This window comes from Hippoglossus hippoglossus, chromosome 9 (genome assembly GCF_009819705.1).
Source record: "Hippoglossus hippoglossus isolate fHipHip1 chromosome 9, fHipHip1.pri, whole genome shotgun sequence".
Classification (NCBI taxonomy): Eukaryota; Metazoa; Chordata; class Actinopteri; order Pleuronectiformes; family Pleuronectidae; genus Hippoglossus; species Hippoglossus hippoglossus.
Window position 1 is genome coordinate 19,239,518 of NC_047159.1, and position 121,896 is coordinate 19,361,413.

Here is a 121,896-nt window from a genome sequence, read left to right on the forward strand (position 1 = left end):
AGCTTGCGTGTGAATTCAATCAAACAATCGAGCCCGCCTTCAATCTTATCTGTCTCCTAGTATACAGACACCAACGCATGATGGGGGTTTTCACAAGAAAATCTGTTCTTTATCCCCCCTTACTTCCTCCTCTCCACTTTGCCTCAAGGAATCTGCTCAGCGCTTTGGCAGCCATAAACCCCAGTATCACTGCAATATAAAAGACTGATTGTTTTTTTATTCTCTGAAGGCTTTGTGTCCTGCAGAGACAGTGAGCTAGGTGTGTTCGCAGAGAAAGCTGTGTGTCTGCGTGTGAGTGTGCGTTTTCTCCGTGTGGCTTTTGTTGACTGTGTGAAACAGACACTTTTTTAAAGTTGCCTTTTGAAGTTGTAGCTCCTCAGAGAGCGAGAAAAGCAGCGAGGGAGAGAGTTTGGAGATAGTGACAAAGCAAAAGGTACGAGGTGTGTAACAGGACAGGACACACACACACACACACACACACACACACACACACACACACACACACACACACACACACACACACACACACACACACACACACTCACTCTCGGTCTCTCAGCAGGCTGCCAGATTCCCTGCTGAACAAGCCAAGGATGAAACCCAAAGCTAACGTGTGTGTTCTCTCTCTGACCACAGCTGCTCTGCTCTCACGCTCCCTGAGGTGTGTCCCTCGCACACACATGCACGCATCCATGCACACACACACACACACACACACACACACACACACACACACACACACACACACACACACACACACACACACACACACACTACAGGAACGGAATAGCGACTGAGGATACAGAAACACCGAATTTAAAAAACACAAGGGCGAGTGTCTTTTTTCCCGTCATCATCGAATCGTTTGGAGCCAGGTCACGACCAAAGTGGCATCATAAATGAACTCACAGTGAAGCCGCAGAGGAGAGAGAGAGAGAGAGAGAGAGAGAGAGAGAGAGAGAGAGAGAGAGAGAGAGAAAGAGAGGGAGGGAGAGGTCATGACCACGGTGGCACAGAAATGAACCTTTGACTGCCATCAGGAGACCCGGCAAGAGAGAGAAAGAGAAAGAGAGAGAGAGGTGTAGGACGGTATATTGCTAACAAATTAGTTTAGGCACGTCTTTAGAGATTGGCCATTTTGATTGGCTCCCGAGGTCTCTCTGGCACACAGCAATTAGGAACCACACAACCCCTGCTCTCCACAGAGACAAAAGCAGGAGATGCCGCTCCTGCTCTGCCGTGCTGCCTGAACCCTGGCTGGCTTCTGGTGAGGGGGAAATGCAGAGGAATGAGGGTGGAGAGAGAGACAAATAAATACACATTTACACCAGATTCGCTACCAGCACAGAATGGGAACAAGTTTATTGTGATGGATCACTATTGTTTGGGCCGTTTGGTTGACAGCGTAAAAAAAAAAAAAAAGGCCCAATGATAAATGGTGGATGTTTTAATCAGTAAATACTTTGTGGGTCCCTGGTACACTCCATACATAATATAATACATCATAATTTACTCTTTACAGGAGAACCATGCAAACCAACATTTTACTTTGTATGTACTTAAACTATGTCCACAAAATGCTGGATATAACTGATAACACTAACTGTGTTATCAGTGTGCTACGTGCAAGCACTTTCAGATGATGTCCTCTGTTGGACAAAGAGTTCTTATTTCAACCATACAGTTACAACTAGACTAGTACTCAGAACTCATACCTCTGGCAACAGTCCCCTTATGAAACCACATTTAAATTTACTAAATCTGGATTTTTATTTAGATCTGCACCAATTTACACTCATGAATGTCGGTTCTTAAATGTCTGATTTTTTAAAAATCAAGATCCATGAAACATTTCTCAAAGAAATCAACAAAAATGTTGAAAAGAATGTAAAACATTACTGGATCCGCGCCAAAATTGAATAGGTTCTAGGGTTTCACCAACTTATGTGGCAATCGAGCAAGTAGTTTTTGCATAATCCAACAATTAAAAGACAAACAAACGAATACAGACGATACCATAACCTCCTCTCCCAAGGACTATAGGGAAAAATGTGTTTCCTCTTCCAAAGCTATGACTTTTAATCCAAGCAGTTACAGCATGGCACTGTCTCAATTATGATCAAAGTTGCATTTAAAAAATCTAAATTGTAATGTTACGTTACCTCCAGAAGGGTTGGACAGGCAGGATGAAGTCTAAAGCAGCTGCTCTCCAACGTTACTGGATGTTGAAGGTATGAAATAAGAACTAGTGGGGATCCATCAGGATGTGTAGAATGACACCTTGTGTTTTTCCTGTCTCATACATATTGTACTCTGACCTCACACCTTGACATATCCCCAACTTGCCACACAGGTCACAATTTTACCAAATGAACACACAAAGCTCATGTCAAGGAGGGGAAATATTTCTTCAAAAAAAGTGCAGGTGAGAAGCAAGAAAGATAAGAGCTGTTATGTTAATGGTGTCAATTAATTATTTCGAGTCAGACTTTACGCAGATTTTCCACAGAGCTCAAGCGCACATTGAGCAAAGGAACAGACTCCACTTCATTCCCTTGCTCTAAAAAGGCCACTGCATTTTTTAATACTCTTAAGTTAACTAAACCTTCTGACAAGAATTTGTTTGGAATTCATTGATAGTGTGTGGCTGCAACATGAAAATTCACACATTACTGTAATTATGAGGACTTTATCGTTCATGTTAAATATTCTGAATGATAAAACACATCACTGATCCGAATGAACGTAGATCTGCAGCAGAGAGAAGATGAAACTGAAGAGCAAATATTGCTGAAAGAGAAAAGAGCTGGCGGAGGCTGGAGAGCAGCTACAACACACACAGTGGAGATTTCACAGATCTCTATTTGAATGGCGGCTGGTATGATATTTTCAGTGTGTAACATATGCTACACTGTGTTGAAGGTGACCATTGCGTGTGTGGGTGTGTGTGTGTGTGTTGCAACTCTTGCTCATTTTCAGTCAGAGCACCCGAAGGGCATCCCTGTGTGGTCACTGTAGGGTGTCCTCCTGTCCTCCCCTCTCTTCAGCCACACCACCATAACCCAATCTGACATATTCACTGTCCTACTCTCGTGGATATATGTGACACTCTCTCTCTCTCTCTCTCTCTCTCTCTCTCTCTCCCTGTGAGTGTGTGCGTGTGCGTGCGTACTGTATGTATTCACGACACATATGCATATATATTTTTTTATTTGAGTCGGTCTAAAATTACTGTGTTTTAATCAAATCTAGGTCTGTAATGACTTGGTTAAAGTGTGTGTGTCGTTTGTACTCAACAGAAGTCTCATTTGTGGGCTGTTTCAGAAAAGAGCTGAAACTTTTTATTAATCGACAGAGAATTAATGGAACTATTTTCAAAATGATTAATTGCTTAAACCGTTGTCCAAGCAAAGAGCTCAAAAACATGTGAGGATTTGCCGATTTTTCTTTGTCTCATGTGACAGTAAAATGAATATATTCAGGTTTTGGGTTTGTTTTGACATTTTATTGACCAACCAGCTGATTAATGACGACAATAATCTGCTGATTAACTGATGATTAAAATATTACAGCTCAATTCTTCTGAGCACATTCAATTTGTCGAGAGGGACATTGTAGCACAAACTTCAGCTAACCAATGAGAAAAGTGTGTGTGGAAAACAAAAGCAAATTAATTTGAGCTAGATGTGTTTTCTATCTAGCAGCTATAATTTTAATAGAAAAAACCAACTCAGCTCCTCTGTTAATGAATGATCATCTCCAGGACGCTCAGGTTTCCCACACCTATACACATCCTTTACAACTTCAACTATACCATTTAAATAACAATATCAGAATTGACTTAATAATCTGCCTGAGAAAATGTGATCTTTCCTCTCAGTCGCTCTGCACCTAATTCTCCTCTTCACTCTCTCTCTCCGCTCTCCTCGTCTCCACACACAGGGAAAGTTACAGAGGAAGTTCGCCCAACTCCTGTGGCTTGGGTGGCTTTTTAAGTGTTCTTTATTCATGTGTTATTTGTTTATGTGGATTAATTATTAAAAATTTGGTGCATTTTACAAAGGTTCAAGTCTGCAGATAATGATTCCTCTCCATTCTCTCCCAATGGGTTGTGTTTGTAATTTTCTTGAATATAAAAGTTGCATAATTCATGTGTATCGGCGAGCCACATCTATTAATTATATCAGTCTTTTAGGTGCTGCGTGTCTTTACCACGTCTTCTCTCCCTTTTATTCTTCCTTTTATTCTCCCTCTCTCTTCCTCTCTCCCCTCTGCCTGTGTCTTGTTCTTCTGAATCACAACACAGATAAAGACTCTGTTCCTCTCTCTTATTGCTCAGTTCATGAGGGTCAAATGGACTGTGTCCAAGTTTCAACTAGAAAGAGATGAAAGCAAACAGCGGAGGAAAAGAAAAAGTTTGCAGCGTTGCTGTGATGTAAATGCCCTTATTTAGTAATTTATAGAAGAGGGAATTGAGCACAACACTGTGGAGAATCATAAACTATTGATGTGTCTAATCTTTCAGATCCTGCCAACATGATGATCATGATCTGTGTTAGCGTGAGCCCCCATACCCCCCCATACCCCCCCCCCCCCCCCCCCCACCTCTCCTCACTCCCTCCTCACAACTCTTGTTTCTGTCACTCCCCCCCCCCCCCCTGTTCCCTCTTCGTCTTCACTTTCTCTCAAAATGTCTTGATCAGGTCTGTAATGTCTAACTCGGTAACACTGGGAATATTTGGCTGGAGTCTAAATGAAAAGGTTGTTTTTGTCAAAGCTCGTGATATAAACACTCGTCACATGTTGTGTTTTCTGAACCTCTGTCTGTCACTTGTTTAACGCTGCACACGCTGCGCTTCACATTTCATTTATTTTGTGCCAGAGGAGTTTGCTATTAAAAAAAAACTTAATGGTGTTTTGAAGAGACTTCTCTGACCTCCTCTGGCCTCTCCTCACACAGATGTGGGATAGTGTGCGACCGGAATCCAGTGAGCCTTCCCTTTCTCTTTGCACTAAAGCAACAAAAACGATAGAAAGGCCCCTCCTCTCTGCGAATGTGTCAACAGAAAGTGATACTGTAAGTCTGTGTTCTCTCCTTGAATGAGCTTTCTGACCTTTGACATTCAATTCATCACCTGCGGCCTTATCTCACCCTATATGCAGGTTCAACTCATTCCACTAATTTAAACAGTGATACAAAGATCGATATTTTTAAGCACATGAGGCTCACCTTCCATGCAGCAAATAGTACTATGCACCTTCTTTTTTTCCAATTACCATCGTCAAATGTGAAAACATATGAAATACATTATGAATATGTAAATAAATTCCTAAAATTAATTCAGTAAAACCATATTTTATGTTTTACAACAATGCACAATAACCAAACGCATAGAGATCGTCGAACAAAAAAAGGAACTCGTTTTCTAGTGCATCTCAATAAGCTTCTGACTCTATGCATAATAAACTCTCACTTCCCTCCATCAGTGAAATAATGTGTGGTATAATCAGACACAGTTAACATAAGCAACAGCAGGAATAGAGATAGAAAGCAATGCACATCTAAATAATACAACCATCAGTATACGCCAACTCTCCCAGGCTACAATCCCCCCCCCCATCCCCCTAAGGGTGCGAGCCTGGAGCTGATTTGTATACAAAACAAATCTAATGTATGCTTTCAACACATATTTAACATATGCCACTCACTGATAAATTATTCAAGAAGAGGGGCTTCAATTTTTAATCACCAATGTTGCGTCTTCACAATAAGTAATGAGGAAATGGGAGGACAATGGGTCCGAGGAGAGAAGAAAAAATATTTTGTTGACGTTAATTGAATGTAATAGTGATGTTACCGTAATGTAATGTGCACACATGTTAAGTGTGTAGATAGAGATTCACTGTATTTTCCCTCTTTATCGAATAACTCTTGACAGCTTCACATATTTTGACCCATCTCCCACTTCTCTCTCTCTCTCCTCTCTCTGAAGTTTCTCTGTGTTGCAGAAATCAACACGGGCCCTTAAACACACAGTATATATATATATATATATATATATATATTGCAGAAGCGTAATTTTACTCCACAAATATACATATATGGCTAGAGCAGAAGATCTTCTCCTCTAAACTCACACATGTGAGGAGTCAGTCCGAGTGAGTAACCCAGATCTGTGCGTTGACTAACACATGACCTCACCCAGAGGTTGAACCATGAAGGTTAGATGTGTTCAGGAGGTGATTTGTAACACACAGATGATTCATAATGCAGCCATGCAAAATGTTGTTCAATGTAAAAAGCATTCGGATGAATTGCAAAAAATAAACGCAGGCGGGCCAGATTGAAACCATTAGGACATACAGATGTAAACACGTGTACATCCTAATGCATATGTAACATACAAAACACACGTACACAAACTAACACATATGGAAACACACCTGCCCCCTCGCAGGAAATCCCAGTGTAAATGTCAGTCCCTCATTTTCCAGATGTGTTTTTTTAATGCCTTTGTTTTTGCCACAGGCATGTTTAACACACACACACACACACACACACACACACACACACACACACACACACACACACACACACACACACACACACACACACACACACACACACACACACACACACACACACACACACACACACTCACAACTCATGGAAACACACAAGTCATCCCACTGTGTGTCTTTGCCCTCAGCATGTTTGGCATGTGTCATTCTGTTGACAGGATTTAGGACAAACACATCGGAAATGATCCCTGACACAAAAATCTGTGATAATATTAATCTATCTCCAACAAATCAACACAAGATTGTTCACACAGATTAAATATTAGGCTAGTTTATCTGTTATGAGGAGTCACATGAAAAGATAAACATGTAGGAAATTACTGTAACATCTGGACATTAATGACATTAATGTGAACATTATGCAGTGAAGTACCTTCATATTAAGTTATGGTAAACAAAAAAATTATTAAATCATTCTGTTTTTTACTTTTTCTTGAATAATTTAGAAACAGAAAATTGTTGTTGGCATTTTACCGAAAGAAGTTTAACAGATTTTAATCTCAAAAATCCTGATGGAATCTTAGTCAGATTTAGCTTTAAAATTCACAATAAACTAACAAATAACAAAAATGAAAACCTTCAGTTTAGATCTGTTATCATCGTTTGTTGGCTGCGAAGGCAGAAGCACTGCTGTTTTTAGGGGCAGCAGAATTAATGTTCAATATCTAATTCTACAAACAGAAAAGGACATGAGCAGCATTAGATATGAAATGTTAATTACAAGAGGAGCTTCCTCAACTTCACATCTTGTTTGTCAGGGATCCGTATATGCAGATATAATAAGTTAAAATAGAATAAATAATAAATAGATTCGGTTTGGGATATGAGCAGAGCTACTTCTTCAGGGCAGACTGGATGCTACAGCGACTCAATATCGGGAAGTGATGAGTCAGGACTGCTAGGCCGGGTCTAGTTGGTTAACATGCTAACTTCAGTAGAAGCAAAGAAGTGATAGAAAGAGAAGTGAAATAAACGTGAATTTCCCACCACAGGAGAGAGCTATAGGTGAGTAATGGTATCACATCTGTTACATTGGTTACTTAACAGTTGTTAATGGTAATGTTGGCTATGCAACAATAATGTGATAGTGATGTCATCTATATTGAACAATGGTGAATGATTGTTTAATCTAAATAAGATGTGGATCATGTCTCTAATCTTATTGGTTGCAAAACTTGATGCATTACCACACTGTGTGATGTCATTTTCTGCTTCATATGATCCTAAATTACTTTTCGACCTATAGAAGCAGGTCATGTCTATACTCTTATGGGATGCAGAGATACTGAACTACCCATAATGTCATTTTCTGACTTCTCTTCACATCCCATTTTCTACCATCAGCTAAGATTGTCTTCTTTTGACTCTGACGACTTCCCTCCCCTAACCATATAATTCTAGGGCATGAAACTTCTCTTCTGACTTTGGAAATGGGAGGCACAATATGGAAGACTGTTGGATGTGGCATAAATCTCCCAAAAAGCTTTAAATTTACACTTTGATTCTTGATTTTGACCACTGATAGCTGTCAGTTGAAACTTACCCAAACCTCAACTATATGGAAGTTTTATCAAATGCACCATTTTTTTAATGGATTTATAAAACGTCCATATATGGGTTACTTTAGGAGGCTATGCCATGCAACCTGTTTCCTCCTTTAGGCTGAAGGATTTATGAGCAACACACTCACTGGCCGACTGCCCCCCAAGCCAACAATGTCAGAGAAGTCAGGGAGAGATCTGCTGCACAAACTGCAACAACAGATCAACATGGCACCCAAAGGGAGCACAGAGAGTGAGACGACAAAATAAATAATGAGCCTTTCTCCACTATAACCTTTCCTCCTGCCTCTGTTCTTATTACACACACTCCCCTAACCCCGACGTGATTTTCTCTTTCACTAAATGCTTGTCAGGTCTCTCAATCCTTCCCTTGCCTTTCTGTCACTCTGCTAGTCACTCTCCCCTGCTCTCTCTGGGTAAGAATAAGGAGCAGCAGTGCTATTCAGACCGGTAATTACATTTCTGTCCATTGTTGGAGCCAAATGTGTTATCTTCCATTAATGGTTGGACATATTATGTAAGAGGGTCTTTATGGGAGTGATAATGGTTGGGGACAGAGGAGGTGGTGAGCTGGCAAGTGTATCACTGTTGCTCTTCTTTTTACAGAAGGTGCACGCTGGAGCTTTCATTAATCCTTGAAGAGTACACACCTTACCCTGCTGACTGAACATACACTGGCACAAGGGGAAAAGTGACACACACATGCAGGATACACATAAAGTCACATTTATGTATGTGCCCCCCCCCTGCACACATGCCCAGTTCACACACATCCGCCACACTCACCATTCAGAAAAGCAGAGAAATAGGCCATGGTGATATGCTGATGCAGAGGTTATGCCCACTTTCATGGTATAATTTATTCATCTGTTGTTTGCAAAATGCTGTATGAAATATAGATGGTCTGAGTTTGGCTTTAATGTTTCATACGACCACGACTGTGGGAGCAGGAAGGCTGGGAAACATGGCCTCTGCCACACACTCAGATATAGAAATCGCTCTGGACGGAAAGAGGATATAGATTTCCCTGCCCAGGTGCATGAGTCAAGAAATTTGTAGGTTCTATAAAAAGACCATGTGCAAACGTTGTTCATTCACCACGTCATATAGTCCGTCAGTTCACTGTCCTGAAGTTCAGGTCCTGAACGACACATCTAAATGTCATTACGTTTTTATGGGAAATTCTGGTGACCACGAGTGAAAGGCCTCATGAATCAGTACGTTACCACCTCAGCGTGATGAATTTCATGTTATAACAGGATATCACATAGCACATGTAATGATGATAATGACACAACACGGGAAGGCATCAGTCCGAGATAGGACCAGAACTACTATCAGTCCCTCTGTCATTCAGACTTTACAGGAAGTAAACTTGAGTAATTGTCATTCTTCAATAAAACAGGAGTTTATAATAAAGGCAGATATTCCTCTACATATACAATAGACAGTCTCGATCCAGACAGTGTCGATAGTGTATCTGGTATTTTGTCCAGTCACCACATCCTGTATCGACTGGTTGGATAGATAGACGGACTGACCACATACAAAGATGGATTCAGTGTTTGGTTACAGTATGATGCACCACACGTGTATTTTTCCGTAAGGGATATTATTGTAGATGTCCAGATGAATAGTTAGAGGGACGTGGGGGAGAAAGGATGCTATTTGTGACTTGTTTCAAGTGTTATTCACACGGTATCTCCTCCGCTGTATGGATGAATAGCTGGGATGTATGGTTGGCTTGTAAATTGACCATCATTGATTGTCTGCAGCTGTGGTTTTCCCATGGGACCTGCGCACAGAGGGATCAATGTGCTTTGGTAAAATGTAAAAAAAACCATAAAGCTGCAGTGTCCTGTAATGTGGATTACCCACAGTACAGTTCACATGCAACAGCAGTTTGCCTCCTACGTGATCACTGAAATAAAAGAAAAACGAGCATGGAGGGTTAATGTATAGTACAATGAGGCTGATGCACTCTGCCAGGAACACCTTTTCACTCTCACTACACAATAAAATGCAACATGGGATTCAACTAATCTATGATAATGGAGAGTCTGCAGCATTGTTCAGCCAAGAAAAATGTATAGATATACAGCAAATCCACACACAGCCATGTAGCGTCACTTTTACTGCGAGAGCAAAGCATGATGGGATGTGACAGTGCTGCCTGGGGCAACATGGGAGAAAAAGACGGAGATGGAAAATGGGAAGGGAAACAGAGGACAGGGTGAGCTGTACAGTTACATTAGTGTATATAGTAATGCGCACACATATAAGTCAGACGACAACAGGAAACAGGGTTAGAAGGACAGAGGCCCACTGGATCTTCTCCTCTGATATGTTCTGAGTTAGATTGATTGATTTTTATTTATGGACAAGCAGACAAAAAGATATATAAAAACAAAGAAAATCCATAGGATTACATGTTAAAGTGAAGAAACCCTTATTTCCAACATGGACCCAAGATGTCAAGACAAAAACAAAAAAAGACAAAAACATTTAACAAGAACTAATCTGAAAATAAAATAATCTTAAAATCCTAAAAGAGACAATGACAGAGTTGTGGAAATGTTTGAGGAATACCAGACAGGTGGTTTCAAGTTTCCACATCAAATAAGAGAGATATTGCACTAATAGGTGCATTTTGTGACTTTTATACACTTTGGGCTACTTGTCTCTTGTTCCAGCATGTGGGATGAACTAGGCTGCCTCCACTGCGTGAAAGTTCAATCTTCTTTTGTCAAGAAATCAAAAAAGCTTATTTCTTAATAGTCTGCCAGCAGTGCCAGTTCATGTCAATACCTTGTGAAAACAAACGTGTAATGCAGTTTGGAAAAACTTGTCCTTGATGGGGCAGACCTGCCTGTTTTTTTATCATCAAGATCCACCAGTAATTCTCTAGGAAAGCAACGACAACAAAGATGTTGAAAATCTCACAGAGTTAAAGAAGGTGGAAAAAAATTGCACCAAAATGCAATGGGTTCTTTCCCTGACACACACCGCATCCCTCCATCAAGTGGTGTGGTCCAGCAGCTTCTGTCTAATCCTGCTAAGTAGCAGACTAACCAATGCAGATGGAAACATAACTTCCTTTGCAAAGGTAATTATAATGCAAGAAATGGCAAAATTCATAATTTCCTATTTGTATTGTCTAGGTTTTGCTTTTTTTTGTTCCTTGTGTTTGATTTCTTTGACAGCTCTCAAATTGTTGATGTCACAACTCAAATGCGATGCTGAAGAAGGCTTTTTTTCAAAGAGCAACTGCAGGATGTGAAAATGAAATAGCAGAGTCTGATTTATTCCCATTATGGTACCTATTTTAGTACCATACAAAATAAACTGAACACGGTGGCTTTCTTGCCAGTTGGAATTCTTTCTGATAATCTGTCACTTATGGTTCAATTAATGATAAATCATTTAGCCTACCAAAAAGAAAAAAAGATTTATATAGATAGATTTTAAAATTCTCTTACTTGTTTTTAAAGCTGAGAAACTGTTTGGAGCCATCCTTTCTTTTAGATTGTCTATTGGATTATGTTCCTATCCACTTGCTGAGGTCCCTCAGTGCTGACATGCTGAACGCGCCACACACAAACTACAATAAATACTGTGAGGCAGCTTTCTGTAATCATACACCAAAGATTGGGAACGAAAAAAAACGTTCTAAACTTATATTTACGATCTTGCTTTTAATTAATTCAACCATTAATTTTCTTTTATTGTAATCGTTACATTGCTAAGTCACTGTTTTGTTTTTAGGGTTATTTTTTAGCGTCTTATTATGTTCTGTTTTTAAGCTTCATTTGTTTCTGTATAACCTAAAGCACATTGAGCTGCATTTTATACTAAAGTAAACAAATAAATAAAGGTTGTCATAATTATTATTATTACTGTTACTGTTACTGTTATACAAATGTTGTGAAAGAGCTCTTGGACACTGTCTAACAGTGATTTATTGCAACGTTTCGGTACTAGACCTTTATCAGGCAAACCACATATTACAAATGTTAAAATTAGTGTCTGTGTGAAATTGAGTGAGAATGACTAAGTTCCCAGAGCCCAGGATGAGACCAAAGATGTAGAGTTCAATATCATAAAAGCAAAGATAAGCAGCAAAGTGTAAAATGTAAAATGTAAAGTTCAACACTTTATTAAAGAAGAATTAAATATGTAAAAAACAACCCCATGTTTCTGTAAGTGTAAACAGGCTCGTCGCACAAACAGCACAAACTATTTTCAAATCATTGACCTTACAACCTTGTGTCTGATGACACATTAACACCCCTTTGCAAACCCCCAAAAATAACTGTCCTATATTACACTTTGAAAGTCAAGTTGTTTGTTCTCCCATCAAGAGGATGCATGTGATTGATTACATCGTGCTGAGAAGGACCTAACGTGTCGTCCTTCAGCTCCATTATTACATGTGCCTGAAGAGGTAACACTGCAGAATAATCAAAACAACATCGCTGCCTTACAATGCTCTGTAATGAGATTTCCAGCACATGTCCAGTGATTTCAGCCTGACTGAACCATCTCTAACAGAGAGAGAGAGGCTGAAATCGGTCCTGGCTCCAAGAGGTTCTGAGAGAGAATCAGAGAAAGAGAGTGAGAGCGAGAGAGAGAGAGAGAGCGAGAGAGAGAGCAAAGATTCTTGACTGTTGTTCCAAAACATTCTGTATGATGTTTTGAACGTTGAGGTGATGGAGGGTAATGATTTGATTTCTGTGTGAGGTGTGCGCAGAGGAGGTTTGTGAGTCTGTGTTTGGAAAACCATGTTTGAACATTTGCATATGCATGGAGGGTAAATGCCCAGCCATCCAAGCATGTGTGTATGCTTGTGCATGCATGCATGTGTTTATATTATGTGACAAAATGTGTGTAAATCCATGGCTGAATTATTTCATAATATTTGAGAGAGGATGTTACAGAGCTACGTGATCTAAAGAGCCTCAATTAACGGATACATTAAATCGTTTTAAAGATGTTACTCTCATAATAGAAACCGATTTGTACAAAATCTTGTCGTACGCGAACCTTTTATACTGTGTGTGTGTGTGTGTGTGTGTGTGTGTGTGTGTGTGTGTGTGTGTGTGTGTGTGTGTGTGTGTGTGTGTGTGTGTGTGTGTGTGTACCTGTGTATAATACATATGTGTCTGCCTGTGTTTGTCATGTTAGGTGAGAGTTGAAGTTGCCAGCAGGTTTTCTCATTAGTGAATAAAGAAAGCTCTTTCATGCTTTTAACTCATGAGACTCTAAAGATAAAGGGAGAGAGACAGGATGACAGGAAAGAGCTGGGAGGGGGATTAGTGAGACAGAGATTGACTCAATGAGTGACTTAATAACTTTCAAATGAGAAGAAAAAAAGAAAAGCTGGAGTGAAAGCTGAGGGGGAAAAACAAGAAAGAAAACTGGTGAGGTAGAGATAGAAGGAGGAAGGTGGGTCAGACAGCAGACATAACATTATTTATGGGCTGGGAGTAAGGTAGCATGAAGCTGCATCACACATCGACTTTGTCTTCTAAAAAGCCACGTGAAGGCTCACTTTTATCCCACTCTACGTCTGTCATACATGCACACACACACACGCACACACACACACACACACAGAGTAGGACACCTCTAATCCCATTCATCTATCAATATTTCAGCGTTGCAGAGCAGGGTATCCACTGTTACCAGGCAGACTAAGAAATGACAATTTACAAATGATCATCATCATCATTATCATAATTATCATAACCATCATCATCCACAAATGACAAAACTTGAAAGAAAATGACAAAATTATTATGTGGGAAAAGGAGTCACAGTGATTCTCAATTCTAGATAGAGATGGATGGATGGATAGATAGATAGACAGACAGACAGACAGACAGACAGACAGATAGATAGATAGATAGATAGATAGATAGATAGATAGATAGATAGATAGATAGATAGATAGATAGATAGATAGATAGATAGATAGATAGATAGATAGATAGATAGATAGATAGATAGATAGATAGATAGATAGATTGTAATATTTACAGGCTCTCTGAATGCCACATCGAGCTAATGTGCACCCAGTGCGTGTTCCCCCTCTGCACCCATCACTTCATTGGTCTGGCTGTGCAGACACAGGCTGGCATGGCTGGGTAGGGGGGGGACTGAATCAGTATCCAGGGAGAAAGAGGGGGAATCACATCTGGACCACAGTCTAAGCGAGAGAGGAGCAGGAGGAGGAGGAACTCAGTTGAATGAGTCATTGCACTAACACACACACACATACACCGTCACCCCATCTACCCTTCCCTACAGCATGTTGCACCCTGCAGCACCCACTGCCATACAGCGGCCAACCCCCCTTTTAAATGACTCTACCACGGATGTAGTTTCTACATTGTATTCAACTCACACACGCGAGCTCAGACGGCCGCACACGATGCTGCATCCAATTTAATTTCCATTTCAGATTTTCAAGTTATTACATCTGTGCAAAATGCCGCGTTAGCACTCCCCCCATCAGCACCAAGTTTGCAAGGAAATTTCAGCTCAGTGTAAAGGAGTACCCTGTGGTCATGTTTGCCCTGTCGTAAATATCAACTCCCAACTTTTGGCATTTCCACTGACATTTCTACCACACTGTTTTTCTCCACAGATGGCGTTAATGTTTTTGGTGATGTCCAGTGTGCTGCGAAGCCTCCTTACAAGAACTTTGCCCCTCAGCTCTTTTCCTCTATGTGTCTATGTTTACCACACACACACGCAGGCAGCCAGGCAGTCAATGGAGCCCCAGTGTGGAGCAGTGATTGTGCTGGTCAATGTGCTCCACTGTGTGTGTGACTGCATGCCCCCAAGACTGAGGCTGAGTCTAGACACGAGTCAGCCAAGCCGCCCTGCTGACCTATATCCTACAGTTACACTAAGTGAGAGACATAGAGAAACAGAGAGAGAGAGAGAGAGAGAGAGAGAGAGAGAGAAAAGAGAGAAGATGAGCAGGGAAGCAGAGAGAGAGAGGGTTGCAGGGGGGGGCATGAACGGAGGATGCAGAAAGTGAAAGGCTGCCATAAAGTAAGAGAGCAAAATGAGCGAAGGGGGGAAGAGATGGGAACGAGAGACAGAGAGCGAGAGAGCACGCAGACAGGAAAGGGGGGGATGGAGAGGGGTGGGGGGGAAAGAGGGAAAGCGAGGAAGCAACGCGGCTATGGATAATTCAGAATGAGTTAAAAGGGGGAAGGGATAGGAGGAGAGGAGAGATTGGAAGTGGCAGCCACTAAAGCAAAGAGAGAGCGATGGCTAAGTACAGTATGTAAAGCAAAAGAAATGGAGAGGAGAGCCTTGGGGGAAAAAAATCCCAGGAGGAGAACGACAGACACAATAAATGATCACCATCACACAGGAGAGCAGCGAGAGGACGCCTGAAAACTTACATCGTAATCAAACCCTGTCTAATGCGATTCTCATTGTAAGATACCTCTGGCATCTTTATGTAAATAACAACTTTATTCAGAATTTGTGATCAGTCACTGGTAAGGAGGGCAGTCATCAATTAACCATTCATGAACTTTGAAACTCTGCAGCATGTGTGTATCACCAACTACTCTGCTGTGGAGCAGCCATATAAAAGTACACAATATACTTTGCTGTGGATGTTCATATGATGAACTGCAGAGCGAGTCACAGCCATTGACAGGTTGACTTTATATCAGATTGATATGCCTAAAACTGTACTCAGGTGTATATATGCTGCTAAATATTCCAACATTTATACTATGGAGCAAAACATAATAAATCTATTGAAGGATGTTAATAATACTGTGCTAATCTTTGCCTGTTGTACTTGCTTTCTGCAGTGTGCGTTATTATGTAAAAATGCATTGGTGCTGGAATCAGTGCGGTTTCTGAACTTTTTAAAAAAGTTTTAGTGTCTCCAATGATCAGTGATACTGTAAATACACAATCCTATTATTTGAGTGGCAGCAGCCATCATGTTGAGGGGTTGTACACCTCCAAACTCAGTAAAAACCACTCTGAAGTAACTTAGTGTTTACCATCTCAACCATAAACTTCAATGGACAAATCATCATCTGTTTCCTTCCAATTTTTTCTTTCTCTCTTCCCCATTACTCTTCCTCCCATGTATGGGAGAATGAATAGGCCCAGACAGAAGAGGACAAAGACTTAACATGTTTTTCTCTCTTTTCTTCTATGCATTGAGAGGATGAGCTGGACTGTACTAATAGTCTTTGTGTGTGTGAATGGGACAGAGGGCTTTTTGTGTGTGTGTTCCAGACAGCAGCGCATAAGGCAGGACTTAAGTAGATGTTCGCCAAAGCGTACGTAATACCAGGGAAATATCAACTAATCCCTACACTCTTCTACCCTTATACCCCTCCCTCAACATCCATTCTTCTCCTCCTCCTCCTCCTACTCATCATCACCATCATCATGCTACCCTGTTGTTACATTAAAACCCTTAAAGTCATATTTCTCCCTACATTTCTAAATCTGATTTCATTGTAGGGAACAGAGGTATCAAAATCAAAATTCAGACAAGCAACCACGCACATATTCTACTGCACTCTCTCTCTCTCTCTCTCTCTCTCTCTCTCTCTCTCTCTCTCTCTCTCTCTCTCTCTCTCTCTCTCTCTCTCTCTCTCTCTCTCTCTCTCTCACACACACACACATAAACACACATACGCACTTGTACACTCAATGGGGGATTGTTGTTGCTTCTTAATCCTGGCGGATTAACAGACTAACAGACTCATTTTACCTCAGCCCAAACAAAGAGAGATGTCAAATCATCCACCCAACGCTAAAGGTGATGATCGTATTAACATGATGAAGCTGTGTGTAGGCTGTATGTGTGTGTATGGCCAAATGTGTGTCTATGTTTGTAGGGGGTCGGGGGGGTCTGGTGATGGGGTATTATCTGGCATCCACTCCATGAGGGAGAAAAAAGGCTCAAATTTGTAACACCTGTTGTGAACATTTGCAATTTTACTCACTCTCTCTTCCACATTAAAACACACAAAAATGGCATCATTTTGTGTATATACATCAAGCCATAGAATCAAAGCATGCACCAGCACTTTGCCGATGTGCTAACTCCAATATTCTCACAGAGCTGTGAGTGTAAACTGCTTAAAGACGTAATCTTATATGCTCTGTAGGAAACGCGGTGTTCTGTCAAACAGTGGTGCTGCAGAGTGTCCACTAATCCACATGCTAGACTCCAGATTAACGAGAGGGGATGGGGATGTGGGCGAGGGTGGGGTTAAAAACATGCCGCCCAGAACCACCCCCACCCTCACACCATCATCACACACACACATACACACACATGATTGCTCCCCCTCCCTTCAGATTATAGTGCTTAGTGTTGCCCCTGTGCGACAGACAGTAAGAGGATCTCTGGGTGGCGTCCCCCAGGGCTCCGTTATTGGTCTTCTAGAAAAGACCCCCTGGACTGGACACCTATAGATATGGCAGGGGTCAGAGGTCAAGGGTTAGTGGTAGGAAGGGTATGAGATGAGGTGTTTATAAAAGATACATCTGTTTGTTTTGACGCGAGGGATTTAAGTTCATCAACTCACTAATGCCAGTGATGAAGGCAGAAACATAGCTTAGAATTCAATAAAGCGTGGCATTGCAGGAAAGAGGGTTTGAAATCTGATTATGATTTGAAACTATATAAAACAATAGTGCATGATTGGACATAAAATGATTTATAATTATTCAAAAAAAAGGATAGATTTGCATGCACACACACACTCACACAGGAAGTGTTTCCCTCCCTGTCTTTTTTAAATCGCCATGGATATTCACACAGGAAAATAAATGAAGCTGCATAATATGCAAAGCTACACTGTATCCTGCGCTGCTTGATATCATTACAGGCCACTTCAGAAAATCAACATAACTACCCTGAACATGAAAGCCTTTCTCAGTCCAAGTTTCAAATTCCCTCCCCATTTCAAAATCAGCATTTATTAAGCTCTCCCACAGAAATTAACGACGACTAAATTATTTTAAGAGAGCCTCAGGCTACAGTAGCATTTTTGATATGGCTTGCATATATATATATATATATAGAGAGAGAGAGAGAGAGAGAGAGAGAGAGAGAGAGAGAGAGAGAGAGAGAGAGAGAGAGAGAGCGAGAGAGAGGGAGAGAAGGGGGAAATGGCAGAATGAAGTAAAACTAGATTTAATGTCTTAATGGCTTTGTGTGAAAAAAAAACTGATAATAGAGAAATCCAATTAAAATCTGATGATTGGCACTGTGAGGTAGAGACATGAAACTGTTTGTCTGAACCACTACCTCTATATAAAGCTTTGATTAGATGATGCTAGTAATAGTAGCAGCCAGACTAATAGGTTGTATATTTTTAACTCTGATATACCACAGGCTCTGAGCACTTAACACAGATGTGTGTAACTGTAGTTTTAAAAAAAGGCCCTGACAAAGTGGCTGAATACAAACAATGGATTAATTTATTACGGGAAGACATAAATATCATTTTTCAGATTAGCATAAACGCTTAAAATGTACTAAACCATATTCAGGGTGTGTGTGTGTGCGTGTGTGTGTGTGTGTGTGTGTGTGTGTGTGTGTGTGTGTGTGTGTGTGTGTGTGTGTGTGTGTGTGTGCATGTGGTGGGTGAGCATTTCCTCTAATGCCACTCAAGGTGACTCGGCCTCCCTCCTTCAGGGCTTTCCTTTCAATTCTATTTGGGATTGAAATTATGATGAAGTAATTTTTCTACAGAAATTGCCTGTGTCACTTGTGGTATCTCTTGGCAAATTTCTCAAGTGTATTTTCAATCACCCTCTCTCTTCTCTCCCATCTCCCCACCCCTCATCTGTGCCTCTTTGGCTCTCTCTCTTTTTCTCTGAGCTCTCATTTGACATGTCAATGTGTCAATGTCACATTACACGGAGGCAATGTGCGTGAACCAATTTAGAACATAATCGAAAAAACAAGCAACCTCTTTGTTTTGCAGCAGCAAAACTTCCTGTTCTTGAGATACACGGTCAGGCTATATATATATATATTTTTTTTTTCATTTAAAAAAATTGATAAAAAGGAGCATACGCAGAGACACAGTCGCTGAGACATGTGCTCCTACCCCCCCCCCCACACACACTTCATGTAGTTTCACAGTGAAAAATCACCTGCTTGTTTCAGGGGAAAATAAGAGGCAGTGTGGAACATGTCGTCAGATTGGAGAGAGGGATTCCTCCGGGACCTGTGGCCTAATTTCTTATTTTCAAGAGGAAACTTATCTAATTATATGTAAGTTAACTTCCTAGTGGTCGATTCAAGGGCAGCACTGACTGGTATGAACGAACAGCCTTAAAAGAAACAAGGCTATCACATCTAGTTATCTTATGACTTTCTGTTGTTTCCCTTTTCTTTTAACAAACAATCATATCTCTGCACTGGTGTCCTATTCACACATAGCGGAAGCTTGGTCATCAACTGGTTTTGTTGTTATTGTATTATTTTCTCTCTCTCTCTCAGAGTGTGTGTGTGTGTGTGTGTGTGTGTGTGTGCGTGTGTGTGTGTGTGTGTGTGTGTGTGTGTGCGTGTGTGTGTGCGTGTGTGTGCGTGTGTGTGTGTGTGTGTGTGTGTGTGTGTGTGCGTGTGTGTGTGTGTGTGTGTGTGTGTGTGTGTGTGTGTGTGTGTGTGTGTGTGTGTGTGTGTGCGTGTGTGTGTGTGTGTGCGTTCAGATTCAGGTGCTGTGTTTTAGTTACATTAAATCCATATTAAAGACAAAACTTAATTCTCTGGCACACATTGATCCAATGTTAAGGAAAAGTCATGTAGAGCTTAATGTTCAATTTAAATGTAAAAACTTATAAATGATTTTTTATAAATGAAATTTGTCCTTGATACATCAGCATCAGCAATTGCAATGTACATATTGACAGTTTCTGTTTGCTCCTATTTCAAAGCAGCATCCCTGCTGTGCAACAAGAAGCCAGTTAAAAAATATGCATTGACAATAGTGAATCACTGTTGTAATGATAACGTTGAATGAAATGGTCCAATTAACAGAGACAGAAAGTATATAACAAGACTAGAGACATTTTCAGACATGAACTCTGTTAAATTGGGTCTGGACATTTTTTGGAGTTTGCCTTTCACATATGAAGAACCTACCAGGAGATTGTCCAGGCCAGACCCTTTTTGTTTACAGCACATCGACGTCGGCCCTTTACACCAAAAGTGTTTTTCCAAGTTGACATCTTGAAAGTTAATAGCTGAGAGGCCTCACCAAACGTTTTGTCTTTGCACTGTAAAACAACAAACTGACTTATACCAGAGGACCTTAGGAGCCATATTGTTTCATACAAGACACTTACAGTATGCTTGTGCAAGACCTACATGACATGCTGTAAAAACTTAAGTGCTTTATTGTCAAAGAAGAAGAGCACATTCAGCAAACAACAATGTAAAGAAAACCTCAGAGACATCAGAGTTGAATCATTTTCACACAAAATAAAATAATATTACCCCCTTAGATTGTGTGTCCAAATGTATATACTGTACTGTATGTGGTGAGGACTGAAAGAATAATTAGCATTCAAATTATTGAGTTAATGCCCGAAAAATGGTTTTACGACATATCAGTGACCTTGACCTTTGACCACAACATTTTAATGAGTTCATCTTTGATTCCAAGTTGAAGTTTGTGCTAAATGTGAAGAAGTTCCTTCGGGCCGTTCCTGGGATTTTGTGTTCAGTAGAATGGGGTGAACGGTTGTTATAAGACCCAAAATCATAATAGCTCCTGCCACTAGCTAGTGTGACAAATGTAAAAAATGTGGAAAAATGTATTGAAAGATTATATCAACATGGATGGACAAGAAAGTGCCTTGACGGAGAATTTAGTTTTGTATACTCTTTACTGAAATTGAACTCTGCTCTCTGCATTTTGTAGATGCACAGAGATCATTTTGTGCATCTTTGGAGAAGCATGATTTCGGGTTTATGCTGACAGGGTATGAATTCCTGTAATTCCATGGATATCCCTCCAGTAGAAGCTGATTAAGTTGAGTAATGACTGACTGTGACAGACTGACATTGCCATTTCTGGTAGCATGGATCAAAAACGGATGGAAGGAAAAGACAAACTGTGATAAAAATGATGTGTTTAAATCAGATAAAAACTAGATGTTGTGGAAGTACGAAATTGAAACAACAGATTCACAGACAATCAGCCAAGCAATTAGTGTAGAGTAGACGGACAGACAAGGATACAGCAGGTGATCAGGCAGCCAACAGAAACAGACAGTGAAACATAAAGGCAGAAGGACCTGAGATCCCATCTCGGCACAGAGTGTGGTTTTCTCCCTCTCCAAGTTCAGCCCTAAGGCATGGCCCGGTCTGCTTCTCCTGCTCCCTTCCTCCCTCTTAACCACCATATGGACGGAGCAGCCTACACTCCAGTGTATCTCATCAAACACAACCTCCATGTTCGGCGTTTTTTCACCCTTGTTCAACAGACGACGCGCATTTAGTTGCGCATGTTTAAAGTCATTTCTCGGCTCTCTCTTTGGCTTTGGACGAACACTGAATAGTTGGCAGAGAGAGGTAATCCTTCTTAATGGAGTCCCCAGCTCTCAGATGGATTGAAGTCCACGCAGCTCACAGATCACATAAGGACACATTTTATTGCTTTGACAAAAAGGGATGAAACCTTTATTGTATTTTGAAATGCTAACTACCCCCCCCCCCCCCCCCCCCCCCACACACACACACACACACACACACACACACACACACACTCTCTCATTTTAACCCCCTCCCTGTCTGCCTTCTACTGTCTCTTCTTTTCTATATCTCTTTCTTCTGTCTGCCTGTCTTCAGGAGTGTTTCATCCTGACCAGTCTGGGATTTTATCACGCTTGCTTTGGTCATTACATCACAATTATGGAGCTGTTGGTACAGGAGCAATGAGAGATGGAAAAAAAAGGGGAAGAGTGGAAAAAAGCGACAGATGAAATGTAGGTCAGTGGAGATGTGCTCGGGGCAGTTTCTCTCTCCGTTTCTCTCTGTGTCGCTCTCTCCCTGGGCCAACAGCTAAAGAGGCTAAAAGAGACTGGGGGTGAAAGTGCCTCTCCATCCACACCTGCCCCTCTCCTACTTCGCGCAGGCCGACAGAAGCTCTGACGCTGTGTTACCTCTTCGAAAACCACTCTAATGGCAGACGCCGAACGCGTCGTGATGCTAACCCCGCGTGACAGGAATGGCTCTTTTCGGTGCTGAGAGGGCCGACACCGACTTCTGCACGTTCATGACAGGATTGGGTTTTTACGTGTATTTCACTGAACCTGGCACCAAAGGTCAGGAGTTGTTCTGGGGTCAAAGACGAACTGGTGGGGTTTCCTTCAGACTCAGTCAGTGGGGGTTTACCACTTTGACGATTACTGTGGTTGTAAATCTGTTGGTGTCGAGCAGAGATAAGAACAAGAACACCATATAAAGTCTGCAGGATCAGTTGTCCCTGTTCGGCCCTAAAAAATGAGGATAAATAAGGAGAGCACGTTGTTGCCTCGTCGAGTTCAGACATGTAAGGCAAATAACAAATCTATACGTCATATGAGGTGAAGGAATTTATGGCACCGACACAGTAAATGTGAGTACTGCACTGCCTAACATTCGTCTTTCATTTCCCAGGTCAGTATTCCAGTGTTTCTCAGAGGAAGGAGAGGACCCCACCCTGAAAGTCATCCTGAGGACACCTGAGACAACTCATGTCACCTGAGCTGCTCGGAAATAAACAAAAAGCCCTCATCCAAAACATGGTGCTCAATAATCACTTAACACCTGCAATATACTGTATATATATATTATAACATATATCAAGATAACGATTCTAGGAGGGTCAGGTTATTTATTAGTTAGGTTATATTGTTATATAATGTATGTGTCGATTTAAAGAGTATGGACGAGCCATTTTATCAGTTTTTTCATCATTTCTGTCATTTATTATTTCAAACATAACCATTTTCTCTTTGCCTGCTTAAAAGTAACCTAATCTAATTTAATCAAGCAACGGCCTATACCTGATGTAAAGCTTGTTTCTCGTTGGCACAATTTTACTTCTGATCACTGTAAATTCATTGAGTGTTTTGTCCACTTTCTTAAACAAATCTCACATGATTCAATGGAAATTAAACTGAAGTGGAACCGAGAGGAATAAATCATCTCTTCCAAAAGGCTCAATGTAAGATTTCAGTCGCCACATTGGACCAGTTTAAAGACTTTGTTTTCCGTGCATGAAAATAATCTTTAGTGCACATGGTTTGACTAAATGTGTAGAATGACATTGAAACTTTCCTGTGAGTGTGTGCCAAGCGCAGCGGTAGAGAGCGCTCAGGTTGTCTGTGCAGTGTGCAGTGTGTGTGTGTGCAGTGTGCAGTGTGTGTGTGTGCGTGTGGTACTGTGTGTGTGTGTGTGTGTGTGTGTTTGGGTCTGTGTATGTGTGTGTGTGTGTGTGTGCAGGCTCCGGGCTGTGGAGGCTGAGCAGGAGAGAGTGGGAGGAGCGGAGAGTGCTCCAGTCCAATCCGGGCCGACGGGTAAAGCCTCTCCTATGCGCTCTTCCCTCCCTCAGCCCGCAGAAAACAGTGAAACCCTCCCATAGAGGTGAGAGCGCAGATGTCATGAGAGAGGCGACCACACGACCAGAGCGCAGCGACCGACGCACCGAGCAACCTCAGCCCGCCTCCCCGCGCCCCGGTCTGGGATGCTTTTAGCGCAAGAGACGCCTCCACTCAGGGCAGCCTAGTGGACCTCGACGCTGATCGTCTACACACTCTTTTCGTTGTTGTCATTTTTGAAACACGAGGACAACCCCCCCCCCCCCCCACCACCACCACCACGCAACTCCCTCCCCATATATCTCCAAGCATTTCTGTTTATTTCTTCATGAGTGCTGCTTCAGGAAGCGAGCCTCGACACCAGCTCCATCACGGCGAACACCATGAGAGGTAAGACCGTCTCACCGCTCCATGCCGCGCCGCACTTTCCCCAGGCTTCATCCCGCTTAACACAACACACACACAACGCACACAACACATACACACACACATAACACGGCAGCCTTTATCCCAGATTTGGCCTTGAAAGTTTATTCTGGGAGTTTTTCGCTGCAAATCTGTTATGTCCCCTTTTCTCCGCAGAGAAACTTGAAGTGTGTGTGGTTGGGTTTCTCTCCATCCTCACCAGCCAGCTCTCTCTTAAAATGCATACAAAGTTCATCAGGATCTCTGTGCATGTGTGTGTGTGTGTGTCCTGAGCCTGAGTGTGTGTGTTCGTGTATAAATAGGCCTAACAAACGTTGCAAATTCGTGCGTAAAGCCGTCGGAGGCTTTGGCTGAAAATTAAAAGTGGCGCAAGATATTTGATTAAAGCTTTTAATCATTTGAGCCCCAAGTCCTCTCCACCTGCGGAAAACCAGGGATCAGATCAGATGATGTGAAGTGGGGGAAAAAACTTTTTTTGTTTCATTATAGGTATAAACTTTATTGACTGTTTCAGGGATACTAAACACGCGCTCCACTAACCCATATTTCTATAACGCGCTGCATGCGCACCCCGCTGGGGATGTTGAATTTCAACGTCAATGTCGTCCTGTGCGTGCAGACACACACACACACATACTCACACACAAACACACACAGGTTTACACATGTCGTTCAACTCTCAATAAGCCTTTGCTTTCTCTCGTTTGATTTCCTTTTAAATGAGAAAACGCATTTTTTAAATCAATCAATACTATTTGCAGTTTATCAGTTATTAGCAGTCAATGATTATACTTCATTATTTTACCCGTTATTACTCTTATAGCTCAGTGTCTGCAGGTTTCTTTTTATTATGACTTCTCTCAATAATGTGCGCTGACGCAAAGTTGCAACACGAGTTCGACTGGATGGTCTTGAAGTCTAATGTAAAGGCTGCGTCGACTCGTCTTAAACTGACACGTTTCCGTATATCACTTAAACTAAGTAAACCACGTCCCGATGTCAAGCAGGAATGAGACAGGAAGTGTTGGAGGATTTCCATCCACATGCACAAAGTCTAAAGAGAAAACGCAAACGCTCAGCATGATAACGTGGGAAAAAGTCAAACCTTGTTGAAAAAAACGGAGCATAAATATGTTTAAAAATAATAGACACACTTTCACTTAGTTTTTACATTGGCCCCGAGGCATTATTGTAATCAGATGTATAGTTTTGTATTTAATTTATAGTGTTCCTGTTAAAATTAATATCTACATGATTATGAACTTAATTTGAATGTAGTTTGTATCTATCTATCTATCTATCTATCTATCTATCTATCTATCTATCTATCTATCTATCTATCTATCTATCTATCTATCTATCTATCGGTAATGTGTTTTATGTTTGAATGTCATTTAAAGCTTTTTCCTACCTCAGGCCATCAAACCTTGGGCAAGAAAAACATGAGAAGGCCAAACCCCCCCACCCCTCTCTTTCTCTCTCTCTCTCATCCCATGGCAAACTCCTCTGTCATGCACCTTGTATTTTATCCACATTTTAATGGGCCTCGCGACCACTCTCGTGCATGGGAGGCTTTGGGGGGGTATACCGAAAGCTCCTGCTTTCATTTTATTGCCGTGGTTGGCAGAAGAGGCCCCTGAAGCGTCTCTCTCACCTCTCTTTCTCCATGTCTCTCTCTCTCTTTCTCCCTCTCTCACTCTCTCTCTCCATCTTCCTCTCTCCCTCTGCACGCCCCAAAGGGTTTTGTCAGATAGAATTAAATCAGTGTGGGCCGTGCGGCCCCCACTCTCAACCTGTGTGTGTGTGTGTGTGTAAAGACTCAGCTGCCCTTACACAGAAATGTGCTCACAACCACAAGGTTATAAAAAATAGAGGCCCCTCATGAGCCATGGTAATTATCACTTAACAATAGCCACAACTCCTGAAGCCCTGACCGAAGATGATGTCATCCCATCGCCAGGCCAGGAAACGCCAGAGAAATATAAAATAATATCATCAGGGCCTTTTCTTCCTGACAGAAAACGGAGCATTGAAGAGTTTTTTTTCTAACATGACTCAATGTTGTGTAGGATGCTGTAAACAGGATAATCATTTCTGTAATTTCAATGGCAACCTGATGATGCTGTGGTGTGAGTGGTGCTCCTCTAAAACCCAACAAAGAAGTTGAGTAATAAAATAGCATGGGTAACAGTGGTGTCATATTTTGTTGAAAAGTTTTGGTGATAGCAAAGTTTAGATCTACACAATAAAAACAAAAAAATGGACAAAAAATAACTTAACAAATACAAAAAAGAATTTCATGGTTGTCTATTTTGATGTGAATTTATAGTTTTATTCAATGCAATCAAAAGTTATATTTTGGCGAAATAAATATGGGTTCGCAAAGCGCATCAGAGCCAATCAACATCATCAACCTCCTCCTACCAAAAGTAAAGTCTGAGCGGAGTTTGCGCTAAAGACAAACACACTCTTATACACACTTAGAACCAAGTGAATATTTACATAAACTCACAAAACCTCATGAGCATAAACTGACATGTATTCTACATATCAATTTCTTCCTTTCTCTCTATGATCTCTACATTAGTTCCCATCATCCTGTGTCCAATTGTGTTTTGTATCACTGAAAAAAAGCCACAAGAGCCTTTACACCACATATATGCTCCTGGGTCGGCAAGGTCAGCGAGTTCATCTATGGAGGGAGCTAAAGGGGAAGAGGGGTTTACAGCGCCATTTGATCTCCCCTGTCAGCGATATGTGTCAATCACATTCTCCCACACTCCTTCACCATGGGAAAAGATAGGATGACAGAAACTCGGGGAGTGTGAGAGAGCGATAAACAAGAAAGGTGATGATGAGTGGTGTGAAAAGAAGAGAACAGGAACCACTAAAAAGGCTCAAATCCACAGCAACGTAATTATTCACATTTCCAACATGATTTATATTAGCTCGCAAATGGCCTGGATGTGCTCACACACAAACACAGAAAGCACAGAAAACAATATGCACACGCGCAGCTGCAATACTATGCATGACGGCCTCATCATGTCCAATCCCGCTTTGCAGCAGAGGATTGTGTGAACATTGATTTGGCCGATTCTAAAGCATGCCGCGATCAATTTTTTGTAGAAGCCACCGGAAGCAGCCTGTTTAGATCATTCTAAAACTGGAATGATGTTAAAAGAATAGTTTTGAATCCACAATTCACAATATGTATTACTTAATTTATTTGTTTTGTTTTGCTGCTGTAAAGTTTATTCCTATTATAGGTTATAAAAAAGTTTAAATGGATCATTGTGTTTATAAGATATTGGTAACACTTAACTTTAAGTTTCTCTATTTAGCATTAATCGGAAAACAGTCAATAAAGGGTTTATAACACTAAAATGTAGTTGTAAGCAGATCTAAGTGTTTATCAGTGTATTTGCAAACAACTATGATTGCTCCTGTGGGCACCATTGTTGTATACATGGATAATAAACACAGTTGCAGTAATATAAAATATGTCTTATAAAGAAAAAATACATGATAAAATACTACCTAATCTCTGCCTTCAACTGCATTACAATGTATTATAAACATTTCAATACATGTTTATATAATGCTAATAAAATGAACTAATGGAGGGTTATTACTCACTGCACACAATAGTGGGCACCCGGCCTGAGGGAATCTGAGGTTTGCAGTGTTATCAGGGCATGTCTGGTCTGTGGCAGAGCTCTGCGTAGTTGATTGTGTTGTTTATTGTGTGCTTGTGCTGACTAATGGCCCAGTGTTATGTAAGAAGAGAGGAGAGATTACCCCAAGCCCATGCAGGCCACACTGTTAATCCCTCAACATAGCCCTACTGACTGACTGAGGTACCACCTGAGTGCTGTTGCAACACTGACACATGCTCTCTCTCTTACACACACACACACACACACACACACACTCACACTTATGTTCAGGACTCCATTCCCACTGGCTGCCCCTGTCTTCGGATACCCCCACTCAACTACTCCTCACTTAGTGCGTCTGCCCTGCACAAAAAACATCCCAGCATGCCACACAGTGTGTGTGGCCTGAATGGCTCTTCTGTGGTCCCACTGAGCCACTATCATAGCCCGTGTTTGTTTAGCATGTGCTCAACGCGCACTCCATGTTGGTTTTATCCCTCCGCCGCTGTCTGGGAGAGGCGAACAGTTTTACCCCCACTCTCTCTCGCGCTCTTCCTTTTCTTAATCTTTATACACACAAAGCGTGGGCTATACGGCACGCTCCGGTTTGTGTCTCCACTTTATCTTAGCCGGGAGGGATTTCAGCTTGAACCACTCCTAAACTCTAATTCTGCCTTGAAGTCATGGAGTCTTCTGACAGCTCCTTCTGTTTTGTCAGTTTTACTCATCCATGAAGGCAGCATATCTCAATGGAGACACAATGATATTCAATATTCACATTTTCCTCCGATTTACATTGAAGTAAAAACCGGGGGAAGAGGGTGACTGCGCTTGTTAAACGCAGGAACCAAGTAATGTATGAACAGAGAGACCAGAGCTATCAGTGGAGGGCTATACTTTCAGGAAGAATCTGCTCATATCAAGAGCAGGGATTCATTTTGATTTCTCATAATCAATCTCGTTTTGTGGACAGCCTGCAGCATGTTCACCTGCACAGTCCGGTTTTATTCAATGTGCTGTAGAACTGAGAATCTCTGAAGTGAATACATGGTAAAAATAAAGTTAAATCTGGAGATAAACAATAAAAGTGAATGATAGAGTGAGATAAGAAAAGAGAGCAAGCTCGGGAGAGTCTTAAGAGTTATATAATAGTGCGTTTGTGTGTGTGTTTGTGCGTATGTGTTTGCTTCAGCAAGATAGAGTGAGAGGGATAACAGAGGGGAGGGTGGGGAAAACACTGAAGTTTTAGTTGCAGGAACATAGACACACACACACACACACACACACACACACACACACACACACACACACACGCACACACACACACACGCACACACAGACACACAGACACACACACACACACACAAACTCCCCTGTCCTCACGTTATTCTTCGTCAGCACCTGTAATAGTCGTATCCAAAGTCCACACTTGCAAACCACCCATTTGGACTCTGGCTAACACTAAAAGCTGATTGACTCAAAGCCTCTGCTACACACATAAACATATGCATATCGATGAAATGCTTCCTTATTGTTTAATAATGCTGATGTCTCAAGCTACAGAAAATCTAAAAATGACATTGCTGCAAAGTTTTAAACAAGCCAGGTTTTTTTCATCCCATTAAACACGTGGGACGTGGGACGTTCTGAAACAGAAATTATTACTTAAAAGTAGCATGTTTTTGTTAATGTGACAACTTTTGCTTTAAAATAACAGTATTTATCTCTCCATATTTGCAAGATAGATTTATTACGGATATCATGTGTGTGCATTAGCTATCTGAAATCTTAGAGGATGTTGCTAAATGCCTCTACTCTGTGAAGGTGTTCAGTGCTGGCAGGTGCACAGCACGCACTAGCAACATTAAGCCTATAATATGACTTAGCCTACTGCGGCATCTTTTCTTAATGACAAAGATTAGCCTGTTCCTGTGCTTGTAATCTCATTGAAGAGACTCTTATTAGGTCTATCTTTCTTTCTTCCCACATCCCTCTCTCCCTTTCTCTCCCTCACTGTGTCCAAATCTTGAGTTACCTCCTTTAACCTGTGTGCGTGTGTGTGTGCATGTGCGTGTGTCAGTGAGGGTGTGTGCGTCCTAAGCCTTGTCTGTTGATGAGAGTTCTCCTGTCATTCACAAAGAGAATGCAATTATGAAACGAAGACTGATGCTGCTTTTGTTCTCTCGACTCAAATTTAATGTTCATAACACATTCTGTTAAATCATGCCACAAGAGAGAGAGAGAGAGAGAGAGGGAGAGAGAGAGAGAGAGAGAGAGAGAGAGAGAGAGAGAGAGAGAGCAGGTGAAGAGCAGAGCAGCCGGGTCGAGCGGAGCTGAGCTGTGTGATAGTCTTTGTGATCAATTTGCCTCTGTGAGAGATGCCCCTGGGGCCACTTTGGGGAGAACCTTGTTAGGCTGAGTTAAATTGTTGCCTGGGGCGAGCTATTAGCGGCCATCCCTGGGAGAGGACACACACACACACACATACACACACTCATGCCCGCTCACACACTTACTTAAAACGACCACGTACGTTCAATCCTTTTGAGAACACGTAGAATCAAATGGGAACTCATTCATTCATATGCTCGTGTTTCACTCAGAGAGACACATAAACACACAACCGGTGGAGCAAGAATCTTTACCTAAGTAGCAGTAACACTGTGTTGTCCTGCTCTTGAGAGGTGTTGAATAAATACATCTATTTACTTACTTACCAGTAATACCACAGTGTAAAAATACTGCATTACAAGTACGAGTTATATCACTGTAAAGGTTAGTTTTGAAAAATAAGGGAATTCAACAAAGAAGTGTAAGAAGTGTAAGAAGTAGTTATTATATAATAAAAAAATGTACTGAAAATATTAAAAGTAAAAGTATTTAAAATGCAGAATGGTCTATTTTAGAGCGACAGTATATTGTATAGAGTATATTATATTATTGTTACTGTTGTAGGAGCTAATCTTAAATTCTTTATTATATAGTTAAATATAGTTAAATCTCTTGCACCTATTCATGGTCATATGCTTAGAAAGAAATCTGTTAATCTGCAAAGTAACTCTCTAAACTTAAGTACGATACATAGGTAAATGTACAGTATTTGTTGTTTTCCAGTTCAACTTCTACTCACATCTGCACTTTTCTTATACGCAAACACAAGTCAATGAATTTCTATGCAGACCACAAGTAAAGATGTATATTGAGCTGGGCAATAAAACAATAACAATAATTATCGCAATATAATTTTATTTGATAGCAAAATTACAAAAATTCAATAAATCGATATGAAAGTATGATTGCACAAGAATGATGAGAGGTATGACACATGTAAAAGTATTTGCCGTTTTCCATCAGTACATAGAGTTTAAGACCGCAGTTAACTGATTGACATTTTAATTTTGAATAATCAATATCAACTGATGGGGGAAAAAATTATAAAGATTTTTTAGCAATATTGTCCAGACCTAGAAGCCTACATTTACATACAATACATGCATTTGTAATAACATTTAATCAGGTTTAAAGAGAAAGTGTGTCTGTGTGAACAACATTCAGAGTTTCCATCCTTCTCTCAGTTATTCAATTCAGTCAGCTATTCACACTAAGTGCTGCTCTCGTCATTATTGCTTTAAAGTCCATTCAGCCTCACTAATGTTGATGCTCCTGTTTGCCGATTTTATCGGACTGACCGCCGGACGTCACTATAAAGGATGTGACTCCAGCCGAACTGAGGGGACATTTGTCTACACCTTATGTAAGAACCCAAAGCAATTTTCTGTCGGTGTTTCTGTGGATGTCCCTCTCTTTCCGTTTCTCTCTCCATACTGGCTGGGGTAGCCACCTTGTCCTCTCCCTTCCCCCCTCAAACACACATACACACACACACACACTGTCATCTGCAATTAGGCTCAAGAGAAACACCATAGAAGGAGGAGCGAGAGGTTAAGGGAGGATGAGGACATGGCCAACGCCAACAAAACGTTATTTCCTCACCTCTCAGAATGAAATGGCAGGATCTCAGTCAGTGTGTGTGTGTGTGGGGGGGTTCCCTTCACCCGAAAAAAAACAAGAACACCACGACCCACTCAGTGTTTTAACAACTCGGTGTGCACACATGCATGTCTGCTAACGTGACAGTGAAGGCGTGTGAGGAGAAAAAAATAAATACATAAGAGAGGTTAAAGCACTGTGTTTGTGTGAATTCATCTGTGTGTGTGTGTGAGAGAGTGTGCACGTTTGCCCCAGCGAGTGCGCCTCAGTGTGTGCACATTCTCATGGCCGCTTTCAGGACGGTAATGACCAGATGCAGACCTCTCACACTTGGACTCGTTCCTTCCACTCTGATGCACTCGCTCAGTCCTTAAGGAAAGGTCAAAGGCCATGTGGTTCCTACAGGTCACCCAGGGGGCTGGAGTGTGAGCGTACGCCTGTGAGTGTGTGTACAGTGACCATGAGAGGCAGATCTGAGGAGGCAGATGGGCAGACTGTGTGTGTGTGTGCGTGTATGTTGAGGCAGGGGTTGGCTTTACCCTGTGGATTTTTTCCCACGCCTCCTCCTCCTCCTCTTATCCATCGGAGGACACATGCTGCACTGGGTGGGAGACCGTGTGAGTGTGTGTTGGGTGGGGGGCAAGCACAGAAATCATACAGTAAAGTCTGTTTTTTTCAAAAGCAGTTTGCTGTAATTTATGCACTCAAGCATGCTGAATGTGTGTCTCTGTCTGTCTGAACCAACGTGTCTGTGTGTGTGTGTGTGTGTGTGTGTGTGTGTGTGTGTGTGTGTGTGTGTGTGCATGTGAATCGATGCACTGGATGACAGCCAGTGGCCCCCTTCTGTTCCCTCTCTGTGGCATCCAATCGCGCCGCAGCACAATATTCTATGAGCAAACCGCAGCTGATCCCAGACCTGCTATCTGAGCAATTACCCAGAGTGCTTTGGAGCCGCATGGCAAGCTGGACAAACTCATGCCCTCTGACATACACCGTGGGGGAGGGCGAGCGCGACTGTTTTTCTGACTGTTTGTACGTATGTGTGTGTGTGTGTGTGTGTTGGCAAAGCATGGGAGCGGGGTCGATGACGTTACTCTGATGGGAAAAGCAGAGGTTGGGGGGTAGGCACATGTATGCTCATGCAGCAACAGTGTGACTGTATATTACACAGTGGACAAAGACGTGCTTAGCAGCGAGGGATGGAGGTGGGGGAGGGGAGACGGGTATGGCATTATGATTATTACTGTAGCACAGACAGAAGCCGTACACAACCGTGTCACCTTGTGTTAATGAGGATGCTTTGTGTTTGAGTCAGGGAGGATCATCACGGGCGGAAGTTCACTGCTGCTCTTCAAGGCTGCAACTAAAGATTATTTCCCCCCAATTTACTGATAACCCGTTGCTCGGTAGAATAAAAAATAGTAACAAATGTCCATCACATTTTCCGTGTCATGAAGGACAGCTGTCTTATTTTGTCCAAAAACAGACCAAATCAAAGAAAATGAATTTCCAACTGGTCTGGCACTAATAGAGAGCATTCCTCCGCCAAGCCTGGTTTGCCACATTATCACCATATTGTACATGTATTGAGATCAGACACATGTACACAGGATTTTCTTCTGTTTACATTAAACACAGACAAATATCCATTCCATATAGTTGAAAGGAATATTTGTTACCGCACAAAAACTAAATATAGATCACCCCCCTGAAAATACTGGTTTTCGTATCATTATCTATATCTGCACAAAATTCTAGCTGCTCGTAGATATTAACACTCTACAGATTCAGATTTTTTTCATGAAGATCCCTGCATTATTTCTTGCGAAATTCACAAAACGTTGAAAAACTGTTTATATCCCAATGTTAAAGAAAGTAAAAAAAAAATCCTGCATCCAACCCAATACAGATCTGCATTAAAATATAATGAGTTCTTCCATGATTCATACCGCATCCTTCCACCAAATTACGTCGTAATACACCCAGTAGTTTCTGCATAATCCAGTTAATGCAGATGAAAACATAACTTCCTTGGTGGAGGTTCTAACACAAAGCAGAGAAAAGCAGGAGAGCAGAGAGAGAGAGGGGCTCATATCAGAGAATGAATGGCAGGTTTGCTTTAAAATAGTTGCCCATTAATTTTCTGCTCATCCTGCTAATCAATTTATTAACTTAAGTGGTTACTGGTAAAGTTTAAATAATGAATTAAAGCAATTGAGCGGGCTGCAGTGAAGTGCAAGCTTGAAACATTGTTAAAATGAAGAGCAAATGACTATGAAAAGCACAGATGGATTAATATCTAACCTCAATTTTTTTGTACCAATCACAAATTGTGCCAAACAGTTAAAATCAGAGCCCTGGTTAGATTTGTGGACAGATTTAATATTGTCCGTTTGCCTGTATGGCTATGGCTGAAAAATCCTAATACTCCACATATATCATTTTAGTAAGAATATATTTGGGGCATCGAATACCGTTGAACAGACAGAGAAACAGGAAAAAAGGAAAGAGAGAGATGATGAATTTCTAGCTGGACTCAATCTGCGAACGTCAAAGTCACATCGTTACCATCTTAAAACCTAAGCCTGTCAGGGCTCCCAAAACAATGGCATTTATGATAAATACTGTACTTTTTAGAATGTATTTTATTTTAAGGAGAGCAGATAGTCCACCACTCTTCAATATATATTTTTTTAGATGTTTCAAGCAGTAAAAAGAGACAGGGAAGAGAGATTGTATGACAGCACGCAGCACATCGCCCGTTTGAAACCATATGCAGTGGCAGTATTTCATTGATTTTAATGGGACAGTATGATGTGAAAACATGACAGGAGACACAGGGGAGGTAACCCAAGCAGCTCTGCTATACGCTATTCCCAGCTGTGTGTTCATCCACTCAGCGATCACGCCACCAAAAGTTTTCTCAGTGTTTTTCATCATCGGCAGAGGAGAAGAAAACGCTTGTTCCTCTCTAAGCTCTGTGAGACGCGAAAGACGGAGTAACGCTGAGAGATGGAAATAGATCATGAAATACAGAAACTGGAATGATTTCCCAGTCACACAGCCACTTACAGCGAGTAGGAGCATTCAGAGGGAAATGAAAAAGTCAAACAGACTGAAGTGGATCGGATGGCGAACAGTGATAGCATAATGCACAGCATATAGACATCTAAGAGCAGCGTTGGAGCTGTTCAGCTTTAACAAGGAGGGGTGGGGGGTAAAGTGCTGATCTCCTTCATTTTCCCACAAGATATCTAGTTAACTGGGAAGAAGCTATGCATATTTTTAATGAAGTGGAGATACCACCCACATTCATCCCCAACAAATCAACCCCTGGGACTACAGTAGGAGTTGTGTTTGCATTTCTGAAGCGTTTCACATTTGGGCAAAAGTTACTGTTCCAAAAGCTTTGATTCCACAGCACCGATCTCTAGTGTATATCAGTGTTATTGTTACTGCATGTCACTGTGCATGTGTGTGTGTGTGTCTGTGTGTGTATGTTGCCTTGGATATGTTTCTGTTGAAGACTCACCCCGCAGGCTGAATGAATGAAACATGCATGTCCAGTCTGCCCCTTTTGAAACACACGCACACAAACACACAGACACACACACAAACACAGTCGTGTCTTCATGACTTCAGGGAACATTACAGCGTGTTTATTTCCTGGGATCTTACTCTAACCATAACAATAGTTGCAACTTGCCTAACCCTGACCTTTACCTAAACCTAACCTTAAAACATGATTTAGGGTCCCCACAACATGTGTATTACCTAGACCTGGAAATACATACATATGTTAACTACACATGTATAGCAGCACCTAGTGGCCTTGATTTGCTGTTACATTATCAGTATAAAAGAAGAGAGATGTCCTTTTAAATAGCCATGTAATGTCATAGTCATGTGTGAGCCTGTGTGTGAGCTACTTATGAGCTCCAGATGAAGTATCGCTACTATATCTACTATGTGCGGCTCTGGGCTTTTTTCTTCTGCAGAGCAATGTAGATAATTAGGACTCTATTTAGAGAGCGGGCCAGCCCAGGAAATACACAGGAGATCCTCACTTCATTAAAAATCAATTATCATAACACACGTGCCAGCGCAATACAACCCTCATGGCCACAATCAGCTACACACACATGCACGTGTGCAAGCTCGCAGCAGTGTAGCGCACAATGCAACGACTGCCTTTGCCTTGCTCTTTGTAAAAGCCACCTTCAGTTAGTTCTCTAGATTGTGCGGGCCTGATCCTCCTCTTAGCTGAGGAATCGCCAGCGTTGCAGTCCCGCTCTTACATAATAACCTCAGTATAACATGTGCACGCCAGCTGGCTGAGGCGGCTGTCAGTCACTCAGCTCGGACTGGATCAACTCGGGTTGGGAAGAAGTCCCACCCATCTCTGTGAAAGAGCTAGAAGCAAATAAATAATAATAAAAAATACAAATACAGACAGACACAAGTGACTTTTTAGCACCAAGGTTTTGTTGGGAAATGGAAGCCTGTCAGAACGAGGTTAGGGGAGTAGCTGCATTAGACTTCTTTCTCTGATGCGCTACTCTATTTCAGGAATTCTTCTACTAAAACTTTGAAGCTAAAAGTAAAACCCTGAAATCAAACACCCAAAATGCTTTATTGTACATCCTAACTGTGAAAACAATAGGAACACAGTCTCTTCTAAACATCCAACAGATAACACTTTATTCTGCTACATGTATAATCCACCACTGCAGCTACAGTGTAACAAGGCGGCAAGCGTCTATTGTCGACTGGATGTGGCAGTGGGAGTCCTTTGGTAAACAATTCACAAAGCCTCCGCTGCTGAGAGGGCGACAGGACGAACAGTTGAGTTGGCTGCACACACTGATGACATCACTTCCTTTCAGAGTGTGACAGCTTAGCACATCATCGCAGTGACAGCCAGACGAGTGCAGTGAGTGGGTGGTCACCCTGGCAACAGCAATGCTGTCATGACCATCTCCCTATATCCTACCTGACAGTCCCCGCTGGCAGTGAGCACAACAACACTCTCGACAATGCACACACCCACACTCGAACGCACGGAGACATGTACACATACTTTATATTTCTCGAATGTCTTTCTTATAAGTGAAATGCTCGCTCCAACCATCTCCGAAACACACACCGCAACAATGCAATGCCCACACGCACATGCTCCTGTGGGCATAATTATGTGATACACAGAGTACAATCCCATGGGGAGAAAAAAGAAACACACACTCCTCTGAGGTAGGAAAATGCAAAGAGGGTGTCCTAACAATCGGCAGAGATAATAACTATGTATATCCACATGGCAGCGGCAGCCGCTGAGGGCCGAGCACATCCCGTCAGCCAAAACCCACAGACACTTTCATATTCAAAGACGGAATAAGAGTTTGAATTATAGTTTGTTTTAAACTTTCACAAAAGCAAAACGTAAGAGGGTTGTGTAGAACTAAGAATGAAGGTGATATTGGGTAATGACGTATGGCAGATGGACTCTCCTGTCGTCTGTTTGCTGCTTTTATGCGGCCTGATGGTAGCAGCCCATGTCCCGGGCTCAACTGACCTGTTTTACGGTCTATAAATAGTGAGTTATAGGCCATGTTCATTGACAGCTCTGTGTATGTGTAGTCTGTACGTGGTCCCAGACCAGTGCTTTGCTCTGACCCAGTTTGGAGCCAGTTGGCCGGGAATTGGTGGAACTGGGTCACGTCTTGAGCCGCACCAGAACTCTCAACGTGAGCCATGCTACCGCAGGCACAAAGTCAAACCATGTGTGGTTTCGTCCACATCATTCATTCACAGACCGTCTACAACGTGTGCCTGGGCCAAGACACAAAGATGCATTGTTGGGTTTGAGGTAGTCTACGTCATGTCAGTTATAATATGACAAGAGATCAATAAGGACACTAGAGGCAAACTACAACAACACAGATGTGAAGAACAGTGAATAGGTTTTACTTTGTTGACATTTTTATGCCTCCTAATGACCACTAGGGGGGCAGGTGAGCAAGTGAATGAATGAAAGCAAAGAACTCTCACTTACTCCATATTCCCACTTCTCTTCACTTGTGCTGTTCTAACTCATTTGCATGAATCAGCTGCCACTGACCCACCAGCTGGGAGTCTCTGTCTATTATAGCAGGGTTTTGATCATATAGAGTGGAACAGTCAAACTCCCTGAGCTGCTGCTATAGTTTATAGAGTGTATATAAAGAGTGGCAGTGACTGTCTCCACCTGCTTAGTCACTTGGACGAACAGAACTGTCTCCATTGAGCTGCATAGGGGATGATCCAATTATATATACTGCACACTCATTCCTACACAGACATACACACACAGTCATACTTACATTTAAATCTACACGTCTAGAACGATAGAGAGATAGATAGATAGATAGATCATTAGATAGACAGATAGTCTTGCATGAAGCTGAGGGTCAACTAAGCACAACGTCTGCAAATATAAACTGTAAATCTGAAAAAGCTGTACGTTGCTCTGCTTGTTGACTCTGTCCGTTCTGGGGAAAGTTCATCAAACTTGCACAATTTCCTTCAGGTGGGACTTTTCAAGGAGATTACATGTGAATGGCTATTTCAGCCTTGGCTAAGCCAGTGCTGAGCAGAGGAGGGAACCATGCTCGTCGGGTAATAATTTAGGATTAGATGGGCTGTCTAATCTCTTTATAGACAGTGTGCCATCTCAGCAGACATACCTGCCTACCTCCACATCCATCTCATATCTCTGAACAGGAACTGCGGCTTTCACTTTCCATATATTATGGATTATCACTTCAAAGACACTGCTTGCAGATTCCTCTGTGCGTTACACTGAAATACTCTCGGTAGTTCATATTCTGTGCCTTGGGTTGATCTGTACATGGAGCTACCTATACACAGTGAGTAATAACCAATAAAAGGTAGTACATTTAGAACTTGTAGTTGATTAAACACTAAAACTCAGTGTGTGCGTGTATGTGTGTATGTGTGTGTGTCTGTGAGTGTGTAACATGTGGAAGAACAAGTGAGGTCCTTCAGTGATGGAACCATTTTTCTCATTATGGGTAACCTTTCTAACCTGCAGGGGTCTCTCCTTTAAGCGTAACACACACACACACACACAATTATTGTTGTCCTTAATGTGTGAATGTCTTGTGCCCGCGCGTGTGTGTGCACGTACGGAATCCTTGATGTCCCAGTCATTAAAAAAACTTCTACAAAGACATACAAAATGTCACTGTGCCCTGGTGAAGTTGCACACAGATACAAGCACTGTCTAACCTGCATTGGGTCCTACAGACCCGGTTATATGCTGTTCTTTAACCTGAAATTAGACCTCCGACTGAGACCTAAAACTCTTTGAGTTGACTGAATCAGGTTAGCTTTGTAACGCATTTTTTTCCTGTCCTCTCTCTCTTTCCTTGCAGCCCAGATCGAAGTCATACCCTGCAAAATCTGCGGAGACAAATCATCAGGTATCCACTACGGAGTCATTACGTGTGAAGGATGTAAGGTGAGTTCACGCATCGTTTCATCAGAGCCTGTTTTGTTTTGTTTTGACTCAGAAATGTGCACGCTCATGCACATTCTGCGTTCTAGGGCGCACGTCTGAGTTCATGCTTTCTGTCTCCGTGTAACCAGGGTTTCTTCAGAAGGAGTCAGCAGAACAATGCAGCGTACTCCTGTCCCCGCCAGAGGAACTGCCTCATCGACAGAACCAACCGCAACCGCTGCCAACACTGCCGCCTGCAGAAATGTCTCGCCCTGGGAATGTCAAGAGATGGTGAGGCCCAATGTGTTTATATCTATAAAAACAGAAGCAATTATCACTGAATATCACTTCAATATGCTGTTTTTACACTCAAGCTTTCTTAAGTACGTGTTATCCAAAGATAAACGTTTTAAATCCTTTGTTTCTTACAGATTCATGCTACCTAGTGGAGCTGAAATGTTGTGGCAGCTTTTTAAATCCTTGTCTCTATGTTGTGTTTTCTCTCCATACAGCGGTAAAGTTTGGCCGCATGTCCAAGAAGCAACGTGACAGCCTGTATGCAGAGGTCCAGAAGCACCAGGCGCGGCTGCAGGAGCAGCGGCAGCAGCAGACAGGCGAAGCAGAAGCTCTGGCACGTGTTTACTCATCCAGCCTAACCAACGGACTGTCCACCCTTAACCATGAGATTGGGGGCACCTACGCCAATGGTCACGTCATTGAGCTGCCCAAAGGTGGCCATGGTAATGGAGGCGGAGTCCCAGGAGGCTACTATGGGATGGATTCCACCCAGCCGTCTCCAGACCAGTCGGGTTTGGACATGTCGGGCATGAAGCACATTAAGCAGGAGCCCGTGTACGACTTGACGCCAGTGCCCAACCTGTTCAGCTACGGAGGCTACCAGGACAGTCAGCTGGGGCCCAATAACGTCAGCATGGGAGAGCTGGGTAAAGACTGCATAATATTTTGTGAGACAGACACAGTCGCATGGTTCATCATTTTAAATCTGCATGAATTATCCAGATAGAAAATGAACAGTTACCCACAAAGTGAGTCAGAGTGCTAATCTGAGTGCAGAACAGCAGATCAGACAGGCTTACACAGCGATCTGACAACGTGTCATATTACTGTATGTTCAGCTCAGGCAGTTGCACATGTTAAGAATAGTTTCAAATTAAGCACTTAACACAAATCCGAGGGATTGTTAAATTAACTGGTAAATGGGCAGAATGGGAAAAAAATGCAGAAAATCTCTCCCTCTATATCTTGAACACACAGATCATGGCACCTACAGGAATATGTGCAGATAACATGCTCACCTACTCACACACATACCATATTCTACTGTATAAAAAGTATGAATTATTAAATAAAGGAATGGACACACTGTTTGGAATGGAATAAATGAATATAAATCCTCTCTTCCAGACCGTATCGCTCAGAATATCATCAAGTCCCACTTGGAGACATGTCAGTACACAGCAGAGGAGCTGCAGCAGCTAGCCTGGCAGACACACTCCTATGAAGAGGTCAAGATGTACCAGAGCAAGGTGAGGCTTTATCTCTGCTCGTTTTGTGGTTTTACTGATATAGTTACTTTTAATTACCGTTACTTCTTCGCACTAGAGCTAACGGGTACCTCGTGGCTCCTTATTCATCAATTTTCAGCATGGAAATTAAACACAACTGTATTTTTTCAGGCTACTGGGGCCATAGCAATCACAAATGAGAAATGAAAGTGTGAAATAGGCATGATTTCTTTGTAAAGATAGAGTATATATAGCATGTATAACTCTAAACTCTGTGTGTTTGGTTCTAGCCCCGGGACGCGCTGTGGCAGCAGTGTGCCATTCAGATCACCCATGCAATCCAGTACGTGGTGGAGTTTGCCAAGCGCATCTCAGGGTTCATGGAACTGTGCCAGAATGACCAGATCCTCCTGCTCAAGTCAGGTTAGACAACTGGACTGACAATGATGGGCCAGGCACACATCTCTTTCTCTTGCAGAAAAAGTTTTGTGCTTCCTTTCCTTTTGGTCAGTGATGTTCAAACATCTCTCTCCGCTCTTCTTCCAGGTTGTTTGGAGGTGGTCTTGGTGCGGATGTGCAGGGCGTTCAACCCTCTCAACAACACTGTGCTGTTTGAAGGGAAGTACGGAGGCATGCAGATGTTCAAAGCTCTAGGTAAGGGATCACCACCTTTACATCACATCTTGGTATAAATGATGGAAAAAGGCCAGTCAAAATTGAAAACACTGTAAGGTATTTTTACTCATCAGCAGATATATGACCATGCTAACAAACCTCTTTTGTCTTCCTCCTGTGTTTCCCTCCAAGGTTGTGACGACTTGGTGAGCGCGGTGTTTGATTTTGCCAAGAGTTTGTGCTCACTGCAGCTGACGGAGGAGGAGATAGCTCTGTTCTCAGCAGCTGTACTAATTTCAACAGGTCAGTGAACGTTTCCTGATGATATAATAATTATAAAAGACGCAGTCTGCGTGGACCTAAGATAACCAACACTTTTTTCTACTTAGATCGGCCATGGCTGATGGAACCGCGGAAGGTCCAGAAGCTCCAGGAGAAGATCTACTTTGCTCTGCAGCACATTATGCAGAAGAACCACATGGACGAAGACGCTCTGGCTAAGGTAGGCCACGCCTCTGTGGTGCGATTAATCATAACAGACTTAAATCTCCAAACCTCTGGCCTCAAGAAGAAGTGAAGCAATGTAAAAAAAAAAAGAAAAACAAGAAGTTCAACTCTCGACCTCTAACCTTGTCGTTTTCTGAAGTTTTTCAGTCTTAATATCCTGATCCTTGACTTTCTCTCTCTCGTGTCTGGCAGCTGATCAGCCGAATCCCAACGTTGTCGGCCCTGTGCACTCTCCACACCGAGGAGCTCCAGGCCTTCCAGCAGCTCCACCCGGAAACAGTCAACGTCCTCTTCCCTCCACTCTACAAAGAACTCTTCAATCCCGACCCCAACTCTGCCATGGCCCTGCCCAAGTGACTGCCTGTGGTTCAAATGCAACAAACGGAGCCAGCGCAGGACCAAGAAAATAAGACCACAGCCACATCTGACGACACGGCAGTGTCTGCTATGTCATCATCGTGGCAGCCGAATATTCCTGAGCTTCGCCAACCTCATTTCAGGCCGGGGGGGGAGGAGTCATCTGCCAGAAACTTACAGTTACCGCCAACAACAATAGGAATGTCCAGCACTTATCCCATCCTGTTCACCGATACAGGCTGAAGAATGTATATATAAATGAAACACGCCCCAAGCCACAGACCTGAGCGGGGCTTCCTCCTGTCTCCTGAACTGACTGACCTGAAATGTACAGACTTAAAAAGATCTTGGAACAATTTTAAGCTGTCAATCTTTAAGAAAAAAAAATGGGTAAGTTAATTTGATTTAACTTAGAAAAAAATTCTCTTTTGTTTATTGATTTTTTTTTCACATGACAACATTGTGAAGTTGAAGAAGCTGGATGGGGAAGGGAACGGTCGATTTAGAGAAGCTATTGTAGATATTCTTCTAGTGCAGAGCGGATTCCAGTATTACTTCTTGTTCTGTTAAGTTAGTCCTAATTTAAATATACAGTAGCCTACTGTGGCTGACTATACCTTGTCTATGTGTTTTATTTTATTTGATAGTTTCTTGTGTACAGAATTTGTAAAGTTGAGACTTGTAAAAGAATATTGGTTGAAAACTGGGAGCCGATTTTGGGTTTGTTGATATGCAGAAGCCTTGTCTGGATTTTGTTCATATGTAAAGAAGGTACTACATCCTTCTGACGAGAACCTATAGAAATGTAAAAAGAGCATATGAAGGATTTAAAAAGAAAATAATGGCTACTACTTTTCATGGTGGACATATATACGTAAATATTCTATTTTGCAAGAAAAAAGAATCTGGCAGATTTGCCGTCCTATCAATCATCTTTTCCTCGCTGCAATAATTACGTCCAATAAAAGATGGACTGCTTTCGAACAATCAACCAGAGCAACCAATCAGAAACAAGGACCTCACAATGAACCACACCTCTTACCAAGGTCCCCCCCCCCCCCGCCCCTTATTTCTTATGTATCAGGGCCTTGATAAAACATTTCAGATAGAAGTGGACAGAAACTCCACCAACAAAAATGTTTCAATTATATAATAAAAGACAAACTTGAATTTAACTCACAACTTTCCAATATTCAACGTGTGTATGAGCGCTTTAATGCCCTCATCCCTCAAAACACTATTTGCACAATCCAGTCCATGGATGTCAGTCACTCCGGGCTGTAAATATATGAAGGACCCTTTTCTCTTTCTAAAGAGCAATAACTTTCACACTGCCTTTCTGATCTTACTGCTCTTCTTTCCTCCTCTTCCTCCTCTCAGCGGTTTAGAACAGGGTAGCAGTTTTAACTAGAATGCACTATATTTGACTCTTCATCATTAAGTATGTCGAACAATCATCTCTGTGGATGGATTTGACTCCACCACAGAAGTGGCACAAATATGATCTGGGGTTCGGACACGAGACAAAGCACTGACTGAAAGAAATGCCAATTAGCCTCCAGTGATCTTAAATGGCATTTAAAGCTGCAATATTGCATTAAGGATTCATACAGGAGGCGCTGTGATAGACAATCACTTTCTGCTTTTGTTTTTGTTGCAAATTCCATAATTATTAGCACTAACAGACAGACTAATCATTTTTTGTTGCTTTTTCTACATTTAAGTTATGTTGATTGGCATTTTTCCACTGTGTAAAATAACACTGTTTTTTACTTGGTTAGTAATCCATCTCATCATCTCATCATCAATATCTTTTGTTGTGAAGGAACCATTTGATCGATCACATTTTATGAGTTTGTGCAGTTCTCCATTCCGCCACTAGATGCTCTGTGTGTATTGCATTTGTGACAATGAAGAGGATTCCTTCCTAAAATAAACTATTTACCAAAATTGACAAAACTACACAATATTAGCACAAATTTTATTCTGCTGGTGGTAAATTTACAGTTTGCTACCAAAACAACACTAATTTGTTTTTTCTTCTGTGGAACAGCAAACATCTAGAGCTATTAAAGCACTACAAGTGTAGATCTCTGTTCAGCTGTCTGATGTTTGCAAATGTTCATTGCACAGTGGCCAAAGCTCTAAATTTCTACTGGCACAGACACAGCCACACCAGTTATGCATTCATTAAAAACATTTCTTCTCCATGTGGAGGGCAAAACGATGTTGACAGCATGGGAAACGAGCATCAATATTAAACACGAGGGATCCGCTCGCATGCATCTGTTCCCGGGCCGTGTCAGTGATCCACTCATAGGTTCCTTCACTCAACCCCCAACACCAACCCCAGATCAGAGGCCAGTGTCTCTTTAAGACAATCACTTGCTCATTAAGGCTCGATGCACTACACAGCATCTCTCAGGGAGCAGCTCTTTTTCTGACTTTGCATTAAAAGAGGGTTTAATATTTTTGCAAATTAAATACAAATTTAATTATACAAGAATAACTTTTTAGAATAAACATGGCATACTGTGTGCCGCCAACGTATGCCTGCGATGGAATCTGCCCAGACAAGGCTTTGATCAGTGTGTGTCTGTGTGTATGTGTGTATAGAGCATGAATTCACTGTCCGAATCTCTTAAGAGCCCAGACTATATGACAAGCACTGTTGCGTAGCACAAGAAAAAAAAAACTATATAAATATATAAATACACTGTATGTCAGTGTGCTCTTGTCACCACGGTACACTCATGTTTACTGCTTATTTTTGCTGCTTTCGGGACAGTGAGGGATGTCCAATAGTAAGCTGTGAATCAAGCGCCATCACGACACCCCTGGGACAGTGAATTCCAACTCTGAATATGAAGTTCTTGTGTGTGATGTGTTTATTTTCCCTTGTTAGACTGTGAATCAGAGGGGTGGGATGGGGTTGTGAGAAGGGATGTGCTGGCAAGAACGAGTGGCAACGCAACACTGTAAGTAAGATACTGTAGCAATAAGAACTGGAGGCATTTACTACTGTCATGTTTGCATTGTAAGATTATTTTTTATTTTATTACTATTTACTATTATTATTGTTCTTATTATGACTACTATTCTTCTATTACTATTAGCCTATTGTTGTTCTGTTCTATTTGCATGACGTTTCATTACAGTGAAACATTTGGGGCTTATTTGTGTTTTCTCTTCTCATGATATTGTGGGTTTGGTGGGAGGGGATGTTGGCAGGGTGGGCGATGGGTTTCAGGGCAAATTCTACAACAGTTCAATCAGTTCGAAGGAATTTTTTTTTCACACGCTGAAAGAATTTTAAAATAAAATGCTCTTATTTATGCACAAACAATTTAAAAATGTGTTGTTGGATTTGAAATGTTTTATTTCTCAACCTCTGAATGTGCGAGTTGGTTTAACCAGTCAATGAACAGCCCCTTTTTTTTTGAACTGGCCTTATTAAACCGGATCAGAGACCCTTAACCTGCAGCGGGAGGGGACAATGTGGGGAGGGTAACCTATTCTGAATGTTATGGAGTAGCCTGTTCAGTGTGAGGGGCTGAACACATCATGCGCCTTTACCACTCCATCGACACAGACTGACATCAGAGCGCATAGTAAAACTAGTCGTCATTTTATGTGACGGCCCAGACCAATTGCGCAAGACATTTTTAATACACTTGGTTTTAAATGCATTTCTTACACTTAAGTCAAATACACTCCACCCTAACCTCCTACTCCCTCTTCTGAGAAAACCTGTGTGAATGTGTGCGTGTGTGTGAGCGACAAAGAAACAGAGAGAGAGTGAGATGATGTTTGCTCTACCAATGCTTTGTAAACTTTCTTGATGCATTACACATGCGTGCAATTGGAGTAGTGTTGAAAACTGTTAATTTATTGTTTAGAATGTCTTTGCATCCCAGCAAGAGCAAATAAAACAAAATGTAGCAATCTGTGACCGAAACCTGAAAGGTGCTTGGGCTACAGAACCTCTTTTACACAGGACTAACGAAACAAAACAAAACCAATAAACACGAAAAAATGACTTTCTTTTTGTTTTCAAAGTGCCATAGCTAGTGAGGAGACAAGGGATTGGCAGACTGGGGCGTAGATGCTTTACTGTGCGAGTTTACTTAAGAAACCAATCAAAAAAAAGGGGAACTCCATGGAAAATGTGTATTTGATTACACTGACAAACTGTTTTTACATTTTATGCTTTTTTCATTTGTTGAGAGGGGACTCTGCTTGACTCTGAACTCTGACTTTTACTACATCTCCATGAGCTCTGCTGTCGAGTTTTCATTTTCACACAAGACTGAAAGAACACCCACATATGATGGATCTGGCAGTTAGAGGTTCAGAGCTATGCAGGGCCCTTTGTGAGTCCTCCTTTGAGATGTATATACAATGTGAAGGTCTGAAGTGATTTTTGTTAAATTCTATATTTTATCGCTTTTGTAGACATTTTGTTGTGGGAAGAAAAAAATAAAAGAAATTTTATGGGTGCATTTCTGCTTCTTTTTCTGTGTCACACATTCACTTCGTTTAATTATAATATTTTTCAATTGTGCCAAACATGGAACTATTTTAGCCTGGTGTGGGTGGGGTACATGTATAATAATTACACCAGTAACTTTCACTGTCTTTATATCTCAATATTTACAGAGCAAAGTACAAACAAATTTAAATTAGCCCTTTGTCAAATCTTATAAAATAAATCTCTATTTCCATATATGATTCATGGCAAAGCATAAACATCCATTTTTATAAGAATAAAAAACAACATTTACATTTACTTTATGTATTGAAAGAATATATTAGCATCCTTAGTGCAAATAACAAAGTAATGTCCAATCACAGACTGCTAATGAGATCTCACTCTTCAATCACACTGTTTCCACTGTAAAGGAATAAGGTGTGATGCACGACATCATCGCAGTGTTTTCTGAGAACATATGTGTGACTGTGTGCTCAGACAAACACGTTTTGATATTTGTGTTGATAAAATTGTGTGGTTTTTTCCCTACTTCCTGGGTCAAAGGTTACATGCTGCTTTCATCGTCCTCTTGTTCTTCTTTCCCCAACGTTGACTCTGCCTCGCTGCTGTTCTCGCAGCTGTCCAGACGCTTCCTTAAATCTGAACAACAGAAACATCAGTTAGCGACATGTCGCTCCAATAACACAGTCATTACCACAAGAAAGAGAATACTGACAGGCCTGGGAGGAAGTCCATGCATCGAGCATGAATAATTTGGTTTGATTTGTTGGAGAAATCTTGGAGAGGACACAAGAAGAGGAAGAGGAAACGCAACGCACCTTTGAAATATCAAAACAACTGTGTCTGAATGTTTGTGCTTGTGTGTTTGTTTGCTGGGCTTGTTTGTTTTTGAGCACAGTTTCTTTCCGAGCAGTTATCCTCTAGATGCCGGTATCATGTCTACCAAGAGACGTTAATTAATAGCTAATCAAAGCTAATGTCTCAGCAGCACATTGCCAGCACAAAGAAATGATTAATATGTAATCAAAGGCCGTGCAGCACAACGCACAAAGCAGGGCCCACCCCCATGCCTCAAACACAACCGTTGTTATAGAAATAAATGAACATTCGTGGCTTAATTAGCTGGCGTTGGTATACGCTGCCTTCATTTCAAGTTGTTGGGGATTCATCTCAGAGCCAACGTTGGCCTCCTGAGTGACGACACAGAGGTGAGACGTGAATAAATCCATATACACAAGTGCACAAGAGGAAAAACCAGAGAAAAGAACATCCTATGCTAACACCAATCAACATATCACAAACTCATTTAGACTCATATGCAGTACTTGGTAATCATGTTTACTGCAGACTGATTGTGTACATTTCTAACCTGTTAGGCCAAGTCTTTGACAACTGATGCTGCAAGAATGTTTCTGCAGGAAAGCTTTCATGGCCGCATCTCCAAGGTTATCAGGTCCAAAAAGCATCTCACCCCTATTACCACTGCAACAAGGTCAGAGAGACAGGACAGGAGGAAAGAGGAAAGAAAAATGTTTCACCTCAATATATATCTGAAATCATTTCAATCTGAAAACAAATTCTCATCAATAATCGTCATGCATTTGTCAGAAATGGTCACAGTACCTTTGGTTTTCTGCCATAATGACAGTGGGATCAGTAAGCGCGTCTCCTACTCCTGTGAAGAAAATAAATAAATAAAAAAACGGACAAAAACACAACCGACAACTTACACGTTAGTAAATACAGTGTTCAACATGCCACAAAGGATCTACCTTGTATATCAAGCACCAGCAGCTCTTTGCTTGAGTATTCGTACGTCCAGTGTGAGAATGCCAGCAGCATTTCTTCCAGGGAACAGCAGGGGGTGATCTCTTCTCCTGTGTTGTTGTTGTACTTCCTGAAGTCACCGGACATGTTTCTCTCAATGGTCAGCCACTGGCCATTCGAATGCCAGAGGACCAGTGATACATCAAGAAATCTAGAGTATATAAGAGACGATTACTACTTGCACAGACCCACACAGACACATAAGCAAGGAAAAACACACAAACCTCGGTGAGTGGTGCATATCATCAGGTTTGACCTGGTTGAACACTTGCATCATCTTCTGGGCTGCTCTTTGCTGCTGGATCTCCTTCAGGGATGTCAAACAGAAAGCTACATGATGCTTAAGTTACAGGGAGCGCAAAAATGCTGAATAGTTATTCATCGACTAAACGTACTTTAAAGAATTTAGTAGCACTTACTCTTAAACAAAGCTGCAGAGCTGTGCTGCCATGGAAATACCTCTGCCAGGCACGAACTACCTCTGACCTGAAGGCTTTGACTACATATACCAGACCAGGTCTGAGCACGTCCCCTTCTGCCCAGGTACACAAAACCCTGCAGCCCTTCCGGAGTCCCCCATCCAGAGAGCCCTCCTCACTGAAGAGGGGCTGCAGCAATGCAGATAGTCCTCGGGAGGACCAAGAGGAGACCATGCTGGAATCAGGGTCAGAATCAGAGGGCACTTCCTCCAGAGAGTAGATGCTCACCTCTTCACCTCCTGTGAGCAATGTGATAACGATTTTAAAAAGTCCATGGAAAAATAAAGAAATCAAGAGACAAATGTTTTCAAAGTAAAATAAAGAGAATTACACTAAAAATAGGGCGACTGTGACACAAAATTTACCTAAAATGGAAACAGGAGTGAAGGGGATGGTGTGAGCCAGTCTCATCAGATTGTTTCTCTCCATGGCTGTAAAAACACAACACAGAAGTATAATTCTAATGAAATCAGAAAAACACAGGTAATTCCAGGTAAGCAAAGATACATTGAAGCAAAATTGTTGAAAGCCTAAACCCAGATTTTCATTCATTATACCTGAATAGTGTGGATACAAATTATCAGTGGACTGGAATGATGAGCTTTTGACTGCAACAAACAAAATGATGAAAATACATCAACAGTTAGTCTCACAATAACAAACTAATTAACAATGTATATTATTTATCAATACTTGTATTAAAAAGTTCTCAAATACCTTCAGGGGCAATGCCACTCTGTAAACTGCAACAGATTCATAAAGATGTCATTATTGTACAATATTTAGAAATTCACAGATATAATGGCAGGACAAAAGAAAGGCAGACTTACGAAGACCTGTGGCTCATGGATCTGGCCCAGCTGTTCCATGCTGAATGAGTGGGGTTCCTCACATCCTGAGGGTCGGTGCACAGACAGATCAATCTCAATGACATGTTCTGCTCAGGATATACCTTTTTATTTCCTCCATATTTCTAGTGTGTCCGCAATTGCTGCAAATTTAGTAAACAATAGATGTACCTGATGGGAAAACACTTGTTTCTGCAACAAATCCATGGGTTCAAAATCTGGAAACAAAATATCACCAATGGTTAAGTATATAAAACAAAATATACACAGCATATTTTATATGGCAAATGTTTTTGTCACTTTATATATGCTGGGTTGGTTGCATAATAAATCCAGAAAGGCCTTGGATGGACAGAAAACTACTCCATGTAATTATTTCTGTGATACTGTTCACACACATTCAGTGGGATGAGGCATATTCACCGTTAATGGCTGAAAGCTCTATTCACTCATACAGTACAGTTTAGGTTTTAAGTCTAAATAGGACTGTAGTTCCTTACTGAGCTGACTGAGGCTAGTTGAAGCCGACCAACATGTAGGTTCTCCTCTCATCCACCGTTGCCTTCTCCAGCAGGCATCTGACAAGTGGGGATGCACAGTCACCTGTATTCCATTAGAAATAAAGAGATAGAGAGAGGACCAGGTGGAGGCAGAGAATATAAAGAACAGTCAGCAGGGTTTCAGGTTCTTCAGTCTAACTGAACCTTCAAATTTCAATAGTTAATACAAATGTCAAGAGTAACTCAAATTGTGTCACATTACAGTATCTGGGCTGTTCTCTTGTATCTTCACTGTCTTCCTGTTCTGGGTTTTGCCTCTGCTGTCCAAGACCTGAGTGAAGTCAGAGGACTTGGACCATTCTACAGAAACAAAGACACACGTCAGTTGTTGTAAAGTTAAGATGCTCTGTAATGCAAAAGTAAATTCAACACACAAAAATGTAGTCTTTATAAAATAGCACTAAGTTTGTTTCTCTATTATAATGAGAGAACAAGATGCAGAGAAACTGATGCTACACATCTGAATAATCCATGTCCTTTTATATTATTTATAAATTGAACATTGACACTTTGAACATTGATTGGCAAAAAAAGATTTTTAAGCCAATATCATTTTTTTAGTTTTAAACCATCTACTTGCAATAAAAGAATATTTTCTACTCCCTGCATTACAAACTCCATCAATACCTCTGCTTCTGCTGCACTGTAGCGATGTGTCATCCCTTAAGCTCCTCCCACCAGACAAACTTTCTTTTTTCATTGTTTCATCGAGAGAGGGAAATGATCCCTTCATTGGACTCAGCGGTGTGCCAGAGAGAGTCACATTCTCCATGCTGGATGACAGTGACCTGCAGTAGCCATAGTGAGGGTCCCTGGACAGACAGGCCCACCTGGAGTTTTTCACATGTCTTCCCCAGAGGTTGGAGGATCTGGAATGACAACTCAGCTGACAATTGTCCTGAGAAAAGGCTGGATTGACCAAACCCTCAGAAATGTCTCGAGGGTCAGACAGAAGGACGGCATTGCTAGAGGCTCGGGATATTGTCATGTTAGACAGCTGTTCCTGTGTCTTTTCCCTCTCCTGCTCTTCTTCTTCTTCTTCCTCATCTTCTTCTTCCTCTTCCTCCTCTTCCATGGAAGTCTCCTCTTGATTGGGATACAGGTATGGGTCACATGTCCATAATTTGTGATATGGTGACTCCAAGCCTCTGGAAGAAAGAGGAGACCCACAGCAGGATGGTCCACAGGACTCACAAGGTGTCTGATCCCTGAGACCACCGAGATGAACTCCATAACTGTGAGAGAAGGCAGCATGGGACGCTGGCCGAGAAACTCCCAGCAAGCTCTCACTGGGAAGGCCAACAATATCAGACTGTGAATCCTGGGGGGAAAATATAGGTTAAATAAACTCTAGTTATTCTGTGGTAGTTTTATTGTTGTACAGCACAGAAGACAGTGTCTGGTAGCAAAATTAGCTCTCAACAAAGGTTGAGGACAGGCAACATAATTTCTTTGACTTCACAGCTATTATTACAAAAGGACGATATTGAAAAGAAAGCAGTAAGTACCTCCTTTTCTCCTCCCTCTCCGTCCTCAGCGTGCTCTTGTTTCCCCCCCCTGCTCCCCCTGGCTTCGACATGGCACTCTTGTGATGTCCGTCTACTCTCCCCGAGAGTAAAGCCCTTCAACAAAGAAGGAGGGGTACTTTTACATGACTTGGCCATCGGCCGTCGCATGTTAAGTACATCATAGTCTGCTCCGCCTCTGTGCCGGAGGGTCCAGCTGTGTGGAAGGATGTGCTGGGAAGCTGTAATGGATCCACACTGTGCCAGGCGTGCCTCCTCCTGATGAAGGCTGTCTGAAGCAGAGAGCAGGGTAAGAGTGTCCATGGCCAGGGCTGAAAGATCCTGGAGTTGACCCAGCTGACTGTCCAACTCTGAGAGGCTGTCCTGAATGAAGTTCACCTTCTCTGAGACCTCCCCCATTATCACGCACATCTCCTCTGCTCTAGTGGAACAAAAACAAATAAATAATAACGCCAAAGAATGTTTTTTTTCATTTTAATAACGATTCTATATGTTTTCCATATACCAAATCTAACAGACAGTTGAGCTCATAGTCAACACAGTCAACTCTGAGCTCATATTTTACAATGTGACTAATTTTAATCAGAATAACAGGATGGTTTACAAGATGATGATTTTTTGTATATAATACTGCATGGTGCAAATGAAATAGGAGATTGTGTCAAAAGCAAATGAATCAAAAATAAAGTGAGGATTGAGGCAATGTAGATCAAATTTTATATACACACGATAAATAATAAGAAAAAAACTCTAGAAGCCTACAATACTGACATCATCCTGTGCAAGGACCCAATTGAACCGAACCTAAGTATGTAAATATCAAGCAATTGTGATTTTGCAAGGTTAGGGAATAAGCCCGGTCAGTCACTCCCTTGGAAAACCCAGATTGAGAAGCATCCTTTTAACTCACATGATCAATTAAAATATGAGACCTACCTCTCAGCTGTTGCTCTGATCCGATTAATTTGACTGCTGTGGAGACCTTCACTCTTCTCATGGAAGTAGGCCTGTACACATTTCTCCTCAAACTCATGGAGCTTCTTACCATCATCAGGGCCCAAGGAGAGCTCTATTAAAGACGTGTTAGACAAGAGAAGGGACTTTATGACTGAAGTGCAGAGAACAGATTTGTTAAATGCGTTATATATAATAAGCTTTCTATTCCCACACAAAGGGTGTTTTCTCACTTGGTCCCTTTTAGCCCTCCAAACGAACGCAGAGCGATTAGTCAGCATTTTCTGCCCATATGTGAACACTCCAAAACAACTCAGACCCCTCTGAAGCGTATATGGTTGAAAGGGACCAATGTGTTACAACACCCTGAGGTATACTCACTAAGTCCAGAGCCTCTCTCCTCCCGCTCTGCATCTCCACTAAATCTCTTGTAGATGGCCCTCAAACCCAGGGTCAAGTGACTGAGGATGATAAGGGGTGGAGGCAGCCATGGCCTATCCTGATAGGTCATTATGTAACGATAACGGTTGTACTTCCACAGTTTATTGGATGTCGATGCCATGTCAAAGTAAATGTTGCTGTTGGAAAGACAACATCCAGTTAAACAACCTGCCCAAGGACTGCAGATGAAATTAGCTCAATCTGGCTTAAATCATCTCTTCTCATTTTGAGATCAATGTTTTTGTGCATTGACCTTTTTTTAATAAAATAGAAAATAAAAAAATAAATAAAGGGGATGCTCCAATGTAAAAAATAACACTCCTACATTTTTACAAGTATGCTTACTTAAAAAATGCGATGAGAATGTTGACCATGATGATATACTGGAAGAACATATAGACAGCTTGGAGGAACGGCGCAAGAAATGAAGCAGGAGCACATGGATTACCATCATCACAAGCTGTTGACACACACAAAGACACATTAACAAAGACGTTACACAAGTGGCATTGACAATGGGGGTACACTATAAAATGTCATTGTTGAGTTAGTCAGAAACATTAAATCTTATGTATGTTTGAATAGTTTGAATCATTACGTGCAGGACTAACACATAGCGCAAAGACAGCCTCAAAAACAGTACAAGGATTAATAAATGAAAGCACTAACGATCTATTTCTGTTGCGTAGACCTCTCCATAGATCATCCAGTATGGCTGGAAGACTATATCTCGAGCGAGATTCCAGGACGGCTCCTCATCTGGGGACAGGATGGCCTTTCTGGACACCCCGAAGCTCAGCAGCACTATTGCCATCATCACCACAATGAAGAACATGTTGCTGGTCTGGGCAGACATAGAGAGAGGAGAGCAGGGTAACTAAAATGATTCTGAAGTTTCTTTCTCACCAATATGTGGTTTCCTGTCTCTACTCACCATCTTAGTGATCATGGTGAGGTAAGGACCAGCATGCTGATTGACAGCCAGCAGATCTGTCACCCTGATGAACCAGAAGATGATGTCCAGACAGTAAGCAATGTGTCCTGCAGTCAGGTAGGAACCAGCATGCCAGCGCAACGTCAGTCCAGCCAAGAAGAGCAGGATGGCAATGAAGTCTGACTTGTTCCAGTACTCTGAGAACCAAATCTTCAGCTTGTGGCTCAACTTCCTCGGCTCTGACATTAGTACCTAATTAAGAGGTATAGATTTTGCTTATATAGCTGTACACACTGTAGTACTCTATCAAACAAGATTCTTATGGGTTTTTTTATGTACAACATACACCGATGCACATAAAGAGTTTAATACTTTTAAAGGAAAGAAGATAAGTTTGTCCTCTCTCACCTCTCGGATTTTCTCCACTGCGGTGGACAAGATGTACGCTATGACCAACCACTCCTGAACACTGGGCTTGTCCTCCATCTTCACCAGGACAACGAAGGAGAATAACATCAGGAAGACCAAATAGAAGACCTTAAATGGTGAAGGACAAATAGAAAAATTGAGGCATGAAAAATATACAACAAATATCAAACATTAAAGACCCTGCTAGGCCCATCCATATAAAAATTGTATTCACGAGTATAACAACACACACTCCACCTACTGTGTGAAACCAGAACTTGACAACAGGAGCTGTATAGAATTCATAGAGTCTTGTGATCCAGGAAAGACAATGCATGGTCACAGAGGACACAGTTTCTGACACAGGGCTGAGACATTTGTCATGGAAAGACAGGCCTCGCTCTGCATCCCGACTGCCCTACGAGAGCAGAGCAGAGCAGAATAAGAGAAGAGACGACAAGAGAAGTATCAAAGTGAGGTCATTAAGATTCTGGTCGCTCGATAAATGAGCTACTGGCGCTTTACCATGTGATCAGTTCCCTCATGGGCTGGTACTGACTTCACAGTGTCAAGTCCAAACAGCATTGTCTCATGGGACTGTGGTACATGGCACATCGCAGCCTTGCTTTTAAACTCCAGTAGGATAACAGCAGGGGGCAGAAGAAGGCTCAAAATGATCTGAAAGAAAGAGATAACAAGATTGTTGTGAGAGCTTCGAAAACTCATGATCGTGATCAGGAAGTATATGCAAATTAACCAGTACTCTTGATAATTAACTTTGAATCAAATAACTTATCTTAATGTGAAGAGGATGCTGTGAGTGCTGATCTCAGAAATATGCTAATTATATTCAAATATTCACATATCAATGCCAAAAGAGAGACATCTTTACAGATGTAAACATAATATGGTTCCTCTGACAAATGTTTACAATGTTTACCTTCAGAAAGGAGTTTTTCCTCATGTTGAGTGGACCAGTCCACAGATCTGTGAGGAGGGTCTGTGTGCAGGAGTGAGAGACGAATGGTCTGTGACATGAGGAGACAGCCATCTGCAGACAGGTGAAGTGGCTCCATGCCTCCATCTCTGAAGTCAACAGCTTCATGGCCATCTGCTCGTTCTGACGAAATGCACAGTCCAACACATCCACGGCTAGCTGACCAAACTCACTAAGACACAGAGGCATATGCACGTTTTCACCGAAGGATCTCAAACTACAAAACCCACTCATGCCACTGCAAAATTCAAACAACATGACCAAACCTGCTGTTACTTCTTAACTGATTTAAATATATGTTTTAATGTGCAGACTCATACTAAACAAAACAAGACTAGTCTCTATTTATAACATAATTACTAAAATCATATGACCAAAAATCTTTATTATGTTGCCATTGTCCCCATATGTTGACAACTGACAACACACAATGCACACTCACATCGAATATGCCTTGAATCGCTCTGTGATGTTGTCGTCCAAGCTACTCTGCCGTGCCTCGAAGGCCATGGAGCGGTAAAGCTTGCAGGCTACTGTGGCGCGTGCCAGAGCTTCCTCGCCGTGTTGCCACAGGAACAGTGCCATCTGCTGCCGCTGTTGAAGCACAGCCCACACAAAGAGGTCGTTGAAGTTGAAGGGAACCAGCAGTGGAGCATCATCGAGGCCAGGGCTTAACGTGATTTCTCGACTGCTGCCGGGTGACACGTCTGGGTCCTAGATGGAAAAGTTAGAAGGAAGGAGTGAAAAAGATGGGGGGAGAGAAAAACAGATGACAGAAAATTCAGAGAACAGATTGACAGGATAACATAACACAGGTTATAATACAAAACATGGTGTTTTTTAAGATTATTTTAAAGATATCTTAGAGATCCAAGAAGTGAATACTGGAAACAACATTGCTAAACAATGGTTGTGCTATATAGAACAAGAGACCTAACACTAGTATTATGTCAGTAACAGCTTATGGGAATCCAAATGAATAAATAAAGTGCCTTTCTCAGAAACACACATTAAGAACCATTTTGAATAGCATGAGTGCTTAAGTTTAGGTTCGAATGACTTCAGAAAACTTTCTTTGAAAGTACACATCACAAACTGAAATAACGCACTGCAGTTATATGCCTCTGCCAAACAGTGCAGCTTCAGTCTACATTAAAAAAAATTCTCATGAGGTCACTATGACCATTACATTTAACCACTAAAATCGACTCAATTAATCTTGTGTCCGCAGTAAAACTGGTCAAATGTTAACAAATTCCCGAAAGGCAGACTATCATGTCCAAGAGGCCAAAGCAAGCTTTGTGAAGCCACTGTGACCTTGACCTTTGACCACCCAAATGTAATCAGTTCATCTTTGAGTACGAGTGAGTGTTTGTACTAAATTTTATGAATTTCCCTCATGGTGTTAATGAGATATCAGGTTCAATAGAGTGGGACCAACAACCCCAAAACATAATGACTCTGGCCAATGTGGCCAGCGGAGACATAAAAACCCACCAACCTTGCATTTGTAAGGCTGCGCGGTTCTAAAGAAATGAAGGTCCTGGAGACTCCTGCCCTTTGAAGAGTTTGGCGTTAATCCCCGTCTCTGTTTAGACAGGGAGCTGGAACTGTTCCGTCTTCTTTCCTACCAACAGCAATGAGGCAAGAGCATTATTTTATGGAAAATCCAAGAATAGTTACATTCAATAAACACAAGAAAATAATCAAACAATCAAACCTTTCATGGTCATTTATCAAGACACAGTGGAAAAAAACTCAGTGCTCACTTTAGCGTGCAGTCGGCCGTAAGCAGCTCTGAAGTGTTTCCGTGTGTAAGAGCTGCGGTACGCTCCTCCTATGAGATACTCTACCACCAGGCCCATGTCAATGAGAGAAAGACGGTAACCTATGGGAAGAGAACTCTGCTCACAGACACACACACACATACACATACACACACAGTTATCAGCATGTATCTATATTTGCATATATAGCACATTGATGCACCTCAACTCAATATCCTGTGTAAGACCACTAAAAGTTAACATGGTTTAATATTATTATGTATTTACTGTAGCCGGTGTCATCCTCGCCATTTACCTGTTTTGCATCTTCAACAAGGAGCTGCAGGAAACGATCGGTCGGCCCCTGTGGCTGTGGAGGGACATTTTTATTATCATTCATAGAGAACATACAAGTAAACAAAAAAACAACTATGAAATCAAAGCCAAAAAAAAATGGTTACTTTAAACACAGTTGCATACAGCATATGCAATCGCAGCTCTGGGATCCATGGCTTGTTTTTTAGAGGGACTTATTATCCCAGAGTTATGAATAAGTAAACAGACTTTGATAAACCAAAGATAAAGGCAGTGAGGAGAAAGCCAAGTGTGAGTGTAGTGATGACAAAGAGTTCTCTGATCTCAGAGGCATCCAAAAACAAACTGGGAAAATACCCAGGATGCAATTGACCACAAAACACTGATAATATTGGTGCAAAACACTTTCAGTGCATTATTGTGATTTCAATCAAAGCCACAGTTTTGGAATTTGTGCTTCAATAGCCACAAACAAAAGAATTCCCCCTGTTTGTGAAGCAAAGTGAGAGCCGAGGGAAAACAAAGGAAGAATAAGAACAGCAAGACAAACAAAATACTGTGGGCTAATGGTATTTACTGAAAAATAAAATCTTTGAATAATAGCCTTTTCAATATTTTTGAATGCTGTCTTACAATTATTTATTAGTGATAAATAGAAAATGGATAACTGCAAATAAAAATATGATTAACATTAGAAGAAGAGAAATAAAAGATTACACTCATGTTGTAGAGCTCCTCGAGGCGATCCACAGTGAGGAAGCGACTCATAGTCATACCGTTGTCAATCAACAGTTTGACAAAACTGACGCGGTCCATCACCAGAGCGTCCAGCATGGCTTGTTCCAGAGAACCCACCTAGATATATCACATGACATTATTACAATCAGTATGATCACTCAATGCCATGTAATTCTACCACAGATTGAAGAAGTGATTCAATAAAGTCAGTCTCGCCTGCCAGTGCTGTCCATACACCAGGACGTCTTTCTGTGCTATGTCAGCCCGGTCCCAGGCAAGAGCCATACTCAGCTGCTCTGCAGGGCTGGCCTTGGTGCCTGTTCATTGCACACAAAAATAAAAAACAGAACATATATCTATCATTCCTATATGATAACAAACATCAAGGTCAATGAAAACAACCAAGTAAAGAAAAACAAGTACCCTTAAGTGTCGCTGTCAAAATGGCTGCATCAGGTGGCACCTGGTCCTCTGACTCAGAGTCAAAGATGGTTATCTGTTGTTTAAAGACATACTCAGTGATTAGGCCGCGAGTCAAATCACATAGTTCCCTAGTTGTTGTCTGTTGCCGTTTTTACTTACAGACTGTCTGTTATCCATACACTTCAGGAAGAGATTGTATAGGTGAAAGGCTTCTGCACTGTCCACCCTAAGCACATCTCCAATCCTGACAAGGAAGTCCTCCTTAATGTCTGCATCCAACTGCCTGAAAAATACATTATCATTCAAATTATTAAAGTTAGGACATAAGGTAGAACAAAAAAAAAACCTAGTTACATTTTAGACTGTATATGGTGATGGACAACATAACTGCTCCCCAAAAGTGAAGCTGGAGGCAGTATAGGTCATAAATCCCACGTCCTCTATGTTAGTGGATGGGACATGGACCAAACTAAATAGTGAAAGCACACCTCAAATACACTTTTCTCAAAGATGGCTTCTGTCATTTTAGGTTGTTTTCACACTGATGTATGTTTATGTTTCTGGTAAGTTTGGAGTTGATTAGTCATTTAATGCTATAACAACGGGTTGAAAATGCATGATTGACAGCTGGGACTGACTTGTGATTGGTCGAGCAAGTATATTGACAGGACCTCGCTACATTTCCCAATCGCTACTGTGCAGACTCCAGAATATTTAAGCTTCCTTTCTGAATGGTGGGAGAAGGGGAGACTTGTCGTCCATGCTTATTTACAGTCTGTTTTTTACAAAGACTGATGGATCCGTTACACCAACTACTGTAAATAAGATAAGATAAGATAGGCATGCATACCTGTCAGCAGCAGTCTGCTTGTGTAAGAAGGCGAGCAGGTCAGCAGCCCTGCCCGAGCCCTCGAACACAAACACCGGCACAGGGGGTACACTGCTTACATAGTCCAATACTGTGGACACAATGGCAGGGCCTCCTTCCACTACCACACACACCACAGGCACGCCTTGGTTCAGTCCTACACAAAAAGGGGGTAAGTGGGTTTCTCACTTCATTGAATAACAACACACAAACACACACAAATACTGACTTACGCGGGTGTATCTTCTGTAGCTGAATTTGTTTCTCTAGCTTCCTCCTGAGGCCTTGCTGGCAGCCATGTTTTCCCAGCGTTCCGTCATCCACCAGCAGAAAGTGGGAGTGGAAACCGTTGAGACAGGCTCTCTTGCTCAAAGGGTTCCCCAGTGGCTGGTAGGGTCTAAAAACCTGAACCATGTTGAGAAATCACATCATGTTCTAACCAGGAGCCAGTCATAACAAAACTATAATTACTGCCTCACAGTTGAATGCCTCTACCAACCAGTCAAGTTGGTACAGGAAATATCAGATCATAATCTGATCTGAGTTATGGTGTAAAACATTTGCCAGTTGTTGTTGTGAAGTTGACCTTTAACATTTTGTCAAATGTCATCACTTCATCAGTTTTCTAGTCATACATTTGTCTAAAATAGTTAGAATTAGTTAATTAATTCTGGAGTTGCTTTGTGACATTGGAGAGTCCTAAACCTGCGAAGTTATAGTTATAGTCAGTCCAAGTGAAGGTTTAGAAATACCTTTAAGACATTCCTGAGTTATCATGTTTTGTTAATGAGGCCAAAGCATGTTTTTTGAGGTCAGAGATCTTAATTTTGATATTTGACCACAAATCGTCACCATAATTTTAGTTTTGAGTCAAAATGAACAATTGTGCCAAATTCTAAATATTTGTGGTGTCAACTGTGTGTGGCGGTGTAATGTCTTACATCTCTGCCTATAAGGTCCATGTTGTTGTCAATCACGCCCCACGGCGTGATGCCGACTGTGTTTCTCTTCCTCAGATCATGGCCCCCGAATGTTTTCACTGCCTCACCCACATGCTTAGACACACCTATAGAGAATGTAAAGAGCAGTTGAATGCAAAGCAAATATACTATTCATCAGTATAATAAAGTATTTTGCTGACTTAAGGCAGGCACAAACACACCATTTTGCTACAAGACAATCAAATTCTTCCTTGGGCAACTGCAAACAAATGGACATAGGACTCTGCTACAACCCACAGATTAGACACAGAGACACACAGAGACGCACCACCACCACTGCTTTTCTGCTGTACTACTGGTAAAGTCAGTGCATTGCAGACAATGGCTCAGGATCCAGTGTCTTTTAAACCTAATAAGAAATACTAACCCACACACAAGCAACTATTTGTAATACCAACCCGAATTAATGCCATCAGTGAGTATCCATGCCCCCGTGCTGAGGGCGGCAGTGATCAGCCCTTTGCTGAAAGCCTGCTTGACTTTAGGGGGCAGGGGGAAGTTTTCTGAGCCTCCTTGGACAGTCAGCAGCAGCTTGGGTCTCTCCATCTGCCACTCCCTCAGCATCAGCTGGAGCAAAGCCTCTGCCTTCGAGTCCACAGCCACTCGAATGTACTGCAGGAGAAAACACATGGAACAGTTTGAGACTGATAGGCTGCTTGTGCTAGTGTGACTAAACCCTGGTCTTATTCATGCTAGAGTAAGTGGTCTCACAGACCTTCCCCCGACAGACACGTGTGGCAGTATCTTCAAAGTCTACAATCCCATAGGCATTGGTGGGACTGGCTTTGGTGTGGAGTTCTGTGGACCAGTTATCTTCTATGTCCTGTCCAGGACCAGGACAGAGGGATATGGGAGGAGATGACTCTTGCCAAGAGTGCTCCCCTATTAGGCGGCCACAGCAACATCTTGCCAGCAAAAAGATAGCATAGCAGGTGGAGAGAGAAACATAGAAAAAGAAGGATCAGTCACTTACATTTCATTGTTCTTCTTGACCTTTTGGGGCTAAACAAAGTAAGTGTATACTTGATAAAGGGAGGATTGCTGGTTATAAATCTCAGCCCACCCCCACTTGTCTCTGTAAACCAGGCTGCAACAATTCCTCCCCTTTTCCTGTCTCCCTCCCTTTCCCTTCACCTCTATTTGCCCTTGGTTCTACTGAGTTTATTCATTCATAGGTCTACAAGTTTGACACCATTAAATTTAAAGAAATCCAAAATTTCAAGTTTAAAATTAAGGGTGTGGAGGGGAAAGTGTCACACAAAAAATCCAAACAACAAGAAAAGAAGAGCTCCATTAGAAAAGTTGGGATATGTCTGTGTTTAAGGTTGGTATGAAGATACATGAATTAATCATTCATAAATTTATACCTGATCAAGTTTTGGCATACTTGACATACTGGAATACATCTGTAGAAAAAAACAGGAAATTACACATTATCAAAGAATCCACATGGTCCCTATTCCTGGAAGGAAGGGACGAATGCCAAATAGCTCTGCTCTCAGAAGAATATTGTTTTCAGCAACTGCGGTTAAAATTATGGTAAGTATTAAGTAATTACAAAGCGAGTGTTTTTATCTGAGAATCATAAAATCGTTAACTCTAAACACGTTTTTTGGAGCATTGTGCTATCAGGTTCCAGTTTACCTGTGAAGGTCCCGTGAGGAAGGGATAAACTTCATACACTCTCTCTTGAAGAAGTTTTCCTCAATCCAAGACTTTCGAGACTGAAATAACAAAAGAAATGTTCACTCACAGCACACAGATCCCGGAGAAGATACGCAGCACAATCTGAATTTATTGGTCAGAACCATCCTCCAGCAAGAAAACACACCATTCCTGAAAAAGTGTGTGACCTTCCGAAGCTCACTGAGGTGTCGGCAGAAGTCTGTAAACATGCTGGCCCCAAAGGGAACTAACATTAGTTAATCCCCCCACCCCCTTTTCCCTCCCTGCTCTAGAAACCTGCTCTCTTAAAAACACTGACAGATGAGCTATGTAACAGTCACCCTCTCATTCAACTTCATAGACTCTTTTCGTTATGCTCTTTCAAGGTCTGTCCTACTCCCATGTTCCGTTCCCATCCAGATTTAACAATGGCCTCACTGAGACCAGCATTGTTAGTAGGAAACATGCACACATCCCCTTCCTGAGATAGAACACATGGTTGAGGAGCTGGAGCTCAGCCTCCCTACTCAGACTGTGTAAACACAGAATAGAGTTCATGTGGTGAAACTTATGTAGCTGATTTTTACAGTATTAATAAACAGCTCTGAAAAGAAATTAGGCGACCACTGCAAGATTGTCAGTTCCTCTTGTGGAACTACTGACAACATTTCTCCCACATTCCAAATCCACACTGGGATGAAATGGCTGCCACACACATATGTGCGGATTTAGGACAAATCTGGAGTGGTCTCTGGAGATGTATTTCATCACAGACAATAAACGTTGCTGCCAAAACAAACAATGATGGAACATACTGTAAATCAGATCAACACTTAAATGAGCCTATCGGTATGGTAATTTCCCAAACACAGTTAGTAATGCAGAGTGATGGGAACATAAACAGGAGGATGCTAATATTATTTCTTCATTTTACATGTAATAACATTCTTTAAAATTATTTGGACAAAATGTTGCATTGTATATGACACAATTTTCTGTTCTGCCATGTTACCACTCGTGATTTACGTCACAGGTTTTTGTGATATTTATATACATGATAATATACTCCTAAATAAATATATGTTATTCATTTTCTTATTTTTAAGAGATTATCATCTGAATTAAAAAGTGAAATGTGTAAAACATCTGATGTTTTCCTCTGAAATGATGTGAAGTTTAATTTAAAGGTTTCACAAAGTGTGAAAGCAGAGTAAAAGTTTCAGTGTCTGAAACTTTCCCTCAGTTAGCAATGCTACATTATTGTAATTAATCACCTTAAATAAATTAAAATACAGCTAAATTACCTCTTTGAACTGACTCCTGTTCTGTTTAAGTGTGGAAGGCTGTATAAACAGTCTATTATTTGTCTCAAGTGTCTGCCAGAGACAAATTAAACTCACAGTCCAGTAAACATGTTGTGGCTACATGTTTTAGCTAACACTGAAAGTTTGCTAACATTGGCTATTAGCTAACGACAGCTAATAAGTGACCTAATAGCTTGACCTTTCACTAATAGCCGAGCTTCACTACACACTCTGCCTGTCCACTACATATACATGTGGTAAATAACTTACCATGGCTGCACACTGGGGTTCAACACGTTTAACATGAGGTGAGTTGACAGAGATCTTGAGTCGGATCCCACCTCCTCATCTTTACTCCTCTGACGAGCTCTGCTCCTTTATCAGCCTCTGGTCCAAAGTGCAGGGAGAGTGTTTCCAACCAGACGCCTGGAGGAGTTCACCACCTCCTCCTCACAACTCATGCAACACTCTCTGCTGTTTGAACACTTTACACTCATCCAACCTTTAGTTCAGCAGCTACACCCACAAGACCAGTGGTGGAGGAGGTACTCAAGTACTTTAATAAAAGTAAAGTACCATGTCACCTTTTCTACTTCATTTAATAAGTATTTAAAAGTATTTCAGTGTCACCTATTCTCCTACTACGTCATTACCTGTAGCTTCTGTGTGTTTTCTTTTATACAATAATACAGACTGGGTCCTATTATTTAAGAATGAAGATGATGCTACGGAAGCGTATTGCTTTCACTTGAAAAAAAGTTCTGGTGATAATTATCTCGGGAATTTCCGGAGATGATTATCTCAGAAAAACATTTTTTTTCCTTTTTTTTAAACGACTACGTTCAAGTGAATGATATACGCTTCCGTATGATGCTACTGAAAAAAACTTTCTATTAGGATATTAATTAATGATCATCTTGGCGCTGGCCTCTTTCCAATCCAGTATGCATTGTAAAATGTAGTGGAGCACAAAGTACAGATATTAGCTAGATATATGTGTAGAAAAATAAAAGTGAAAAGTACCTGGAAATAAATCCACTTAATATACAGATATATGAAAAATGTACTTAAGTACAGAAACGAAGTAACTTGTTATATTCAACCACAGCTAAAGGCTTGTTAAGGCATTGACTCCTCTGTATGAACAGCTGGACCACATCAGGGGCACAAGCTCTGTCAGGTTAGTGGAGTGATCTTTTTCTTCGACAAAACACAATTACACTTGCAATGCAAACTAACATGAATGCTAATCAATATTTTCTGCTTTCCTATTAACTACAGCAGAATGCTATGTGTTACTGTTCAATGGTTTACCTGTGCATGCTTTGTTAAATTGGCTTTTGTGGTCAGGGCCCCTCGCCTCTGCCAGACGATCTGAGACTCGCAGAATCTGACATCTTTCATATCACTTCTCTGGACATATCTTTTTACAAAAGCCTTTTATTAACGTCTTATTGCAAGCTTGTCATATTTGTTTATTATTTAGCATTTATCTTCATTGTCATTTCATGTGTTCTGTTTTATTTGCTTGACTCCATATGTTCTTATCATGTTAAAATCTTGTAAAGCACTTTGTAACTTTGAAAAGTGCTATACAAATACATTATCACTATTGTTATCTACTGTACTGTGCAACATGTGTTATCTTCTACCATATTAACTTAATATTTTGTAGCTTCTTATAAGGATATATTTCAATCAGGGACACCTGACTCTGTTTATCCAAAGCTTTTGGCCCCTGGCGGACAAACTGATGAAAGTAACATTTCAAGTAAATAAACATGAAACCACACATGTATAGAAAACTGCATTTATTGCCAAAAACACAGCTGACAGTGACAATCAGGACTGATTGTCAATAAGATGTACAAGTAACATGTAAAAAAAAACTGCTAATACAGCACACGTTAACGCCCTCTGTGAGGCGAATTCAAAATGAAGATTTCCCACAACATCTACAACAGTATACAACAGTCTACACTACAGTCACATAATAGTTACAACAAACTGCGTTAAGAACTATTCGAACATGTGCATAAAATACTGCTGCAGGTTCGTCAGGTCAGGATTCAGCATGGAACAAAAAGGCTCCCGTCACTGCTCACACATATAATTGAATGATGGATGAGAATGAATCACTGCTGCCTCCACCAAAGAAAAGAGGTTTTCATTTAGCAAGATTATGAAAAAGGAATGAATCGATTTTATTGAAACTTGGAAAGGGTGGAGTATTGACCAAAGAAAATCATACATGTTTGGAGCGGACTTTATTAAGGTGGTGGATCCAGGATTACATTTTTTTACTTTCTCTAACATTGTGAGATATTTCTCAACATTTTATGAATTTCTCAAGGAATAATGTAGAGATGTTTATTAAAAAAAAATGTGTAGAGAGCAAATATATATGAACAGTTGGTAAAGTGGCCAATCAGCCTTGGGGGAGGTTTGCGCTCTCTGGATTCTCTCACTTTCTACAGCCCACGTATCAGTCAGACAGGGCTCATTGGACAGTCAAGTTGTCGCATCTCACCTGGATGCAATTCGGGCAACCTACTGGAGAGCATCATGTTTCCATCATCATGTTGGCCTGCTGATGTTAGCCACCTCACGTCTCCATGGCATCAGAGGAACGGTCTTTGACCTTTGACCTCTGCTCTGTTTGGGGATGGCTGTGGTCATATTCCAGCAGTGTGAGGTCGAGTTTAGGTAGGGGGGACCTCCAGAACCAGAAGGTGTTGAAAGCGCAGTCTTCAGTGTCTGAGTCTCCAGTGTCTGAGTCTCCAGCTGCAACCTAAGAGCGAATAGGAAGCGAGAAGGATTGAGACATGTCCATAGGAGATAAGAGAAACATTTAAGACTGACATGGGACATGTGAGATAAACTAAATCCAGACAATATAGACTCCACTGGGTGAGCTTTTTTAAAAGATAGCTGGGGCTAGGGCTGGAGAATATGGGCAAAAATGATATCAAGATAAAAATGGTCATATCAGTCCATATCTATACCTATCAGGATAAAAGTCACGTAATTATTTTTGTTTTAAGATTAAAGACTGATTAAATTCAGTTTTATCAGCAGAGAACTTTGATTCTAGCTGATTAGTGAGTAGTGACTTAGGTTCAGACCCACAGATGTTAAATGCCTGGGACCTCCTGCTGGGGAGGCAGGTCTAGTTGCCTATGGGCACTTGCAAAAGTGTTTCCTCTGTGTTTTTTATTTCTTTGTGCTCTATCAAGCCATTGCTTTGTATGTGTATGTGTGTGAGTGTGGCAGAGAGATAGGTGAGACTGTGATTTCAACATTTGAAATCTATTATTCAATAGAGCCAATAATTTGACCTACTTATTTGCATTGATCATCAGTTGTCCCCCCCGAAAATGTAAATGAGATCTTTCAGCTTTTCTAAGGATAAGCTGTTTTAAAGTTGGAGTTGATTTTCATTGATGTTGTGAATATATGAAAACTATGAATCTGCATAGTTTTACTGTGTCACATTTGATATCATCTTTAACACGAACGCAACAGTTGCTGTTTTTATTTCTTTTATTTCTTTAGTTCTCTATCAAGACCTTGCTTTGTATGTGTGTGTTAGAGTGTTTTGGGGGGGAAGGTTGTTTGTATATAAAGTGCTAAATAAATAAAGTCTGACTGATTGATTATACCTCCAAACTGGGCTTGTACAATACATCAGCAGTACATTGAACCTTAGTTATATTGCTATTGATTATTTTGTGATAATTATTGATTTCAATACCCAGTCCTAACCTACAGTCTATGGCCCGAACGAGGACAATAACTAGTTATACCCTGGGTAACGGGTGACACCTAGTGGGCAGTTAGTGCCACCACACCACATCACTTTCTCCGGGCTGCACACAGAAATGTGCAGATTCTTTGACACTGTCGGAAACTTACTTTATGAAGAGCTCCAGGACGAGAAGTCCCGCAGTCTTCTCGGGGTCGTTTCTTGTGGTTTGCGGGTGAACCGCTGCCGTGACGCTCCGGGACACCTCCAGGAGTCTGCACCGTCACAACATCAGCCGCATGCTCCCTGGGGCAAACCCCTGGTTCTTCTGGTTTCTGCTCCGGCTCCCCGGAGGAGTGCGGCCTCTTCCTGCAGCGGCCGCCCACCACGGCCAGCAGGGCCGGGGGACTCCGGCTCACAGGCCGGGCTGCCGGGGGGTCTGCCTCCAGCTGCAGGTCAACACTGAGGAGGGAGCGGGGGAGCGTTTTGGAGGGAAATTCGTGCAGCAGCAGCAGCGACTCCTCCGCGCGTCTCTTCGCCATGATTAACAGTTCCGTCCGCGCGCCAGTGTCCAGCTTCAACCCCACAGCACGTGTTACTGAGCCGCCATCGCTACCTGCTCCTCACTGCGTAGTGTTCACGGTTCGGCTGCAAAACACCGAGAACCGGTAGTACAATTATTGCCAGGCAGCCCTGATAACCAATCAGAGGAGAGCACCGGTGTCTGTCCCCGCCCACAGCTTCCAACGCTTCCGGTGGCGGGTGAATTCACATGATCCTCCACAAGTGTTGGATGTCCTCCTGTTACAGAGAACATGGCCCAGTGGAGGTGGTGGGACAGAGGAGGAGGATGGCGATGCTGTCTTCTCTGATGGTCAACCAGTCCCACCCGCTGCAGGACACCATCACAGCACTGGGCAGAGACAGACTGGTCCAGTGTCTGAAGGAGAGGTGTCTAAGGTCCTTCCTTCCTGCAGCTGTTAGACCGAACGACCTGCTCTGCTCCCAGTACAACTACACGCAATTAATGTGGGCTGCACTTAACTCTGCTCTAACCCTCCTTACTGTGCTGTATTCATTCTGACTGTGCAACACAAGGGTTCATGTGCAATCCATTCACTATGCAGATTCTCATACTGCACATATTTTACATTACATTATATTTAGCTGACGCTTTTATCCAAAGCGACTTACAATAAGAGGGATTTTACTTTACTGTATATATTAGTTTATTCGATTTGTATTGTTCTGTATCTTTCTTTTTTCCTTACACTTAGGTATTGCATGTCACTTATTACTTACTGATGCCTATTTTTGACTGTTGCTGCTGTAAAATTGCAAATTTCCCCATTGTGGGTCTAATAAAGGATTATCTTATGTTTACTGGTCACAAAGAAATAACTTTGTTTTATTTTCGATATGGTGATTTTTTAGGTAAATGTATAGCAAGAACTTTTTCATTTTTTGTGTATTTTTCCTTGACTTGACCCAACAAAGAACACTTTCAGTGTGCAAAGAGTTAAGTTTTTGGGTTATGTTCATGTTAAAATGATATTAAATGTGATACAGTTATCGTACTCATATTTTTAAAATGTTTGGCTTTATTCCAAAGTTTGATAAGAAACGTCAATGAAAATCATCCCCAACTTTAAAACAGCTTATTCCTGAAAAAACAGAAACATCTGATGATCAATGCAAATGAGTAGATGAAGTTATTGGCACCATATTTGAAAAATAAATAGATTTTCAAATGTTCAGATCATATTCTCCATCATCTCTCTCTCACACGAACAAGCGCCCACGCACACACACACACACACACACACGCACAGACAAACGCGCACACACGCAGCAAAAAACAATGAAGGCTGCAGGCATAATGGTTAAAAGAAACACTCATCATGACTGACTGCCTCCTCTCAAAGAAATGTACAGTATTGAGACTATATAAAACAAAAAAGAACATTTATGTCCTTGTTTTTTTTTCCGTTTCCATTGTCTTTTTCAGTTCGTCAGTCTAATCTCTTCTCAGTCGATGGTTGTGCTCCCCTATGTTCACTGTTTTTGACAAAGAATTTCTTGTCACGTCAGGCTGTCGGTTCCCTCTCGCCGAGGTGATTTAGCCGCCGGTGGGGAAATCGGTTGTTGGTCGTCCTCTTCACAGTCAAAATACACGTCTGCAGGTTTTCGTGCCACAAAGAAGACACAGTCGTAAACGTATCTCAACATAGAGCGGTCGTTTTCTGTGTAGGTGGTCTGCATTGACTCTTTCTCCACCTATCAGGAGAAACATGAATACTTCTTTATTACTGGAACATCATAACTGAAGGGAAATATAATGTGCTATGAAAAGTAATTTGTCTGGTTTACCTCAATGTGGAAGCCAAATTTAACCATGGCTGTCCTAATGTCTTCATAGCTAAGTTCAACTGAGAGCTCGTTGGCCATGTTCTCAAAGTGATACAGCAGCGGACCTGTAGAAACATTAAAAACATTTAAACAACTTAATAAATGTTAGCTCACACATTTTCATGAGTAAAGAGTGGCCGATAAAATTCAGCCACTATGAGACTTTCACAGATGTATCAGGATTTCTGTTTATGTCTTTGTCAAAAGGTTTTAATGACAACATCTAGGGAATAATTGCCAGTTTTGTTAAATGTATATTTCAGCTAATATATCAGTATCAGACATTTTATACTTGCTAATATCATTTCGGCATTGCCCCCCAAAAATCCATATTAGTCAGGCTCTAGTCATGAGCCTGATTCATACAGCATTCCTTTCTTTGACGGTAACATTCCTATTTTCGCATTTCAATATTTTTCCTCTCATCTATCTACACCCAAAACCTCATAATGATTTTGTGCAAACATGAACATGAACAATAATAATATTATTAAAATGGAAAAAAAAAAAAGTTTTCAGACCCTTTGCTATGAAATGTAATTATCTTTGAGTGAAATTTGATTGGTTGGAAATGGTTAGGACATGCACACACCTCTAAATAAAGTCTTACAGCTGACGATGCATATCAGAGCAAATGGCTGTACAAGTTGATGATGGGTTTTCTTTCGTCACCAGGTTATGGACTTGGAAAGCATTTTGTTCCCCAGTAGAGTTCACATGCAACTGTCTTACACTGAGTGACTCACCCAGGTTGATCCAGACTCCACCAGGCTTCAGAATCTTCCAGATGGTCTCCACATACTCAATGACGTTATGAGCTGTGTCAATAAAGAAACAGGTAGCCACACAGTCCCAGGAATCTGACAGAAATGGACAATTAAACATGATTACCGTTACCTAATATTACTGGGGTGATTCATTTACCAATGACTACTTCATCACAGTATGTGCTTTTTAGAAAATAAAATTCAAACAGACTATTGTATAATGTAATTAATTAAAGTATCCAAACATGTACCATTATGTTTAATATTATAAAAGCCCAAACGCCTTACTCACTTTTTTTATTTTGTAATGTTTAAAGACTTCAAGTTAATTTGTTTTATAGAGCTTTCTGTGGATTAAATACAGTATGGATGTTAGCTCCACCTGAGAGGACACTTACAATTTCCAGAGATGCTGACCAATGCACAAAGTTGCCTGAAGTGCTTGCAGGCACATTCTCTTCAAAAGGTTCGTGAAATTTGACTGCATGTTACAATGTTGAAGGTGGAATACCAACAGTAGTATATACCTGTGTCAGTGTAGACCTCCACAAAGTCCCCAGCTACCATGGAGAAGTCTGCAGTTAGTGGTAAGCTCTGAGGGTTGACATCAGGGAATCTGATTGGTCGTGTTTGGTCTGAGGATTTCTTGTTGTTGCTGAACTGGTGGATCCAAGGGTACAGGGTCAGAGTGTTCACCTGCTCACACCTGAATGGAGTAGTCCAAATGTATGAGGATAGGTGGATATAAGTAGTATTCTACAGAGTAGCACCAAACAACTGTATATGAATTAAGATTTTTGTTGTGACTTGTAAAAAATGCTTAAAGAATATTGACATAGCTCAACTGCAAGTAAGCAAAGAATCATCCAGCATGAACGTATGCATTGGATGGCATGTACATAGTTAGAGTTATAGGAGTGTCATTGTCTGTGTTACCTATTGAGAACAAAGTTTGAGGAGAAGAGCATGAAGAGACTCCATTCGTTGCCCTGGCATATATAACCCAGGCTAGCAATCTCCCAGGCAAGACGGCCGAGCCCAGCACCCGGAATCAGAACGCTCACCTTAGACACATCACTGACATAATAAAATGTACAAAATGCACATATCACATGGAAAACGCTGAGGAAGTCACATGATCAGAATTACTACAAGCTGCTTTGAAAACATAGCACATAAAAAAGTGTGTTTGTATCATAATGAAAACATTTATATCCGTTTGTTCTATTCTGTGTTTACTTGGCAAAATGAAGCATCTCTATTTTTGGCATGCATATGTCTGTCTAGGGGTGCATGTACGTTTCCTACTATTGGTCACATGGGAAGAGTCTTTGGATCTCTTGGATGATGGGTCGGTAGCAGGAGTCTCTCTCAGCCTGGCCTTCCTCACTCCAGTCTCTGACAAACTGCTTTATTGTGGACTTAAGCTTGTCCATGTCAAATGTAGTAGATGGCCGAATCTTCCTCGGATCCTCCTGAAGGGACAAAAAAGAATAACTAAAAACAATATCACAGAGGTCTTGCTACACCACAACAATCAAGGAAAAAAGAACTGTGACATAATATTATTGAGTAATATTATAAATGTATTCCTTGGGCATACAGGCAAACAAACAGACCAACACAGGTTGGCTCTCAGCCCTCATCAGGGTCTCAATAAAGGTGGTGGGCAGAGGTCCCTCCTAGGGTTGTGCGTCATTAACCATTTAACTGTTAAACTACTATAAGCATTGTGACGAATCAACACTATAGGTTAATCTGTTAAAAAAATCCTTGGACATCAGCATCATCTGAGCAGGTATTCTCCACTGTGGGTCTCAGTTAACAAACTGCACACCAGACACACCCCACAGCATGTGGACATGTTGCCATTTCTGAAAAAACAGTACAAAGGCTGAGTAGGCCAGGCCTGTTAATGAGGGTTGATTATTCATGGCTGCGGGAACATCCACAGCTAAAGTGAGAAGTAATGTCAACATCTGCCAGGAAGATGCTAAAAGCTTGGAACTGTGGATGTTTCGACAGACCACCGATGCAACTGGATTTCTCCTGACTGTATCAACCACGTCTGTGTGTGTGGGCATGAGTGAGAGCAGGGCAGACATTTGTCCATTATGTAACATTTTAATCTCATCAGTTAATCGTTAATAATCGGTAAATAGGCATCTTTTATTGGATAAAAGAATATTCAAAATGTACATCCCTAGTCCGTGCCTCGCTAAAGAACATCTATCAGATGCCACACAGCACTTCCTTCTTCCTTCCTCCTTTGTGAACTGACAATGAGTGACCGACTACAAGAAGAATCTGTGTATTGTAACTATTTGAGTATCTGCACAGTATATAGCCTGGTTTTGTCAAGCCTTACCCTCTCGCCATATCCAATGTTCTCGAACATATCGAGGCTGTTGTGAATGATGTCCTGCATCACCTCCTGGTTGTGGTCCACACACTGGTTGATGCGGGCCAGGTTGGACAAAACACATGGCAGCAAATTCTGGTGGTGCTGTGGTAGGCTCAGAAACTGACGCTCAGCACGCTTGACCCGTTCCTGGACATGGGCCCTGATGGGAAGAAACACAGGGGACAGCAGAAGATGTTCACAAGCGTTTTCCAGTCAGGTTGACCCAGAGAGAGGGAACACAACCATGTACACATAGTGAAAAATAAGTGTTAGACCTGATTTGAACTATGTATTGATACAGTGTGGGTCCGGCCCTTTGGTCCAAATGGTTACTTTACACTTCACTCAGTTTTATTGTCTTTCAGTGAAATTTCCAATTCATATATTCCTCTCTTCCGTTTGCTGGATTAGAATGGGAGACACGACTGGAGATGAAGTCAGAGAAATGTCACATAAATGCCACATTTACCTGGTTAAATAAAAGCTGGGAAACACCGACTAGCGTTTGAATAAACCTGAACTGACAGAGTTAGCTGCTTCCCTTCAAACCTAGTAACATCCTTTGTTGCTAACGACATCGCTTGTTACTATCGCCTGTCTCCTTTATTTTGAAACATCGTTTATATTTTACCTGTAAAATTTAAAAGCATCGATTATTCTCCAGAAATGCTGCCTCTCCAGCTTGGCCTCATCTTCGGGGCTGTATTTTATTCTTTCTTTGTGGAAATATGCTCCACCCTGCGTCCCGTCTTCTCCGGTGTCGGCCATGTCTGAAACCGAACAGCACACCGTCCAATCACAACGCGACAAACTCTTCTTCGTGACATTTATTGTTTCGAGGAGACCAGGCTCCAAGAGGCGTACTGCTGCCACTTAGGCTCAGGTGATTGAATTGCAGTTAGTCTCAATGAAAAAGCCATAAACGTCATCGATAAAACAAAAATAAACCCCAAAAAACTATTCATCCATCCTCACGGCAGATTTTAAGAATTATGAGGAGAAATCTCACATTTACACTGTGATATTATATAACAAAGAGTATTATAAACTATCTGAAAAGACTTTACAGGAACAAAACAAATTTTATGATATATTTTTAAGAGAGAGAGAGAGAGAGAGAGAGAGAGAGAGAGAGAGAGAGAGAGAAATGAGAGAGAGAGAGAAATGAGAGATAAAAAAGATGATTGAAAAATGCAACAACAGCGCTCAGATCAAAGGACCAAAGCCAAAGACTTATATGTTCAGAACAATTTGTGACTTTGATCATTTCACTAGGGGACCTCAGACTGAGAGACGCCTGGAGAGAAAATCTACATTTCAGTCTAATATATTGACTTTCTTTAACATCAATTATTTATATTTTTAGTTATCAGCCAACTGATTCATCAGAGAACACAACAGGTAATATTCACATCGACATTTTTGTTAAAACTAAGTTTGAACGTGTTGTTTTCTCATGTAGAAAGCATTATTTTCTGTAGTTATAATTTAGATGCACTTATCTGTAAACAGACGCATCTGTGGACTGATTAAAAAATAATCTTTACAAATATCTCAGTAAATGATCATATTTGATCAATAATATGTATTTAGCAGCATTTTATATGTATTTATCATCACGTAAGCTTGTTGCACGCTGAGGTAAAAAGAGTTATTATCATTTATCAGTCAGATAAATGTAGAGCAGTGAAATGCACAGGATTTCCCTCTGGATTTTAGTGAAGTAGTATAAATAATTTGTACTTGGTGTTTTTATCCCTGATGCTTTATACTTTAAAAGTATCTCAATCCCAGTTTCTTATCAATGTCACAGGAGAACAACACTGAAAGAGACAGCTACACACCTGCAAGGGTGATGAGCATGTGGTCAGAAATGTTGGAGGAGATGGACGACAGAGAGGTGCTGGACGTGACCTGGGAAGTATCACAGGACCTGTTAGAGGACCCAAACAACTATCCACTTCCTCAAGATGTCCCTGCTGGGGAATGGCATCAGATGTTTAACTGGACTGGATTTGATGCGGACACCCCCCCAATAGCATCAGCTCTCAGCTTGGAGCAGCATCCTACTGAACCCCATGCTGAACTGGCTGCTCCCATAAACCACCAGCAGCAAAGTGTCCTGCAGTCAGGCCCTGAGTTCAGCCAGGCAGAGCCTTACAACCAGACACAGGTAAGGTACTAACTATAGGTTAGAGAGAGATTCAGAGGAACTTTATCAGTACCTGTATCAAGAAAGATACTTATTAATGGAGGAAGTGGTTATTCACGAGTACTCAGAGTAGTGAACCTGCCTGAGGTATAGAGACTTATTATAATGGCCCAGTAAAGTATATGAGTTGCTTATGAATGAGGCAGTGATATGATCCTGTAAGAAAACTATAGTATAGATTTTTTTATTTGTATTTAAAAAAAAACATATTTACAAAGAGATCAGTTGTAATGTTGACAGCAGATGTAAAGCATAGTAAGTGTCCATATCTACATTTAGCTCATTGGCTAATAGTTATTACAGAAGCAAAACCACAGTGAAAAAATATCACAACAAAACAGCTTCTAATTGAAAGTATTAGATTCTTGTAATGTTTTATATCTTAATACATGATAATATTGGATCATTAATTTGTATTTATCATCATGTAAGCTTGTTGCATGCTGAGGTAAAAAGAGCTATTTTCTGTTGTTGCATAGTTGTATCTGATTTTACAAGCTGGTCATGTGTTAAATAAGCTACATAACATCTTTAACCTGTAATGTACGTAGTCAGGTAAATGTAGAGCAGTGACATGTACAGGATTTCCCTCTGGATTGTAGTGAAGTAGTAGATATCGTTTACACTTGGAGCTTTTATCCCTGATTCTTTACACTATAAAAGTGTCTCAATCCCGGTTTCTTATCAATGTCACAGGAGAACAACACAGAAAGAGACAGCTACACACCTGAGCAGAATATGGACCTGAGGGCTGAATTTGACCATATTGTGGCGGAGATGGACGACAGAGAGGTGCTGGATGTGGCCTGGGAAGTATTACAGGAGCTGTTAGAGGACCCAAACAACTATCCACTTCCTCAAGATGTCCCTGCTGGGGAATGGCATCATATGTTTAACCGGACTGGATTTGGTGCGGACACCCCCCCAATAGCATCAGCTCTCAGCTTGGAGCAGCATCCTACTGAACCCCATGCTGAACTGGCTGCTCCCATAAACCACCAGCAGCAAAGTGTCCTGCAGTCAGGCCCTGAGTTCAGCCAGGCAGGGCCTTCCAACCAGACACAGGTAAGGTACTAACTATAGGTTAGAGAGAGATTCAGAGGAACTTTATCAGTACCTGTATCAAGAAAGATACTTATTAATGGAGGAAGTGGTAATTCATGAGCAGCTACAGGTTACAGATATTATTCATCTTTGGTTCATCATGTTTGGGAGGACAATATTAAGATCAGGACGGAGATTATACAAGGCTGGGTTAGATATACATATGTGCAGGTTGTGTGTTTAACTCTCTGACACCAGGGGGACAGATGACACAGAAGAGGCAGTTTGTCTCATCCCCTGTTTTGTGTGTGTTCTTGTCTCCAGTTCAACAATGTGCCAACAGCGATGCACACCAGACACCTGGAGGTGAGGCTGTCTCCTGTTGGATTATTGTACGTATCACACACATTAATTTAAACACACACACACCTCTGAGCCTCTGTTTGTATCTTCAAACACATTTTTTATGTCTTCTAATGTGTCTAATTGTGTTTATGTAGCAAAGGAAAGGTGATTTACGGAGCTCCAGGAGACAGAGTTCCTTCTCCAGTGAACGTCCACAACTCAAAGTAAGTCTGTCTGTCTAGTTCACAGTCACCTCATGTGTCATATATTTATATTTATTTGTGTACAAGTTGCTCTCACAGTTGTACACATTGGTAATTCATGCTCTCTGTCTGTTTTTTTCTCTTTTCCCACAGAAAGAGAAAACGTGAGAGCCAGCAGGATGATGAGATGCCGTACATCAAAAAGCCACGCAACGCCTTTATGCTTTCCAGGAAGGAGCAGAGGCCGTACGTTCTGGCCAGACACAAATCAACTGACTCTGCAACTGTCAACACCATCATTGGAAAGAAGGTATGTGTCTTTGCTCTGTAGGTTTGAGACTCAGTGTCACACAAACTTCTTCAGACAGTGTCTGAGACCACACTTCTAAAAATTTCCTCTAACTTTAATCTTGACAGTAAGTTTTATTCCTGTGAATGATTTGTTACTTATTTTCACTTTACAAGAGAACAGATCTAAATTCACTGTGGGATGTTTCAATACAGGACCTGTACCAGCAAAGTGTCCTGCAGTCAGGCCCTGAGTTCAGCCAGGCAGGGCCTTCCAACCAGACACAGGTAAGGTACTAACTATAGGTTAGAGAGAGATTCAGAGGAACTTTATCAATACCTGTATCAAGAAAGATACTTATTAATGAAGGAAGTGGTAATTCATGAGCAGCTACAGGTTACAGATATTATTCATCTTTGGTTCATCATGTTTGGGAGGACAATATTATTAGGACAGAGATTATACAAGGCTGGGTTAGATATACATATGTGCATGTTGTGTGTTTAACTCTCTGACACCAGGGGGACAGATGACACAGAGGAGGCAGTTTGTCTCATCCCCTGTTTTGTGTGTGTTCTTGTCTCCAGTTCAACAATGTGCCAACAGCAATGCACACCAGACACCTGGAGGTGAGGCTGTCTCCTGTTGGATTATTGTACGTATCACACACATTAATTTAAACACACACACACCTCTGAGCCTCTGTTTGTATCTTCAAACACATTTTTTATGTCTTCTAATGTGTCTAATTGTGTTTATGTAGCAAAGGAAAGGTGATTTACGGAGCTCCAGGAGACAGAGTTCCTTCTCCAGTGAACGTCCACAACTCAAAGTAAGTCTGTCTGTCTAGTTCACAGTCACCTCATGTGTCATATATTTATATCTGTTTGTGTACAAGTTGCTCTCACAGTTGTACACATTGGTAATTCATGCTCTCTGTCTGATTTGTTCTCTTTTCCCACAGAAAGAGAAAACGTGAGAGCCAGCAGGATGATGAGATGCCGTACATCAAAAAGCCACCCAACACCTTCATGCTTTCCAGGAAGGAGCAGAGGCCGTACGTTCTGGCCAGACACAAATCAACTGACTCTGCAACTGTCAACACCATCATTGGAAAGAAGGTATGTGTCTTTGCTCTGTAGGTTTGATACTCAGTGTCACACAAACTTCTTCAGACAGTGTCTGAGACCACACTTCTAAAGCTTTCCTCTAACTTTAATCTTGACAGTAAGTTTTATTCCTGTGAATGATTTGTTACTTATTTTCACTTTACAAGAGAACAGATCTAAATTCACTGTGGGAGGTTTCAATACAGGACCTGTACCGACTCATGCAGATCTATGTGGATTATTTACCTGTTTGTGCACTAGTCAGCCTGTGGTTACATGTAGTTGTGTGTTGCTGTGTGCACTGACAGTGTGTTGTTGTGTCTTCACAGTGGAGGGCGCTGTCAGAAAACAAGCAGGAGAAATATTATCAAGAAGCAAAGAGGCTGAGGCAGCTTCACAAGCAGCTCTACCCAGATTGGTCAGCAAAGGAAAATGATGTAAGTACAGTGCTCACATACAACTCATGCATGTTCACATCATTACATTACATGGTGCAACACGGCCACTGCAAAGAGTTTAGACCAGCTGATGTTGGATTGAACGTCTGAAGTGTTTGTTTTTGTGTACAGGGCCAAATATGGAAAAGGACCAGGAAGAGAGGCCCCAGAGACGCCTGAGGGTACTAATGATGTGGTTTCATGTGAAATGTGACTAAATTATATGACAAGTGACCACTTGGGATATATATCTAACTTTTAAAATGAAGTTCAATAACTCATTGAATAATTGTACATTTCGAAATATAGAATATAAAACATAATAAACAAACAATGAGGTTCCAAAGCTGCTTTTATCTAAAACTTATTGGAAGAGGTCAGAACTTGTCAGAAACTAAATACAAACTTAAAAAAAAAAAAATTGATCTTAGTGTATAAAGTATTACCCACTACAAGTTTGAGAAGCAGCATGAAAGTATTTTCATAAAGTCTCAGTAACCTGATCAATTTCTTTCACTTCTCTCCAGGACGCATGTTCCTCACTGCATGATGAGTCCATAGGACATTTCGAACTGAGCAGTTTGAGCCCTCCTCCCCTCATTGCATATATTCCCCTGATGACTTGTCATCTTTTTTTTACCTTTTAATGTTCATATTTTATATCTCTATACATCTCAATAAAAAATGAAATTATTCCTTTTGTATCATCTTGTTCTGAGTCCAGTTCTAAACCTACTATAACAAGTTGAATTAGAAATACTTGACACCATTCATGTTACACAATCATGTATGAGTCTGTGTGAGTCTGAGAGAGGCATCGTGAGGTTGAAACAATTATAGCTCAATTATAACTCCATGGAATTTATTTTAGCCTTAAGAAATTAATTAATAAAATTTTGTTTGTATAGCTCAAATTCAAAATTTGCCTCACAGGGCTTAACACGTTGCAACATCTTCTGCCCTAAACTTAACAGAGATCAAACGAGCAGCAATGGCAATTCTTCTGATAGAGATATTGCAAGTAATGGTTCGAGGCATATTGTATATCTAGTTATTCTAGTTGTAGTCATAATCAGCTGCCACCACGAACCATAAACACAATCAACGATCTATGATCTATGATCCACCATCATGATGTGACCGCAGCTGCGACCCTGGATCTGCTAAAATAAAGCACAAGAACTCCAGGGAAAAAGTCAAGTAATGTCAAACTACAACCTCTTGCGTCCGGCATCACAACTTGCAGACAGTGATTGGCGCTTCCTCCTAGGCCTCATGTGTGTTGAGCAACTGGTGACATTCAACAGTTGGTAACACTGGACATTATATTGTGCTATATTTTGGCTGAAGTGTTATTTACCTACCTTGAGAAAATGCACACAGACACGAGGAGAACATAGCATGGCCCAGGACAAACTGGGATTCGAACTAGGAACCTTCTTGCTGCAGCAGTGCTAATCACAGCTCCACCTCTCTGCCCCTGGGTTACATATGTAAAGACCAATATGCTCCAGTGCTCAGTCAAATATTGGAGAACAGACTTAAAGGTTCAGTGTGTAGAATTTAGTGACATCTAGCGGTGAAGTTGCATGTTGCAGCTGAACACCCCTCACCTCACCCTCCCCTTCGAAACATGAAAGAGAACCTGTGGTAGCCTTCAGCTGTCATAAAAACTCAAAAGATGTTTAGTTTGTCCAGGTTGTAGTACTGTAAATAAAAACATGGCGGCCTCCATAGAGAGGACCCACTCCAGATGTAAATATAAAGTATTTAAATTTAAAGGGCCCATTCTACGGTAAAGAAAACAACAATTCATACAATTTAGATGAAACACACTATTGAAAACATCAATAGGATTATTTTAAATTTCTTTTCTACTAATAGATCCCTCTCACCTAAATCTTACACACTGAACCTTTAGGGAAAAAAAGATGAATTCAAAATGCACAATGGTTTCTGAATTTATTGTATTTGCTGAATAAAATTGTAAATACCAGTGGATAATCTCATGTCCCTGTATTCTCTTAATTCAAAAACTATATAGAAACAAACACTCATTAACAAAAGTCATTAAAGACAGACACAGATTGAAGATTGTATGTGTTTGTGTTTTACACATGATGCAGCAGCAGTGCTAGAGTGAACACAAAATGTTTCATCTTCATCAAATGTTTGGGTTGATAATCTTGCCAACAAAGAGGGTGTTTTCTGTGGCGCGGTCAATGATGACGAGCATGAACGGGCGATCGAACTTCAGGACAGGGATGTGGCGCGCAGACATGGGCATTATGCCGACGGTTGTAACAGCTGAAGCAGTGGCTCCGACCTCGTCCACATCCAGGGTAGCTTTGTGCACGACCTTCGTGGGGTAGAATAGAGGCAGAGTGAGATAACAGGTGGATGAAATGCTGGGAAAAAACAAATGCAATAACATACAGTATAACTCTCTGCCCTGACCTCTGACACTACCAGTTTCTTGTCCTCTGCGATGCCACTCAGGTCTGCAAGAGCACCGAACATGTCCGTCATTCCCATTTCAATCAACACGTCTTTCAGATTGTAGGAAGTCTTGATGGAGAACTTTGGAACATATATGTCATATTTCCTAAAATAATAGCAAATAGACAAACATACAGTGATTGATCTGACTGTGATAATTAATCAAATGGAGCAAAACCCCAAAATTGATGTTGACTTTAGGATGAGTTCTCCCAACCTGCTCTTCATCCACTTCAGCCATTTGGTGACATGTCCCGGGCAGATGGCGTTCTCCAGTGTTGCCATATCGTCAGGCAACAGCAGCAGCATGGAGGAGGAGCTGTTGAAGGGAAGGTGGAGGACTGACGTGTTTATTGCTTGGTCGTAATAGAAGTCTACGTCCTCCTCCATATTCATCATCTCAACTGGAACCTGGGAAGTTACAGTTTTAAACATGAAGCATCCAATAAATGGAAATCACACAGTAGAGGATGCATGATTATATGTAACTCATGTCCATTCAGAATAAATGGTGCAACTTAGAACCTTGATGTTTTCATCCACTATGAACTCATCCTTCCTGGTCATCTTAGGATCAAATGGAGTATCCCACTTTCCTGTTTGAAGAGGAGAAATTAAAAACAGCTTATTACAGACATGTCAAACTTAAAGGCTGGGAATTCAGAAACAGAGTCTCAATTCGAGGGCTGCATCCTTTGGAAGCTGCATTTGTAGAACAAATTACGTCCCAAAGAGGTAATGGCGGTAAAAAGCGAGGTGAAAACGATAGATTTTTTTAAATGTTAGAAGAGCTAAGGGTACACATGTTAAAAAAACATCGGCCGCTGAATTGAGATACAACTAGAGAGAAACCAAACACTGTTTGATGTGACTTTTTACCTTTAAAGTAGATGTAACTGATGAGATACATGATTGTGTCTGCATCCAGGCTCTCCACCAGCTCGTCTATTTTCCCCTTGGTCTTCTCGGCCACAAAGCTGTTGATGGTATTGACGCTTTCTACGGTGTTGGCAAAGTCAACATTAAACCCTTCAGCCAAGTAGGACTTCTTCAAGACGTCCAGGAATTCCACATTTGGAGTAAAGCTGCGATCGACGAACACAGCGGTGCCTTCGCTGGTGTCTTGATGAGACACCTTGTTCGCCTGCTCCAGGAGCACTTGGAAAGCCTCATCCACATTTGCCTGTGTCAGCTCAGAGTTGTTGAAACCCAGACCGTTGAAAAGCTGCCGATGGGTCTCCCCCCGCGCTCCTACAGACAAGGCCGCCAGTGCCGCAGACACGCTCTTCGGTGAGAAGAAGACGTTCTTGCCTTGTGACTCAGAGTGAGCAGCCAGCTTCCTGTACAGATGGTAGGTAAACCCTTTGTTTGCTGAGGACACCAGTGAGACGCTGTTGAGAGCAGTGTCTTGGTCTGTATGAACGTTGGCATCGTGATGCCCTATATGGTGATCGCTTCTTCCCACGCAGACCACTGCTGATAAGATCCAGATACACAAGGCTGCACGCATCATGATGAACTATGAGGAAAGTGCACTAGTCAAACACTGTTTATTTGGGTTGCATAATGTTTGCAAGAACAAACACTCAAGTAACATGAGATAAATGTGTTGTGAGCACGAGTTATTTTCTCAGTCTTACTGTTATGAGTTATGAGCTCCGACAAAAACACATTTTCTTCACAGTTTGAACATTTTTGTTGATTCTACATAAAGATTTCTGTATTTCTTTTGTTTTCTCTTCTCGTTGGTTTGAAATGGGCAGACGATGCTGATCAAACATTTTTAAACCTCGCGTTTTTAATGAATTAATTCAATTTAATTCTTAGATAGTTAGTTGTGATTATTTATTGTAATAGAAGTAATACTTAACTTTCAAGGGCTTCAATTTTGAATTTCAACAGAAATACAAACGTTCAATAATTTCCTACCTTTGTAGGATAAGGTTTTTTATCATCACATAAGATCAATCAAGTCAGGATTTATATTTACTGCTCTGACAATTTTCTAGAGAACTGTGTTACATAAAATATCTAAAACTGTCCCTCTCATCTCAAGCAGTTAAAACTGTTGTATATAAAATTGTATCGGGAAAAAAAAGTCTTGAAAAAAAACTAAAAATAATAAAGAATGTGAGTTTTCTTTCTCACCACTTACCTTCTTCTGGTTGCCGCTCACAGTAACTCTCAACAGACAGTGACACACAGGCTGGACAGAGGGAGACGTCCCACATAAGACCGATCGAAGCAGATGAACTTTGGCTTTGTTTATTCTCTATCAACCACTGTATTTGCTCTGTGTAATGATTACTGTCTTACCATGGCATCGAACTGAGACAGTGCTGTATAAATACTGATGCAAAGCAGCCAACATGTACAAAAACACGAGTGGGATCACTACAGTCTCTTGCCCATACTGTGTATCTGACAGTAAAAACTAATTGAAAGTTTTTGTTTGTAAGAAGTGCTGACGTATAAATGAAACAGAGATTCACCAGAAGCTGCATCAGAGTCACATTTTTACTGTAAAACTTTAATCAACATTTACGAACTGACAGAATATAAATATTTTCACCTTACAGTTCCTGGAAATTAAAACATGATCCTGGAATGGATCAGATGCTGCGAGTCTGAGACTCAAAAACATTGAAGCATCCATATAATGGCATCAGTGTTTCTCAATATGGAGCCATCTTTGTCATGTTTTCCTTATGTTGTGGACCCATGAGAGCTGAGCAGTAACACTACAATACAGCGTTCAGGGATGCGTGCCAAACAGCTGACCATCTAGTTTGATGAGCTGTCTGAGAAATCCTCGATTGGGGCTCACACCACGTTTATCTTTCACAGCACATATAGCCTCCACGAGCGTCAGGTTCTGCCTCAGCATCAGGTACACAAGGACCAGGGTGGCCGAGCGGCTCACTCCGACGTGACAGTGCACCAGCACTTTGCCTGAGAATCGCAGAGACATCGTGTCACAGCATTAGTTCAACAAACACCAAATCTAAGTGCGTTTTTCTACTTCCCTACCTCCCCTGCTGAGAGCCCTGTGGATGAAGTCGGCTGCTGTGAGGAACTTGACGCTCATGTCAAAGCCACAGGAGTCCTGAGCCTCTATGCCCATGTATGTGATCTCCATGCCCCTGTAGATACCTGGCTGTCCTCCACGCTTACTGTGAGCTGCATTCAGGATGTGTGTGATCTGATGCTTGGACAGATCGGCCGTGTTCTCTGCGCTGTGCCTGGAAAACACATAACACAACGAAGCGGGTGTTGCCTGGTGAAACGTTTGTATGCAATGCATTTCATAGTGATGGATTGATATCTGGAATCCAACTTCAGATATGCGAGTTAGTGCGTAGCTGACACCTGAGACACACTTCCATGCGCAGGCAGCAGGGGGAGCTTTAACATATGATAGCTGTAGTTCATGCAAGTTCCCAATGTGGAATGTAGCTTCAGGGATCTAAACTTACACGTCTGCATTTAAATCGGATTTATTTTCAGTTCAGATCTGTCACATATACTTCAGTAATATTTATGAAAAAAAGGCTCACTATTCTCTTTCAGGTGTTCTATTCGAAAAGTATTTATCTTCCTTTGTAACACTCTGCAAATACTTGTTTGTGCAGAAAGAATTGATCGAGTTACTTACTGGTCACCAATGTAGACCCTTGGCCAAACTTCATCTGCGTGACTGATAATGGGTTTGCCGGTAAACAAGAGCCTTTCCAACTCGACCACAGCGAGACCAGGTGAGCTCAGGTCGATCTCCACTTTCCGAGCAGGAGGCTCATCGTTCCAAGATGCAGGAAGTTTTGTTGTATATGACATTTCTCTTTCCAGGCTCTATCGTTTCCAAACTAGTCCATTAAATACATGCAGAATTTAAAAAAAGGGAAAAACTCTTAAGTCTTCACAGTGAAAGCTGAAAGAGAAGTGTTCCCGAGCAGGTTGTCCACCACAGGGGATTTTTTTTGGTTCCAGACTTCCCTGCCTCAGATTAACTCACCACGGGGCGTCATAAACGTGGTCAGGCCATTTGACACTGGAATTAAATGTAGCGTGTGTGCCTCGAGCCCTCAGGGGCCTGTGTTATGCGTTTGCATCGAAACAGCGGTCTATTTTAAGATGTGAACGCTGGCTGGCAGTTGCAGGGAGAGTGGACCCCAGCAAGTTTCCCCTGACCAAATACAACAATAATAAATGATGTTTCTAGTTCTTCAAAACAGAAATTTATGGTACAACAATCCACAGAGAGCAAAATATAACATTTAAAAAAGTAAATTAAAATAACTGTATACACAGCTACAGGTTTTTAAGAACAATTATGGCCGACAATTCTGAAGTGCTCAACAAAACAGGTATGTTTAGCGCTGAAAGCCCCACCCCAAAGGTTTCGGTACTTTACACCCAGGAACTTTTTTTGAGGGGGGGGGTAAAAAGATTTACTCTGAACTTTATTTAGACTGTGGTCCCTGTGGTGGAAACGCAAGGTTCCTGGCTCCGGCGGAAAGTTCCTGTGGTGGAATTTGTTTTTTTTTGTTAAGCAAAAACAATAAAATTCATTTGATCCCTTGGTAAAAATATATACATTTAATTATTTCTCAGTTTTTTCCTCACCTGTGATAACTTTGATATTCATCAGGCAAATATTCCCATCTTGTGTTGGAAACATGCATTACATCTGAGACTGTACAGTTGTGCTCCATCTAAACAGAGACTTAGCAGCACATGGAAATCAACACATATGACAGATGTTTCTTTCATGCAAATCTTATCATCTATTTTTATTTGTTTTCTAATGATATAAAACCATTCCCTGAAATATGGCACTCTGTTTTTTTTTCTAAATCCACAAGGAAGGTATGACTGAGGAAAAAAAAAATAAAAGTGCTACACAAGACAATGGATTGTGGTGCAAAATTAGATTTGTAATGACAAGGAGTTCAGTGCTAACAGAATGTAAAGAGCTGATCAGATTGCTGTGACTGAAATTGTCCTTGTACACAAAGCATAACTAAATATTTCAAAGTACATATTTTCCTTTAGCCTTTACAGAAACGGATTGAACACTTCTGGAGAAAAAAAGAATCAATTTCTAAGTCCCATGTATATTTGAACTGTTCAAAAGGGGGAATAACACAATTCAACAGCATTTCAAGTAATTCTTAATCATTTCCTTATGGATCTGCTATAACAATAGTTCCTATAGTGAAATACATGATTTTCATATGTAGGTCTGATTCTAGGTCTGCATTTAAGAAGCAGTTTCATCCAAAACATGGATAAAATTGGGACAGTAATCTTCAGGGGCTTTTCAATAATCTGCCACACTCTACGTCCAATTATGAGCTCGGAGATGTCAGGACTGTATCAAGTGCTTATCTGACATTACAGTGCATGCGGGGCTGGGAGCTGAAAGGGAAGCATTGCACCTATTCCTGCAGACATGTGAAGGAGCAACTATCATGCAGATGGTCTGTGAGACATAATGATGGACACAGCTGAGGAAGTGCAAGTGTTCAGGATCAGAATAAGACCGATCCACAATCCTGAGGGACAGCATGATGATAATCTGACTCTGTATCACAGGTTAGAGAAAACTTACAGTTTCTATGTGGCACTGAAAAGATCCATCCAATCCAGTGACCCTGTCCTGCATTATGCTGGCAAAGGCATGACGTTAAAAGATGAGCAGAGCAGAAGTGTCAGGTTGTGTGGACACCACAGCCACTCACTGAGGCTGAAAGTTTTCAGATATGTACAACCATCAGTGTGCACTTCTACTACCCGCATGTCACTCATACCAGCATAATTAGGCTTGAAAAGTTTGATTCCTTGTAGCAGTATTTGTTCTTGGGTCCCTGCCGTTTACTCCAGGCATTTCATGTCATGGTGGTGGGGGAAAAACGCCTACCGATAACAGCTCAGAAGAACAAGACTAGACCTTCACCATGTTCATGGAAGATCTGGAAGAAGGAAACAGCAAAACTTAGTGACCCATAAACCCAATAAATAAATCCACTTCAGAAGGCCTTCTTCTCTAGCTGGTCCAGAATGGCCTGGATCCTCTGTACAGCCTCCCTTCGGTATTGCCGGACATTCTCCTGTCCCTGAGTCTCCACAGAGTCCAGGTCCAGCAGCTCTTTGGTCAGCAGTTCCTCCAGATACCGGTAATTCCTGTCTGTCTTTTTACCGACAAACTCATCAACGTCTTCCTGAAGCAGCAGCACCCTGGCCATGATCTGGTGGACCTTAGCAAGGCCAGGGTTGTCACTCAGGGGCTGAAGTCCAGCTGGGCCTGGAGCTTGTGCCGGGGCAGGGGGTGGGGGGTCACCTTGTGAAGGATTAGGTTCACCTCTCCCTGTTTTGTTGTACATTTGAGGAGGTGAACTTATTTCTGCAGGCTTTCCGTTGGGGGGATTGAGGGATGGGGTTGGCCTGGGTTTAGGTCCCACTTGTGGAGCCCGCTGGTGCAGTTGGTCCTAAAGCGACACAAAACAAAAGATCGTGCTCAATCTCTATAACTAAAGCTGCTTTCATACATTACATACATACCGTTTCAATTTAACGCAATTAACAAAACAAAAACATAACAGCCACAGTGAAAAAGCTGCAGACACAAACCTTGGGTTGGTATGGTGGTGGAGCGCCTGTTCCAGTCCCCGGCCATGCTGGAGGATGTGAAGGACGGACATGACTTCCGTAGTGGTTTTGTGGAGGTTGCTGCCCTGGCTGCCATTGCGGCTGCGAGTGTCCATACGCACCAGCGTGTCCCCATGCTTCAGCCTGAGAACTGGGATGGAGAGACTGGCCGGTGGGATATGGGGGGTTTGGCGGCATTGCATGTCCACCTTCAGTATAGTGCGGGTACGGTCCAGGAGGATATCCAGGTGTCTGAGAGCAGAGACAGAACAGGTATGTAGTATTTTCAAAAGTATTTTGTTACCTCTGGGTGTAACTTTGGTTTGGAGAAAATAAACAAGCTAATGACTTTTTACCACATTTATTAGTCTATATAGTATACACAGTCCAAGGTAATCAAACGTAATGTTACTTTTGGCACCGTCTTTGCTACATCTGTTTAAATGAACTCACCCCTTGACAGTGTGGACCAGGATAGTGATGATGTTGGTGTTGAGAGTGTGGCTGCCCAGACGGCCCACTGCCCTGCTCGCCTGGACAGCCCTGGCTAGGATAAGGACTTGGAGCCGGTCTCTGAGGGTCAGCACAGTAGAAAGGGTTGGATGGGTGGAAACCACTTGTTGAATACTGACCCGTCGCTGGGCTGTAGACACCATGGCCGTTTGGATAACCTCCAGGCATCACCTACATGAAAAGCATAGGAGGGGGAATTAATAAAGACAGCACTATTCCCACTATTGACCTGATTCTGATTGTCATTATTTGTTTTGATGACTGGTGTAAGTCCCCATTTTAAATATGCCTGTTTGGACTCAGCTGTTTGCTTGGCCTATTGTGACCTGCAATAATTGCGCCATGGTAAATAAAGACCGACTGCTGGACTCAGTCTGCTGGACCCCTGCTGCTGCACAAAGAGGTCGACTGCAGAACCCTGAGCTGGAGATTGAGTTGACGTTGCTATTGTCTTGAACACGCTGTTATTATGATGGACACTGTCACATTGATGAGTCCCAGCCTAAAATTCCATTAATGTTGCCATTCACATGTTACAGAGCGTAGTCCAATTATGACTCATGTCACCATTACTTCCTTCTTCTTGTTTACAGTCAAAGGCAGGGCATGTGTCATCAAGCAGTTGGTGGCTGCTGTACGTTGATGTGGCAAAATGCTTTGAAAAGTCCCATAGGAAGTTACTATGTGATTAAGACGTAAATGATCTGTATCTATATACAGTCTATGTAGTTTTGCCATTCCCTCACACATTCATACAGTACATACAACATTCTGCTTACATGGCAGTGTCACATTCAAACTATTGTCTTAATCAGGTTAATATGAGAACAGTGGCGTCCGTGTAAAAGGTTTGTAGTGATGTAACAAGTCGAGCTGAGGGAATGTTTGAGGGAAAGGTGAAAGCACTTAGGAGACTTAAGGTAATGCGTAGATTTACACCGACACCCTCGGATTTATTAGAGGCCCAGGTTGGGTTACATCACGAGATTCACCTGTTGGTTGTACTGTGGCTGAACCTCTGATCCCGATGGATAGGCGTTTGCATAGTGTCCTGTGGAGTGAGACTGAGGATACCAGTAGTGTGATGGGTAGCCTGGGTACTGAGGAGCGTCCTGGGAACACAGAGCATCGCAGAGATAGGGTTAGGTTAGTTATTATAGGAAGAGGAGGAAATGTCTCTCCTTAAAGGTTCAGTGTGTAGAATTCAGTGACATCTAGTGGTAACCCCTCACCTGACCCTCCCTCCCCTTCCAAACATGAAGGAGAACCTGTGGCAGCCTTCAGTTGTCATAAAAACTCAAAAAGGTGTTTAGTTTGTCTAGTCTGGGCTACTGTAAAAAGCATGGCACCCTCCGTAGAGAGGACCTGCTCCCGATGTAAATATAAAGTATTTAAATATAAAAGGGGCCATTCTAGGTTAAAGAAAACAACAATTCGCACAATTGAGATCATTAAACACTGGGGAAAACATCACTGGGATTATTTCATGTTCAATTTCTGCCAATAGATCCCTTTCACGTAAATCGTACACACTGAACCTTTAAATCAGCAGGGATACTATCTGCTCTGTGTTTTCTGGGGCAAGCTGACACACAGGAAACTGTAAAACATGTTTAAACCGAGTAACCAGACTTGACTCAGTCATGACTCGCTCAGGCAGTCTGAGCTAAAGCAGATACAAACTGTGCAGCTAACCAAAGCGAGGGCCGTGTTGAATAACAGAGGAGCGGCGGCCCGCTGCTATAGCAACCCGTGTGTGTGTTTTAAAACAACCCAGACACTTGTCGGGTCATCCGCGCTGTTGTCACGTCAAGATTAACGTGACAACAACTCGGGCAACAGGGCAGCGGTAACTATTGCATAATGCCAGCTAGCTCCGTTAGCCGTCTAGCTAGCACGGACACACACGGAAGCTAGCTGGGTAAAAAAAAAATATATATAGCATTTCTGTACAAACTCAGGTCGTTTTATTTGACTTAAACACAGCGATTGAACCTTGAGGGGTTATCCCGCCTGGAGCCGCTCACTCACCATTGTGTTGTTCCAGTTATGGTTTCCCGAGTTACTAGTCGAGGGCCAGCCAGACTTCAGATCCGACTGCGTCTGATGATGAGGCATCAGCTAAGCGCGCTCCGTCCTGTCACCTGCCATAGCACAAACCAACCCCGTAACGAGACTCTGCGCAGACTCCGGGTGCGACCTGTTCACACCGGCGGTGTTTTGTTCCCCACACGAGCGCAGATCGCTTGATTGCAATCAGGAAATGATTGACTGACGCCGAGAGCTCGGAAAACTCGATCCCGTCGCTTTAAGGGGCAGCAGGAGCCAGGGGGGAAGAGGTCTCACTCTGTCGCTGTTTTCACGACACCGGAAATATCTGCACGGAGAGAGGGGCGCCAGCTCGTGCTGTCATTTTTTTGGCAAACACTTCAAAGAGAAAAACAAAACAAAACGAGTTATTACATATAATTGATAACGGTTGAGTGTGTTTTTAAAAATACATATTTAAATTTTGATGATTTATGACGACACAAGCAATATGCCTCGCTTTTCTGAGGCGGTCACTGTCTCCTGTTCATAAATGATCTCTGGTGCCGCATGTGCGTCACTACGCGCTAATAGCCAATAGGAGAAACGTCATTAATATATAATATTTCCGTTATAAGAACTAATAATCTCGCGTTTAAAGCTATTCTTCTTTTGTGTTCCATCCATTTAGACGTTTATTTTCACAACGGGCTCAGTTAAGTTCACGAACAGGAAGTTTTTCCAGCGCGCACGGGGTTAAGCGTGGACCGGAAGTGTTTCCCAGGCGCCTATAAAGACACTTCCGGTGCTCTTGTTGAAAGAAACACACTTTGAAACATTCATGGCTTAACGTCAAGCAGAGATACCACGACGCAGACAAACAGCAGCACAAGATGAACTACGTACCGGGGACGGCCAGCCTCATAGACGACATCGACAGTGAGTAGCAGAGGAGGGAGGAACCAGAGCTGCCTCACGGAGGAAGTGGTTTCTCTGGCATCGTGTCTGACTCCGGATCAACCGTGTGTTCATACTAATAATAAACATGTCTGTGCCCTGCAGAGAAGCACCTGGTGCTGCTCAGAGATGGAAGAACACTGATCGGGTTCCTCAGAAGCATTGATCAGTTTGGTACTCCTCGTTTCATTATCTCACTTGTTTCTACTCCTCGACAAAACAAGAATCTGCTAAATCCTCTACGTGTGCATCTGATTATCGCCATCTGATGGGTTTGTTTGTGTCTTACACTGCTCTGTATTTCTCTTGTCTCCCGCAGCCAATTTAGTTTTCCACCAGACAGTTGAGCGCATCCACGTGGGAAAGAAATTTGGTGACATCCCCAGAGGAATATTCATAGTTAGAGGAGAGAATGTGGTCCTGCTGGGAGAGATAGTAAGTGTGGGTCTGTCTATCTTTATGTATGTTGTCCAATTTTGGATAAATATAAAATTTGTGAGGACATTTTGGCTGGTCCTTACACATTCAAAGGGTTGTTTTAGGGTAAGGATTAGGTTTAGGTTAGTTGTGATGGTTATGAGCTAGGGAATGCATGTCAAAGAGTGTCCTCACAATTATAGAGAGACTTGTTCGTGTATTGACCACAACCTTCACTCAGAAGCTTATATCAGACTTTAAACGTAACAAAAATAATCTGATAATTATTCAACACCGACTGATATGATGATTTTTTTTAAATTTTGGCCATAATGTCCAGCCACAGAGAATCACAATCCGCTTTGTTGGCCATGTATGCGTACACATACAAGGAATTTGACTAGTCGCTCTCAATGTACAGAAATGGACAAATAAACAAGGTTAAGCAAGCATTTATCTACTATGTATAAATATATATGCAAAAGTATGTATATATGAACATAGAAAATGACAATGAAATGGCCAAACAGTGTAATGATGCAGTAAAAGTTCCTCCCTGCTGAATGTGATCAGAGAGGGACAGCTGGAAACGAAACAGAAAAAGTACCCAGAGAGCGCAGTGCCCAGAGAGCGCAGTGCCCAGAGAGCGCAGTGCCCAGAGAGCGCCATCTTGAGCATGAATATGGCGAGTAATTACCTCTGCTATACTAGTAGTTATATTGTTGTCATCCACAGATCACAGTAAGTTCATAATAGTGAGTCTTGAAGTGCAGGTTCACTTAAACATGTGGTCAAGTGTGCACAGAAATTTAAACTTCTACACTTGTGCTTTTTCTTATACTTTTCATTTGATTATTTCAATAGCTTGTTGTGAAATAACAAGTGACATGTTGCTTATGAACTAGGCTCATTAACGGAAGTTGACCTTGGTTCAAATCTATTTAGTGCATTTTACCTTAGGTGATGTTTTCGTGTGCGTTTGTCTGTTTGTTAGTAGGATTACGCAAATACAACTCAACTGATTTCCATGAAATTTTGGGGAGAGCCGGGGCATGACCCAAGGAAGAATCTATTATTTTTGATGCGGATCCAGGAATTTCATGGATGTTGATGGACAACATCAGGCATGTTTAGGGGACTGATATTTATGAGTGTGTAAAATTTGGTGCAGATCCAGATTAATATTCACTAGTGAATTTAAATGTGGATTCATAAAGGGACTGGGCCTTGGCAGAGGTAGGCTCTCTGCTGAGTGTCATTCTGGTTGCAGTTTAGACTAGAATTAGAGGAAAAATCATGAGGTGTAATCAATTCAATCTTGATTCTATCTATAAAATACTATATATATCTATCTCTCTCAAAACAGTTAAAGGTATGTGAAACCTGTTGATTAACCACTTGCACACATCACAAGATTATATTTTTGTCATGTGTCTGTTATGTGTGTGACTTGAAGGAGACGCGTTACCGGCACATTTCCCTGACAGTATAGTGTAGGACATTTTATGTTATCCAAGAATGAGATACGAAGAAGTTGCAGGCATCAGAGAATGTGATCTGTTTTTCATGTGTAGCACAGACACAAAGCATCAGTACCCTGCTCAGTGCTTCAGTGGATCACATCTACTGAGGTTTGCAAGGGATTTGAGTTTGGAAGCAGAGCAGGTTTCTTTTAAAATGTCTATATAGTGAGATGTTGAATCATCAGGTTAAGAGTGACCAGTCTATATTCACAGGAAACTATTTGGATACTGTATGTTGGAAAGGTCCTTGTGATAAACCCCACAATGAAGTTTCCATGAGACTTTAAACAGGCCAGAACACTTGAGTCACTACTAAAGGTATTACTGTGTCCTAAACAGTATAAATGAACAGCTGATCAACACATAAAACAGCTCGTATAGTAGCTCACTACATGAACATCACATAATTAAGTGTATTTGGAGTCTGGTTAATGTCCATAATATTTAGTGAGTTTGTTACAGGCCTTGAGGAAGTGTAACATGGTCTGTGTCTCTGCAGGACATGGATAAACCCTGCGACACAGTCCTGCAGCAGGTTTCCATCGAGGAGATTTTGGAGGAGCAGCGGTTGCAGCAACAAGCCAAACAGGAGACGGAGAAAGTCAAAATGCAGGTCCTGAAGGACCGAGGCCTGTCCGTACCCAAAGCTGACAACTTGGACGAATACTAATGGCAGCCTTCGTTTTTTTTTTTTTTCACGAGCCAGTTTCTCAGTTTGTATGGGACTCATAAGTTTTATTTTGAGAGAGAGAGAGAGCATGACAGTTTGTTTGTTTTTTTTATGTGTACACGGCTACATCATGTCGGGCCTATTTCCTGTCGTGTACTGTATGAATTTAATTTGAATCGGTAAGTAAGGGGAAAAAGAAAAATGTGTTGGGTGCTCTCAGTTTTGCAGATCATGACGGCAAAAAACGATAAATCCATGCGTTTGATCACTCTGTTGACAATTTAGCAATTATATTACAGCAGCACTTTCTATCCATGATATGGTTAGTTTTTTGATTTGGAGATATGCTATCCACGAAAAAGAACTACTTGCTGTGCTCCATTAAAGAGTTCAGTTTTTCTTTTATGGAGGATCTGCTTGGGGGAAAAAACCGTGTGTCCACATTTTTTTTTTTCATCACCGTGTTGCAACATTCAGTTTCACTCACTGTTGTATTGAATGTTTCACGATCAAATGCTGGAATATTCAGGTAAATGTGTGTCCTCAGCAGACAGTGACCCTGTGGTCTTATGTGTGATGGCGCCACAGCCTCATCATGCAGACCACAGAGCTGCAACAAACTTCAGACTTTATCCTCTATTAGCAGAGAGGACATCATTCGTTTTGGTTTGATTCATTTAAGGCAGGAGGCAGATCAGTGCATCATGTGCTGTTTATAGAGATAAGAGCGGGGCAGGAGAAATTGATCCCATCTGCTTTCATCAGTCAATAATGAGCTTGTTAATCATTTGGTTGGACTCTGAGTTCATATAAAACAGCCTCTGTTGGGTGGAGGTGATCAGGCCTGTTAGTGATGATGCTGAGTGAAACTCTGCTCTCGTGGTACCACCGATATTCAATGTATGTTTGTTTTTTTTACTTTGAACACTGAGCACTGTTCAGCATCACTGAGATGTCAAGACTTGTAAAGTTATATAACTATTTACGGCTCAACTTCACAATAAAAGTCATGCCTTAGGGAAACTATACCTGGACGTGGTCCTACACGTCGAGGATTGTATGGGAAGCAGGGCTTGACTCTTTAATTTTTATCATCCTTAATATTTTTTATTTATAATTAAATAAATCAGGTCTAAAATGAATAGTACAAGTTAAGAGTAAAACTATAATTGTACCCTCAATAGAACTATAAAAAACTAATTTTAGGGAACTTTGTCAGACACGGATTAATACAAAGGAAGTACAGTTACATATTAATGGTAATGTACCATGTACATTTTGAATGGATTATTTCACTCAATCATTTCAAGGCTCTCAGTATGCTCTATATTCAATGCTGTCTCCATATCCTCTGAATCCTCAACACACTTATATGAGAAAAACATGTATAATAGTAATAATAATGATTAAAATACAAAACCGTGTTATCTTAAACATTACATGGAGGAATTTCTGGATTTCAAAGATTCCCAGGTTTCTAAGTGCCACCATCAAGAAACAGCTAAACACGCTGACCTAAATTCAGCTCCACTGATCCATCTTTACTAGTAAAATACAGATTTGCAGTTTGCATCATGGTGTGTCAGGCAGACCTTACATGACAAGACTTCCTGAAGAGTAATACAAAGCGTCTTCAATGTTGCTCCAAACTCAATGACTATTGTTTAAAAACGAAAAAAGTCTGTTCCTCTATGGGGGTTAATGGCATCTTAACAATGCGAACCTCGATTCTGTGAAAAATACAATAGAGCTGCAAAAAGTATTTGATTATATGATGAACAATTTTGATGAGTTTTTCCTCTGTCATCGGATTTGAATATATTTGTTTTTTCTCCTGAGCTGATTGTCAGATGTATACAATCGTCTGAGAATCTTGTGGATTAAAAAAAACACTTTAAAACATTTCCTGACATTTTATAGGGAAAACAATCAAGGAACTAATTGATAGATTAAACATAATGAAGACTATATCTTTCCAAAGGGTTTATCTGAAATATATGTGTGGAAATTCGACCACTAGAGGGCGACTTTACCTATTGCCTATTCCCCACCTCGGCTAATCCATATTCACCACTGCAGTATGAAAGCTGCTGATTTGAGCCTCATCTGTGTCAGCGATAGAAAAAGAAAGCGACAGAAAGAATGTGCATGTATGTGACTTAACACAACACGAGTGTCACACACACACACATTTATATCTAGAAATATTATTATCTCAGGGGAAACACGTGACTGTTTTACTGCTATATTAAACTGTAGCAGCTTTGGTGGATTTTACGCTTGTGGCTGTAACAAAGTAGCGGTAGTTTGACTTGCTGCCAGTTGCACACAACTTCTGGTGGAGTCGCCTGTGTCTGTGGCTTGACGCAGCTGTGACAGAGAGGCCCTGCCCACTTGGATTACGCACAGACCTCGGAGGGAGGGAGGGAGGGTGTGCGCGCTGCCGCTGATGTCCTCTCTCTCTGGTGCACTCAGCCAACCCCTGCTGTTGTGATGTGAAGCTGGCTGTACCCTGCTGTAAAGAATCCGCTGAGAGGAGCCCCGGTTCTCCTTCGCGTAATCGGTGCCTCCAGAAACTTAATGATTCCCCGCATCGGAGAGGTCCCGCGCCCGAATTACGCATGGAACGATTGCGGGGGGATTGGAGTAGACATGCAGCGCCGCGCTTCCAGCCCACAACAAGAAGAACCATGCCCAGTTTACATTGCAAGCAAATCTATGACATCCTGTTTTATCTGTTACGACTTTGATACGTGCGAGGTTTGCTTGGGTACCGACGAGGAGTGAAGAGAATACGCACGGCACACAAACTGAAGGACGCTGCTGTTTTTTTTTTTTTCGCACCAGAGAACCGAGATCCCCTGCATTTACATTTTTTTGATGGAGCTGGAGAATATAGTAGCCAACACTGTACTGCTCAAAGCCAGAGAGGGTAAGTTGACACATAAAGGAGTTGAGTGTAAATAGTGGGTATGTAGGCCACTGCTGTGGCACATTTTGCGCACAGCAGTGTGCAGCAGAAAAGGAGGGAATGGTCGTGTAATGATGACCTGCACTGTAGGTAGGAAGCCTGCGGACCGGAGGCAGGTAAATGCTACACATGCAACGGAAAGAACAGGTCTTGTGCAATAATACAGGAAGGAACACACCAACACACTGATCGCCTTGTGATCGATGTGGACCTGAGATCAGTGGATCGTTTTATTCTCACTGATTCTGACAGCTCGTCTGCGTTTTCCCTCATATGAAAGAGGGAGAGAAGGAGGGAGGGAGGGGGGTGGGGGGGGGGGGGGGGGGGGGGGGTCTGCCTTCCACATCCGCTTTCGCTGTCTGTGCAAATGAATGCACTCTTTCGCAATATTGTACATGCTGAGGCACACACAGGAGCAGGGGATAACTTCTTTCTGGAGAGGGGGGATAAACGAGGGGGCATATGAAGGCTGATCTGGTGACGTGACTGCTTTGCATGGGGCCTGCACAGAGACAGACTGTGGCTCCACCAGTGATATACTTAAGTGTGAGAAAAGGCCCAATCATTCATGTCTGACAATAGAGTGTGAAATAAGAAGGTATATCGTGTCATTAATGGCTGTGTGTGTGTGCGTTAGGGAGGGAGGGTTGTGCCGAGGGCAGGAGGAAGGCCTGCAGGTAAACATCATGCAATCTGACTCCAATGATTGTCTCGCATGAATGGGAATCAGTCACTGTGGGTTGTACAGACACTTCAATTTCACTTTTAGGGGATTGTCAGCTGTTTGGTGATGCATAAAAAAATGAAACGGTAACTGTCACCTCAAGAAAAGCTGTCTCATGTCTGCGTGAACCGGGCTGCAAAAGAACGATCAGATGTGTTCCCAGCAGTGGCGGATCTAGGGTTTTTCGAAATCAGGGGCCGTAAAGGGGCCATAATTAACATAGAGGGGCCAATAACATACAATTGCCATTCCCGATTCAGTTAGGTGCAGATTTAAGCCATTCCTTGTTTACTGTTAGTTCTATAGCTTTACATTGTATTTATTTTTGAAAATTGCTCCTTGTTCAAGCAAATTGTGCACTTCACAAAAGCATAGTTATTATTGTTTATAAGTGATTCGTTTTTTTAAAGACTACTGACAGGGGCTCGTCACAGTCCAATCAGATTTCAGCTAGGGCCAATGCCCCCCCTGCCCTGCCCCTGGATCCGCCTCAGGATATCCCCTTATATTAAGTTAACTGCAAACAAAGAAAATTAAGAAGACAAAAATAGTCATCTAATTTAGTCTTAACAGAACAAATGCTAATCTATAAGTGAAGGGGCTTTTTTAAAAAAGTCCCAATAAGAAAAACACGCCAGCATTTGTTCTTAACCCTAACTCAGTTCTGCATTCTTAGATCCTTTTCTGAATCATTGTCTTTAAAGTCTAAGGTACTTAGTTCTGTGCCGTATCAAACATGCAAGCACACACCCTCTCTTAAGTGCATACACAAGTTTCGTTGCATGCATTATGTGGTTTCATGTGGCAACCGTCTCTGTGGTGTTGCAAGGTGACGCAGGAGGAGACAGAGCGCCGCTGGCAGCCCGTTCCATTTATCTCCCAACGATGACATGTTGGGAGTGTACACAGAGGGCAGAGAGAGTTCCATGGGAATTAATGGGATAATAAAGTGAAACAGGAAGCTGACATGCTGTCAAAACCCTTTTCCGAAGGATGCATTTCGCCTGCGCATCAGCCTGGACATTTGTTTTGTGGGAGCAGAGCACGACGGGGTCGGGTGAATTAAGCTTCATGAATTAATAAGAGCAGTTAATGACCCATGACAGATCTTGCTTGTCCCCAGCTGCTCCATTGGTGCTCATCCAGCCCCGGCCCCGGCTGTGTGGAAGAGTGAAAGGCCTTTTTACAGTTTCACATTAAGGCATGAGATGGTTCTTTGAGTTAATAGCTGAAGCACGACTTTCACCGCAGTTTGATCAATGGCCCCTGCAAATGCAGCCACGTGAGACTGGTTCAACAGTTGAGCTAAGGTCCGTTGCAGTGTGCACATTGAAATATGTCCCAGGTTGTTGTGAGCGCGTTCACAACAACTGGTCATGTTCATTAACTGCCTGAATCATGGGAGGTTTTATCTTGCAGGGCGCAGTGCCAAAGGCTGCGCACATCCCTGGTGCTGGTGCTCGCTCCTCCACGTCTCGCTCATGTGAATGACAGAGTACAGTATACACAGGGGATCATTTTAGGTCACATACCAGCAACAGTGGGAGAATGTGAATGGAGCAAATAAAGTGTGTTTATTCCTGTTTGTTTATGCGAGTGCGTCCTGAGTCCCTAGTTGAACCGAAGCCTGAATCTTCTGTCCTAGACACATGACAGGAAGGCCCGGCTTACACTGCGTTCTTTGCCTTGTTAATGTCGGCGTCCTCACAACTCCCAAATCAGTAAAACAGTGTGAGTGCCTGTCCAGTGTAGAAATAATAAGCTATTGATAACCCGATGCCAGGAGCAGTGAAAGCAGCCTTGAGTCCGCCTTCCATTGCTCTTTGGCTCTTCTGTGTGAGCAGTGACTGATCTGGGTTCAACTGTTGCGTTGTCATTGGTTAGGAGAGTTTAGACATGGAAGGTTAAAATCAGCCGGATTAAAAAAAACTTTCGGAGCAGGGGCGGATCCAGGGGTTGGCCCAGGGAGGCAATGGTCCCAGTTGCAATCTGATTGGCCCATATCCTGTCAATGGTCTCTTTTTTTTTTTTTTTAAATAAACTAGTCCCTTAGTAAACATTAGTAGTGCACAAAAATGTAAAATTGTATTTGCTTTGCTCAAAGCTATAAAGCTAAGAGTGAACAAGGAATTAATTAATGAGCACCTGACTGAATCAGGAATTGTGCATGGATGTTAGACATATAATTGGCCCCTCTGTGGAAATTGTGGCCCCTTTATATCCCCCGATGCAGAAAAATCCTAGATGTGCCACTGTTTTGGACCAATCATCTTGCTTTTTCATGATAATCACAGAGTAGACAATATACACATTTTGATTTCCATAGAAAAGAAAAAATGGGCAGCTCTGACCATACTGAACCGTCTGTTGAAGTATCTTACATAAAGTCAAATGCTATTATACACTATCAGTCAGATGCAACGCATAAGCTATTTAATCTAATTGATCGTTACATAACAAACTGAGTGGGCCACCGCCATCCGAGCTCCATCTTCCTGTGGAGCCGCTCTCTGCTCTCTGTGGTAGATACTTTATGGATGTTGAGTGTGTGGTGAAATGAAACGCCCCGATCTCCAGCGTGTGGTCATCTGAGTATCATCTGACAGCTGCAGTGGGGTTCACCATGTCGGAGCGGCAGGAAGTGCCGATGTGCTCTGCTGTCTCCTTGTCAGCTGAGGAAATTTTGGGGTCACAGCAGATCAAGAGGGATTTCTGGAAAGTTACTCAGGCTCAGTCGTGGATGTTTGTATCAGTGGCAGTTGGTTTTAATGTTAGCTGGCACACAGGTAAACTGAGTGTGCAGGTTTACTACCACGGAAACTGTAGATTTATGTGTGCGTTAGCAGATGAGGGGAGTGGGGCTGAATTCCTTTGTGTAAATGTAACCTGAACTCGGCCGCTCTGACGAAAGCAACATCAGTGCAGTAGACTCTGAGCGTGTGTGTGTGTGTGTGTGTGTGTGTGTGTGTGTGTGTGTGTGTGTGTGTGTGTGTGTGTGTGTGTGTGTGTGTGTGTGTGTGTGTGTGTGTGTGTGTGTGTGTGTCTCCATGCCTCTGCCTGACTCCCCATTCACAAGTCTTGTTGGCAGCAGTCGAAGATTCCAAGCCACGCGAGCGAACGTCATCGGCTGTCGAAGTGAATGAGAGCAAGGGGGAAAAACTGCATCGCTGCATCCAGATGCCGTTCTTGAATTGCGGTAACAGAGCCGGGGTATTTAGTTCAGGCCCGCGAGAATGAGTTCCACTCTGCTGCCTGCTGGCTCTTTCGTTTGGTCCACTCGTGTGATTTTGGACGTTGTCTTTACATAAGTAAATAATCAAATACAAGTCATTAGAAATGCAGTGCAGTGTTTCCCACAGTGGGACCACTACAGTAAAAACTCATCTCCAGGGTAAAACGGCCTGCGTATTTACTCCGATTAGTTTATTTCCAAGTAACTAAGGAGGGACATGATGAGAACATAGCAACTGTTCTCTCAATTTGTTTAGCTTCTTTTTTCCACTCTCAAACAACAGATTTAAATACGTCAGTAGTCTGAGAACCAGACTTACTCAGAAAGTGGAAGACTGTTACGCCAGTGACATTTTACCATGGTGCATTTATTTGTTTGCAGCCTATAGAGAAATCTCTTTAATGAATCAGGCACCTTATTTGACAGCCTATGTAAATGCATGGTTTAGATGAAAACTATAAAATGATTTTGAGCTGCAATGATGAGTCAACTAATCGATTCATTTACTGAAATAAAATGAACCATTGACAATTGTCTAACTGCTGAAGTCATTAATGCCACATAGTGGAGTTCCTACTTCCACCAAGGCCCAACAGTCCCCTTAAATTGAATCAAATTGCACACAAATTGAAACAAAAATCCTGGATCTGCCCCACATTTGAATGACTTCTTCCCTGACTCATACTGCACCCTTCCAATAAGTTCCGTGCAAATCTGTTCATTTATGGTTTGTGTAATCTGGCTTACAAACAAACGGACAGGGGATGAAAACATACTGTAACCTCATTGGCAGAGGTAAATATAGGACTAGTGTGCTAAAGAACAAGAAGAAGAATCCAAAGGGTTGAACCTCAATCAATCAGTATCCAAAATGGTGGATTCACAGTCATCCACTGTCTGTGAAGTCCAATAGGATTCAAATACAGTCCCAGATTCTAGTTGCAAGAAGCCCTGATTGGATTCTGTTGTGTTGAAAAAAAACCCTATTTTGTTCTACCCCATTGTACTCTCAGGAGGATATTTTCATTAGCACAAACATTACCGGTCAGCTGATTTGTCAATACAAGATGCTATGCATGAGACAAGATAAGCTGAGATAACAAACACGAGGCATTTGTCTGTATACAAGCGATCTGTGTGGGCTCCAATTGTGCACCGCGTCTCCGAGCTCCTGCTGCAGGAGGGGGTGAGCGGGTGGGTCGCTTCCTCAACCGAAGCCACTGAAACAAGTCTTGGCAGGCCTGGGGCAGCTGTTGTTGTTACAACTAACAGCATTTTAGTCAAATGAGCTGGGTGACGTGTGCAGCCCCGACCATCAAACACACAGTGCCGGCTATTGTTGTACTGTCGGTCGCTCCTCCTCCTGTCAGGTAACCGTCATGAATAATGTACATAAGACACTTTGTCTCTGTTGTCTCACACAAACTGTCTCTCTCCCACACAAGCGGAAAAAAAACGCTTGCCTGGAGTGCTCCTCCCTCAGGACCCCTGTGAGAGGACGGAGCCATGACATAATGCCGCCAACTTTTATTGGGCAGAGAGCCTTAATGTAGGGGAGAGTAAAAATACACGAGAGGGAAAACCAGCTTGTTGTTCCCTCGCCGGGCTCCTCTGATGGGAAAGATGCAAAGGGATAAGAAAAGAACAGTTGTGAAGATAGTCTACAAGTAGCTGCGGGGCTTTTTATGACCCGTTCTTACACATCTCACATGTATCACTTTCCCTCTGAGGTGATTCACTTTGATTAAGAAAGTGGTAGCTGTTTTTATTTAAGTTTTTACCACCAGCAATCATGTCTGCAACACTAGACCCTCAAGACACTGTGTTCACTGTCACAGTCAGAGTGACTGGAAATATCTTGCTGTCAAGTTGGTGACACAAAAAATAAAAGTAGAAGGGCGCTCGGCGAGTGCCCCCCCCCCCGCCAAGGCTGAGACTCGCCATGTCAAAGACAGAGGGAAAACATCCTGGATTCGCCCGTTTGTCTGAATCTACACAAAGATCGAATGGGTTCTGTCTCGGGTCGTACCCAACCCATCCACAAACTTTCATGGAAATCACTTCAGCTTTTGGGTTAACCTGCAAACAAAAAGACGATCGCTGATAAAAACATAATTGCAGCATCCACCACTCTGGTCCAGACTGATTCTTCTTGTTGGAGGGATGTGATACGTGTCAGGGAAGAAACGATTAAATGTTGGTGACGTTCCCGATCAGGGGGCGGATGCAGGATTGTCTTCTTTTCACTTTCTTTAACATTCAACATATTCATAAATCTTCCTGGGAATAATTCCTGGATCTTGATAATAAAAAAATCAGGCATGTTGAGGGGAATGAGATCTATGTGTGCAATTAAGTGCTGTAAATGTAAAAATGGAAATGGTCCATTAGCAGCGATTACATCATTTAGTCTTCTCAGGTAAATCTGGTCGTACACCTGAATTTGGGCAGTTTATCCCATTCTTCAGATCATCTCAATACAATTAAGTGTTTGTAAGATGATTTCTGACATTTTCCAGATATTCATCAAAAGACCCCAGGCCTGGTATCAAACCTTGTACGTTGTGATTATATGATTATACACCGTTACAATTGCTGTACGGTACTTCAGTTAAATCTGAAAGTTAAAGTCAGGTTTTTTCTTTACGTGACTATTTCAGTGTTGAATCATCCCCATCATCTAGCAGCAGTTTGACATGGAGATATAATGCAAAGAAGAAGCAGGAATGGCCGTTTCTCCACCGACAATACGCCACAAGGCTCGCTGTGTTTTGAGTAGGAGTGTGACTCATTTTTTCTTGAGTGGAAAAATTCTGCTCTCTGGCTCTTACTATCTCTATTGTTATTGCTGCCTCTACCCACACACACAGTATACGTAACTCAGCTGGATGCAACAAGTTCACGCCTGTTCTTTGGGGACTGTCGAGTGGAATTCTGGGAAAGTATAGGAGTCGGTTATCTAAAGTGGATGGAGAACATTTTAACGGCCCATCACTGAAGTACTCCAGGAATGCAGCGAGCAACCGAACTGATGATATCTTACTTTCCGTCATGTCAGACATGCAGGTGATTACTTATGCAGCATTTTACTGTGTCTTGATGTGCTTCCTGTGGTCTGCACTGCTGCCACGCCTGTTTAATGGAACAACCAATGAATATTTGATGTGCATTAATCTGGGAATAATCAATACTGTAACTTTTAAAGCTTCCTCCCCGAAAATCCCCCGCTGTATGAGGAGCTTAATGCAAGACAGTGCACATTTTCATTTGGTCCATGCAGACATGCTGATGCACACACAGCACATTACAGAGACGGCAGTAACACGAGGCCATGTCATTTCTTTAAAATCAAGACAATGCAGCTACAGTCTTAAATAGGCAGCCACTTGTTATTTATGGAAGTCTATGTCCTGAGGGTTTGTCATGGTGCATTCTGGGAGAACCTTATGAGCACCTTATGATTTCTAATATTGTAAAAATATTGATAGAAACAATTTTTAACCTGATGAATGGGTTAAGAAGCTGAAACAGTATTTTCTCTCAGTGGTTAAGCTCATTTAAAGCACCCTCACCAGTACTTTTTTTTTTCAAGGGACCCTGCTATAACAGGGACCACAGAATACGGAATGCCAACATCTTCACGGAGAGAGTGTGTTTGTGTGTTTGTTTGTGTGCACGTGTTTGAGGACGAAAAGGAATCGGTCCGAGAGTCCGAGAGGATAAAGACAGTTTGAGAAGGGCAACGCAATCACTTTAACCCTGTTTCTGGGATGAACGCACACAATCAAACACACACACTACACACACACACACTCTCACATTCAATAATATCTATCCACATGCACCGTGTGTCCCATCAGTTTGATAAGTCTTGTTTTCATTGCAAGCACTTCCATCCGTGTTTGCTCACTTGTGATGTAACTGCAGAGTTTGACTCGGAGTGAGAAGTGATAAAAATCATCCCTCATAGAGATTTTAGATCACTGTGCCATAATGTTCCCCCTATCAAAATATTTATGGAGGTGAACAAACACACTAACACCGTGTCAGAGCTCAGGAGTGTCCTATTATGGCCGACTTCATGTGGACTATGCTCTGTCCTCCTGGTTCTTTATGGATGAGCAAACACCGTGTATTACCCGGCGTGCTCTGTGTGCTGTGTGTGGTGCTTTGATTGGACAGCCCACTGGGTTATATAATTTCAGTCTATTGAATGTTTTTCCCTCCTTCACATTCCATATTTTTGATATTTATAGAGCAGGAAACTTGTGGCACCTGACTCTTCCCAGACAGGAAATGTACCCTGCCTTCTTCTGCTTTTGTGAGATTCCTGCCGTCGCTGGCGAGTTTTCACACCGTGCGTCTTCCTGCGCGTTCGCTCATGAACATTACACACGCACAGAAACGGTGACGCCAGCAACAACTGTCACAGCTCACCAGCTCTGAGGTCATGGACCGGTTTGACCACCTCAGTTTGTATTAACACGTCGCTCCTGCCCTTGGGCTGGTCGCTATTTATAGCAGTAATGATTACAAGGACATAAAGACAGGAAAAAAGTCACACTTGTGGAGGCTTTCTCTTGAAGCGTGGTGCAAATGTAGCTGTCGGCGACATGCTACTCACTGAAAATATGTGAGTTGTGTTAGTTACATTCAAGCTAAATAAAGCCACATTGTTACGGTCGAGTCAGATTCAGGTGTTATTGTCAACAGCATACACAGCTGTACGCTAACATCAATACTGATGATTACATCTCCCTTTTATTGTCTATGACTGATTTTGACTTTATGACCCCTTATTAAGTGGTCTAACATGTGACCCCCGCAGTGTTGCCGGATAAAAGGTGCACGTCACAGATGTTTGCTCTGAGCGCGTTCGCAGATGCTACAGCCAGATCCTCCCGCCATTATTGCGATGATGAGGAATATGTGGACGGAGAGGCTCGTTCAGCACGGTAATAATAAGGCGGCTGGACAGCGGGAGTGAAATGACATCATGGTGGAACAGGGCAACAAAGAGTGCCTTCCTGCTATAGTCCTCCCCTTCTGCTATGGTCTGGGCAGCGTTTCCCCATCCCTTCCTGTGGCACAGGGACCACAAACACGAACACTCGCTGTAGTTAAACTGAACCTGAGGGCTAACCTTGACATGTCCTCCAAGTTATTCACATGTAGATACAAGTGGAGGACAGTGCCACAAGCAATAAGGCCTTAAAATGTGCTGTAGGGTTGGAGACGTGTTCAAATATGAACCGTAGGGTCTCATTGCAGTGCTGTTGATGGCAGGTATATTTAATAAACTGGTAGAACAGGATATGTTGGTGCTTAAATCAATCCATCTTCCATCTTTATTCACATCTCTAAATCTCTGCTTTTACTGTTCACAAAAATAACATGCCAAGATTTGCACACAACGTATTGCGCAACCCTCAAAGCGAGCAATCTGGAAAAGTAATTTGTTTCCTAGCAGCTCCTTCTCTGTCTGTGTTTGCAAGAGATGATATCTACACTGTGTCATCTAGACGTTTTTTTGTGATAAACAGAACTGTCTACTGATAATAATCTCTGTGCAGGCCCCTGTGATTCAGGAACAGGATTTAAAAAAACACTTGGCTTCACCTGCAGGTCTTATGCTAATGTGAAGTCCCAGTATTGAACAGCTGGACATTGTGGGTGAGAGGGAAGGGGGAGGATTTGCGAGAACAAAGGCGTTTGTATGATAGTCTGGTGCTGTTTGTCTTCAGCGTGCTGGTACCTCGCTGACCACCACGGTATGACTCAACAGCGAGGCCGACATTTAACAGATCAGACAAAGGAGGTGACGTGAGAATGAGTGAGAGTTGGAAAATCAGAGAGAAATAATCAGTTGTTTGTGAGCGAGGGATGAAATTTTAGGCCGAGGTGCAGCGAGGAGTCGGAGAAATCTACCACAATGGTTCTCACTTGTCTCACAGTGTATGTAGAGAATGGCACGTATTCACACAGCGCTCCCACATCACATCCTGTTGCAGATGTTTTTATGTATGTCAGGAGGGGCTGTTTAAGAGGTTTGTTTGACACCTCAGAGACAGTATGTCTATGTGCGCGCGTGTGTGTGTTTGTGTGTGTGACAGAGCTACGAACTTGTCTTGTGGCTTTGAGTCTTTTGTGCGTCAACACTCCATGAACATAACCTCACAGCTGAAGTAGGGACGTCTTTAAACGTGTGGACGGATGGGGCCTGCAGGACTGGCAGAGTCGGTTAAATCGGGCATGAGGACATTACTAGAGAGACAGGTCACAGAGGAAACACTGTCTGTGTCTGTGTCTGTGAGTGTGTGTGTGTGTGTGCGCACAAACACGCACAGATGTTTGGGATGCCGGTAACCCCCTGGTGTTACGCCAGTCGGATGTCATTCCCTCTCTGACCTTATTTTTGCTTCACTTGACATGCCTTCATGATGTCAGAGCTGCTAAGCAGAAACATAAATAAAGGGCGGCGACCGCACTACCCGCATGGAACAAATTAGGCCGGCAAGTTCCTGTGTGCAGCAGCGCAGCCACGGAGCCGTGCATATTTCTATTCATGTGTAAGTGACAGACCCTGAGAAAGCGAGGGCTATTTAATAGAGAAAGAATTAGATGGGGGAGTGAGGACAAGAGGTTTTATGGACGACATTTACGAGCATATTCATACTTTTAATAGTCGGGGTGTGTTAAACAGGAACCCAGAGTCACCGACCTGGATGTGAAATTTAAACATATATAAGTAGAGGTTATTTTCTTACTGGGCCACACCACGCCTGTAAAATCCCAGTGCTTCCTTTTGTATTGATTTACAACCATTTTGTAAACTTCCTCCTCAGATCTAGTTTACTACATCTCACCGAAAAATGTCCCCTTCAGTGAGAAGACGATGGCAAATGGCCACTAACAATGCAGCACAGAGGGACCAGACAGGAAATGACTTGTTATATCCAGATGGATCACTTTGTTATGCAGAGTAATTTATTTACATAATATTTGCATGTTAGTGGGAGTGGCTGGGTGTGTTCGTGTGAGGATGTTCAGGTCCGTGCAGCCAACAGGCCTCTGTTGTTTACTCATATTCCTTCCTGGAATAAACAGCTGGGCATGTTGAACATGACTGGCAAGAAGTTTGCATGTCCTCTAACTTTCCCACGCTCTAACTTTCTTTTTCCCACACACAGTAAAGAATGAGATGTTTTATTAGCCAGTAAATGAAAGAAACCATCTTTGAGAAAAAAATGTTTTTGTTGGGTTTAGTTTGCTCCATATACCATCCAATAACATGGAGAAGGCACGATTTATGACATATACTGCAGCCAACCACCAGGGGACAATCTAGAGACTTTGGCTTAACTTTTGGGAGCAGGCATGTCGTCCATACAGTCTATGGTTTGGGATGATTAAATGGATGGATAACAGGAGAAGAAAGCCCTTTCACTTTACTTTATACTAATATTTGCTTATTATAGTTACAGGATAATTATGACGAGCCATAAATAGATAACTTTGTTTGAGTAGTTAAAAATCTGAAAAGGAAGGGAACCTCAATCGAAAGAGATGTTCTGTTGAAATGCTCATAAAGCTGTTAAAGCTGTGACCTCATTCAACCGCAAAACAAAGAGGGTTGAAGTGTGCTATGAAGTGTTGAGAAGAGAAATCCTCAAGAAGAAAAGTTCACTGGATTACAGGAAACAGAAGGCGCTGAAGATGACGGCAGGACACACAACTTGAAAAGAGCAGGAAGGGGAAGATGAGGAGTGGGGAGAAAATATAAAATAAATAGGTTTAGAGGTAAGAAAAGCAAACAGGACACAGAAAGAAAAAAAAAAGAAGGAACCACATTATTTGTGGATGTCTCAGCATTGTGTGGAAGTTGAATGCCTGGGTGGAGCGCTGATGTTTGGTACAATTATTTGACATGACGTTGACCCCTCGCAGGAAATCTACGCCATTTGGTGGACACGTCCACAAACGCCTTCTCACAGTAGCACAAGTGCATTCATTTTTAGCGTGGCGGCCCCCGTGGGGAATGACCTTCTCAGCTCGCAGTGCTGCTGCTGTGGGTTCTAGGCCGACGTCATGATTTTATCAAAAGAGATTCATTATTGGACCACACAGCAGAGAGCGCTGGTTTTGTTTTTTGTCACATATTAACTGTTTTCAGAGAGCAAGTGGGGCTTAATAAGGAAGTGGGCCTGTTACAGCTGGTTTGGTCTGCAGTAATGTTGATGGGGAGCAGGTGCCAGAAGTTAATGATTCTCCTGGGGATATTTTGACTTGAGTTATTAATACATTCATGCTTTGTGTTTGTCTGTGGTGATGTGACCTCCATTCTGGGAGCAGTAGTGACAAAGGGTCCATATATTAAATATCCAACGTGAAGTTTTAACAACACTTGCACTGTAAGCTGCCGTGGTTAACATAACTAGTTCACTAGTTAGGGCAGTTAACTACAAGTTTACTCAGGTTATGTTAGAGAGCAGAGCAGGTCTTTACTCTAGTAGGTCTGCACTTACCTGTGTTTTGTTTTTCTTTCGGTTGCATCCAAACAGGTCAACAAAATAACACTTTAATTTCATTTTATTTATAACGCTCTACTTTCCCCCCACAATAAAAGAACAATGTTGTTCCTGCTAGAGAACATTAAATGTGCTCCTAACTGGTAAAGGATGCTGATGTTTTGGATGCTAGGAGCTTTCAAACTCAGTGTTGGCCTGGTCTTGTGCAGTATGGACCCATCTGGTGCATATTTCTGGCTCTTTTTAGGCTTCTTGTTTTAAACTGTGTCAGATGGAAACTAAATCAGCTTGAGAATTTTCCACTGACTCATAGGGTTAGCATCAGTTAACTAGCTGAGATTGAGCTGACATTATGTAAAGTATAGTCAAATGTGTGCAGATAGGCTAAAATAAAGAAGTGTTTGTTTATGTGTTTTCCTTGGTGGCAACAGTTGCCATTTGGAAATACAAAAAGAAGATAACAAAACTTACACAAGACTTTAGTAGGACAGCGTATACATAATCAAACGGTTACACTAACACTCATTATTCACAACGACAGTACCTGAGATATTCACCATTTACCTGAACTGTTCATATCATAATGGATATTAAATGAGTATGTGTAGAGTTCTAAAATGACATCAGATCACGTCAAAGTAAGTCCTTAATCGTCACATTTTGTGTCACAAGTTCTGGAATTTAAGTCTACGTGGCGGATAATACGACAAAGGCAGCACAGTGTGTTAAAGATGAAGTCAGAGATAGATTTCAAACAGCAGCGAGGGAAGGGATGAGGCAGTAACTCAGGAGGATTGACACAGACGCTGCTTAAGCTTTCACTCAGAGGCTCCATCATGACGTCGTGCGTCTCACATTCCTGGATTATTACTTAAAGATGTCTGCTTGTCATTGCGTCTTCCGCTCTCATGCTCTCAGTGTTGCCTCTCACATTAGGCAAGCTACTCACGACCAATTTCCACTGAGCAGAGCGGTTGAAGGAAATCCCTGTCAGTTCATTAGTCTTCACATACTGAGAGCTGAGACAAACATTACATAAGAAGGTACAGCAAAGTGGTGTGCATGGAAAACAGGGATATTAAAATTTGGACAATATAAGAGAGGGGGTTTTAATAGGGTTTAGATGGAATAGTGGCGGTAGTCAGAGTTTAAGACTGGATCAATTTGATTAATGGATGGCTGCAGAGTATGTTTCCTTCATGGATCCAAAGAGATGATGTGGATGTAAGTGACTTTTGTTCATGATGGTGTTGTGTTGCTGCAGGAAGCTGATGCACCATTATTCAGAGCAGTGGAATCCAGTCCAGTCTGTCAAAGTCCCAAGTTTCTGATGGGAACTGAGCTCGTCAGAATAGGCTTTCTGTCTGCGTGGACACACACACACACACACACACACACACACACACACACACACACACACACACACACACACACACACACACACACACACACACACACACACACACACACACACACACACACACACACACACACACACACACTGTTTCACTTCCAGAAAAGCTAGTGTGAGCTAGAGTGAGGAAGAAGTTGAGCAGAGACAGGAGAGATTTACGGAGGAAGTGGGCTGTGATCTATGAATTATATATACTAGCTGAGACTATGATTTCATTCAGGGAGAGCCCACAGACAACAACACCCCTTTACGCCTTTTAGCCATTAGCCTTTCATTCGGCTCCTGTCTAGTGAAAGTAAACTTTTTTCAGTTCCTTCTTTCTAACTTTCACACATATTTCACCTCTTGATTTCCTGTCTGTCCAGGTGGAGGAGGAAAGCGCAAAGGGCGGAGCAAAAAATGGAAGGAGATCCTTCGCTTCCCCCATATAAGCCAGTGCACTGAGCTGGGAAACAGCATCGGTACGTGTTCCTGTGTTCTCAAATGCGTCTGAAGTATATGTTTAACCACCAGCTTTGTTTTAAAGTGTGCACCCTGTTCTCTTCTTTCTGCAGAGAGGGACTATGTCAGCTTCTGTGAGAAACAGCCCATTGGAAGGCTCCTCTTCCGTCTTTACTGTGAGACCAGACCTAAACTGCAACGATGCATCCAGCTACTGGACGCGATGGTATATGCTTGCATGCAAACCCATCTTTTTTTACCAGGTGTCCACCATTAAGAATCATGCAATAGAGAGTAAAGAAAGAAAGTCAACATTCAACTCTCTTTTTCCTTTTAATAATCACAATCAAAGTGTCTATTAACAAAACAATTAGAGATAGACCATAAATAGACCCTTTACTAACCTGAACTAATACTGAAGCCAGCTGCTGACACTTTTTGGTAGCTGTCGTCCATCCTTATATAAACTCTATGGTGGTATCTCAAGGAAGTCTTTGTTCTTTTAATCTTTCCAAAACCCCCAAAAAAGAGAGTAAGGAAAGGATTAAACATTAACTATATTATTTCATTGTGTTATGTTAACATCCACCCCATCCAGTACCAACAGCATGGCTGCCAAAATGTTAGTAGGCTGCATAATAGTGTAGAGTAATGATTTATTTGGTCTGTGAAGTTTTGACTTTCACTCCAGCAAAACTTGTTTTAACAGCCACATTTGTCAAAAATAACACTAAGTTATCTAATCTTTAACTTTCTCTTGTAAAATAAAACATACTGTTAAAAATATAAAGATCAAACCATAAATCTAAAGCATTATTAGTCTTCTTCGTGGATTATCAGTAGGCCTATGTGATGCTGACTTTTTGTCTGGGACATGTAGCATCAACTTAGTTTTTATGTATGTAAAAATGTATATGCATTTATTACCCTCTCACAAGAGTCTCATTTTAAGAAAACGTTAAAAAAAAGCTTGTTAGCATGTGAGTTTTAGCACTAGCCTTCATGTTAAATCTTCAACAGTCAGCTAACAAAGTCCATAGTTGTCTGCTGGAAATGTTTTACTTTTTTTTGTGAAATCAAAATACAAAAAGATTACTACAATTTGTTGTTGTAGATTTCGAGTTTTTCTATAAACCTCGAATAGGTAGCATCAATATGATTCCAGGTGTGACTATGTTAAGAGTAGCGGGGAGAGAACCCAACTCTTTACAGGATGAACACAGGTCTAGAAAACACACACCCATCCACTCTTTCCATTGCACTCACTTTGATTACTACATGGCCTGAATGCTCGCCGGCGCTGGGTCATGCAGCCGGAGGAGACAATTAAACTGAGTAGTGATTATTCAACCACCCAGATCCCACCTCCTGCCGGCCTGTTGCCCCCATGCCCCCTTCCGTCGATCCCTCTCTCTCTCTCTCTCTCTGCGTCTAGACAGAAAACCTCGCACATGACACATTAAAGTCTTTATCTATGCCCAGAATATATTCGCGGGTATGTGACGGGGCAGAAAGGGCAGCATTGTTTCCCACACTGCCCCCTTACAATCCCTACGCCCACCCAATCCAATCCCCCCCCCCTCTCGCCCATCCCTCCCCTGCTGTGCTGATCCACTGCGAGGGGGGAAACCGCTCAGAGGCTAATTCTGCACTCCATGTGACGGAAGCCTCAGAGCTTTGTACTCGTCACTTCACTGACAATAGACCAGGCCTGAGGATGATTATAACTGGGCAGGTGACCGTATTTCAAGTGATTAAATAACATGCAACATGTGCAGCTATGAGGTTTAATAGAAACCGTTTTATTACGTCATCCATAGTCAAGTCAGGCTTGTTTGTATGGCTCATTTTATATGACAAGCATGGACTCAATGTGCTTCAAGATCAAATCTACGATACAAGACAAATACATGACACGAGTGGAAATATATAAAATAAGAGGATCTTTCAAATGAATATTAAAAATAAGTGACATTTTAACATAAATACAGTAGTCACCATACTTACCAGAAAGGTAAATTAGACTGTTTTAGTTTCAACTCCACTCCCTCTTTCTCCCAGACACATGGGAGGGTCCATAGCAATCAAGCTGATGATAAAATGAGAATAAAATACTAAGATAAGATTAGTGAGATCAGAGGAAGCCATTAAACCATGAACACGCCCATTGAGGAAGAGGGAGATGGTGTGTTTGAGTTTCTGTGAGCTTCAGTGTTTCCTCTTCCATCATTAGAAGGTGATTGTGTGCACAATTTTATGTGTGCTTTTGTGTGTTGGATCCCCTCTGCTTCCAAAAGGGTAAAGGGGCGTTTTCTTTTCCCACCAGCGAAGGGTCGGTGTCAGACGGCTCATTTACTATTTTTGTGTTTGTGTGTGTGCGTGTGAGTGAGTGCCTGAGTGGCAATCACCCCCCCTCTCTCTTTCACTGTCGTTCAGCCGTACTATTTAATATATTTACATATGTGCGTATTATACAGTGTGTATGCTTTGCATGACTTCTTTATCCTTTGTCCGAAGTGTCCGTGACGCTGTGGCTTTTTAAAGCCTGTTTTTCCTAATGCTCCAGGCTTATGTGTGTATGTACTGTCTATACACATGAGTGTGTATGCGTGTGTTCTGTAGTGGAAAGTCGGTGACACTGGTGTGACACACTGTGACACTCCAGGACCTCACGGAATCCCGCCGTGTTTACTGTGTGGTTGCCAGGCAACACAGGACCATGTTGGGAAAAAGCCACAGACAGAGAGAGTCGGGCCAGTGTGCAGCGTGGGCGCCGTGCAGCCCCCTCTCTTCCCCCACCGCCTCCTTTGAGCAGTTGAAATGCTCGCTACGAAATGCATCAGAGCACTTTTCATGTTGTCGCCTCTTGGAGATGTTCAGTATGTTCAGTGAGTAACGGCAAGACCTGTTTGTGTCAACAGCTACGTATGTTCAGACACGCAGCCAAGAGCAGCATATGTTTATGTGAGATTGACAGCGACACACAGATCCAGAGAGAGAGAGGTGTGTGTCTGTGAGGAGGCCTCGTCACCACTGAACAGCAGCTACTCGGTCGTACAAATTAAACAACAGATTATGCTTTTTTTTTCTCATTAAAGGCAGAGAGAGAATTTGACCAACGTTTGACTTTTTAGTTTTTTCACAGCTGGAAATGGGGGAGGGGCTTGCGATTTTGGTCTCCACTGATGGAATTGAGTTAAGTCTATTTGATTAGTGGTAGATTTTATAGGAGAGAGAAGGCAACGGTTTTGTTTGTGAATTCATGTTATGTAAGAAGTTGTGTTTTTTTTCTAATGAATGCTATTATACTGCTGCAAGAGCATATTTACTGTCCATTTAGGCTTCACCTTTTTTAAAGGATTGATTGGTTGTAACTAACAAGTAAATTAATGTTTAACTCAGTCATAAACTATTAAAATACTTTTATGTTTGCAGGCTGTGAAAAATTAAAGTTCTGTTGTTTCTCATCATCATTTATGAAAGTTAACTAATAAGAAACAGGAGTTGGAAAATTGTTTACATTTGAAATATAAAGCATTATTATATGATTTATGAATATATTAATTGTACATGATTAATTACAGCCTATATAAAAGGTGATGTATTAATTTGTTCTAATCTTAACAATACTACAAGTCACAATCGTACATTCACATGATGGCAGGGGCAATTCTGGTTCAAGGTCTGGCCCAAGGACACTGTGAAACCCAGACTGCAGGAGCCGGGAATCAAACTACTGACCCTCCGTTTAGTGAATGACCCGTTCCTCCTCGTGAGCCAAAATCGCAGATTAGAGCGTAGAACCCACAGATTAGTACATGGGATCTTAAGACAGAAAATAAATTCAATACTTTCATTATATATGTTGAGGATCATATTTAAAGGACAGTGTTAATGACGCTGAGTTATTTTGTTTTTTTTAGGAAGACTATGAGGTGACACCTGATGAAAAACGAAAAAGCAGAGGAAACCAGATCATCAAGACTTTTCTCTCAGAACAAGTAAGTTCCTTTGCATACATTCATTAGCCTCTAAATATTATTTATTTCACATGTTGGAAAAGTGTATTTAATAACCTTTTACAGAGATTAATGTTAAAATCAGCAGACAATAATGTAGAGTTCCAGCTGAATGGACGACTCCCTCACAAACTACAAGGGTCTAATAAATGTACAATAATAACAGTGTAATCTTTGCACAAAGTAATCACTGGTACTGTTCTGTGCTCAGTGAGTAGTAATGTATGTTTCTCCTCAGTCTGAGCCCATGTATGTGATAAAACGTGATGTATTTGTGTGTGCGCGCGTATGTGACTGTGTGTGTTTACATGTGTTGATGTAGTCACCTCAGCGTGTAGACATAGCAGAGGTCTTTGCCGACCAGTGCAGAGAGAACCTCGAGCTCAGTCCATGTAAGGAGATCTTCAGCAACTGCCGCAAGTGAGTACCACTCTGTACCTCCCCGCTCACCTGTCGACGGGACTCTCACCTGTCTCTCCTCTGCCTCCTCTCTTTATTTATTCACCTCGCTCATCATATTCTCTGTTGTAAGTGTAAAGTCTGAGCCTTGTGTTGTGTATCTGACCAGGGTCGTTCATGACTACCTGAGTGGAGCTCCGTTTGCAGATTACCAGAACTCCATGCACTTTGACCGGTTCCTGCAGTGGAAGATGCTGGAGAGGTCGGTTGGAGCATTTCTTTATTATACAGGACTCATTTTATAGCCATATATTCAAAATATTCAAATTCTGAGAGCACAAACAGCCGATTGGATTTGGTTTAACAATGTTGCTGATAAACAAACAAACAAACCAACAAACAAATGGACAGAGGTGAAAAAATAGCCGCCTTGGCAGAGATATATATTCTGTTCAAAGACTTAAAGGCAAGTGAGTGAAATATAAATGGGACAATAAACAAAATGTACTTAATATATCAAGAATATAAATACTTATCATGCATATGGGATTCATTTTAAATGTTATATTTCATTTTTGGATAGTTTAACATGTTACATTGTATTGTTTTTATATATACTGGTCATGTTTTGTGTCTATATAATGTAAAATTACTAGTAACTATAGCTCTCAGATAAATGTAGTTGAGTAAAAAGTACAGTGTTTATGTAATGGAGTCAAAGTATAAAGTAGCATACTCAAAGTACCTTAGAACAATACTTCAGTACTCAGTTACAATGCTCTACTGTCTCTTTCATGTTTCTATTTATTGACAAGATTGACAAAATACATTTTTGGTAGTAAATTCTGAATAAGAAAAGCTAACAGTTTTTATGTTAATATGATGTAGATACTAACACATGTAATAAATCTGAAGTGGCAGGTGGAAAAAGTTGTTTTCAGTTGAGAGAGACTCTTTAAAGAGTGTGATGGCTCCCAGCAGGAAAACATCTCATGCAAAGTGTATGTGAAAGGCAGTTAGAAGTAAACAGCAGGCTTTCAGAGCCGCCTTGATTGCATCTGTGTCTGGAAAGTGAACTTGTGTCCAGGAGGCCCCACCCTGAACAGGAAACAGACTCAGGATGGTATTGAGTTCAGTAGATAATATCTCTGTCATAATCAATACTACATGAGCGTCTATTAATGGATTTTGCTGTGTCTGTGTTCTGTCAGGCAACCAATCACGAAAGACACATTCAGACAGTACCGAGTGCTGGGCAAGGGGGGGTTCGGAGAGGTAAGAGATTCTTATGATGATGATGATGATGATGATGATGATGATGATGATGATGAAGCCTATTGCGATTTGAATAATAGTAATATTTGAGATTATATTGAGATTTTTTTTTCCCCAGGTGTGTGCCTGCCAGGTCAGAGCAACGGGGAAGATGTACGCCTGCAAGAAGCTGGAGAAGAAGAGGATAAAGAAGAGGAAAGGAGAGTCCATGGCGTTCAACGAAAAACAGATTCTAGAGAAAGTCAACAGTAGATTTGTTGTGAGTGAACAAAAAGAAGAGTATTTGCAGCACAGTGCACTCAAGAACTTGTCTGCTCTCGGTCTAAGCACTGTACCAACGTGTCTTCCAGGTGAGCTTAGCATATGCATACGAGACCAAAGACGCTCTGTGTCTGGTGCTGACCATCATGAACGGCGGAGACCTGAAGTTTCACATCTACAACATGGGCACGCCGGGATTCGAGAAGGACAGGGTCCAATTTTACGCAGCTCAGATCTGCTGTGGACTGGAGGACCTGCACAGGGAATGCATTGTCTACAGGTAACACTGTCTTGAATAGATGTTGAAGAGGATCATGTTTTATTGAATTATGTCTGAGTGTGCTTTGATACTTTTGTTCTTCGACACCTTGCTGACCACTATAAATTCTTTCAGGGACCTGAAACCGGAGAATATCCTATTAGATGACAATGGTGAGTTTATTGTATTGAACAGCATTTTTTTCGATTTGCTGCTGATGCACAATTTTAGACGACTCTTCGTTAACCGCCGGACTTTGAATAAATTAAACGTATAACATTTTAATGCTCATCGCTGTTGCAGGACACATCCGTATTTCTGATCTGGGGCTGGCCATCAAAGTGCCTAAAGGGGACCTCATCCGAGGCAGGGTGGGGACTGTTGGTTATATGGGTAAGAGACATTTCAGTCAACATTTCTGTGAGTAAATTTAAAGCAAATGCAAGTTCATAACCACAACAACTCGTTTCCCATTCCTCTCTAGCTCCGGAGGTGATAAACAATGAAAAGTACGGCATGAGTCCTGATTGCTGGGGTCTGGGATGTCTCGTCTACGAGATGACCGCTGGACGATCGCCCTTCCGCGCCCGCAAAGAGCGAGTGAAGCGGGAAGAGGTGGAGAGGAGGGTGCAGGAGGAAGAGGAAGAGTACAGCGACAAGTTTACAGAGGACACCAAGGCCGTCTGTAGATTGGTGAGGCTTGAAGCGAAGATGTTTGTACAGAGACAAGGGATGAATCATATAAAAACAATAATAACAATTTGAACAATGATTCATCTTTGTTTCTGCTCGCCCAGCTGCTGACCAAAGACCCTAAGCAGAGGCTGGGGTGCCAGGCAGATGGAGCAGCGGGTGTCAAGGCCCACTCATTTTTCAAGAACATCAACTTCAAGAGGCTGGAGGCTGGAATAGTGGAGCCGCCCTTTGTGCCTGATGTGAGTAAAATTCATATGACTTCATGGTTCAGTCAATGCCACTGCTGAAATCTAGTGCTTACGCTGAGCAAATGGCCACTACCGGAACATTTAGTCATTTCAAGAACAGCATATAAAATTCCAACGTTATAAATTATCTCTGAAGATAAACTTGTCTCCTGTTTTTCCTCTCAACCCCGTCCTTTTCGTGGTCATTGCCCTCTCCCAGCCTCGGGCAGTGTACTGCAAGGATGTTTTGGACATAGAGCAGTTCTCCACGGTCAAGGGAGTAAATTTGGACCAAACTGACAATGACTTCTACTCCAAATTTACTACAGGCTGCGTTTCCATCCCATGGCAGAATGAGGTAAGTGTGTGCACTGGATGTGACATGTTCAAGTGCTGGGAGGAAGAACTCACTTACCAAACTTATCTCTCCTCTCCTCTCCTCTCCTCTCCTCTCCTCTCCTCTCCTCTCCTCTCCTCTCCTCTCCTCTCCTCCAGATGATAGAAACTGAATGCTTCAGAGATTTGAATGTGTTTGGGCCTCAAGGGACGAGACCCCCAGATCTGGACTGGAATCAGCCTCCAGAGCCGCCCAGACGCAGCCTGTTGGACAGGATCTTCAGGAGGCATGTAAGTGTAACACACAAACACATATAATACACCCACGTACACATTCATACACACGTAATCACTCCATCTCCCTTTTTCTTGCACTTTCTGTTGCAGCACCCAGAGGTGTCTATTTCCCACAGCCGTGTGCAGTCTTCCAGTGTGAACTCTGTGGACTCCATGTCCAACTCTGCCCCCTAGTGGCACAGTGACTGTGTGGGAGCCACACACACACAAAGGGAAGGAGCTCCGAGGGGCTTCCCTGCTGCTGATTGGTCCACATCCGGGGCCTGAGCAGCAGCCGGAGACAGCCTGTCTAATAGCCTAAATGGTCAGCCCATGGGGTGGGGGTGGGTGACCGGGCCCTTACACCCTGGGCATTTGTATTGGGATGGTCAATGTTGCAGAGACGTTTGGAAAATATTCGGACAAACCTAACTCACCCTCAGGATTGTTTTGGACTATAGAACAGAGCCACTGATGTTGATGAAAACAGGTAAAGATAGAAAACAAGCTAATATTCAGGGGATCCACTGTATAATAAAGACCGCCACAGGGAATAGAAGATGGGGTCTTAGTGAATTTTTGTTGGTTTTTTTTCCAGAAACTTTTCTCTTTTGCTCATTTTCAGTCCTTTACTTTCTGGCCTGTATCTTGTACCAGTATCTCTTTCCGATCTAGTTACACCCCTCCGACCATCACCATCTGTACAACTCATACTCTTAACTTACTCTCTCCCTGTATTTCCACCTCCCATACCTCAGATCACTCCGTAAACATTCAGAACACGTGCACCTCGACAACCTCAACACATGATGTACATTGCCTTGCGTACACTCAGGCCAAAGACGACAGTTTAGTTTTGTGATACAGTTTTCTTGTTGATTTTTGAAGGTCTTCTAGCCGTCGTTTAGAACCACAGAAGGATCAGAATATGTGATCTGTTTTATACACTTTCTCTAAATATGAGCCTGCAGACATATCATACTGCTTAAAGCACACATACAGCACACACTCATACACACACACACACACACACATACACACATACACACACACACACACACACACACACACACACGCATACATACAGATTAGTGAGAATTGTGCTGTGTTTTCATTGCATGGACAAGTGTAAGTATGGACAGCTGTATCCCTTTCGCTTCTGCATACCTCATTCCACTGATGTTAGCATTGTATACACACAGACGTCTCCCTCGGTTTACAGTGTCACTTTATATTTGACATTATGTGGAGTTTTAAAGAAAAGTAATGAATATGCTGTACAGAAACGAGAATCTCTTCTTTTGTTTTGTTTTTCTGTTTCTGTTTTTTCTTTCTCCTCAACTTTCTGCACAGTCCCCCCGTGGAGTGGAGAGGAACACATGCACTCAGCCTGACTTACAGTTTGCACAACTTAAAAATCATGTCATGCTGTTTTTTTTTTGTCTCCAAATGAAAATGTTACCTCTGCTCATTAAGGCACATTATTGTATGGATATCCTCACATGCCAGTTATTTTCTAAATCCCCCCCCCCAAAAAAACGTAAGTGTTCTTGCTCTCCCTATGCCTTTCTCCATTTAAAAGATACTGCTGCATTGCCGTTGTTGTCACATGTACAGGTTTTTGTATTTAGCCCCTTTACACTTAACATGCTCTTCAAAATGCCTCACGAATCTAAAGGGTCTTCCTCTTGTTTTGTGTTCAAGCATATTCGAAGAAGGCACAGCTACATGTATCTTATTATATTAGTTTTATTCAACGGGCCCAGTTCATTCATGTCGGAGCAGAAGAGGAGAGGAAGACACCAGAGGACCCTGCAAACACCACACAAAGAAGTGGCCTTCTCGCAGCAGCACAGCCAATGAAAAGGGGAGAGGAGCTCAGACTCAGCAGTCTTGTGCTTGTTTTTAAGAATGTGCTATTTTCCCCATATGAGGTAGTGGAAGCTGCTCCATGCAGTAATTTTAATCCTTCTTACAATTTAATGCGATCTTGTTGTTTTTTTCTTTGTACTTGATATGAAGAAAAAAAAATCTGAATCAGACTGAAGTGCCTCCTTGTTAGCACGATCTCCCGGACAATGCCCACACAGACATCAGCACTTTGTTTATTCTCTGACTGTCATACTCTGTTTGTTTCGCTGGGGAACGCGTCAACACAAATACACACGGACTCACACGGTCTGTTGTGTGAAGGGGAGGGAAGGATGCAGGGAGGGAGCTGATGAATGAGGGAGTTTTTCCTTCTTATTGTGATGTACAGCAAAGTGCTGAGTGCATGTGAAAGCCAAACCCACTGTGTCCTTCAAGTCCCAATAAACTAGTTTGAGTACTCCAGAGTTTGCCTGTCTCTTATTTTCCCTGCTACTCTGTCCATGTGACCACAGAGCATTTTCCCTGTTCATATACAAACACGTCTAATTTTACATCATATATATATTACATAAATATGGTCCCACATAAAGGACTGGTTTGCATTTTTTCAAGTATTTGATATAAACCACATTGTCATGTCCATGTGTACTGAGTATGGAGAAAGTAGCTCTAATCATTCCTATGCATGCTGGCAATGAAGAGATCCCCCTGGTAACGTTAGTGATGTAAGTGATGTGGGCAAAAGATCCTTATAGGAGAAAAATACATCCAGCAGTCCAAATCTGACACATCTAAAATATTTGATTAGTATTGTTATTTGGTTTATATTAGTAACATTATAATGGGTAAACATCTGTGTTACTATCCCTCCAACACGGC

General features: G+C 41.9%; 10 protein-coding genes across 16 annotated transcripts; 5 read left to right on the top strand and 5 right to left on the bottom strand.

Moving 5' to 3' along the window:
- The first annotated feature begins 23,700 nt into the window (after positions 1–23,700).
- rorb (RAR-related orphan receptor B) lies at positions 23,701–42,575 on the top strand. The gene is made up of 10 exons (XM_034595398.1): positions 23,701–24,137; positions 39,253–39,338; positions 39,467–39,608; positions 39,830–40,261; positions 40,743–40,864; positions 41,134–41,266; positions 41,390–41,497; positions 41,651–41,761; positions 41,848–41,960; positions 42,158–42,575. Exons 1-10 carry the CDS (start codon positions 24,131–24,133, stop codon positions 42,320–42,322), a joined length of 1,419 nt encoding a protein of 472 aa, XP_034451289.1. The 5' UTR covers positions 23,701–24,130; the 3' UTR covers positions 42,323–42,575.
- Positions 42,576–46,190: 3,615 nt separating this feature from the next.
- Positions 46,191–64,366, bottom strand: trpm6 (transient receptor potential cation channel, subfamily M, member 6). Of its 2 annotated transcripts, none has more exons than XM_034595397.1 (40): positions 64,139–64,366; positions 62,544–62,623; positions 62,267–62,305; positions 61,615–61,804; positions 61,298–61,511; positions 60,840–60,964; positions 60,132–60,303; positions 59,881–60,055; positions 59,190–59,313; positions 59,031–59,103; positions 58,824–58,924; positions 58,587–58,724; positions 57,871–57,918; positions 57,558–57,692; positions 57,290–57,415; positions 56,231–56,502; positions 55,732–55,960; positions 55,317–55,469; positions 55,054–55,209; positions 54,792–54,920; positions 54,384–54,635; positions 54,119–54,293; positions 53,795–53,909; positions 53,390–53,586; positions 52,991–53,123; positions 52,037–52,475; positions 51,156–51,849; positions 50,731–50,828; positions 50,469–50,571; positions 50,140–50,186; positions 49,951–50,015; positions 49,838–49,863; positions 49,678–49,728; positions 49,486–49,551; positions 49,061–49,359; positions 48,866–48,948; positions 48,587–48,792; positions 48,438–48,489; positions 48,184–48,296; positions 46,191–47,453 (listed from the first exon to the last, which is right to left on the bottom strand). In XM_034595397.1, the coding sequence occupies exons 1-40, from the start codon at positions 64,139–64,141 to the stop codon at positions 47,359–47,361; spliced, it is 5,991 nt and encodes a 1,996-aa protein (XP_034451288.1). In that variant the 5' UTR covers positions 64,142–64,366; the 3' UTR covers positions 46,191–47,358. The 2 variants fall into 2 exon arrangements, with proteins under 2 accessions (XP_034451288.1, XP_034451287.1); XM_034595396.1 differs by having other exon boundaries at positions 57,871–57,924.
- A 1,296-nt stretch (positions 64,367–65,662) lies between these two features.
- On the bottom strand, positions 65,663–68,370 carry wu:fa19b12 (uncharacterized protein LOC560551 homolog). 2 transcript variants are annotated; one of them, XM_034596557.1, is made up of 2 exons: positions 67,784–68,370; positions 65,663–66,659 (listed from the first exon to the last, which is right to left on the bottom strand). In XM_034596557.1, exons 1-2 carry the CDS (start codon positions 68,153–68,155, stop codon positions 66,474–66,476), a joined length of 558 nt encoding a protein of 185 aa, XP_034452448.1. In that variant the 5' UTR covers positions 68,156–68,370; the 3' UTR covers positions 65,663–66,473. The 2 variants fall into 2 exon arrangements, with proteins under 2 accessions (XP_034452448.1, XP_034452449.1); XM_034596558.1 differs by having other exon boundaries at positions 65,663–66,640; positions 67,780–68,302.
- Positions 68,371–69,201: 831 nt separating this feature from the next.
- Positions 69,202–73,993, bottom strand: carnmt1 (carnosine N-methyltransferase 1). The gene is made up of 8 exons (XM_034596506.1): positions 73,825–73,993; positions 73,158–73,353; positions 72,098–72,264; positions 71,726–71,866; positions 71,317–71,495; positions 70,769–70,882; positions 69,984–70,087; positions 69,202–69,890 (listed from the first exon to the last, which is right to left on the bottom strand). The coding sequence occupies exons 1-8, from the start codon at positions 73,959–73,961 to the stop codon at positions 69,696–69,698; spliced, it is 1,233 nt and encodes a 410-aa protein (XP_034452397.1). The 5' UTR covers positions 73,962–73,993; the 3' UTR covers positions 69,202–69,695.
- A 1,073-nt stretch (positions 73,994–75,066) lies between these two features.
- Positions 75,067–77,819, top strand: LOC117767725 (transcription factor 7-like). The gene is made up of 6 exons (XM_034595559.1): positions 75,067–75,366; positions 76,774–76,841; positions 76,950–77,018; positions 77,151–77,307; positions 77,502–77,573; positions 77,808–77,819. Exons 1-6 carry the CDS (start codon positions 75,067–75,069, stop codon positions 77,817–77,819), a joined length of 678 nt encoding a protein of 225 aa, XP_034451450.1.
- A 31-nt stretch (positions 77,820–77,850) lies between these two features.
- Positions 77,851–79,012, top strand: LOC117767726 (transcription factor 7-like 2). Its single transcript, XM_034595560.1, has 5 exons — positions 77,851–77,941; positions 78,050–78,118; positions 78,251–78,407; positions 78,725–78,832; positions 78,965–79,012. Exons 1-5 carry the CDS (start codon positions 77,895–77,897, stop codon positions 79,010–79,012), a joined length of 429 nt encoding a protein of 142 aa, XP_034451451.1. The 5' UTR covers positions 77,851–77,894.
- Positions 79,013–80,914: 1,902 nt separating this feature from the next.
- On the bottom strand, positions 80,915–90,820 carry bag4 (BCL2 associated athanogene 4). Of its 5 annotated transcripts, none has more exons than XM_034594789.1 (6): positions 90,524–90,650; positions 82,211–82,850; positions 81,857–81,927; positions 81,549–81,742; positions 81,290–81,437; positions 80,915–81,191 (listed from the first exon to the last, which is right to left on the bottom strand). In XM_034594789.1, exons 1-6 carry the CDS (start codon positions 90,608–90,610, stop codon positions 80,997–80,999), a joined length of 1,335 nt encoding a protein of 444 aa, XP_034450680.1. In that variant the 5' UTR covers positions 90,611–90,650; the 3' UTR covers positions 80,915–80,996. The 5 variants fall into 5 exon arrangements, 4 of the variants coding, with proteins under 4 accessions (XP_034450680.1, XP_034450682.1, XP_034450683.1 ...); XM_034594791.1 differs by lacking the exon at positions 90,524–90,650 and adding an exon at positions 83,487–83,616 and having other exon boundaries at positions 80,997–81,191; XM_034594792.1 differs by lacking the exon at positions 90,524–90,650 and adding an exon at positions 83,480–83,503 and having other exon boundaries at positions 80,997–81,191.
- LOC117767303 (dual specificity protein phosphatase 26-like) lies at positions 83,841–85,397 on the bottom strand. The gene is made up of 3 exons (XM_034594794.1): positions 84,987–85,397; positions 84,362–84,573; positions 83,841–84,283 (listed from the first exon to the last, which is right to left on the bottom strand). Exons 1-3 carry the CDS (start codon positions 85,163–85,165, stop codon positions 84,087–84,089), a joined length of 588 nt encoding a protein of 195 aa, XP_034450685.1. The 5' UTR covers positions 85,166–85,397; the 3' UTR covers positions 83,841–84,086.
- A 444-nt stretch (positions 90,821–91,264) lies between the features above and the next one.
- Positions 91,265–95,154, top strand: lsm1 (LSM1, U6 small nuclear RNA associated). The gene is made up of 4 exons (XM_034594795.1): positions 91,265–91,459; positions 91,583–91,651; positions 91,797–91,912; positions 93,917–95,154. Exons 1-4 carry the CDS (start codon positions 91,414–91,416, stop codon positions 94,085–94,087), a joined length of 402 nt encoding a protein of 133 aa, XP_034450686.1. The 5' UTR covers positions 91,265–91,413; the 3' UTR covers positions 94,088–95,154.
- A 1,258-nt stretch (positions 95,155–96,412) lies between these two features.
- grk5l (G protein-coupled receptor kinase 5 like) lies at positions 96,413–121,474 on the top strand. The gene is made up of 16 exons (XM_034594788.1): positions 96,413–97,019; positions 111,322–111,417; positions 111,511–111,623; positions 115,321–115,398; positions 115,739–115,836; positions 115,985–116,077; positions 117,027–117,090; positions 117,209–117,349; positions 117,441–117,631; positions 117,746–117,783; positions 117,914–118,003; positions 118,095–118,303; positions 118,408–118,545; positions 118,754–118,891; positions 119,029–119,160; positions 119,257–121,474. The coding sequence occupies exons 1-16, from the start codon at positions 96,968–96,970 to the stop codon at positions 119,338–119,340; spliced, it is 1,755 nt and encodes a 584-aa protein (XP_034450679.1). The 5' UTR covers positions 96,413–96,967; the 3' UTR covers positions 119,341–121,474.
- Positions 121,475–121,896: the final 422 nt, after the last annotated feature.

Excerpts from the sequence above, each read along its gene's own strand:
- LOC117767726 (XM_034595560.1), top strand. The coding sequence starts at position 77,895 with ATGCACACCAGACACCTGGAGGTGAGGCTGTCTCCTGTTGGATTATT. Across the intron at positions 77,942-78,049 it reads CTGTCTCCTGTTGGATTATT|CAAAGGAAAGGTGATTTACG; the intron begins GTACGTATCACA and ends GTGTTTATGTAG. Across the intron at positions 78,833-78,964 it reads GGTCAGCAAAGGAAAATGAT|GGCCAAATATGGAAAAGGAC; the intron begins GTAAGTACAGTG and ends TTTTGTGTACAG.
- carnmt1 (XM_034596506.1), bottom strand. The coding sequence starts at position 73,961 with ATGGCCGACACCGGAGAAGACGGGACGCAGGGTGGAGCATATTTCCAC. Across the intron at positions 71,867-72,097 it reads CTCTTCCCATGTGACCAATA|TGATGTGTCTAAGGTGAGCG; the intron begins GTAGGAAACGTA and ends TTATTATGTCAG. Across the intron at positions 69,891-69,983 it reads AATTTGGCTTCCACATTGAG|GTGGAGAAAGAGTCAATGCA; the intron begins GTAAACCAGACA and ends TTCTCCTGATAG.
- lsm1 (XM_034594795.1), top strand. The coding sequence starts at position 91,414 with ATGAACTACGTACCGGGGACGGCCAGCCTCATAGACGACATCGACA. Across the intron at positions 91,460-91,582 it reads CCTCATAGACGACATCGACA|AGAAGCACCTGGTGCTGCTC; the intron begins GTGAGTAGCAGA and ends TGTGCCCTGCAG. Across the intron at positions 91,913-93,916 it reads TGGTCCTGCTGGGAGAGATA|GACATGGATAAACCCTGCGA; the intron begins GTAAGTGTGGGT and ends GTGTCTCTGCAG.
- LOC117767725 (XM_034595559.1), top strand. The coding sequence starts at position 75,067 with ATGTTGGAGGAGATGGACGACAGAGAGGTGCTGGACGTGACCTGGGAA. Across the intron at positions 75,367-76,773 it reads AGCCTTACAACCAGACACAG|TTCAACAATGTGCCAACAGC; the intron begins GTAAGGTACTAA and ends TCTTGTCTCCAG. Across the intron at positions 77,019-77,150 it reads GTGAACGTCCACAACTCAAA|AAAGAGAAAACGTGAGAGCC; the intron begins GTAAGTCTGTCT and ends CTTTTCCCACAG.
- trpm6 (XM_034595396.1), bottom strand. Across the intron at positions 50,016-50,139 it reads AACAAGTGTTTTCCCATCAG|GATGTGAGGAACCCCACTCA; the intron begins GTACATCTATTG and ends ACCGACCCTCAG. Across the intron at positions 49,552-49,677 it reads TTTGTATCCACACTATTCAG|CCATGGAGAGAAACAATCTG; the intron begins GTATAATGAATG and ends GTGTTTTTACAG.
- bag4 (XM_034594789.1), bottom strand. The coding sequence starts at position 90,610 with ATGCCTCATCATCAGACGCAGTCGGATCTGAAGTCTGGCTGGCCCTCG. Across the intron at positions 81,743-81,856 it reads TAGTGGATGAAAACATCAAG|GTTCCAGTTGAGATGATGAA; the intron begins GTTCTAAGTTGC and ends GTAACTTCCCAG. Across the intron at positions 81,438-81,548 it reads CTGAAGTGGATGAAGAGCAG|GAAATATGACATATATGTTC; the intron begins GTTGGGAGAACT and ends CTATTATTTTAG.
- grk5l (XM_034594788.1), top strand. The coding sequence starts at position 96,968 with ATGGAGCTGGAGAATATAGTAGCCAACACTGTACTGCTCAAAGCCAGA. Across the intron at positions 115,399-115,738 it reads AGACTTTTCTCTCAGAACAA|TCACCTCAGCGTGTAGACAT; the intron begins GTAAGTTCCTTT and ends GTGTTGATGTAG. Across the intron at positions 115,837-115,984 it reads ATCTTCAGCAACTGCCGCAA|GGTCGTTCATGACTACCTGA; the intron begins GTGAGTACCACT and ends GTATCTGACCAG.
- LOC117767303 (XM_034594794.1), bottom strand. The coding sequence starts at position 85,165 with ATGTCATATACAACAAAACTTCCTGCATCTTGGAACGATGAGCCTCCT. Across the intron at positions 84,574-84,986 it reads AGGGTCTACATTGGTGACCA|GCACAGCGCAGAGAACACGG; the intron begins GTAAGTAACTCG and ends TGTGTTTTCCAG. Across the intron at positions 84,284-84,361 it reads CAGGGCTCTCAGCAGGGGAG|GCAAAGTGCTGGTGCACTGT; the intron begins GTAGGGAAGTAG and ends TGCGATTCTCAG.
- rorb (XM_034595398.1), top strand. Across the intron at positions 41,267-41,389 it reads GATCCTCCTGCTCAAGTCAG|GTTGTTTGGAGGTGGTCTTG; the intron begins GTTAGACAACTG and ends CTCTTCTTCCAG. Across the intron at positions 41,961-42,157 it reads ACGAAGACGCTCTGGCTAAG|CTGATCAGCCGAATCCCAAC; the intron begins GTAGGCCACGCC and ends CGTGTCTGGCAG.
- wu:fa19b12 (XM_034596557.1), bottom strand. The coding sequence starts at position 68,155 with ATGGCGAAGAGACGCGCGGAGGAGTCGCTGCTGCTGCTGCACGAATTT. Across the intron at positions 66,660-67,783 it reads GTCCTGGAGCTCTTCATAAA|GTTGCAGCTGGAGACTCAGA; the intron begins GTAAGTTTCCGA and ends ATTCGCTCTTAG.